This window comes from Trachurus trachurus, assembly GCF_905171665.1.
Source record: "Trachurus trachurus genome assembly, chromosome: 5".
NCBI lineage: Eukaryota > Metazoa > Chordata > Actinopteri > Carangiformes > Carangidae > Trachurus > Trachurus trachurus.
Genome location: NC_139896.1, coordinates 7,229,830 through 7,367,240, shown reverse-complemented (window position 1 = coordinate 7,367,240; position 137,411 = coordinate 7,229,830). Strand labels below are relative to the sequence as shown.

General features: G+C 41.6%; 7 protein-coding genes across 10 annotated transcripts in view; 5 read left to right on the top strand and 2 right to left on the bottom strand.

Annotated features, from left to right (window-relative positions):
• Positions 1-16,572: 16,572 nt before the first annotated feature.
• ccdc3b (coiled-coil domain containing 3b) lies at positions 16,573-26,641 on the bottom strand. Its single transcript, XM_083972744.1, has 3 exons — positions 26,025-26,641; positions 22,414-22,588; positions 16,573-16,968 (listed from the first exon to the last, which is right to left on the bottom strand). Exons 1-3 carry the CDS (start codon positions 26,393-26,395, stop codon positions 16,675-16,677), a joined length of 840 nt encoding a protein of 279 aa, XP_083828870.1. The 5' UTR covers positions 26,396-26,641; the 3' UTR covers positions 16,573-16,674.
• Positions 26,642-46,314: 19,673 nt separating this feature from the next.
• vamp3 (vesicle-associated membrane protein 3 (cellubrevin)) lies at positions 46,315-55,444 on the top strand. The gene is made up of 5 exons (XM_083972747.1): positions 46,315-46,420; positions 50,939-51,017; positions 53,770-53,928; positions 54,205-54,256; positions 54,423-55,444. Coding segments are annotated over exons 1-5 (309 nt in total). The 5' UTR covers positions 46,315-46,418; the 3' UTR covers positions 54,440-55,444.
• A 2,487-nt stretch (positions 55,445-57,931) lies between these two features.
• per3 (period circadian clock 3) lies at positions 57,932-87,718 on the top strand. 2 transcript variants are annotated; one of them, XM_083972733.1, is made up of 22 exons: positions 57,932-58,103; positions 64,360-64,768; positions 65,602-65,762; positions 66,586-66,704; positions 67,415-67,613; positions 68,711-68,762; positions 73,638-73,792; positions 74,003-74,081; positions 74,191-74,297; positions 75,085-75,241; positions 75,438-75,546; positions 75,928-76,056; positions 76,173-76,281; positions 77,136-77,247; positions 77,352-77,491; positions 77,594-77,758; positions 78,614-78,865; positions 79,807-80,873; positions 81,930-82,122; positions 83,320-83,506; positions 85,180-85,330; positions 86,016-87,718. In XM_083972733.1, the coding sequence occupies exons 2-22, from the start codon at positions 64,497-64,499 to the stop codon at positions 86,115-86,117; spliced, it is 4,017 nt and encodes a 1,338-aa protein (XP_083828859.1). In that variant the 5' UTR covers positions 57,932-58,103; positions 64,360-64,496; the 3' UTR covers positions 86,118-87,718. The 2 variants fall into 2 exon arrangements, with proteins under 2 accessions (XP_083828859.1, XP_083828860.1); XM_083972734.1 differs by lacking the exons at positions 57,932-58,103; positions 64,360-64,768 and adding an exon at positions 65,223-65,354 and having other exon boundaries at positions 86,016-87,717.
• A 107-nt stretch (positions 87,719-87,825) lies between these two features.
• On the bottom strand, positions 87,826-102,018 carry LOC310986697 (matrix remodeling-associated protein 8-like). Its single transcript, XM_083972740.1, has 12 exons — positions 101,761-102,018; positions 101,111-101,137; positions 99,494-99,799; positions 98,600-98,701; positions 98,361-98,494; positions 97,067-97,246; positions 95,050-95,191; positions 90,430-90,588; positions 90,287-90,311; positions 89,651-89,742; positions 89,054-89,125; positions 87,826-88,955 (listed from the first exon to the last, which is right to left on the bottom strand). Exons 1-12 carry the CDS (start codon positions 101,810-101,812, stop codon positions 88,933-88,935), a joined length of 1,314 nt encoding a protein of 437 aa, XP_083828866.1. The 5' UTR covers positions 101,813-102,018; the 3' UTR covers positions 87,826-88,932.
• A 1,836-nt stretch (positions 102,019-103,854) lies between these two features.
• On the top strand, positions 103,855-108,592 carry psma5 (proteasome 20S subunit alpha 5). Its single transcript, XM_083972746.1, has 10 exons — positions 103,855-103,954; positions 104,246-104,296; positions 104,946-105,012; positions 105,115-105,241; positions 106,123-106,190; positions 106,293-106,400; positions 107,367-107,425; positions 107,544-107,646; positions 107,847-107,933; positions 108,151-108,592. Exons 2-10 carry the CDS (start codon positions 104,268-104,270, stop codon positions 108,226-108,228), a joined length of 726 nt encoding a protein of 241 aa, XP_083828872.1. The 5' UTR covers positions 103,855-103,954; positions 104,246-104,267; the 3' UTR covers positions 108,229-108,592.
• A 1,238-nt stretch (positions 108,593-109,830) lies between these two features.
• Positions 109,831-134,475, top strand: LOC310986695 (sortilin-like). Its single transcript, XM_083972736.1, has 20 exons — positions 109,831-110,180; positions 115,344-115,406; positions 115,942-116,015; positions 118,231-118,333; positions 118,423-118,584; positions 118,795-118,868; positions 120,773-120,822; positions 120,903-121,030; positions 122,155-122,299; positions 122,395-122,550; positions 123,274-123,386; positions 124,189-124,291; positions 124,408-124,576; positions 125,371-125,555; positions 125,646-125,835; positions 125,973-126,089; positions 126,301-126,409; positions 130,519-130,631; positions 131,177-131,303; positions 132,125-134,475. Exons 1-20 carry the CDS (start codon positions 109,908-109,910, stop codon positions 132,137-132,139), a joined length of 2,469 nt encoding a protein of 822 aa, XP_083828862.1. The 5' UTR covers positions 109,831-109,907; the 3' UTR covers positions 132,140-134,475.
• Positions 134,476-136,777: 2,302 nt separating this feature from the next.
• mdm4 (MDM4 regulator of p53) overlaps positions 136,778-137,411 on the top strand; it is a 9,118-nt gene continuing 8,484 nt past the window's right edge. For all 3 annotated transcript variants that reach the window (XR_014595420.1, XM_083972738.1, XM_083972737.1), the window contains exon 1: positions 136,778-136,996. The gene's annotated coding sequence lies outside the window, so the exon portion shown is untranslated. The remainder of the gene's footprint in view (positions 136,997-137,411) is intronic.

Here is a 137,411-nt window from a genome sequence, read left to right as displayed (position 1 = left end):
CTTTCTCTTCTCTGTGATACAACAGTATAGATGTGATTTGGTACTGATGTGATTCTGATTCTTCTGATTACGTATGTTTGCATGACGTGGCTTGAAATTTTGTGAATCCCATGATTAACAATGAATAGTGTGTATGTATGTACACTACTTGTGATGATGTTAACAGTTGCCATGAAGTGAGTGCTGGTGAAAGAAGGGGTTTTTTATGTCACTTTTACTCTTTAAAAAGTTCAAATTTCTTTTAAAAAACATCACACAGATGAGTGAAGAGCAGCAGAAGCTGTAATAACGTCAACATGTCTGAGCAAGTTGAGTGTGCTGCTTCAAAAAGTATTTTTGAGCTTTATTCTGCATCTCTATTGGGTATAGGCGTTGTAGTATATTTGAACAGTAATGTAACTGGTGGTGACTCCAACTATAAGCGTAGTTAAAAAAGAATGATTATTTTTTCAGGAAACTTGCAGTGTGAAGTGTCTGTACATCATGAATTACTGTGACAACGAGGCAGCCATACGAGCGCAGGAAAGCAGACGCGTGGAGGCAGTCGTCGCTCACAGTCTTATTATTGTTGGCAGGCTGATAACGTCGTAATTAATCTCCTGGTAATGAAAACAACTCCGATTCTGCAGGAGGTTTAATGCACCCTCTCCCAAAAGTATTCAAATTGAAAATATTTCCCACAAACCCTGTAAAGGAAAATGTATTTCCAGTGACACAGTCAAATATGATAAACAAAATAAAATAATTTGTCCTAATGTTTGTTGCTGCTTTGTTCTTTGCTCAGGCAAAGAACCTGGAAATGGAAAAAAAATAAATAAAGATTTTTACATTCCAGTGCAATGAAACAAGTGATTATGAAATACATAACCATATCCCATTACCTCACCACTCAACCTCCTTGGTAGGAAAATATGCAGAGGTGACATTAGAATTGCAGTGGAGGAGAAGTCGTACTGACCTTGCCCTCAAAGGTGCTTAACCACAGGATGTTTTGATAAATTGCTGCAGCTTTTGCATTAACTGATGATTTTTACAGCACGTAGCCTATATAGTATGTGTCATTTTGCGGCGAATCGGCCTAAAAGAAACAGATTATTCATTTGGAGGCTTCTTCTTTGATTGCTCAGCGACCACATGTAGAGAATCACTGACGTCTGGTTAGATTTGTTGTACAAATAAGCATTTGTACTGATAAATATGTTGCCTTTTTAAATAAAATGCTGTTTTGGACTACAGTAACCTAACTGTGTAACACAGATGCAATGCATCATGGGGTTGTTGAAAAGTGACTACTGCTCAGTGTGAAAGCCCAGTGACTTGTGCTTGGAACAGATTTGTAAGTGAAACATACATTAAAATCCTTGTCTATGCATCATGTCTGAGCGGTCGGAGTCTGTTTTTACAAGAGGAAATAAATACATATTTAACAATCCATGCTGAACAAAAAAACATTTGGAGAAGATGAATTATGTGGGGAAACAAAGAAATACTGTGACCAATAAGTCCTAATATCTTATTTTCTGCAGAAAATGCATTGAAATGTGTATTTTAATAGATGCTAAGGCCCTTTATCTTATAGTAGGGCTACTTTTCTTTCTCTTTGAATGGAGTATGCTGCTTTGTTACTTTGGTTAGTTCAAACAGACAACAAAACAGAATTCATGTTTTGCAATTACAGGAAACTACTAGGGAGAAAACATGAAGTAAACCTAGCTACAAGTGGTTATCTCCAGCTGGCGTTACACTATGTGTTTTGTTGTAACCGCTGCCTCTTTCAAAATTACATATATTTCTATCGTATAAAACTATTTTATGTGAAATGAATATCAAATCACATCCTGGCTTTAGCTAAAATGTGCATTTAATGAATTTTTATCCTTGTTGGTATCGTGACAGATTTTCTGTTTTTTTCAGAGTCGCTCTCGTCCTTTGTCAGAAAACAGAAACATTGCGGCTGTGATACTTTTCTCAATGGCGAAATTTTTCAACTGTTGATCTCATGAAATAGTTTTGTGGCTTGAGAGGTTAGTCATGAATGTTAATTTCATAGCCTGCTACAGTACATGAGGCCTTCCTCGTCCTCTTCCGTGGAATGCTGGGTAATTGAGGCTTGTGGTTTGGCTGCACTTAGCATTGTACTAAAGGAGGAAAAGGAGCAAAGAGAGAGGCAAAGAGAGAGAGAGACTGGTGGTCGACCTCATTCAGGAGACAGTAGACAGAGTAAAAATTATGTGGTCAAACCAGGAACAAGGGACTGATTCAAAATAATGGGAGAGAAATTGCATGAATCACAAGGAGGAGAGTGCTGAAAGATGCAGGCGGTGTTTAGATGAGGAGGGGTGGAAAAAAAACTGAGGCCAAACATGGCCGAGGGTGAAACTTGGCACCCTGGGCAACGGTAGACGACTACACCGAGAGATGAGACCACGAGGACAACAGGCCGACATTTTAAAGGCGAACATAGGCTACTTAACTTTATGCATGGGTTAAATTTCTTCCCCAAAACAAAAGCAGCAGCGACTCCTCCTTGATGAAGACTGTGCTCCTCGGTCCTCGTCCTCCTTGCAGCTTGAGTTTGGAGAGCTGTTGCCCATGCTTGAAAGGAATGTGAAACAGAGACTTGATAGAGCAACGAGCCAAAAAAACAACCACACTGTTATGACTGCGTTGTTTGTGAGTTGATTTATCTGAGTGGTGTCAGTAATCTAAACCTTTGACGAACGGCACTAAAAAAAAAAAACCCAAATTGCTGATCTGGACGTTTGCAAAGATTTATTAAATGATGGGTTCGTATTATTAGAACACGGCGCAAAATGAGTAGCACACCTGCTGTGAACGCTGGATGAGCTGCTTTAAATCCTCTGCAACAGGGAGAAGAGGAACGTATTTGCGTAATATGGAAGTTATGTTTACCAGATTTCACGGACATCAATCCAGCAGCTGAATCGTTTCACTTGAAGCCACTGGAGCTGTGTATTGGCACGAATCTGACCATATGATACAAATCTCAAAGGGAGGTGACGATGTGATATATTATGATAGACTGGGATGCTGTAAGAAAGGAGATATATGGTGATTTTTTTCCCCCTAAAGTCCATTTTTAGAAAACTCTCATATTTTAAAGAACACACAATGTTGCCAAAAATACAGTTTTTCATGCATTCAGGTATTTCACAGGTCTTATAACAGTCTACATATAGTAAATTATTTTTCAACAGATGAATTATCATCTGCCTCGATCAGTAAAAGTCTCAAAAGCACAAACAAGAAGGATAAGACATTTGTAAACAGTGTTATTGAACTTTAACATGGTGCAACATCCAACAGCACTATTTTTTAATGCAGTCCTAGCTAAAGGAATTATCCATCCAGGGTTAAAATACAACACAAAACCACTGTCACCATCTAATCCATTGAAATAAAATGCAGGGCTTGATACTGTCACATAAAATACTGCAATACTTTTGTGCATTCAAAGTTGGGAGGTGTGACCAATGGATGGATCAAACCAATCAGAGCAACAATCCAGATGACATGACAGAAAGTATAATTAGTGCTATTTTAAGCAATATAACAGTATCAAAATGGAAGCAAAAGCCAAATCCAACAAAGACTGCTTGTGATTGGTTCCCCAGTTTTTGGGAAATTGGAAGTTGGCCTCAACGGCCTCTTCTCCCGCCTATACAACAAAACTTCAGGACAATCCATCCAGTAGCTGCAGAGATATTTCAGTTTAGACCGATGACTAGCACTGCTATCACACAGGTTCACAAAAGTGTAATTTCATCCAAGGTGACCTGCTGTATCTGGTGTAGAGTTATAGCTGCTCCAGTAATTGTGAAGATATAACTGATAAGATACAATGCAAACGACAGACAAGCTGCATTTAGCTGCAGCTTCTAATGGCATTTTTAAAAATAAAAGTACTTCTCAAATCCAAACTCTATTTGTCGACTTTTGTCTTTCAAGGTCACCTGTTTCCACTCATGTCAGAGTGTTGAGTTAAGCTTTGAAACCGAATGTATTGTGAGCGCACACACACACACACACACTGCCGCCCCCCGCCGCCCCGTCTGTCAGCAGGACTTTATTGTGCTGATATCTGTCAGTGCCCTCAAGAGATTTATGCGCTCATTACGTATGTGTTGTCCTTCAACATGTGTGAGTATGGAGAGTTTCTACAGGTTGTGTGAGCTTTTTTATTCTTTTTCCACAACTTTAATGGTCAAAAGGCAAAAGTAAATATTTAGTAAATCTGCAGCAGAGGAGATTTGGCAACAGGTGGAAAACAACAGTGCAATGAAAAAGCAATATTTACCTAATTATTACCTAAATCCTGGTATTAATTGCAGTTTGCACGAGGATTAAATGAGAAACCTTTCAAGTGAATGAATGAATTCATCATAGTTGTGCAGCATCAACTACTGTGTGGCTGAAATTGTGCAGCGTCTGTGTTCCGTCAAACCCTCCCACCAGAAATTTGGGTTTATGTATTTTGCCTGTTATGCTTAGTGAGAAATGTTACATGCATGTACCACACAGAAGTCATACGTGCACATTTGCACACATGGTTGCAATTGAGCAATGCATTAAAATAATTGTGGCAATTCACGTTAAATGGCGCAGGGAAGAATAGCAAATAAGGAATGTCAAACAACAAATGACTGATGTTTCGTTTCGTGTGCAGAAAAAAAAAAGATTTGAGCTTTTAAACGTCAGAGTTCAGGACAAGTTAAGAGCAAAATGTTTTTTTTTACAGTGTAAACAGATAAATGGTTAACATTGACCATCAGCCCAAAGCTAATGAGCTCTTCCTTTGCACAAGCTTCAGTGAGATCCAAGTAGAAACAGACACTTAGATAAATGAAAACACGACCTCCGTGGTGCAGATACTAACAAATGAACTGACACGCCACGTCTGGTCAGATGTGCAATTCATTTTCTCTCAGGAGGACGTCCAACATCTGATTTCATCAAGCCGTCGCTGCACAAAGAGCGTGTGAGGGCGAGGCCGTAGCCTACGATGTGAAGGCTAACAGGTCGAAACAAAGTGTTGTGTGTGAATGTTGAAGTTTTTCGTAGAAGAAGCAGAGGTTGTGCAGGAGCTGTAAATAACGTGCAAAGCTTTGGTTTTATTTTTAACAAGACTAAACTTTTTCTCTCTCACACAGGCCAAAGTATACACTGTGGCACGCAGCCTGAGAGCAGCATGACTAACAAATAGTCGTATGGAGAAATTTGGATTGGCTTTGTCGACAAAATACCAAATAAACACACGCGTGCATACACACACACACACACACACACAAACCAAGTTATATCCCCCTCTTTAGCTAATCACTGAGATCTTTCCCTTGTATCTCAGTTGTGCATTTGTTTTGGATGCAGCGTCAAATAGCTCAGAGCATCTTGGCTGAATATTTGTTTTGGATCCAAACATGGAAAAACAGGCAAAAATCATTAATGCAAAGAGATTTTCCAGTTCCATTTCTCCTCAGTCCTGCAGCCGCACATTGTTTTAGGAGTGAAACCAGGTTGTTTGAGTTTGAGGGAGACTAAAGTCCCTGAGGTGCTGGAGCAGAGCGGAGGGCAAGAGGCTTTAAACTCTAGAGTGAGATCACCCTCCTCCTCCTCCTCCTCCTCCTCATGCCCTGGAGATGAGTGACGTGCAGTTTATGAATGACTCATTTCAGCAGAAGTAGGTGGGAAAGACAATGGGAAAGTGTTTTTTTTCCCGGGTTTAAACTGAGTCTGAATCTATTCATATCCAAGAAGACATCCAGAGGTCTTGTTGGAGCATCAGCACCGAGCACTGAAGCCAAAGCAGCAGAGTTTATGAAAAGACCCTCACAGTCTTGCATGACTGACTGTCAAACCACAATTGGTAATAATAAACAGGATGGAGAGAGGGACAGAAAAGAGGGATGGAGAGGATCTGGCTGTGGAGGGAAAGCCACATATTTTTCAACCTGCAGTTAGAATCAAACTGAGCCAGAAACTTGACGTCCATGTTCCTCTGATAGCGGCCGGCCTGTGCTGCTGCCTGGCTGGGAGTTAACCCCAACTCTAGTCCGTCAGTCAGACGGACAATGGAAGATGAAAAGGAAAACACACAATCAGGAGGAAAACATGAAAAGAGGGAGGATAGAAGGGGAGGAAAATTATCAAAGAGTGTTTTTTCCACACCTTTGCACATCTAGAATGGGCTTTGAGCGAGTGTGTAGGGGACACAATGGATCAAAGAGGACATCAGACAGGATACAGAGTGGAATTCTGGGTCATCTGAGGTCACACCGGGGGTCAATGTCGCCGAGAGAGCCGACGGAGAAATTCATGAAATGTCTGACTGACTGTGTCCATCTGAATGAACTTCCTGGAAAACCCAGTTTCATTCAGTCTCCCTGAGCAGGTCACAAACCAGCAGCATATCTCTTTCGCTTCATGTTGTCACTGATTTTTACGTATTAAAAGTTATTCAAACTGGGATTACCATACAAATGAAAGGAGTCCATTCTCAAACAAATTCAAAAACCAGCTCAGTCAGAACACACAACACAGTGACACACATATAGACGGTGGACCAAGGGGAGATTACGTGTATTTAGACAATCCCCACCGAGGGAGGACCTAATTTTCTGTGTACAACAGTCATCATCAACTGGCGGCCCGCGGGCCGAATCCGGCCCGCCGAACCTTCCAATCCGGCCCGCGACTGAGTTCTAATAGTTTACAAGTATTATATTTGCGCCTGTCAGTCAATGCGCTGGGACACGGAGACACGCAGACACGCTACCCCCAATTCCAATCCGTTCCCTAAAGACTCAAGCCCTGAACCCTCACTGACTAAAGTGACGTCAGCTGTAAGTGACAGAGTGTGAGAGTCTGTGAGGGTCCAGATGCTGTAAACATGAATGGAACAGCACTTACCCACTCTCACGATACGTTTCCTTGACAACAAAATGTTTTTAACTCCGCCCTTGGACCGATAAATTTACTGTACTTTCAATACGCACAAGGTGTGCGAGGGAGGCGGACTCAAAACAAAATATTCCTGGATCAGATCTGATCAAATCATCATCAATAATCACAAACTGCACGTTAACACTGACAGTAAACTTCTTCTTTTCTTTTTATTTATTCCTTTTTTTGGGCTCCTGTTCATTAACAATAAAGAGACTGGCGGAGCTCTCTCTGACTACTTGTGTTAATTTCTTTTTTTTTTAACACTTGCGTTCCGACGGCATCCCCTGTGTTATGGTTTGACTTCACAACGCTATGAACTGTGGGTAATTCCCCTACCCAAAGTCAGCATCGGTGCTGACTTACGGTAAGGGGGCAGTAAGGGCTCATTCACTGACTCACTGACTTGATGATCTGACAACGGAACAGCCCTCACACACTCACGGACCTCCCGTGAACGCGCCTCTAAGTCAGTGAGTCCGTGAGGGGTCGGATTGGAATTGGGCAGCTAGTGTTTGTGTGTGCCTGTGAGTCCCTGCACTGGGATTAGGAAACGCCGCGGTACCCAAAGCACCGTGCATGAAAGTTTAGGGAGCCGACTGGACTGCAGGGTTTTCCCTGCCTGTCTGCAGAGGCGAGCTGGGTGAGTTTGGCCGCCGCCTTGGTTAAACCGGGTGCACGGGGCCGTTTAGATAGCGTCTTTTGCGCACTCAAACCCAGAGCTATCGCTCTGCTCAAACCCATTCAGTGTCATGCGCGCTCACAACCCAAAAACGATGCGGTAGCGGCGGGTGTTTGATGCCACTCCGTTGTGTTTTTTTGTGCACGTCCGTGGCGCACAGCTGCACAGACCTGCTTCTCCCTCCGGTGTTCAATTCAATTCAATTCGAAAAACTTTATTTATCCCCGAGGGGCAATTGTCCCGGTTCCCCCTCGGCCTGTGTCTCTCCTACTGTTTCCCACTTAAAGGGATAGTTCACCCAAAATTCAAATTTCACTCATTATCTACTCACCCTCATGTCAACTAAGAGCTGTGAGAATTTTCAGAGTCCTCCGTTCCTTCTCTGAGTTACGGGGGGGTCCGTGCAGCAGTATTTGTCCATATAATGGTTGTCTATGGACACCAACTTTCTTTGTCCAAAAAGACACACCAAAAAACATCCAAATACCTCCATACCGCTCGTCTGTAATGTCCCTCTTGTCTTGAAGCCCCGACATGAGAAATTTTTCCGCCGGTCAGTGCAAATCACGCGAGATTGGCACTGACACAGGAAGAGCAGTGAACCGAGACACTGGGAGCTTCCGCTACGAACAAGCTTAAAATATAGACTTATTTAACTTTTTTCAGAACAATTTCTCATGTCGGGGCTTCAATACAAGAGGGACATTACAGACGAGCAGTATGGAGGTATTTGAATGTTTTTTGGTGTGTCTTTTTGGACCAAGAAAGTTGGTGTCCATAGACAACCATTATATGGACAAATACTGCTGCACGGACCCCCCCGTAACTCAGAGAAGGAACGGAGGACTCTGAAAATTCTCACAGCTCTTAGTTGACATGAGGGTGAGTAGATAATGAGTGAAATTTGAATTTTGGGTGAACTATCCCTTTAACTCTGTCCATGTGTGGAACAACGTCGCCTCCGAGATGTAGAATGTGTATTAGAGAAACACTACTGACGACTCGGGACTACTGACTTGTATCATCAGAACCAATTGTCAGCCTCCTTTCATATTTAGGCTGAAAATCACAGGGCAGGTCAGCAGTGTAAAGCTCCAGCCTTTGGGAGTATCTGAAAGTCCAGCTGTCAAGATTTTTCATTTTATATCATATCAAACACCAAAGATATGTATAAATGAAAATTATGAGCTTACAGGTAAAACAGAAATAAATTATTAGGCAAAAAGGTGAATTTAATTTCATCCCAGCCTATTTGAATGTCCGGCCCCCGAGGTGTCTGTTGAGAAAGATTCTGGCCCTTCAACAAATATAGTTGATGACCCCTGGTGTACAACATCTTAATTTTTCAACAAATTAAACAAAAATTGTTGGCACTCTTACCTCTTGTACATTTTTGGTTTATCGGTAACTTTGTCTGAGTTACCGGTTCCGGCAAACCGAGCTGGCAGCTATGCTCGGGGTCCGACATGTATGACGTCATTGTAGTAATAACAACACACAGACTTTTTATATAAAGATAGGTTTGTATGCTGGTTGAGGTATGAGGCTGGTTTGAGGTTGCTGCTGATGGAGAGAGCTGCAAGTGAAATGTGCTCGAACACGCCCAATGAGTCACGTCAGACTGAACCTCAGTAATATCAGTTTCAAAACAGCTTTTCATAATAACAATAGCACAAAGGACTATATATCTGCTTCACCCCATTTTATTAATCCTGTATTGATTCTCAGCTTTATATTTACTGTAATCTGCATGATTTGTTTCATCTGAATCATACATACTTTATACTGTACAAAAGATGCAGTGATAAGAGTTGTTGCTGGACAATAAGAACGTTTCTGGATCAAACATTTCTTCTATCAGTAGCAGAAGGTTTTCAAGTCAATCCAGAGACATGCAGCTGTGACTCTTTTGTGACTTTAAATTATCCACAGGTGTGAATGGTTGTCTCACGATATGTAGGCTATCATGCCTTTCGTCCAATATGCTCTTGAACAATGTTAAAGCAGAAGTGAGTGATATATTTGTGTTAATATAAGTCTTAAATAGTTATATCTTCCGACAGCAATCACTTACATAGAGTGTTTGGACTGAAACACGGGTCTCTCAGTCCCTCTGCTCTGCTCTGAGCCGAAGAGAAAACATTTATCGTATCCTACAGTTTTTATCCAATGAGGAGAGAGAACGGCATGCAGGGCTGTGTGTGCAGCCAAGGGACGCCGTGAATGTGGTGACGTAGCGACGAGGACTGTTATGGTGCGTTCAAGGAAACTCGTATTTTTCCGACCGTGAAGTGGTACCAGTTCGATCTGGTACGAGTTCACCGGTCGGAAGTTACGAGTGGCCGTTATAGTGACTTTCACCGGTAAAACAGGTCGGAAAAACACGAGTGGGTTGCCTGAAACGCTACAAAGTCGTAAGTTGTGACTTGAAGCTGTAATTTACGATTTCAAAAGCCTGCCTGGAACGCAGCATTAGCGAAAACGACCGGATCACTCACTTCTGCTTTAACTGCAATAACAATGCTTTTTACCCCTTGAATGTGCATATATAATCCACTAAAATACCATCATTTACTGTAATTTACCCATTGACTTTCTTCAGAACGAAAGCAAAAAAATGGAAGGAATTCATTCTCAATAGGAAGAGACCACAGAAAGCAGCCAATATGTGACATGTTTTCGATTTGCGTGCAGTACATAATAAATCTCCTCATCTTATGATACATTAATTATAACTTGTCTAATGATAATTCATCAATCTGTCACATCTAAAACACTGATCAACTCACAACTCCTCACATCTGAGACGCACACACAAACCCTCAATTAGTAACATCCGTCCTCAGAAACCCAGACAGCTGCTGGAAAAAAAAAAGACACAACCCACAATTTAATGCTGTTCTCTCAAAACTATGCAAAAACACCCAAACACACGCAGCTCTGACTGAAACACCAAAAGAAAAACAACTCCTGAAGAATCACAAAAGAAATGATGTAAACATCCGTAAACCTAACGGCCCCATGTCCAACCATTAGATGTGCAAACAGCTTGGCAGCGCTAACAGCAAACACATGAAGTGCTGATTTCCTCCGGTTTGTCTTGTCGAAGTCATTAGCAACTCAGGCAAAGAATAAAATAATTATTATTTATACAATACGACAGAGGACAGGGAGTGGGGGACAAAAGAAAAGAAAACACCCTAAGAATAAAGTCATTCTCAGCCCTGTGAACATGAAAAATGTTTCCCAGAGTGAAAAAAAATGAAGTCAAACCCAAATTCCCAAAGTGAGAACCATGAGGTTTTTTTGTGCGTGCCATAACTGGGCCAAGGAATTCAATCTGGTGTTATGGTCATCATTGTAAAAATCCTGACCTCACGCTTTTTGGCTCACACCACCAAGACATTGCATTCACCTCTCTGGGGTCTTAAGACTGAGCTAATAGTGCTGGTCCGAGGATAAAAAAGCATGGTATTGTGATTATAGCCAAATCTCTGAGGGCAAACGCACACATCTGTCATTCTTATTGAGACCGAAGTGGAGAGACAGCAATGAAAAATCACAGTCTCCTCACCAGAGTCCTGAGGGTCAAGGGTAAAGAGACGATGAGGAAATGTTCCCACTCAAGTCAAAGTCATGTTAACAGAGGCCCTGGGTACATTTCCCATGTGCAGCCACATGAATACATCAATTGCAACACTGGGAAACAGAAAAAAACTGTTTGCTGTTATAGATTTCTTAAATTCTTTTGTATAAATATTCCAGTATGTCCTATTGTGTGTTATACTGGGAGGGAATCTGCTCTCAAATGATGCAACGGCTGATTGGTTTAGCATACGTCCCTCTGTGAAGAGGACAATACTCATCCACTGGAAAGTGAGGAAACCCAGCTGTTTCAGTTTGGAGAGAACTGGCTCAACGATCTGGGCTTCGTCGTCTCAATGGAACGAGCGGCCACGACTCTTCAAAAAAGTTGGACATGGTCAAGGTTGATTGTCCCTCGACAACCTGTTAGGTAATTCCTGGATACTTCACATATCGTCCAGGGCGTAGGTTTTTTCTTTTGTTTGTGTTTTGTTCTTCAAGTATGTAGGTCAAAGAGTGTGAGAAAACACATTGGTAGTTTGCACCGCATGCAACACAATATAAAATTTATCTACAATGTTTCTGCAGCGCGACTCTCGGGTGGATCGGGTTGTCGGTTCACCACCTTATTGGACCAGACTGGAAATTCTAAACATGTAGTACAAGAAGGATTTCCTGAGATTCATTGTGCCCATAGGATGAATCCCTCTAACTGCAGCGATTCTGTGATGTTTCCTCTAATTTCACTGTTTGCTCTGCAACTGTGGTTTTCAGTCCCTTGACATCTATGGGATTGATTGCCTTGAAATTTGATGCAACCGCAGGATGAATGAATGTGACTTGTGTTGTGACTAAATGCCTGCAACAGAATGAATGGCATTCCCATCAGCTGCTAATTATCAAATGGTAGCATGGTTACACTTGTGGTCGATATGAAAGCTATCTGGTGAGCGTCTGTGCACTACAATTAAAATGTAGTAGTTGAATGAGGGAGAAATTGGAGCTGTTTTGCCTCTGACCAGCAGTAGAGTGGTAATGCTAAAGCAAGTTATACTACTGGTTAAAGGGATAGTTCAACATTTTGGCAAATTGGCCAATTGCCATAATCCCTATAGTTTTAGGAGTAGGTTTGTTGCCTTTAATTGTCGGTGCAAGCTATTTTTAGAACAGCGGAGCAGAGCCGTGAGCTGCTCAGAGCTACGCTACGGAGGCTCATGGGATTTCTTGGTTTCAAATCAATCAAATACACAATCCAACAACTCCAAAACGCTCTGGTGGACAAGTTGTGACCTGCACATTCACCACGCTATGAGATAATAACAGAACGTTATGAGACAGAGGGCTGCTTGCCGAAAAACTGCCCCCCACAGGAACGCGTATCAGCGGTTTTGCATGAATTTACCTCTAAAACAACTCTGTCTGGTAACGTTCTGTTATTATCTCATAATGTGGTAAATGTGCAGGTCACAACTTGTCCACCAGAGCGTTTTGGAGTTGTTGGATTGTGTATTTGATGAGTTTGACGAGGGAAACCAAGAAATACCATTAGCCTCCGTAGCGTAGCTCTGAGCAGCTCACGGCTCTGGCGTTCTAAAAACAACTTGCACCGACAATTAAAGGTAACAAACCTACTCGTAAAACTTGCCAATTTGACAAAATGTTAAACTATCCCTTTAACATCACACTAATACCCTAAAGAGCACTAAGGACAGTGTGGCCTTGGGCTCAGGTTGCGCGCTTGGGCCTTCGCAACCTCCCCAGTCAACCTGAGAGTGCTGAGGCCAGTGTGGCCTTGGGCTCGACCCACACGTATCATTACACAGACATCACACAGTAATTACACAGGAATAGCCTAAAACATGATTTCACAGGATGAATCATCCCGAATAACACAAGGTCATCCTGTATAGAAAATAAAATACAACCCAGGATGCCCACCCTACTCTAGTTTTCACATGCATGGTATGACATTAGAAACAAGAAAACCAAAAGTTCCATGAGACATAGGTGAGAAGTGTTAAATCAAAATGACAGATAGGTTGTCTGTTACTGTCGCTCACCATCATCGTTGCCCTGCAGGTTGAAATGAATAAAAACTGATAATATATTACATGGGGGCCCACTTTTTCAAGGGGCCCAGAATTATTAGCAACGGCCCTGCCTGGAATTATCAATACAAAAAAAAAAAAAAAAAAAAAATGAAATCAGAGCAGCCAGAGAAAGTAACAGCATTTGTAAATATAAAACAAGGCAAGATAAATAAACCATGTCCACAGATAGCCAGCTCCTCTGGAGGAGACCACCACTGTGCAGTCTTAGTGCTTGACATCTGTTTTGCAGCTTGGCTGTGCACAGTGGTTTATGTTGAGAAAGCAGTGTATGTATATCATCTTTGGCCCCGGTCCATGGGATTTTGACAGTTGGCTGCAGGCAAGGTTGTCTGAAGCAAAAGGGCTTCACTGCGCGAAGAAAGAGTCAACGAGGAGACAAGATGAGGAGCGTGAAGCTGTTCTTTGAAATCCTTTTCCCCCATGAGGTCAGATGACTGGCAGAAAGAACAGCTTGTTAATGTCCCCGTCATGTCCTCATGGCTTCACTGCCATGCAACTCTGCAGGAGAGGCTCTGTCATTAAACTTGTTTGAAAAGTGTCCATTTTTGGTTGTTTGTTCGTTCTTGCTGCCACGCAAAACCCGGCCCCCTCATTCCCTTTGGTTTTTATGCGACTGCACCATATGGAAGAAATTTGGTTCAGCTCTCCTGGAAATTGTGTTGAAAATTTCATCTGCCAGGATGATTTCGCATCTGAAACGACCCTCTGCGTTTCTTTGTGAAAATGCACCGGACATAAAAACTGGACAAGGAGAAGAAAGGTCAAACTAGGGCCAGTTTATTTTTAGGATTTATGTTGCTTTTGAATCCGAGCTGGTTCTTTGAAAACATTTGATTTATTAGCAGTGAATCACACAAAACACACTGTGACTGCCAGAAAACATTCATCATCTCTGACTTGAGGACATGGAAAGCAGGAAACATTACAATTGAGGTTTGAAACTTTTACCTGAATTCATTACCCCTCTGCTTCACAGCTCCCTGTGCAATAGCTTTGTTCTGGACACATTTATGATGAAAGTAAATGTAACACGTTTAATAATGTCAACCTGTTGGGTGCACCGATATCAATAAACTCACGCAGCCAATGAAGCAGAAACTGCTTTAAATTGGTGCATGTGTCTGTTTTTTGTTGCTGACTGGACGCGTCTGGAAAACTCAGGAAGATAAAAGCTGAACTATTTTACACACCCAGATTACAAAAATCCTGCGCGTCCAAGTTTTACATCTGCGACTTGTCAATGTTTCGGCCCTTTCCCCGCTATGAAGAATGTGATTCTGCACAGACACTCGTTTAACAGCTTCACACTGTGTTGATTTTTATTATTTGTTTTATATGTTGTTTCTATGAAAGCCTCATGGATTTAGATGTTATGGGAACTTCTCTGTAACCTGTGAATGTTGTAGCCTACTTTTTCAAACAGCACTGAAAAGAAGGATTCAGTTCACTTCTGTGTTATACAGATTAAATAATCTGTGACGACTAAAACATTGACAGAGGAAGTTTTGGAAAAGTTCATTTATTTATCAAAAAAACAAAACAAAAAAAATTACAATAACTGTTATACAAATGATTATGCTGTTGGCAAAGCAAACCAGATGTTTATAGTTCAGAGAGAGCGATTTCTACTAACAAAAGCAAATAGAGAAAGATGAATAACGAAGCAAATTCTCATTTCTGACACAGAAAAAGCCAATCCTGTACCACGCCAGGCGCACTGGCTGGACGTACTGAGTGCTCAGCACCCTGTTTTTAAACACAAAAATTACACTTGCAGTCAGTATCATTGGTATGAACAGGTTTATGTGAACAAAATGCACTCTTGGGGAATAATTTCATTGAATTTAATGAATCGTTTCTGAGGGAATAAATAGATCAGAGAAGTGGATAAAAGAGGTGAAAGAGAAGGATGACGCAATGGTTTTAAACTTGGACTGTAACTATATCTTCATATACAAAGTCAAAGACGGATCATTGTTCGTTATTTGTCCCTTTAACCTTCGATCTGTCGTCTGATCTGTCTCTGACTCATCTGTTAGAAACTATAAACGATGAAATCCATCCTGTGCTGCTCAAGACGGGGAAGGTGAGACTAATTACTCCTCACATCTGGAGCATCTGGATGAAGAAATTTAATTCTAATATTTATACAATGCTTAATGTGTCCAGCACAGAATTAACAAAACAAAAAAAAATCTAAACAGATCTACAATTTCCAATGCTTTAAATGACCAGTGTGTACAATTTAGGAGTGTCGACTGTTTTCCACATGTCTATGGTGGCCCAGAATGGACAAACTAAACACCACTAAATCCTCCACACTGGTCCTTTAACATTGTCCAGGTATTGTTTCAACAGTGCATCTGCCAGCTTTGAGCTATGATGAGTTACTATGTGTATTTGTTTGGAAAAAGATTAAACTAATGGACACAGGTAAATCTTTCTGGGTGGTGGGGGTGAAGACTTTAACAGCAACAGTAACTCAGAGAGAGTGATGATATCGGACTAATGATGGAGAAACAGGAATTAAGAGATTTAGATTTAGATAAAGATCTCTCCTGTGAAACCTTTAAATCCGTCATGTCAGAGGGAGTTAATCCTTCACTTTAGTTCATCCGGGGACACAAGACGAAACGGGTCAAAGGGAGAGCCCACACACACACACAAACGCGCACACACACATAAACATACACACACAGTATGGATAAGGAATAAGGATGGCATTAATGGACAGTCTCAGGTCAATTTCACCAGGAAATAAAACTACACTGCAAAAACTCTCAATCTTTCCAAGAGTATTTGTCTTATTTCTTGTCAAAATGTCTAATTTCTAGTCAAAACTAATCTCTTTCCACTTAAAATAAGACTAATCACTTAAAAATTAACTTGTTTTTAGATCATTTTATCTTTTTTCAAACTAATTTTCAACTGAAATAAGTAGAAAAATCTGCCAGTGAAAGCAAGTTTTTTGTGCTTGTAATAAGAAAGAAAAACTTGCTCCACTATCAGATTCTTCTACTTATTTCTTATGCTTGAAAGAAGTAAAAAAAAAAGTGTCTAAAAACAAGCTACTTTTTAAATGTGATGAGTCTTATTAAGTAGAATAAGATTTGTTTTGACTATAAATGACATTTTGACTAGAAATAAGACACATATAGCCTACTTGGTAAGATTTTGAGTTTTTGCAGTGTACATGATGTCGTTTTCATCCATGATTTTACTTTCATTGATAAACTTGCTGTTGCTGTCACTTCCCCCCAGCTTTTCACTTCCCCCTGTCACAGAAAGTTGATTTACATACAATGATACAGAATAAAAATTTAAAAAAAAACATGTCTATTTTTTCAGCTTCTTGGACAGAACCTTTTTGAGCGGCGGGCTCTTCTGGTCCTGGGTGGTGTCCTGGTCCGGGTGGGTCTGGGGCGTCTTGGACTCGTACAGCTGTTTGAGGCTGAGGGTCTGCTGCTCCTTCACGTTGTCTCGCTGGGCCTGGCGCAGCAGACGCTTCATGGTCTTCACCTTTTCCCTCAGGTGTCCGTTGGCTTTCTCCAAGGTGCGCACCTTCTGGGAGAGAGTCCTCACCCTCTCCTCCTCCTCGAACAGAGCCTTCTGCACCGTGGAGCACAACAGCTGCGAGAGAGAGAGAGAGAGAAGATGGAAGATGGAAGATTTAAGCTTGTTTATTCCAGTTTTACAGCACAGAGAGAGTTGTAATATCTGGAAACACATGAAGGCGGTTTGATTAAATGCACTTTGACCCATTTAAACATTTACCTGTCAAATTACTATCAGGCTGTTTGCAATTTACTACTCGGAGAAGTCCGGCATCAGCTTTTATTCTGCAAGATTCCCCCACTGAAATTCATCCTACTGTGCTTTTTGAGTGAAATTGTATTCCATCACGGCTCATACTGTCAGGTTTAATATATTTTTTGTTACATTTATGACGTAGCACATGACAGATCTGCTGTTTTTGATACTAGATTTCATTTGGATAAGTCCAGTCGGTGCTGGCTGGCTCTCTGGGCCGACCACCGCTGCCAACAGCTCATAAGTCTTTTAGCATATTCGGCTGTTTGTGTGTGAGTGAGTCAAAAAAAGAAAGAAAGAAAGAAAGAAAGAAACTTTTTGGCTGCTTTTTAGAGCCCCGAAAAGAAAGAGAGCGGAAGGAAAAAGTCAAGAAATTAATCACGGAGTATTTTTAAGATCATACCTCTCTCGCTGTGGAACAGTCTGTGGAAATACAACTCAAGAATTTAAGCTGCACCGTGTACCCATCCTGCTCTTTGTGTACCAGCCAGTTTTTTTTTATATACGCCAAAGACAACTAACACTGCAGCTGAAGGTATACAGGACCAGAAGAAAGTGTATAGTCACACACACACAACATCTCTGTCTCTGTGTTTCAGTGAGACGCCGCCACTGCAGTGAGATGAAACCCAACATGCCTGCGAACTTGCGACAGATGATCCAAAGGCCCTGGACCTTTTCTTAGGTGAAAAAATGAGCTCCAGATGCGTCCGACTGCATGCCTGTCTGCCTGAGTGTGGATTTCCTCCACAGATCCTAATGCTTCCACATGGGCCCGCGTGAAACACTGATGTAAATTCCCTGCCATCAGATAACAACCGCTGAGGGTTTTGAGGAAATGTTAAAAATGTGCTGCCGGCCGCCGGCCCACATCACTGCTTAGTACATTACCCGCTGTAATATTAGCCATGGACTTTTTCCCATGAGCTCTTGCTGGTGTGTCCCATAGGGATTTGAAAGGATGAAGTGTAGGTACAGGACAATCACGTTATGTAAAGCAGAAAGTGCAAAATGGAAAAAAAAAACACAATTTTTTGCACACTCAGGTAGGTAGAGCTTTAACTTAAACATGATGTTTCTCTCTGCACGTCTACAGTTTTGTTCTAAGCTGCAATACTTAAGTAATTGCACTCAAAAGAGTCTGCAGCCCAGAATGAGACACAGGTGCAGCATTTAGACCTTGATCTTTTGTTACTGATGATGCATAATCGTTGATGAAAACACATTTTTGTGCCTCGGGCAGCAAGTCTGATAAAAAGCTAATGATAAAAAATACAAAGCTGCTGATTCATCGAAGCGTTGTATCAACGTTTTCATCAAGAGTTCACACAGTGATGGTGGTTTTGAAATGTATTTGAGCCTCTAACCAACGGTGAGATTACACGAAAAACGGTGTTGTTGAATGTCACAGTGACCATATGTATTATATTAATTATGTTGCTATTGCCTTTTAGTGTATGTTTCAGTTGTTTCTGTATTACCATGAGAGGACTAGCAGAAATAGCTTTTATTTTGAAACCACCACTTTTATTTTGAAAACCAGGTGTGGGAAGGGAGCAGGTGAGCAGGTGAAGATGCAAGTTTGCTCCAGTTAAGCTAAGTTTTCTACGTTTTCAACCTGTTTAAGTGTTTGTAAAGTGTTTGACAACCTTACAAGATCCAAAGATAATCGTCTTGTTTGCAGCCAACGAGGTAATTAACCATTTTTGTCTGTTTTACTCGTCGTCATACAGTGTATATGGATTTCGAGAGAGAAAGCTTCAAATAAACCAGTTGATAAACCTGATTGAGGCAGGTGTTGAGATTCAATCTGTTCAGAACAAAAAGTATACATTTTTATGGAGGATGTATTTTTTTTGTGCATAACATTGTGTTTTCTTTATGCTATGAGATTTATTTAAAAATATATATACTTTTGGGGGGGAAAAAGCAATATATCACTTGGTTTACAGGATCCCAATGTATCACAGTACATCATATCATCACCTGTCGGCAGGATACGTATTGTATCACCAGATTCTTGCCAATACACAGCCCTCTCTAGTTACACTTGCCAAAAACTTATGGAGTCTAATACAGTATTGCTATTTCTTTTTGTAATATTGCTGATTTATCTAGTAGCCCACTGCACTACATCATTTCTGATGCCATGTTGATGAAGCAACAACAGCTAATCACTGGAGAACAGTTTACCTTCAAATGGTGAGTGTAATGGTTTTATGAGTGGGAGCAGCAGCATGTGGATGATTCATACGATGATTCTCTGCCTGTAATTCATGGTGAAGGTTGTTTTGGTTCTGAACTATAACACCCCAACTTCTGTCACAGTTTGCCTGCAACATTTTCTAAGTGATGATGTTTATATAAAAGTGCCGTCAGGCCGGATGCCAAGATCTTTGTTTTTTCTGTGGCACTCGAGTAGATCATGCAGATATTTGAGTTATAATCATCTACATTACTTGATCTCAAGAACATTTGTTTATTTGCATTATAGCAGAAGTAAGCGATCCGGTCGTTTTGGCTAACTTCTTGTCAGCCGATGGAGTTAGCAGTCCCCGCCCTCGTCCCTACGTCACCACATTCACGCGCATCCCTTGGCTGCACACACAGAGAGGACCGCCCCTTTATGCCGTTCTCTCTCCTCATTGGATAAAGGTTGTAGGATACAAGGAAAGTTTTCTCCTCGGCTTACAGCAGAGCAGATTGACTGAGAGATCCCTGTTTCAGTCCAAACACTCTATATAAGTGATTGCTGTCGGAAGATATAACTATTTAAGACTTATATTAACACAAATATTCCGCTTACTTCTGCTTTAAATGTGTTTTTCAATAGCTGATTGAACATATAAAGGAACATTGACCAGACTGAAAGATGAATAAATATGAAAAACAGGGTCACTGGTGAGTAATCGTGAACAGAAAAATGACTCTGGTGTTTTTTAATCTTCATTAAGGCTGAGACAGGCAGAGACAGACTGAGGTGAGGTCACAATCAAAGAAAGCGGCAAGTGTGCACATCCTAACTTTTTGGCTCTAATATGGGTTAAGCACCATTTCCCACAATGCAACTGCGCTACATATAGATCCTCCCTGCCTGGTGAACGCCCACATCTTGCGGACTCTACCTCCCCAGATTCTGACAGGCTCCAAAATGGATCCATGTGGTGCACCCTCGGCCCTCATGCAGAGCTTTGATGATCAAAGTCTGATCTGATCCAAACTCCACAAAAAAAACAAACAGGACTCTACGTGTTTCTTTAACGTGTCATTTCCAATGTCGGAGGGGACGTTCAGGGTAAAAACAGACGGTTATTTGCTCATCTCGCGCATTAGCACTGTATTTTGTTACACTGATGCTGATTTCTTTTGTTTAGCCTCTCTGCGGTCACCGGGCCAGGACGGTGTCTGTAGACCTCAGAGCTAATATTTCTACATTAGTGTTGGGAACAAAAACTGTGGGAAAACACAGCTTGTTAGAATAATGTTTTTATTGCCTGATACACTTCGGTGTTAAATCTTAAATTGAATACAAGCCATTTGATTTACTATGGTTTGGATGATGCGTTGTGTATCTGTTCAGATGTTGAGTTCAGGTTTGGTTGTCCAAACAATGGTTGCTCAGTACCAGAAGAAAAAAAAAAAACAAAGTCTGTTTTTATTTTTCTAAGAGGAAATCTAATCATGAGAGTGATGTAAGGAAGGAGCACTGATATCTAAATGTCGCTCTATAATTATAATCATTGGCCTGACCCAAGAGTTTGCTGTTAATGGAAATACAAACCATGTTTTCGTTCTCTTTTACCCATAGCAGATTTTCTTTTTCTTTTTTTTTGCTTTTATGAGTAGTCAGCAAATGATTGGAAACAGACTGAAGAAGACTGACCTAAATCAGGCGGATTAAGCCAAAGGTTTAGATTCATTAAAGGGGATAAAGCCGTGCTGAGTGACTGGAAACCATTTCTACGCCGACACAAAGGACTCTGAGACGGGTCGACACAGTGACGGAGCACCAGGTGCAAATGAGCTTTGATCAGTGAAATCCTAAAGATTCAGACGGTCTTAAAAACCCTGATGCACATCAATATGAAAGTCATGAGCCTCCAGACACTCTGAAATCATCAATCTGAACGGTCCTACGTATAATCAGGAACTATTTTGTGATTAAGAGTTGTAATTTCATTTCACGATGGATCCACTTTCCCTGGTTTTACTTCACTCAGTCATTTTCTACATTTCTCTCTCTCTCTCTCCCAGAGAGTTATGGTTTTTCCAGCCCATCAAAGGGCGACCTCCTCCTTCAATATTCATCATGCTGCTGCTCGACTAATGTTACTGTTTCTTCATGTGATGGATTTCGTCTGAGGCCTCCAACTAATGATTGTTTTCATTATCAAATAATCATTTAATACATTGTATTTTCCCGAGTAATCGTTTAATGTCGGAAAATTAAGAAACATGCCTTTGACGAGTTCATGGAAAAACCAAGAGACACATAAAACATAGAGGAGCACAAAGTCCTAAATCTACATCCAATAGTGTATTATTGCATTGGTAATTTTTAGCATAGCAGTTATTTGAATCTCTGTTTATTGCCTGTATGTGTCATTGGATATGATTAACAAGGCTGCGGTTTCCCTTCAGGGATCCACGTGTTTAGTGTTTTGCTGGAAAAACTTTGACAATTAAGTGTCAAATGAACTTTTTGTCAGTGAACTAACAGATAAAGCAGGTCTTTGCTTCAGCTTCAATTAGTGGTGGTTTTCGGCTGAACACTTAAAGTTTGAATTCTTGTTCTGCCGCTTTGATTTTTATACTTTTCTCTATAAATCGGTTGAAATACTTCAATCCAATCCAACCAATCAAAGACCGCTGGCTCCGTACGCTGTCACCCTGACGTAAGGCGCTTAGGTAAAAACTCCATTAAACAACCAAATGGCCAAATATCTAGATCTTAACATAGTGAGCTCTTTGTCTGATAAAAACCTCAAGAAAATGTGTATTTAGTTTCCAATGGCCTAAGAACTTATTTAGCGTTCCTGCTTCTTTTCTTTGAAAACAACAGGGTGTGATGTTGAATCCTTTGTGTGCGCGCCAGAAAACCTCAACCTCTTGGGGCTTATTGCACCCGTTCCCACCAAGTATGTGTGAAGTCACCATGAATCTGTAACCACTGAATCGTTGGAGATGGTGCTTTTCATCTAACACTTTATCAACACTGGTTTATGTTGGTGGTTGCGGTTGGGGTTGTTTTTTTTTTTGCTTTACCCTGCTGTCCTCCTGAGCCTCCCACTCCGGGGTGAAGGTGTGGACCTGAGTCCCGGGCGTGCAGTTGGAAAACTGGAAGAGGCTGGAAAACATGCGATGGTTATCTGCAGTGTCGGGGAAGATGGGATCCTGGAAGTTCACACCATGAGGGACGATGTTGTAGTTTTCATCCATCCTGCAGAGAAAAGGGAGAGAAGACTGTGATGATTCACTCATGCAAAGTTGTGAAATCTGAGCAGCGAGAGACTTTATTAAGAAGGGCAGTCCGTTTAAACCGAAGCAGTGGAGGAGATCTATTTATCCTAGACTCCTAGTTTCAGTGAGTCTGTTTCTGTAGTGATAACAACACATAAAGTTTGGCAGAGTCAAACAGGAAGAGTTGGACCAAAACCCCCAAACATTACAGTAATATAAACGCAGAATTGCAAACAGACTCTGGTCTATTTTTATGCAAATTCAAGCATTATGTAGATGAATCAAGCCAGCAAATTACAAGCCAACGGGATTCGGTGTGCATGTTTCATATCTTCTCCTACAATGTGAAGTGTGTGAGGGAGGAAGCGGCGTGTTTTCCATACATCTGGATTCCATCTCTGATCCCTCCAGGGACATCAGGAGTTTGGTTGTCCCTATCACAGACTCTGTGTGTGTGCGTGCGTGTGTGTGTGTGTGTGTGTGTGTGTGTGTGTGTGTGTGTGTGTGTGTGTGTGGACTGTGGAGATGTTGAAAGAGCAAGAAGAAAGCTCATGTTTTGCTTCACCAGAAAGAAAAGGTCAAAGATCACATGTAAGCAAAGCAGCAAGGAGGTCAGAAGAACCAGGAACTTTTCACCACGATTTTTTTCAATGTTGTGTAGCTGTTGGTGAATTTCACGCCATGTTCACCCAGCTATAAAGACATTATTATGAGCGATAGTTTATGCACTTACGGAGTTTCACCTCCAGTGATCGCTTGTCTACTTTTGACAGAGAGCTTCAAAAATGTTGAGATATAGGCAAAAAAAAAAGAAAAAAGCTTTTTGCAGTGAGCGCATGGCTGAAGCTGCAGCGCTCTCAATCTGTCTGCTTTAAAGGTCCTGGGGGAGGCCCGAGGTTGCATTTTTCTCCATGCTCTGATTCGTCCTGTCCTGGGAGCTTATTCCTATGATTGATTGGAAAAACCGCTTTGGTCTGAGACGGTGTTGTTGAGACTTTTATAACAGGAAATGGACGTCGACTGGAGACGGCGATGTGAACTGTTTCGGTTTTTGGCTCCGTAACACCAAGTGTGTCTGGTGTTGCGGAGTGGCCACAACAACTGTTCGCTATCACTCCTCCTCGTGAACCTTTAGGGTGTTGTTGTGGCGCCAAACAACACATTGGATAAGAGCAATTAAGAAGCTTGAGAGAAGATTGAGATGCATCTTGCATGAGGTTCAACTGCTGCCTGCACCCATGTTCCCATGTATCCTGCATGGACTGGAGTCTTCTGTATTGGAAAATGTGGGTAATCAGATCGGTGGGGGGGTTTCCCTGGACAAAACACCACCACCACCACCACACCATTTGTTTACTGGGGTAATCATTGCTTCATAATTATCATCAGATCGGTGCTTAAACGGGCTCTGTTGAGACTCGCTCCAGGAAGTGTCTGACGGTGGTCGTCTGGCTGATTACAGGGATAACGTCCGGATGTTTCCACCAACACACAACGGGGGCCAGAAAAAGTCGTCCCTGGAGGTGCAATTAACTGAAACCAGTGAAAATACTATAAAAGAGTCGTCATCGTCATCCCGCTCAGAAACACACCGTAGCTGTAACACCTGTGAGCGTGACTCCTCTGCTGCGTTATGTGATGTGTGACATATAAAAACACATATTGATGTTGGCTCTGCTGCTGCTGCTGCAGACCCTCATGTGGGACAACCAAACATTAAATGTGAGGAATGCTTTCCAGTTGCCCTCCCCCCGCCTCCCAACTCTGCATGGCCACCATCAGATGGTAGTAAGTAGGCTATACTGGAGTATTTCAGCAGCAGTGAGTGCATGCATGGGCAGACAAAAGGTGGTCTTGCCGGCTTGATAACTCTCATGAGTGAAAATTCTTTGCAGGTTTACCTTCAAGCTTTTTGGGGGAAATGTCTGGCACTGTAATTATACACTGACTGGAATGCAATCGAGGTTTCCCCGAGCAACCGTGTTGTTTCTGTCCAACACAGACATTTAAGAATAAAAAACCTGCAAAAATCTGAGCGGAAACTTTGACAGGCCGTGAAATGCAATATTCAAATGAAATCAATACACGATGGATGATGATGGTTTAGAAAACTGATTTGCAAAGGAGGCAGAGAGTGTGTGTGTGTGTGCCGATGGTGCCAGTCATCTGCCAATGTATATGTGCAAATGTTTCCTCACTGGCCGACAACTGATTGACTCCTTTGCTTCCTTTCATGACAGATCTCAGCAGAGGTTTGAGGAGCTGTTGCTGCTGCTGGTGAGACAGGCCAGACCCTGAGAGGAGCTGAGGTTCAATAGTGGATTTTATTTTATTACACTCCTGATTTATTACAGTGGTTTTAAACACATGCAATAGACTGTGATTGCAATGTTTTCCGGGGGGTCAAGATGTGAATTTGACCTTCTGAATGAGCAAACTACTGACAGACAGTCACTGATTATACTCTGTACAGATGTTTCTTAATTACCCAATCACTTAATAGGCCTACATTGAACTTCTCTCTCTTCTCCAGTTTAACACTTAACTCTCATAGATGTGCACATTGTGTCAGAGGGGTGCGGAGCACAGGAAGGTCAGACGGTGGTGGAGCCAGCGATGATGTAATTTGAAGTGTATGACTGCGAGACAAATGGAGGTTCTTGTACTTTGCTGTCTAATCCCAAATATATTAAAATAAATGCACATTTTGAAGTTTCTGGACTTTCTCATCTGAGGGTTTTCTTTGAAGTGCTTCACACTGAATTTTCATTTTTTGATGGATTAGGTGTACAGTAATGAACTGGCCTCAGTGAGGGCTACTGACCGGATATGTCAGCTGTACAGGGGGGAAGAGATAGATAGTGGAGCTCCAGCTTTGTCATGATAGAAAACTTTATAGGCAGCAGCTACATTACATGACGTCCGCTATAATGGGTGGTCTCTCTATTTGCAATCTGTTTTTAACAAATCTAATCATCACTTTATGTAACCTGCTCTAATTTAAGAAAGAAAAGAGGGGGGAAAAAATGTCTAATTGTTCTCCGATTGTAAATAACAATGTGAAGTTTATTCCAGCTGTGAGCCACATCTGGACACCATGGTGAAAATGGGTCATGTAATGTTACCTCATGGGAAACAGTCACTGAGACAAACTCTGAAAACTCTTAAAACTTTCAACACATGCTGCTGTCATAAACAAAATCATCCTCATGTGCGTTCAATCGTATCCACATTTCTAAGTTTGCATGACAATGTGTGGCAAGAAAAAAAATCCTAAATGCAGCAGTTTCTTTTGTCTTTTTCCTATTATGAGTTTACTGACAGAATGTCTTGCCTCATGCTGTATTAATAAAGCTTAATTATAATCATTTTCATCCCAACTCTTGCATAATATTGCAATGCAGGTTATAGCTCACCTTAGGAAAAAGTAGTAGTTGTTGTTTTTGGTGACACTGTAGGAGAAGCAGGGGAAGTAGCCCAGGCCGGTGACGTTAAACCTAGAGCCGGTGGGGACCTCCAGCATGCTGCCCCACGCCTGGTCGCACAGCAGCTCGATCTCGGCCGAGTAGAGCAGGTCGGTGTCGTGCTGCCACGGCAGGTAGTTGTACACGCTGTAGGACTCTTTGTGCAGCGCCAGCACCTTGGCAAAGACTATGATCTCCGCCAGCTCAGCGCGGCACGCTTCTGTCTGCGGTCTCCAGTCGTGGGGCAGCTGACATCCCATGCAGCAGCTCCCCCGAGGACCGGCGGCCGCTGCTGCCAGGATAAACGCCAAAATAATCCACATGATCCGGGAGAGAGAGAGGGAGAGGGTCACCGAGGCGCACCGATAGGCTGCAATACGATGCAACAGATGGATGAACTTAGAAAGAAGGAGATGAAGGAAAAGAAGAAAAAAAAACTACAGGGCTTTCATGCAATGCACATTCTTCCAGTGTTATTCACAATAAGTCAATATAAACAACCAAACAGCCCCGGACAGACAGTCGGTAACTCCACTGCGGTCCCTGTTCCCTGCTCCCTCCTCCCAGCCTCTGTACCTGCGATCAGTGGATCAGCCCATCCACTGCAGCAGCAGCAGCAGCAGCAGCATCCCCTGGAAAACTGCTGCCTCTCACCTTTGAAGTGACACCGGGAGGAGCTAATTAAAGTGTTTGCATTCAAAGCCTATAGCTAATTAATGAAATTTCCCTGGAGTGTCATACACAACAAGTCATCCAGCGTCAAGGTTGTGACAAATTTGAGTCATTTAATGCAACAAAGAACCGTCATGATTATTTTTTTTTGACACAAAGCAATAGCCTAAAAGAGTTAGAACAGAAACTTTGGGAAGATCAGTGGCGCCCTCTACTGACAACATGCATGCACTTTGTTAGCGTAGGCCTAGTAGAATAGAAGTGTTACTGTAAAGGTAACAAACCTACTGGCAATGGGTCAATTTGCCAAAATGTTAAACTATCCCTTTTAGCTTGTCCACATTGTCACCTGTAGGAATCACATTTATTTTTCAGCACTCTGGACTAGGCCTACAAATAACTTTTTTTATATATAGCTATAGGCTATATATAATTTCTTAAGTTTTGGCTCTCAGGACCTAGTTGGTTTTCAGTTTGTGCCTTATCTACATATGTTTGACCAAATGTGTCAACTATTAAAACTATTATTGATCAAATAAAAATTGCCAAGTTAGGCAGCAGTCCAGACATTCAAAATGGTATGGGAGTAATGTGTCTGTACCATAAACTGTACCTTATATAGGCCTGCATTTAACTAACACAAGTGTACCTGTTGTTGTGTAATGTAATGTAATGTAATGTATACACAGCTGTATATTGTGTTATCAAATGTGTTGTTCATCTCGTTGAAAAGATCGAGCCAGCCAGGAGTCGAACCTAGAATCTTCTGATCCGTAGTCAGACGCGTTATCCATTGCGCCACTGGCCCGTCAAAATAACACATACGACCTATTCCCCCAGTTTTGACTTCCAGGAGGGTTTTTTTTTTTTTTAATCTGGCTTCTATCACTTGACTTGATCAACATGTCAACCTGCTATTCCTGGAGCCTATTATGTAGCTAATTGTCGGTGCAAGCTAACATACCTTGTTGAATATCTAGACTCCTGCCAAATTTAGCCTTTTTTTTAATTATTGTATCAATAATCGTTTTGGTTTCATCATTTGGTCTTTTTTTTTTTTTTTTTTTTTTTTTTTATAGATAAGACACAATCTGAAACCAACCGTGCCTGAGAGTCAAAACTCGGGGAAATTGTGTCTCAGGTATCCAGGTGTTTCAGGGCCAGTGGCGCAATGGATAACGCGTCTGACTACGGATCAGAAGATTCTAGGTTCGACTCCTGGCTGGCTCGACTTTTAAAGCAAAACTCAAATATGAAGAAATAGTAGTGCTTCATGTAGTCTTCATCATATACAAACAAGACTGTGACTGTGAAAACAGCTTGAACAATCTAACAAGGGCATGTCCACAGAAAAAAAAAAAAAAAAAACCCAAGACATCAAAGGTGTTTCTGTGGACACAAACAAATATTGGACCTGGTTAAAAACTGAGGCTGACCTAACTATATTCTATATATCACCATGTGAATCATGTGATATCGACATCATAATATAGTATTTTAAAACACCACTCTCTTGTCACTGCCAAAGTCAAGATGTAGCCTATTGAACATCTCTTTTTGTGTCCCCTGAAACACTTCTGTTGTGTTGGGCGTTTTTTGCTGCACATGTGTTATTAATTAAATAAATTTCATTCATTGCATGTGTTTCCTAGCCTTGACCTCTCAGGGCAAGATGAGATCCCAAGAGTTAAAACCTGGGGGGCAATATTCTGAATTCAGTGGATAATACTTCTTTATGGCAGATCTTCACATAGGTCTGAGGAGATGCTGTTATCATGGACAGATACATAGATGAGGGGTGATTCTCTGTATCTTTTGTTGTGTAACAGAAAAGCTGACTGAGCAGTCCTAAAAGCTGAACCACGGTGAAAATGTGTTTCTGCATCACTTTTTTCATGGATATGGATTCAGGATATGGGTATTGCAAAAGTGCCCAGAAAACTCATTCACCCCAATGTATGTGTTGCCCATTTGCTTGTAAATTGATGAAAACTGCCGTGTTTTTGTTTTTTTAGGTGTCTTGGTCATATCAAATTATACTTATAATTTGTTTATTACAAAATGTAGATTGAAATATTAAAAATGTAGACCGTTTTTGTATTTTTTACTAGCCTATGTGTTAATGTTTATCTGTAAAGGGTCCACGATGATGCTATTAACGTGGGTGATATAGAAATGTCCTTAAATTATTTAAAATATCACACATGCTCATTCACCAACAATGCAGAGATGTCAGTTCTTGGGCGCTTTTATTTGCAATACCCATATTCCGCCACCAGGAGGCGCTTGTTACTCTCTTTTCCAGCGCTAGTGCCGCCTGTGGGTCGAGGTCAAAGATAATTCTTGGTAGTGACAGCCAATCACGTTGCCGTATGCTACCAAGAATCTACCAAGATTTGAACGACGTGGCCAATCAGCGCTCGTATCGCTACCAAGAATTCCACCAGAAATTGACCAATCAGCGTGAGGCCTCTGACTACTGACTTTTGCGGTTTGAAAAAAAAAAAGAGAGAAAGTCCGACCGGAAGTTACCGCCTCGCTGCCACCTGTCAGCCAATCACGTTGCCGTATGCTACCAAGAATCTACCAAGATTTGAATCGTGTGGCCAATCAGCGCTCGTATCGCTACCAAGAATCTACCAGAAATTGACGAATCACAATTTCCTCTCGAGTACCAGGAGGAGACTTTAAACCAACAAACGTAAGTCAATCCTTTACAGCTATTGTCAATAAAATAAATGTAAAAACGTAAATTACTGGTTCCAAATAAATGCCGAGTCAGAAAAAAAAACAAGAAGAAGCCTTCTTCGCCCTTTTCCGGTGCAGCGAAAAGTATGGCTTCAGCTTGAAATTCAAACTTTCTGTCGTAAAATATGCAGAGGAAAACTTGGGAGAAGCAGCCGCTGGACGTTTCTCTTCTCTTCTCTGTCGACGCCAACAAGAAGAAGTGAAAGAAATAAAACTGAGCTAAAAGGGCCAGGCTGCGTGGTGGAGGTAGGAAGGAGGCTAGTTAGCGAGGAGCTTGAGATAAACAGGCGGGATAAGGTGTGTGTGGCCCGGTGTGACCTGACCGTGGCAGCTGATGGCAATGAGTGAGGACAATTTGATCCACTGTTTCAAAGAAGGGGAGCCATGTACAGCAGGGAGAGAGATGTTGGCTCAGGCCAGACAAGGAGAGCAGCAGGAGGAAGATGAGGGTGAAGAGTTTGAAAATGAACTGGTAGTTGAGGATGATAATGAGGAGGAGGAGGATGAGTGAGAGGATGGACATGGACTTGGTCTTTCAACAGGCTGTTGAACCAGTTTTTCTTGTTGTCTTACTCAGGTTGCCCTCCATGTTTTGTTTTGTTTTAAATTCATGTACATGTTGTTTTTTCTGGATGTTTCAGAAAACAAGTTTTTGATATACAGACACGATCTGGCCATTGTTGTTCAGTATTTCACCTGGTGTCTACCTTCCTGAAAAACTGATTCATTCAGCAGTCGTTTACTGGTTTGAGGTTTAATTGAGTTTGCATGTGTGTTGACAAAAGAAGAACATTTTTAACTACAGTGCTGTTATCTCACTTTTAAAAAATGTAAAAGTTATATAATTATATATATAGTCATATAGTCAATAGTCATATTGGTTTAATGAAAGAATTTGAGTAAATTACCATATTTTCCTAGTTTTGCTGAGCAAGGAATACAATATACACAGCTGTATATTGTGTTATCAAATGTGTTGTTCATCTCATCTTTCACAACTGTGTAATTTACATCTGTTTCTGTTTTCTTTATATTCTCATTTTTTAACTTGGATGGAACCTTGCTTCAGGAAACGGGCTGATGAGAGTCTCAATCTCACGGACACCGCTTCGCTTCAGTTCCAGTCCAGTTCTTGCCAAGGCCACAAACGCTTTAATTCAGCACCATGGAGATCCAGCAAACCAAAAACACCTGCTGGGTTTCTTTGAAATCCAGTTCGGTGTGTTACGTGGGCCACTTGTGGTCCCTCCATCACCTGTGTGACATCTCCTGCAACCTGCACCGTGGCGTCACCGCTGCGGTCCTTCCAGCACTTGGAGCACATAGCTGTGAGTTTTACTACAGTATTCATTTAGTTTTGGCATTTATTGTCACACTATCAATAAATATATATTTGTCATAAGGATGCTAAGACAAATTTAACCTAAATATTTCCCCTTTTTCATGTAGCCCCAGTGCACCAATTATCAGCAGAAATTGATCCTCCAACACCTGAAGAGTCCATTTCACATGATGTAAGCCGGGCCAGGTTCCTTTTTAAATGAATATTTACATGTTTGCAAACAAAATCAGGGTTAAAACTATCTTTCATTGTAGGATTCTGTTGGACCTGACAATATTGAGGTGTATGGAGCGGTGCAGGACTTGGCAGAGTTTTTGGTTTGCCTCAGAGACTGACTGGAGAGGAGTGCACCAGGATCATCACCCTGTGGCAGGCGTTAGGGGAGTATGACGAGAAGAAAACCATGAACCCACCACGTCACCAAGCCACCCTAAAACACGGATGATTCAGGGCCACTAAGAAGATTGTGGCACCAGGTGTGGAGAGCACCAAAAGGTGTGTTAAATTAAGCCAACTCAGGGTCTTGTCTAAAAAGTGACACTGGCTGAAATAGCATCTCTATCTTTATTAGTATACTGTAGTTAAAGCCCCTGTACAGACTTTTAATTAAAAGATCCCCATTAGCTGACGTCTTGACAACCAGCTTATCTTCCCGGGGTCCAAAACATACATTACATATGACACACAATAGTAATTTAAACAAATGGGAACATTCATTTAAAAAAAAAAAAAAACAAGACACCATAACTATGCAAGGATATTAAAAATCAATGTGTAGATGACAAATAAAAGAAGACAAAACAAGAAAAACAAAACAGAACAAACGAACAAAAAAGGAAAACTCGTGCAAAAATACCACACATAAGAGCCAGGTCCACACACTTATATATTATTGATAATGATATATATATGTATTCTGTTGTAATTTGCAGGTGTTTCATTGGGGCTCACATTCCTGCACAGTGGATTGATTGCAACAGAGTGGTGGCGGCCATCTTCATAAAGCCAGGCTCTGTGCTCTCTACCCAAATGCTGTTGTGCGCTATGAGGGAGTCACGCTTCAATGGTGGCACGTGTGTCACATCACATCCTCCGTGTGTTCCTCTGTTTAGTTGTTTCCTGTTTTATTTTGAAGTCTGTGTCCTGCCCCGTCTTCCTGTCAAGTTTCCCACCTGTTTGATTACCTAATGTGTCTCACCTGTGTTGATGGCACCACCTGTGTCTTATTCCCTTGTGTATTTAACCTTGGTGTTCTCCTTTTGTCTCGTCTGCATTGCTTTCTGCGCCAGTTCCCTCTTCCACGCTATGTTTTTCTTTCATGTGTCTCCCCGTGAGTTTTTATGTTTCCAGTCTCTTGTTTTGAACTTTGTTATTTTCTATTGTACTTTGTATTCCTCTTTTTCCCTGTCAGGGACTAAGGCCCATGATACTTTGTTCTTTTCTGTTGGACTTTGAAGGCCTTTTTTTTTTTTTTTTTTTTACTTTTTTTCATAAATATCTTTTGTTGAACTCTACGGAGTTGTCTGCATTTGGGTCCACCCCCCTCCCCCCCTCCCCATCCTGACAATATGTTTACAAGCACATCCGAGAGTGCATCATCACCAATGCCAAGCTAATGAGTGAGGCCCCTATCCAGCTCCCAGAAGTGAATGCTGCAACAGTGACACAATGGTGAGTACATTAGGACATGGTATGTAACTTAAATATGTTGATGCAACATGCGAATGTGTGCATAAATGCAACTTTGACTGTGGTGTTTGTTTAGCCACTGCCAGAAGAGATGTGTGTGGAGCGGATACGTTTTGAAGCAAAGAGTTTACGCCCTTGGTAGGCGAAATGAGGTAAAGTTTGTTTGTTTGTTTATTTGTTTATTGGGTTGACAGCTACAATGAATTGTTTTTATGAATGACGTGTTGTTAAACCGTATGAATAAGGATGAGGAGCGCGAGTGTGTATTGAATTTATTGTGCAGTATGTTTTTTAATATTGGCAATTATGTAATTAAATCTTTTCATGTGTTTTTTAGTTTCACGGCGCCAAAGAGGAAATAAAAGTTGTGCACCAGTCGAGCTCCAGCCTATGTGTCATGAATGCCGAGGGACCGTAACAGACAGTGATGCCACGGTGCAGGTTGCAAGAGGAGTTGGAGATGATGGGACCACAGACCCTGCAGACAACGACGCTTGTGAGGACGCAGCAGGTGGTCTTTCTGTGCCAAAAGATCGGGACATCACAACTCCTCAAGTTCAGCATAACCTTCATCCCCCTCTATATGAACATTCGTGGTCATTGACTCTTCAGTAGCCAACTTGTAGTCCTGCAGGGGACTTTACCAGTTTGCTGATAAAGGTATTCCACCCCCCCATAAGCTTACCTTTAAAATATAAAAACCTTGTTATGGCCCGGCTCAGTGACCACAACAAAACAACCAAACGGAGGACAGAGGATCAATAATAAGTGTGAAATTTATTTACAACGTAAGGAATAAATGCGAACAGAACCATAACCAGCACACAAAACAAAAGAAAACAATGGTGGCTCGGGCCGAGCTTCCAGCTGGTGGCAAGGAGAGAGAACGCAAGCAGACTGGCCAGCCATCATTGTAGGCACCGGGAACCACGGCTGCAGGTGTTCCCGATTATTACAGCCACTGCAGGGGGGGAAGGGAAACGCACAGACAACCCCGGATCGTCACATGACAAACAATTAGATAATATACCAGGACATTATATAATAACTCGGTGGTAAAAAAAATGTTGTAAACTTTAATGTTATTGTCACAAAAAACAACAAATATAATAGTCATCTACCAGTGTATTTTCTTGGCCCAATGTAAGGGATGAACCTCCTCTGCAAGAATATTGACAGCATGGCGGAGAAGATGATTGTAAAAATGTGGCTGTTGCACATCAATAGTTGCTGTAGCAGCCTGGTCCTCAGCCAGTCCATCCAAAAGATACGCCTGGAAGAACGTGTCACTTCACCTCCCATGGTACCTGTAAATTAAAATGTAAAAACAAAAAAAAGCAAGATCACACAAACATTTCCTTTTAAAATATGTCAGGGGCACAGAACACAGGAGCAGTTTCAAAGCAACAATGGGTTTTTATTTTACCCCAAAACCAGCCAAATCAAATTTACAACGTAACTCAAGATCTTGGTCAACTCAACTTAATATAACTACAAATGAACTAGCAAACATTAAGGTGTGGCATGAACAGTTTTTCTTACAGTTTGTAATTTGTAATTTATTTATTTAGAAGTCAGGACAATGCACATTAATAAAACATGTACCGTAGTACGTGCAAATGTGCCAGATTGTAGCCCGTGGGCTAATTTCCATCTGGAGTCCTCTAGGCAGGTTGGTGTTACAATACAAAAGGTTAGAATACATTTTAAGTAGAAAATAGCATAGACACATACAATATTACAACACATTACTAGTACTTATATGTTAAAACAGGTCAGTACATTAGAGACAGACAGATCTGTACATTAGAAGCATGCAGTTAGAACATTAAAGGTGATTACATGTTTGGTTGGCTCTAAGCCATACCTTCAGGTGGCTCTTAAAAGTAGTCAAGGTAGGGCATTCCTTTATGGGTAAGGGTAGTGTGTTCCAGATTGCAGTTCCTTTCGTAGACAGGGCATTTTGACTGAAAGAGGTTTTCCTGTATGGAACCACACAGTCCCTATTAGTAATTGATCTGGTGGTCCTCGTTTGTTTAAATGCAATAAACTCTTTAAGTGGAGATGGCGCCAGGCCATGTAGTACTTTATATATTAAACATACAGAGGAGAATTTACAAAAATTAGGAAAACTTAGCAAATTATATTTCACTAGAATGTTACAATGATGGTAAGAAAACGTTTTTTTTTGTCTAAGATTTTGAGTGCTTTTTTATACAGAAGCTCAATTGGTTTCACGATAGTAGAGCCGGTCATGGACCAGCTGGTAATACAGTAGCTTACTACTAGTAGTTAATTCAATTTCTAAATGATCAATTAACTAAATTGTAATTTTATTTAATCTAAACATAGTTTAACATTTTAATGAAGTCAGAGGAGAAAGGATTTGCATATTTACCTAGGATGAATCTGTTCATGTGCAAATGGTATGACTCCAGTGACGTTGACCCTCTTGCACAGCGGTGTGTTGGCAGACGGTGCCCTCCCTTCACTAGAGTTCCCGTCTGCGTGTACAGCTGTACACCTGGAGGATCCTGGATGCAGGCCACATGCTTCCGCTGGGACTTCAGGATCTTTCTCTCATCCGGGCCGAGTTTATGAGAGGGACGTCCAGCGTGTCAGAGCCAGCATCCCCGTCAAAGGTCTGGATAAGTCCCTCAATCAGAGCCTGGTTCTCCTGGGCTCCACGGGTGGTTCTCCTGCAATGCAGAGCGAGCTCGCTTCGACTGATGGAGCGCATCACATCAGCCTCAGAAGGATGTTTCTATTCAGCTTCTAGCTCTGCACGATTGGCCTCCTTCAGGGCCATCAGGTCATCCAGGTCATCCAGGTCCCACATGAAAATACAGTGACTGAGGCGACTCATGAAAGTGGCGTAGAGCTGGTGCAGCAAACCTCCGCATGAAGTGCCAGATGTCCAACCGGATGTTCATCTGCCCCCACTCTTCAAACATCCTCCTCAGAAGAGTGTTGCCACAGCAGTCTCGGTCGACATCTCAGGAGGAGCCACCCCAGCCTCTCTGTATCTCATGATGAGACCTTCGATCATCGGCCCAAGACCAAAACCTTCACTGACAGTGAGTACGGACATGATTACCTGTCCGTGCCCAGGTAGAGGTGCCATAGCTGTGTCCTGCAAGCTTTCCGGTCACCTTCTTTGTTGAATCCATCTTCAAGATCCGACCATATTGCGATGTGATGCTGGCCTTGATCTCCTCCAGCCTCTGCAGGACATCCTGGGCGTACACCTGCATCAGCCACCGGTGTTTTGGGACGACTGGCATTGCAGGTACTGGCTCAAATGTGAGGGGCAGGATCAGGCCTGACCTGACAGCGCTGGCAATCCCCTTGCAGTCTGTGAGGTACTGGACTGTCCAGTGCAACAAGACCTCAGTGTGACGCTCGAGCAGTTTCTTCTGGATCTGGCTGCTGCTGTTACCCAGGCCTCGCTGACGCATTAAACTCGCCACCTCGGTGTCACAGGCAAGTTTAGATGTCAGGATACAAGGGAACTGCACCCTGTGGGCAATGTCAAGCTGGGAGACGATGGCATGGCTCCAGCTGATGACCTTCCTCTTGCAGTTGCGGCAGGCGAGGTAAGTGAGTTTCACCTGCCACAACTTCCTTGGCATCCACAGCAGCAGAGGATGTCCAAAGTAATTTTCCAATGGAGGAGAATCTTCCGTGGCACCTGTGGAGGATACCACCAAAGTTAAAAAGTAAACAAAAAGTCTGCAAAGTACATTAGAAAATAACAAAGTACCAACCAAAAAGGGTCAACAAGCCAAAATACTAACGCGAAGTACAACAGAAATTCACAAAATAAGAGACTGGGAACATAGGAACTCACAGGTAGAAACACGAGGGGAGGAACACAAGAACAAAGCTCACGAAGGACAAAATGCTGCACATGGACAACAGACAATTAGACAAAGACAAAAGGAGAACACTGAGGTTAACGAGACACAGGTGGGGCAATCAGACACAGGTGAGACACGTGAGGTAATCACAGCAGGGAGCACACAGGAAGACAGGACACTGACCTCCAGAATAACACAGGAACTCAAAAGGGGACGAAAGACACAGACCATGACAGCTAAGGTCCAGCTCAACAAGCCCCTGTGCTGTCCACCTAAACAGCCTTGGAAATCCACCTCTGGTCCACTTCAGGGAAGATGTTTATCCAGGCAGCTGGAGGAAGGATTTGCTGTGCTGGAAAAAACTAAGAAATTAACAAATGCAAATTCACTTTACTTCACTTATCTTTACTTTATTATCCATTTAAATCAAACCATAAAAGTAAATTTAAAAAAACTAAATCAACAGTACTGTTTACAGAAAAATTTGCACTAATTAATATTGTGTTCTGTGTTTTAAATAAGTATAAACATACGTATCAAATGTTCCTCCTCCAACAGAGTTGCCACTGCCAGCAGGGTGCTGTCACCCAGCTCAGTGGATACAGTGGGGTGGACGAGGGTGGGTAACGGCCGTATGCATCCCTGGGTCAAAGCTAAAAACAAAACAGAAAGAACAAACATTAACATCATGAGTATTGAACACATACTAAATATAAAAAAAATGTGTTATACAATGTTTGCTTACAAGGTTTGGGTTTAAGTATCTTCCTAACCAAGAAGGAGCGAAGGGAGGAAGTGGCAGCGTGCTGGGTGGGGGCTGTGTGCTTGGCATTTTTCTCAGCATCATGGCAACAGCAATTCTGCCAGCAGTTCTACACACAACATACAAACACACACAAAAAAAAATATTGTTGCTTTTGTGTTATTTTGTTATGCTGTTATTATGTGGTGTTACATGATCCCACTATTTCAGCTGAAACAGTGTCTGGTGGGGTTCTCTCTTTTTTGTTTGTTTTCTCTTTCCCTAGATCTTGGTGGAAATTAAAGCCTGAGCTGGTAGCTGGTGATCTAAAGGCTCTAGTTTTGTTAAAGAGGGTTTGTGGTAAAGGGAGGTTGGCCGAGGTAAGACCGGGGTACCCTATACATTTAATTACATTACCTCACTCACGTAGTTCCTTTATGTTAGAGTCACTAGGTTATGGGTTGGTGCCACTTGTGTATGGTTTTTCAGCAGCCATTTTGTTAGATCAGTTAGTCAGGCCTTGTGTTCTTTTCTTTCCCTCACACAGTTAGAGGTAGTCAGGCCCAGTTTTGTTCTATTTGTTTATTTTATTTCTTTGGCACAACCCTCACGGCCCTCCTTCCCTCATCCACCTGGTAGTAATCCTCTGTTCATTTGTTTGCTCAGACTCATTCTTTGTGAATAAACCCATATCATTTTTTTCTCTAGTTCTGTGTCTTTCTCGTCATTGTTTGTCGAGTTACTGTTTCCCACAGGAGATGTAACATGTGGTATTGTATTTTTTTTTTTTTTACCTGATTAAATAAAGGTTGAATGAGTGTGTATAATTAGTTTTGTATTCCATGTCTGAATTAATGAAGATGAAAATGATGTTCTGTTGCAACATATTAAAAACACATTAAACTTCACTGATTAACTTTTGCTTTTGTCTCAATGCACATAGTACTCCTAAAATATGCATTGTCTTACAATAATACTATAGTATTATTTAGTTATTTAGTAATAGTTATCAGAGAACAGTTGGAGTTTTTTTTGCGTAGAACAAACATAGGCCTTGAGTCAATGTGCAGAAGTTACTGGTGGTATTAATTTAAAACCCAATAGCTTAGTGTGAGACAAGAAGAATGCAATTTGCAATACAAAAAACTAAACATGTAACGTTACTCCACTTTTAGATGATTCACTGTATGACATCAAATAAATTAACTTTTATTCCATTAACCCTAACCCTATCGACAAAACATCATGTAACTTACTAGCTAGACACAATGACATGCTAACCAACCATGTTGATAGTCAACAAAAACTATGATTCAAACTAGGTAGGTTTGGATTAATTCATACAAAAGGTCAGGAAAGTATGACAAAAAAATACAGCTCATGAAAAAAAGCTTCTTTCATACCTCAAAAGCAGCAGGTGAAGATCGGTGGATGTCCTCTCTATTCTTGGTGGGCAGAGGGGTCTATCTCTATCTACGTAACTGTGCATGTGCACTTAGCTTCTGGCATAGAGCTTCTGGCAGGAGCAGGAGTTGATAAGACAAAAGATTGACCTCGACCTACAGGTGGGCAGGGATGTAGCCTCTGTAAGGTAGGCTACCGGCAATTTACTCCCATACCAGGTTGAATATCTAGACTCCTGCCAAATTTCGCCTTTTTTTATTGTATCAATAATCGTTTTAGTTTAGTATTTGGTCAACATTATTTAGATAAGAAGACGAAATCCGAAACCAACCCTGCCTGAGAGTCAAAACTTTGGGGAAAAATGTGTCTTTGATTTTCACATGTCAGAGGGCCAGTGGCGCAATGGATAACGCGTCTGACTACGGATCAGAAGATTCTAGGTTCGACTCCTGGCTGGCTCGACTTTTAAACTGTAAGTCCTGTACAAACAAGTATGAAGCCTTTGTAGTCTAGTGTAAATGTACAAACAAGACAATCTCAGTAAAAACTGTGGCACGCAATCATTTATATCTATATCTTAGGCCCATAACAATCTTCAGAGGTCAATGCACCACATAAACAGAGAAAACATTGCAACAAATTCAGAAAACAATCTGACAAGTCATGTCCATAAAAAAACTCCCAACATATCAGAAGTGTTTCTGTGGATAGAAACAAATAATGGACCTGGCAAGAGACTGAGGCTGACCTAACTATTTCACCATGTGAATCAATGAGAATCACTGCTAAAGTCAAGATGTATTTGAACATCTTTTTTGATGTCCCCTGAAACACTTATTTTGTGTTTGGGTCATTCTATAGAAATGGTCACTTTCCTGTCCCTACATTATTCACCAGGAAAAGCGCTCAAAAGTGTTCAACAATGACACAAAATATACATGTTTTTTTGTAATTAAAGTGTTTTCTTGTTATTAAACCATGCATAAGACAGTTATAATGCACATTTATTTTAAAATATATCTTGAAAATCTTGTTAGTGCCATGAATTTGGCTTGTCCCTCGGGTAAGGAGTCATGGTTCAGTGACATATTTTGAATTTAAATAAATGTTTTTCTCCTGTTTTAAAGATTATAATACAAAGGAAAGTGTTATTTAGTATAATACTTAAAATAATGAAAATATCAATAAATAATTTAAATAATTTACAAAAAATAGCTGTCCCTTGATTTCATGTCACTGGTGTTACTATTTGTAAAACCCTTTATTTTGAAAAACTACTTCATCTCTGCAAACATCTTCTGGGGTTAAGAGTTAATTGGAGGTGTGTCCATTTTGAAGAGCACATGGTTAGTCAGCACCTTCTCTTCATATGTTGACAATGTTAAGCTGTAATTTATGTTGATTTATAATGGCAAGTGGTTAACTGTTATGTGACCATGTTTAAGTTGTTAAAAAAATAATACAAATGAAACATGAAATTGCTGTTCAAAAAGCTACCATTTTCATAGAATGACCCGTTTAGGTTTTGCAACATATGTATTGTAGAAATTTTATTTAATGTCTTGCATGTACTCTCAGTGCAAGATCCCAAGAGTTAAAACCCAGGGACAATACTCTGAAATATAAGTTCACTATCTGTTCAGTGGATGATGCCATCTTCACATACGGTAGGTCTGAGGACTGGAGATGCTGTTATCATAGACAGATACATAGATGAGGAGTGATTCTGTGTAGGTACTATCGCTCTGGGTACTATCTTTTGTTGTGTAACAGAGAACCTGATTGGTCAGTCCTGAGAGGCGAACCACCTTTTTTTTTTTTTTTTTTGCATCACTTCTCATGGGCCGCTGCCGCCTGTAGGTCGAGGTAAATCTTGGTAGTGACAAGCCAATCAGCGCTCGTATTGGGCCTGTGGGGCCGCTGCCACCTGTAGGTCGAGGTAAATCTTGGTAGTGATAGCCAATCACGTTTTCGTATGCTACCACAAATCTACCTAGTCTGGGGCCGTTGACTGGCTGTTTTGGTAGGAAACAGATCCAGGGCGAGAGAGGTAGACCTTTCCTTCAAAATAAAAGCACGGAGCTAATAAAATGCGGTAAAACTCTTTAATTTAAGGAATATAATTTACAAGAAAGTCCCCGAGCCATTAAGTTAACATTTTGCTTTTATTGTATTACAAGTTAATGTTTATTTTATAAGTTTTATGTTGGTGAACACTTTTATTTTGGTGAATTTGGTGATTTCGGTTTCCGCTACAGACAGGAACCAGAATGCAGACGAAATTCGAGGTAACGGGACACCAGGCTCTTCGCTTGTCTGAAGAGCCTGGTGATGCGAGGCTAAATCTACCAAGAATTGAACCACGTAGCCAATCAGCGCTCGTATCGCTACCAAGATTAGTTTTTCGTGGGCCAGTGTTTGACTACGGATCAGAAGATTCTAGGTTCGACTCCAGGCTGGCTCGACTTTTAAACACTCACCCTCAGCGAAATTGAAGTCTAAAGCGCAAAATGCGTGTCGTATGTGTAATATCAAAGTCCTTATCGTCTTTGGTTATATCACATGTGGCCATTTACGCGAGTCAAAACGTCGCCTGTTTCACTAACTTTGTCTTTTTGTTGGGTTGTGTTGACTGCTGGTCCCGCTGGTGAAACGCTGGTCATCGCTGTACAAACCGATGAGACACAGAGTACAAGTGAGGTTGAGAGCATGAATTTCATGTTACACTAATAACTATAGTACACATTCACATTGATCTAAGAAGGTTTTTACCAAATATGTTGCCTAAACGTTACCATCCAGTAAGTCCGTCGGCCCAAAGTCTATATATGAATCTATATAAGTGATACCTTATATGGACAGTACTTCATAGGGCTAGTGGCGCAATGGATAACGCGTCTGACTACGGATCAGAAGATTCTAGGTTCGACTCCTGGCTAGCTCGAAATTTTTTTATTTTCGTACATTGAAACATGATGTACTGTAACTTGAATGTGGAGAGCTCACATGTATGATTTAAATCTTTTCGTTTGTTATACAACCAGTGTTTTAGGCAAAATATCAGCAGAAAAAAACCCCACCTGTTTGTGATCCGGATCTAACGTCGGCATAATACAGGGTAGGCTATGTCAGGAAGAGTCTACGAAGAGTCTACGTGTTTCGCTGATTACCTGAATAAAGGTGAAATGAATCCGGGGAACACGCGTTTTGGTTTGATTCATAGACTGTAAAAAAACTGGTTGTTACCTTAGACTGTGGCGCCACCTGTCGGTCAATAATGTGAGAGCCAATTGTGATGCTTATCGCTGCCAAGGTTTGAAAATCATTCAGGTGTCTGTGACGCCCACAGTTTTACCAATAAGTAGCCTAGACCAAGAAAAGAGAAAGAGGCTATGACCATGGATGCATATAATTTATCATACACATATTAATATGAGTCAATAATTTGCATGGGCTCTTTGGATACCTCTTGCTTTATTTTGGGAAGTTGAAGTCCCAGAGTTTCAATAATGAAAGGTATGTGAGAACTTTCTGACTAACTTTCAGACCAGTTTGCTGATAATTGGCCTACGTCTTATTCTCACTTTGGAAACGCTGTGTCCTGCCCACAGATCATCAGATTCTGGGTTTGTCTCCTGGTTTCACTCGCCTTTCAAACATCATTGCTGCAAAAGAATGCTTACATAACATTACATAACTATAACTTAGTGGAATGTCACCATATCTGGATATAATAAGAAAGTAATGCTTCTCCGTCACCAAGTGAATCGTCTAACAGCTGGCAGAGTAAAAAAGGAAAGAAAGACAGAAAAAAAAACCAGGACCTCATCGGAAAAGTACCTCTGGTTTTGATTAATAGCTGGTAAATCAGTGCGGATAAACACACACCACAGGCCTTTGCAGGACTGAAAACCGCTGCAGGGTCAGTTAAATGCTACTGAGAACATTTCCAAGTTCAGGGCTATAAAACAATTACTGTTATAAGTTGCTGCCATAAATTACTATTTACCATTTACTCTCTTTTTATTCTAAAACGTATTCCACTTTCATCCTGAGGGCAGTTTAAATCTTTAATTACATCACACTTTACTCCCAGATGTTCCTGTTTTAGCTGTTCTGGATACCATTATTTTAATATTTTAATTATGTTTCAGATTTTTATGCATCCTTGGTGGTTTTGTGGCTTTATTGTGGTATTCCTTGGCACTTTTTCAATTGTATTGTGTTTGTGTTAGTGACACTATAAGCTCAACATTGTTGTTTCTTAGGACCTGTCAACTTATCTTTCACTGAGTGAGTGATTATCATTGGACTCATATGAATTGTGGTTGCATAACAAATCATGTGATGTGTGAGATATAGCTATTTGTGTAGATAATTTTACAAGAATTTCCATTCTGAAGCAGTGGGCCCACAGGCAGTCACAGTAGTAGTGTATTGGAGTTAAAGCACATCTATCCTCTAGGTGGCAGCATCATCAAGCGTCAAGGCATTTAGATTTGCAGATTGTCCCCATTGCTCTGCAGCTCTACTGACTGTGGTTTAACAATAAGAAGCTCCTCAGACACAAATAATACTTACGACATTATAATCATCTATGTTTCTGCTTCAAGTCAAAAAGTGGCAAAGGGAAGAGCACTGTCATTTAGATATCCTGCAGATAGTCACATGACACAGCAATTATAGTTCCTCTTTGCAACAAATACAAAGTTCATACATACGTTAACATTTGCAAACCAAAAAGGAACTTGCAGGACAATGTATTCCCCAAACACAAATATACATACAAATGATGTCTATCTATGCCACTGAGGACACTGTGTTCTTCACCCAACAACACATTCCTTCCCTCCCCGTATCTATCCGAGGCCCCTTTCTCAGGTGACAAACACAAAGTGCTGGGAGCTGACAGGGGGGCACAACAATCGAGAGGTGGAAGAGCCCGAGAGAGCACGAGGACATGGCTGCAACACTGCTGACTGTGATGCTCATGATCACCTACGTCTGTGAGGGAGGTGAGATGTTTGTTTTGGGTTTTTTTTCTCAGGAACTGCTGTCTCATGACATAATGCAACTACCTATACTCAGCTTCTTATTTGAGATATGAATACATCTGTGTCAACCGTTTGCGTAATAGCACTCCTGAGGAAATCAACAGCGTCTGACTTCCTGCAGAAAATCCGAGAGAAGCGTGCATCAGAGTGTTATCCTGGAGGCTGCAGCACTGAGTCCAGCGAGTCTGCAGAGCTGCTAGAGATGGATATGGCATATGTAAGTTCTCTGTCACTTGGACTTTCCTTCACATTTGCTGAATGCTTTGTCGTTGCATTTGTTTTTTGCTGAAATACACAAATTGTTTTGTAAAGGATTCAAACTCTTCCAAGCTTCACATCATTTCTTCAACTTCTCATTTTTCAAAATAAAAGTAAATAGCAACTAAGTTTTGATTAAAGGACAGTCAGTTGATTTAGGACAGTCAGGTCCCTGCACAGGGAGGGGGAGATACGATCCACCTGAAACTATGCATCATGAATAACAGCCATGTCCAGAAGCTGGACTTAGACTTGAGAATCACTTCTTTGTTCACCAGGTATGAAGTGTAACTCTATCGAGCAAGTCACTCAGGCGTTCACCATGACTGTGTTGCTATATACAGGCTTGCAGTCTGAGGACACAGTGAAGTGAAGGCAGGCCATTAACATCTAGGCTACTTTGTTTCTTAGTGCACCTGCAGCAAATATCAGGTGACCAGCATTAAAAAGATGTGGAATGTTACTGACAATGAAATCTTATGGACACTATTGGAAAATAGAGTCTTTATGTTGTATGTATATAAATATTGGGCTATGTTTGGAATAAATGAATCAACCCCATTTACAGGAGGACAGTCCGAACCTGCTGTTTAATGGAGGCGGTGCTCAGAAGGAGCTAAACCATGTAAGTTTTACTTTTTTGCTTAATGTAAACCTTAATTATGTTGTTTTTAGTTAAATAAAAGTGGTATCAATAAAGCCAATATAACTCTGCCTAAATCCTCTGTTGTCTTGTAACAGAATCCTCCTGGAAGTGAAACAGAGAATGAAGGATCTGGGATGTAGCCAAGATGACAATGTTGTTGTTGAGTAAAGTTTCCCCCAACCATTAGTATAGGACAACTTTGTCTGAATGCTTAGGAGTTGAAAATACATTTGAAAATATATATCAAATATAATCAGAGAGATGATCAGTAACTGAAGCATTTATAAATGTTAGAGAGTGATTTGTTGCAATGGTTAATTTGCATACATAATATCCTTAAGTTAAAATCTAAGACGTATGAGTAGCTAAAGAGGATTATCATGCATTTCCACTAGTTATTACTGTTTTAAGTAGAAAAAAAAGTAAAATTAGAATTGAGAATCTTTGACATATATATTTAAAATAGACAAATTAATTTCTTTTCCAGAAGTTGGTGCTCAAAAAGTTGGTTAACTGTGTCATATATTACATAAAAATATATTTGACCTGCAGACTTAAAAGCAAGCTTTACCCAAACATTTCAGTAAAGATGCATTATATTGATGTGTACTCATTTTGTATACAGAATAAATGATATGCAGACATGTGTAGACTCTTGGGATCCCTCTGTGTTGTGTTTTTCCACTCATTTACTCTAAGTTGGTGTTTATTTGCATCTTTATTCACCCACTAGGATTAGACATGAATTTCTTTTCTGGGTGAAGTGTAAAGTGAATTTAAGACAACATGCCATGAATTAGCTCCATATTGGGAGACCTCATGCCTCTTAAGTGTTGCTTTCATGCGCTTCGAGACATAATTAACTAAACATTTAGCTATTGGGTGGTCACTTTTTTTTTTAGAGGGCTGTATGTGTACTCTTCTCTTTTGCAGTTTGGACCTGCCAAACTTGTATGTTGTGTTACTGCTTGGTACAATTGCAGTTCCCTTTTCTTCTGATCAAAACAATCCGGGGTATTGACTTCATATTGATTGGACAGAAGTCACTGACTGTTGTAGAAACATAGCACAACTCCTACTTGGTTCTGTTGCCTCGAGTTCTCAACTCACATTTTTTTTTGCTCTGGATGTTTGCTGACACAAAGAATATCATTGTTGAATAGTTTCTATTAATATGTCACAATATAAAGAGGGCCACATGTAGGCAATAAAGAGAGAAATGATTTTTATTCACGTTGACCACTTCAAATGATGAATTCTGGTCTTATTTCAGATGCAGTAATGAAATGCGTGTTGAGAGACTATTTTTTACCTTAGAAAATATTCAAAGTAATGTTTTAGTTCCCATGGTCACATGCTGATCACGGGTTTTGGTGGTCGTTTTTTCCCCATGCATCTACCGGACAAATGACCAGATAAATGAATGAAGATTGAAAAAATGCACATATTTGAGATGTTACACTCCCATGTCATCCTAGAGCCTAATATCACGCCTTGATCTGGATTATGTGCTGTTTTTTTATGTTATAATCTAATGTTATGCGTTAATAATGTTATTATGCGCAAAGGGGCTGCAGACTGCCTGTCGAATGATGCCTTTCAGTGCCTCTCGTTTGCTCTTACTTTTACAATTCAACACCCGACGATAGGGTGCACTAAGTAATAAAAAGCAAATTTAAAACATATTTTATTAGATGTAGTGAACACTAATTAATGATGCACTTTTACGCAGTGAATGATTCATTTTATACATATATTTTATTATCTTATCAGAGTCTGCGTTTGTCCGAGATTAGTTATCCCAATTTTGCCGATAGTACGTGAAGGCAGCACACCAACCGACGGCACTAACAGTTACGGCTTGACACTTAGCATTAGCACACACAAGCAAGAAGCAGTTGCGGTGCCGTTGAAACAAATTTCATCTCACAATGTAAGTTTGTTATGTTTCTACCAGACTGGTTAACAAATCAAATAGTTGAAACTTAGTCCAACTTTTTCCCCCCCTATACCGGCCTTTTGGATGGTTTGGTGAAACGGGGTCACGGAAAGAAAGCAACGCCCAAAACTTTGCTGCGTTGCTGCGTTAGCCAGCCAGCAACAAGTGCTAGTGCGTTGCTAAGCTAGTTTTAGCAAGAGCTTGCTAACTTCGTAAAACACAAACTTTTTCTGTCTCTTTTTGTGTGTGCAGAAGTTGGCTCGTTCTTGTCCTTTCGTTTCCTGTTCGGTCGTCGATTAGTAATTGATAATGTTGCAAATATAATCGGAAATCAATACAGTAGTCGCGAAGTTAAATTAGTGCCTAAAGGTCTACTAGGAACAGGAAATGTATTCAATGCTAACGTGTCTATTTGTTAGTAATTAGTAATCGAGTAATTCAAAGTGGGATTTTACAAATGCGACTGAGTGATGTTTTGTCGTAAGGTTTCCCTGCCCAACGATGTTTGGTCATGTTAGAATAAAAATACAGGGCGATTTTTAACCTAATTTCTTTTGAAAGGTGCATTGTTTTCGTATTTTTCCGCTAACCTCCCTCATCCTTTGAGCCTCTGCCACCCTGCACAGGAAAACCTGTCCGTGCAATGACAACATTGCACTGCAGCTAATGTTTTACTACGATTGTGTTATTTGCTGCAGTCCAATCTGTTACCCAGCATATGCATATTGAAATAGTGAAGTGATGTTTAGAGTTAATCAATAATAAATGCTGCCATAAGAGAAAGGCTTCATGAAAACATGAATAATTTAGTCAGAATTGACTGATCCAGTTGACTGAGTGTGATTAACAACAGAGCCACAGTTCAGGACACATGATCTTAACCATGTAATTTTGAAAGCTTGACAGTATTTTTTTTTTCTGCTTACACCCATGATACAGTAGAGAACCTCCTACAGCATACAAAGATTCATGTATGGATATATTTTCTGTTGGTTTTGATGAAGTAATAGTTGAGACAGTTAATAAACTAATAATGGGGGAAATGTGACTATAATATGTAAATGGATCAGTTACTGTAACTTTGCTTCAAGAAGACTGGATTTATTCAGTCAGAGTTTGGTTGTTAAAGGTTGGATACTGTATATCTGACTGAGAGCAAGTGCAAAGCCTTGATTACATAGTTCCCTGAAATTTAAACATTAAAATATTATAGAAAAACTAATTATTATGATACAGTTTGGTCAGAAATACGTGAAGTATGGACCCGTTTGCTGGCTTCTGGTCTCATATAGCCAGACATGACTCCACAGCACATTGTAAGCAGAAGGCACTGGAGAAATACCTACTAAACCTCATTTGATTGAGAAAAATTAAATCTTGTGTGTCTCCAGTCCAGAAAGTCAAGACAGACACAAATTTATTTTTCATTCAATAGATTCAAAAGATGTCTTATTTTTGTATGATTTTGTTAGAGGGAACTAAGGTGGCAGTCAAAAGACCTCTTTTTACACAACATGTTGACATCACTCCAGGTAGAGCACAGATGTAATTTGTAAGATAATAACGCAGTCTATTTCTGTCATTCACTTTTACAGCCCTGTCATTGTACACACTGGCTCGTTTTGCATGGCTTAAATGGAGTGAACTAATCAGCCGTGCTATCTGTTGTGTAAAGGTCAATAGAAACTATCACACATTTAAAATTAAAAAACAAACAAACCGCTCACCCACCGTAAGATAAAAAACTGTGGAGAAGCTTTCCATCTGGCCACTCTGCCACGAAGCATGATGGTTGTACATCTGGAGGTTTCTCTAGAGATGCCTCTTTTTTGTCTTTGTTAGATCTTACAAAATAATCAAAGACATAGACTTAAATGGAATTGAGTCATTGATAATAATGATATCGATTACATCTGTGTTTTACTCGGTACACTGTCTCAAAATATCTTCTGTGAAAAGGCCCAGTTGAAATTTGCATTTATATACAAGTAGCGTAAAGCTGATATTTTTCACATGCTCTTGACAATCATAATAACTTCAAATTAAAAAACAATTACATTATTCATTTGACTGTATTGTTTTCTACATCTGGTAGCAGTGATAGAAAGTTGCTGATAAGCCTGACAGCCTGACATTAAGATGTAAGACTGAAATCCAAAAGGAGGTATCGCCACTTTAGCTGCTCGAGCTTATGTTAGACTGATTTGACTTTTGTGAACAGAAACTGAACCATAGAGTCAGCAACTGAGAGCTAAGCGAGCAAAGAGAGAGTCTTTTAAATGACACAAAATGGATAAACTCCATTGTTGATCACACTGCCTCACTTAAGCAAAACACCTGGACCGAGGCCCATCCAATAAAATCAATTCAGTGCATGTTGTTGCATTACCTGCACATTTGGACCAGTACTTCCAGTCCTGATTGTGGGCAATTATAGCAGCATTTCAATTAATACATGCCAGTATAGACAAGGCAAAGGTGTGCCATCTACAGTCATTAAAAGGATCTGCCCTTTTATTTTTGTCTGTGTGCACTGTGCAGCCTTTTAATAAAATCAAAAATGTAAAATAATCTTGCCTTATAAACCTCCAGTAGACATTCAGTACTAAAAATGGTGCCTGTAAATATTGTACTGCTTTCACAGGGTCTTGGGTGTGTAACAGGATTAAGCTCATTTAGATGTAGCCCGCCCATTCACCATTGTTGGGTTTGACATTTGCCTTCCTTTTTGGATGCATTTACGTCACAGATTGTTTTTTCTTCAGGATATGAAGTAGGTTAGTAGTAGTGTTGTTGTGAACACTAATATTGCAGTTTACATTGAGTGTTCCTGTGTAGTTGAAACCTGCGCAACTGGAATGTAAATCAGCTGCTGAATCACGCACCAAGACTTAAGTTGTATTTAAAATTGACTGTCACCTCTGCAGTGCTGACAGATGTTTATACACCCGCGCCGACTGTGGCATTTACACTCTCACTCAGACCCTCAGCAGTGTCAGGTGACTTGTAGGTTAGAGAACAGTAGGTTAAGAAGACTTATTTCTGGCTTAAGCAGTAGTATACATTAGGATTATTCAGATATTAATACTAAGCCAAAGCATTAATAATATCCTCCAGCATCTTTCTCAAGTTTCTTGCTTTTTTTTTTAGCTCAGGAAGGAAGGACATTGGGACTTTGAGGAAAGTGAGTTGGTGAGAGTTTATGAAAATATGGCCCAGTCAGCTTCCTCATTCAACAGAACCCGCACTGACGTCTGTTGTGGAAACAAAGATACAGTGAGTCTGACGTGACCACAGTTTCATCTCAGTCGTGTCATTTTTCAAACTAAGACGTCCAAGAAGAAATAAGAGGGTTTATGAATGTGTCGTGGCTCGATGTCTTGGTTATATGATAATTTTTATTTAGTACAGGTTTATCAGAAAATCTAAATGACTTGGCCTCTAGCATTGTTTCTCATAAAGGATGTTTTGAGCAGGTTTTGTGGACGCATTGATGTGTGCAATAACACTTTCACTTGCAGAGGAAGTTACTTATCTGCAGCTGTGTTGTTGTTTTGTTTTTTTGTGTGTGTGTTAGATTTGGGTTGGGTCCTTGTACTTGCCGTAAGAAGCTCCACTTGTCTCTTTACTGTACTGAGTTATAATAATCCCTTACAGTTTGCCGACCGTAAACATATCCTCCCATTTTCAGATGAGCGGTGTCACTGGAGAGCAAGTGCCGTCTGTCGTCACAGGGTGGCAGTATGTAACTACTCTGTGACGCTCAGACAGCGATGCATGCAGTTTAAAGCCATTATGTCTAATCCAGTCCATTTTTTTCGTGACATGTTACATAAGATGACTTATTGTCAGTTGTTTAAATGTTATAAGACGTTGATATGAAGCATTTATCTTGCAGCAAATTTATAGGCCTTGTATTCATTCTTATCACATGTCACCATTCTTGCTATTCAGCTATTCAGATGATATCAGTCATCGGTTTTATGGTTGTTGTTACACTACAGCTACAAGACAGACATGGGCCTGATGTGTTAAAGGAAGTGAAACAGACACATGTGCTCAAACAGTACATGGAGTACAGCCTAAATATATTTGTGCTTTACCATCATGTCATCATGTGTCTGTTGGTCTTAGAGCTCCATCAGATTGAAGGGTGTGTGGGTCGCACTTGTAACTCTGAGGAAGATCCTGGCTTTTTCTACAAAAAAACAAACTCAAAATGTTCACAAAATCAACATTTCATGACCAAAATGCCAAGCTTAATTCAGCATGTTTATGAAGGGAAGACTAATTATGTCATGCGTTGTGTGTGTTGTGCCACAGACTCGGTGTATTGTGTTTGTTTTCATGCTGTACCAAAAACACGTCAGCGACTCTGGAAAATCAAAGTGAAGTTATAAAAAATGTAACAATTTAGGATTAGATTGGGTTATATGTTATGCAACAGATTTTTTTTTCTTTTCAAATCTCACCGGAGGCTAATATTTTTTACTCTTTTCATCGTTTTACCAGGTCAGCCCCCGGTCCAGAAGGCTCTGGCGCAGCGTCAGGCAACAAGCGCTTGCAGCAGACCCAGGCTCAGGTGGATGAGGTATGATGATGTGTCCGCTGGCCTCTGAGGTCCATTTAAACTTTCAGGCTTTTATTTTCACATATGGTTGATATTGTTTACTTTAATCTCAGTTCATGCATGTGTCACCACGAGGAATATTGATTTCTGTTTATCATTTATGGAGAAAATTCCCACAAGAGTGCATTTCATTCTGAATTTATTTTTCATTTTCATGTCATTTATCAAAATGAATGGAATTTCTGTTTGGTCTACCCTTACCACTAAACATCATTTATCTCACCAAACCCACAACCCTCCCCCCAGTGCTTTATATTGGCACTGACCTCTCTGTTTGGTTCCAGAAGTGCAGAATTTATTCAGATAAATAGAAATGTTGATATTTATTCCAAATTCAAAAAGTGATCAATTCAGTTTTTCCCCAAATATAAAATTGTCTCAAGCACATTTCACATTGTAGGCTGAAATCTGAGCACATATTGTAGTTAAAACAAAAATCTGGACCAAGGGTTTATTTTACTTTGGCAAATTTGAAACGATGAAAACAAGATGCATAAAAAGTTGGAAAAGAATATCTAAAAATCTGCACCACACACACGGATGTCATAATTTTGCATATTTTATTTCATCATCCTCTTGAAGGGTCACTTTGAGCACAGACAGGGCAGAAACAGCATGTTCACTAATTCATCAGCTCTGTTTGCATTTATGAAACAGTAGCTTGATAATTGCAGACAGATTAGCTGGTGTTCGTGAAGTGAAATCCATGTCAAAGACAAACTGAAAGCTCAGATAACTGTGTGCAGAGTACAGAGATCGTCAGTCAGCTGACCATCCTGACTCAGGAGTCCCATAAAGTTGTGGCAGGTCTGCACAGACACTAATTAATTACGTCACCATTTATGAGGGTGTCATAAATCAAGCAGGCTATTATATAATTTTCCTTTTAATTTAGATGAACCTTTCTGTGCATGTACAGGACTTTAGGAAAGTTGTTAAGCACATACTCCACTGATTTGCAGTTTATGGTGATGGTAGAGTGGCCGGATGTAACCCTTCTCTCTCAGTGAACGTCTGTAAGAAAAAACACACTCAAGGACTCTGAGATTGTGAGGAACAAGATTCTGGTCTGATGATAGAAAGATTGAACTGTCTGGAAGAAACCAGACATGACGTTCTTACCGAGCCCGTTCTCCTCAGCCTGGCCTGGAGCGGCCACCTCAGGGCAGAGTCCTGCTTGTTCCAGACTTCCTCCATTTAAGAATTATGGAGGCCACTGCGCTCGTGGGAAGCTTCAGCGCAGCAGAAATGAATATTTTTATGGCCTTTCTTAATCTGGTCTCTGAACTCTGCCGGCAGCTTCTTCCTCCTCATGCTTTGGTTTTTTCCTTAGATATAGACAGAAGTGTGCTTCTCTCAATCATGTCCAATGTTCAGTGTACTATTTCAGTTTTTCAGTTTTAATATAATTGCAAAGATTTTTACATCTCAGTTTTTATTTTGGTATCAGGCGGTAGTTTGAAGAGACAATTAATTTTTTAATTTTAACATGCATGCTGCAACATTAAAGGTGGAAAAATTAAAGGGGTCTGAATACTTTCTGAATGCACTCAGTTTCCATAAACTGGACATTTAACACACCACACAGCCTCCCTGAACCACTCTCCACTAGTAAATATTACATTTGCATAATCTACAGTAACAGTATTTGTCCACATGTTCAGTGACAAACTGTGTAAATGCAAAGCTCGGTCTTAAGAAGAATCACACTGGATCATACAAATAGAAATTTCAGCTGCCAGAAAACGATTTGTTATTTTTTTTTCTGTCTAGTCCTCAACACGCTCCGTCTTTCTCTGTGACTCGCTCTCTTGTTTCTTGATATCTGTCTCAAGCAGAGACTTGCATAACCCCTTGGCAGCCGTGTCATGAATCACCACAATGTGGAATCGGTGGCTCTCTGATGCTGCTCTACCTCCACATGTCGGTTCACATGGCAGGCAGGCAGCATGCGGCGTGAGCTCTCAGAAGTTAGGATCAGAAAACGGTGTCAGTAAGTAAGGCCACCAGGTAGAAACGGCGGCCAAGTTTCACTCCTCCCGACGTCGTGGGTGTCGCTCTTAACCCTATTACTGTACGCCCCCTCCTTCCCTCGCTCAGTTTTGGCCCCCTTGGGGTTGGCCCCTCCTACCCAGAACTTTAACCTTAGTGTGTCATACGAACGCCTCCGATTGGCTGCCTGCAGTTTATATAATCACTGTCTCCATGGTTATGTAAGACCTGCATGAGCCAGTACACTCCTCTCCACCCAGCCGCTCTGCTCTGTCTGAGAGGAGGGGCGATAAGTTGGGTTTGTGGATCAGTGGAACATATAGGTTATGTGTATTGTGTGATACTGTGTGCAGACAAACATGTCTACCTGATTCCAGGTGAACTCTGTTATTAAGCATAAGTTTGTAAATCATTTATTTATTCATTTATTTACTGTCACGTTTTTAAACGCATGCTCCATCCTGCTTCCTGGCAGTGTTAGGTAACATTTTAGAGCTGAAACCAATGATGTCATCAGCCATGTGCACACTGTATTAGTTGATGTTTTTCCCTGTTTACTATTAATTCTAAAAGAAGCGATTAAGGCAGGGTTTGATTGATCTCACATGATGTCTAGTCAGGATTACCCCACATTAAGATCCTGTAGGTCAAGAAAAAAAAGAAGAAAAAAAACTAACATGCTTCAACTAAGAGTGTTTTTCTTGTGTGTGTGTTTTTGTAGGTGGTGGATATTATGCGTGTCAATGTGGACAAGGTGCTGGAGCGCGATTCAAAGCTGTCTGAGCTGGATGACAGAGCGGACGCACTGCAGGCCGGAGCCTCCCAGTTTGAGACCAGTGCCGCTAAACTGAAAAGGAAATACTGGTGGAAGAACGTCAAGGTTTGTTTCCAAAAATCACATTGTAATAAATATAATGAATTAAGTCCATGCTTCAAGTTTCAAAGTCTACTAAGTCCTCTAAGCTGGAAGTGGAAGCTGAGTTTTATCGGTCTCGACAAAGGTCAAAGTCGTAACTAGAGTTTAATGTCATAGATTTTTTTTGCACTATTAAAGATTTTTTTTAACGAAACTGAGAGATATTACTAATACGTTTTTCTTTTTAATAAATACACAACTACTTCCAGTTTAAGTGTTTAACACTTTCACCTCTTGCAGATGTGGGCCATCCTGATAGCTGTGTTAGTGATCATTATCATCATCATTGTCAGTGAGTATCGAGCCTGCGGTTCATATTGCCTGTGATCTTCAATATAAAATTACTTTTCAGAGCTTTCACTTGTTGATAGAGTGGCTTTTTAAAATAAATACATTCATTTACTCATAATAATTATATTCAAGACAAATGAATAACTAAATTCTTACTTCATTCACAGTTTGGAGTAAATCGTAAAAACAAAAAAAGCAACAGGGGAAGGAGGAGTGGAGGAAACAATGAAGACGAGGAGAGTAGCTATGTGCATAAAAGATGTCTCAGAGGAAGAGTCCACGTGATCACTGGCTACTGAGCTCCACAACATTTTTCTCCTTCAGGGGGGGTCTTCATTCCTTGTCCTGGATTGCCCTTTGTGTGTGTGTGTGTGTGTATATGTGTGTATGTGTTTGTGTGTGTGTGTGCGCACATATGCCTCAGTAAAGGATTGTCATAAAACCAGATTTACACCAGACCAGACACTGTAAACTTCTATCAGTGCCATGCCACATGCCAAAGACTACAGAATATGAATGAACTCAAAACTCTACTAAAACCTAAAAACAAACACACCTTTACCTTTGACTGTATGACAAAGAGCTCACACACACACACATTTATTCCAACCTCAGGACTAGAAGTGAAGAATATTGTTGTAAACTCTCCTCAACTTATATTTACCTTTTTTTTTTTATGTTTTACTGTATTAATATCCATTGATTTTTGTGTGCCGGGCTAAGATAAGTGCCTTTCACAGTATGCTGTTCTGTGTTAGTCTAGATTGTAACAGTAATCTTATGTACAATAGAAAAGATGCTCCTTTCCAAACGTACACATATTTTTGTGTAATGCCATTTTTTTTTAAATATTCAATATTTCCCCCTCGTTAAAAAAATTCTGATTCTTCTGCAAGTCACAGTTACAGGGGGAATAGTATGGTTGGTTCAATGCCTTATTTCATTTATGCACGTGTTAACTGAGTTGTCTGTATGACATCTTAAATTTAGGATTGAAGGAAGAGGAATTTCAACAACCAGTAACACGCTGCTGAACCACCTGAAACCACCTGTCCTTGTCCACCGCTGTTTGAGCGGGGTCTTAATATACAGTAAAGACTAGATAAGTGCCTATATGCTAAGACCAACAACCTCAAAGTCTGACAAAGGCTAGAGAAAGTGAAGTGACATATAAAACAAAAGAACAAAAGTGCTACACTGGGTTTAAGTGGAGAGTTGTGGTCGGGTCTCTCTGTGATGTGCCAGATGTTTTAATCTCCGATATTCAAGCACAGCTATGTAAGAACATACAGTTTAAGACCGATGCCTTAATCAGTGTCTCTAATGAGGGGCAGCAAACATTACAGCCATATCTTATTGACCATATTCACCAACCAGCTGAAGAGTTGTGCTTTCTGAATGCCCACACCTAACAAATACTGTGCTGCTTGCATTTGAGTTACTTAATACGTCTTTTTTTTTTTTTTTTTTGGGTTGAGTCACACTGGCATTTATATGATCCCAAATGCAAAACGCTCCTACTGTGTGATATTTTAGTTTTATTATGTTGCTAACATGATTTTTTTTTTTTGTGCATTATTATTATATGTAGAACTAATCTTGGTGCTCGGTTCACGGTTGCTGAGCATCATGGGAGTGTAGTAAAAAAACAAAAACAATCCAGTGTTGGATGTTGGGCAACACCAATATTGGGGTGTCTGCTTCCCCTGCTGCCGCTTCTCTCTCATTAACAGAACTCAGTTATAACGAGGCAAACGTTTTGGGATTACTTTGTACATTCATTTAATTGTGCCTGGCATTTCATCCAATCAGAACTGTTTGTGTCCCCTTTTTTTTTGTAGTTTCTCGCTATTACTCATTTCTTATTTGGCCATATAGTCATAGTGCATGGATGGATGATACAATAGTAATTCAGATGAACACTAACACTAAAAGCAGGTATGCGTGCTCTGTAGATGTTTTTATAGTAAATGGGTGTAGCCGTGAAATAAATTGTGTAATGTTTTCAAAGGTCACTGAAAATCCTTTTACATGCCAGCCTTTTATCACAGATGTATGGAGCTGTCACCATCATCATCCTCTCCTGTCTGCGCCGCAGATTTGAGGCCAAAATACTTTTCAAAGAAGTGCAATTCTACTCTTTGGCCCTGTATGGCTTTTTTTTTTTTTTTTGCTTGAATAAAAATTTAACTTAAATCACAATACTTAGTCTGGGTGTGTTTTTAATCTGTCACTCTCACCAACAAAGACTGTCTGTCTCACAGGAAGTCTATAGATGGTGAGAGTATCCTTGATTACTCAGTTGGGGTGTGATACAGCCTCACTAATGAAAGGAAACCACTTGGGAGGTGATGTGATGCACACTGCAGAACTGTTGAGAAAAACACTTGTCAGTAAATGTTAATTAATTTCATTGCTGAAAACACCACCTGTTTACCTCAGTAGCTTCCTCCCTCGAGCTTTTCATCATATTAACCGGCTTCGTGAGATCGAGTCATCCAGCAAACTTTCCGAAGCGTGATTTGTCATATACTGCAGCACCAATCAGTTTTTCTATTATATAATAGTTGGATAGGTCTTCCATGATGGACCTTGAGGTTCTGCACAGGCCCTGTGGCAGTGGTCTGCTTTGTCTAGTTTAGTAATCCAGCCCAGCCTTGTCTGCATGGATACCACCTGTCAGAGGTTGACAGACCTCATGAACAACTGTTCTCAAATTCACATGCAAGTTTCTTTGTCATGCAATTCAAAGAAGATTAAAAAGATTTAAAAAATAAAATAAAATTAGTTTTCCTCAAGACCTGCAACTATTGATTATTTTCAAACAATCAATAAGATAAGCTAATAATAATAATTGAAGGGGTCAACTTGAGGGGATTGCCTTGTTTGACCACTGTCCACAGTCCAAATGCATATTGCACATACAAAACATTCTTTACTGCTGCTACAACTGTTCAACTGTTACCTCTATCTCTGTTCAGCTTTTAATTTTGTTACTATTGTTGCTCTTTATTTGTCTTTCTACTGTATTTTTATACTTAGTTTTTATATTGCTTATTTTTTGGCATTTATGTGGACAGCAAAGAAATGATTTCATTGAACAGGGAAACACGTTTCCTACTGTGCATGCAAATGACAATAAACACTTTGAAACATGTTTATTTTCCATTCATAATTAGCCTAATCAGTTTCATATCTCAGACGCTGGAACCAATGAGATTTCTTGTTCAAGAATTATTACGTAATTATTTATCACAATTATAAATGATCCCCTCATTCATTTTAAACCCCCCTAATCCCGGTATTAAACTCAGTTGAAAATATTAATGTCAGAAACTGAAGTTGTCAAAGTCAGATTCCCCCCTCCTCCTCCTCCTCCAGCTGGACCGTGCGGCGGCTCTAGTCTGTTCATTCATCAGCAGCAGGGGGGGTGAAAACGGGGAGGGAGCTCGTAGTGAGTCCGCTGCTGCTTGCGCGATTTGCTCCAGAGCTCCAGAGTTGTTGTCTGCTCTGTTGTGTAACATGGGGATACACGTGAACCGACAGCAAGCCGATGGCAAACCGTGGCTTTTGGGACACGCCCACTAACATCCGCTCCAGCCAATCACGTCACATATGCAAATTCGCGCCGGCCAATCAGAGCGCAGTGGGCGGGGCTGTGCTCAGCCGGCCTCACGTTGCACAAATGTGTCAAAGCGGGTCTGAATAGGTGACGCTGTAGCTACGTGACTGAGACTTTAATTTAAAAAATATTTACTTCGAAAACGGCCCAACGGTCGATTTTTTTTTAATTTTATATATTATTGTTTTTCGGATATTGGAGCTGCATCACGGGCAAACTCGAAAAGGTAAATATTTCTCCGCTACACGAACTAATCTTCAAGGTATCGTTAGCGGAGTTGGCTAACTGGCTAGGCTAGCTCTCCACCTCGCCCACGGCACCGATTTGACAGAGCAGAGGATGTAAACAAACGAGATTAATTCCTTAATCCTATGTATTTTTTATTTGCTTGTATATCGTTTTGAGTGCGTATTGTGTAGCTTTATACGACAACTTTACGTTTTTAAAACAGAAAAGTGTGACATGGGTGTAAGCGTGTGTTGCTACTTGTGTTAGCTGAACGACATGTCTGCCCTAAGACTATATGCTGCACATAGCGAGAGGCGCTGGGGCTGTCAGTACAGTGAGAAACAAAGTGTTAACAGTTTATTATTCACACTGCATGGATAATGAGTGCGGGTTTTTTTTTCTTCTTCTATATTTACAAGTACAAAGTCACGCTGTGTGTTTATAATAATAGACTTTTACTATTTGAAGCTTCAGCCCATAAATCCCTTTAAAGTTACAGTCTTGACAGTGTGAGATTGTACTAATTGCAACATTTTCTCCTATACTAAAATGTCATAAAATGTCATTTACCAAAAGGGAAAGTGTTAATTACATTTAACTGACTTGCTCATGGATGAATGTAAGTTGTGTTACAGTCTTTAAGGTGCAGTAGAGATGGTTGGAGGTTACTGTATGGTTAGCTCCCTCTCACTCTCCCTCCCTCTCTCTTAAGCTTTAACTTATGGTGGTGACTGAGGTTATTGAGGTTACTGGGTTCATATGGGGAGGGGGTTGTGAAGTAGTGAACCGACAAATGAGTGTCAGGTTTGTTTTGAGTGGGGACGGGTTGTGGTGTGTTATTGAAGTCTGAAAGCTTTTCCTCTTCTGATGGATGAACGCAGGTAAAAAACATTCCAACAATGTCTTTGGTTTTCCTGTTCTGTATATATGAATGTATAGGCTATGTTTTATTTGTCTGTGATGGGCTTGGTTTATTGCTATGACCCATAAACCTTCACTAACCTAAACAGTTCACTACCACCTCGTTGTCCATGAATATTTTATAGGAGTCAGCCAGCTCCTTTCAACGTGATTCCTCTTAAATAATAGTTAAGGTGGGCTATTTACAGCCTGTAAGTACATAGACTGCATTTATATGTTGCCTGTGAGTAATTGTTATTATATAATATTGCGATTTCGTAACCAATGTGGTGGGTATGCTGATGAATCCTGGTTGGCTTTTACTGTACTTCCATATCTGCAGGAATAGTGTGAACACTGGTGGTGGTGTACGATGAAGGGATGGTTTTTGTAGTGTTTCATTCCACCAGAGATGTGATTAGAGTGTGTGTGTGTGTGTGTAGAGCTCTTTGACATGACAAGATCACTTCCTTAATTGCATTTCTTGTAAGCTGTTGCATCCACCTACACTTGAAGCAAACATCGGCTGAGTTTTTTTTCACTCAGTGGATTTTCTCAGCCGTTTGGTCTTATGCCACTAATGTTGTGTGAAAAACAAGCCTCGTGAAAGTGTTGATCCCCTTAGAAGTGTTTTTGCCAAAATAGAAAATACTATCATAGCAACATGGTTCTGACAGTGCATGTCATCTAATCCCCTCTTTTGGTAAGATGGGGGCAGTTGCGATTGCTCCAGTTTTGTCTAGATCAGATCAGCAGGCTAGATGTCAAGTGCAACAGAGGTTTGCCTTGTTTTTCTGTACCACAACCACAACCATGGTCGAGCTTTTAAATGGTCACATGATCATTTACTATCAGATTTCAGAATCAGAATCAGAATACCTTGTTAATCCCCCACAGGAAATTGTTATGTCACAGTGCCCCATTTGATATATAGAATTTAATAATTTCAATAATATAAACTCCTCCATATTCAAAAAATAAAAAAAATATAACCTGTCAATAATAAACAATATATACATTATTTGATATTTATATGCAGAAATATTATTGATTATGGCACATGATTGTAATTGCACATGGTGGAAGAAAAATAATGCAATTTTTCAACTTCCAGAAGAGGGATATTTGTGATGATATGATCTTATATTATTGCAAGCTATAAATAAATGATAAGGAAATTAGGTATTAAAGTTTTTCTTTTATTCAAATATTTAATCGTACTCCCCCATTCAAAAAACCACACTGGGCCTCAAAAAAGTCTACACAATCCTGCTCTGTCTAAAGTTTTCCTTCTTATTTTTAAGGTCCTATTTCATAATTTAATTGTTATTTCCCCTTCTATAAACATAATTCTGCTATTTAATTTCAAAGTGTGAAGTGGAAAAAAGAAAATAATTTAGTTGTTTCATGGTTTTTCACACTCACACATGGACTAGTTTTTACTATCAGTTCATTTGGTAGTGATAGAAACCGTTTCCTTTTATTGGGATCACTGAGTTCTTTGAATAGGAACTCGTCGTACTCACACTTTTCTTGCCCGAGAAGTGGGAGAGAAAAATAGAAATCACTAACCTGGCCCGGCGCCTTGACCTTACCGCGGCCTTATCTGCTATGTTTGTGTGCTATACAATTAAGACGAGGCCAGAGTATTACTCCGAGACCACGGTAACCATGCATCTCTGTGTGTGTGCATGTCGTACAGGTACATGCTTCAAGTAATAGGGGGATAGCTTACACGCTTCGAATTGAGCAAGCTGATTATGTAATCCTGCAGTGACGACCTGATGAACGACACAGGATATTTTCATTGCCTCCTGTTTGTGCCTCTCAGTCTTGTGACAACCAGGATTTACCTGCTCGCTGCTGCCTGTGAACTAAACACCCCCCAGAAACACCCACTTACACACAGCGCTTAGCCATTTGTTCCATGTTCTCTTCTCACATCCATTCAAACCACTTTGCCATTTCACTGTTAGTGGATTTGAAGCAGAGGGGAGCGTAGGGAAGCACGACAACAGCAACACTCACTATGACAGTATCGACTGAAAAGTGAGGTATTTAAATCTCACTTAATTATCTTTTCAATCTCCTCTGACAGTCATTCTCACACCCACCGTTCATAGGCAATTTCTACAGTTAATCAAACTACACTCCCATCTGTAATGATGTTTTTGATATTCATCATTATAGCATTTAATTTCTCCATTTGTTCGCAATTCATAATTTGAAAATTAATATCCATCCTAAAAAACTAATTATCCATAATGTAATTTTATAAAAATCCAAAGATGAATTTCTGATTAATAAACACATCTCATCACAGATCCCCACAGTTATTATTATGACAAGTAAAGATGCAATTAGAGCAATGATTAGTAACGATTCAGATTGCAGATACCCAGAAATGAATTGTGGATATCTGAAACTGAAAGCCCAATGCTAATGAATGGCTGAAGTGATATTTCCTAGAACCCTAGAAGAATAATGTTATCATTTTGAATAAGATGAATTGAATTACATGTGTCTGCACTACTTGAGCTGAGTCTAACAATTGAATGGCTTATCAGAGAATCAGTGCTGCACATCTCACTGTTTGTTTACGGACGCCTGCAGCTCTCTCCTGCTACAACCAACAAAACTGACTGATTAGACTACTGAGTTATAGTTGTTTTATTTTATTTTATTTTATTTGAGTGGTTCTTGACAGTTCAAGTGTTAGAGGTGGGTGGAAAAATCAATGCACCATAATACTGCAATGTTTTCTATGGCAATATTGTATTGATACACGGTCAATATTAATCTTAGATAAATTGATCTTATATAAATAGTAGTGGTACTAGAATACTACAGCACTTTATATGGCTGTGTTGTTCAGTCTGTCTGCTTGAAAATCCTATTTTGCAAGATAAACGAAATGTTGACAGAGTTTTCCTTTTGGGGTGAGTTAATATAAATTCAACATGTCACAATGTGTTTAAAATCACAGTAATATTATATGTGAACATTTTGGTTCAAATAAATGAAAGGTTTGTTGTCTGTGTGTTGTACTTGTTTGGGTTTAATGTGTGTTCAGTTTTTTAGCTTGTAGGTGCGATTAAGCTAAAAAAACAAAACAAACTGACTTTAAAGGGCTAGTTCAACATTTTGGCAAATTGGCCCATTGCCATAATCCCTACAATTTTAGGAGTAGGTTTGTTACCTCTGATTGTTGATGCAAGCTATTTTTAGAACAAGCTGCTCAGAGCTACGCTACGGAGGCTAATGGGATTTCTTGGTTTCCCTCGTCAAACTCATCAAATACACAATCCAACAACTCCAAAACGCTCTGGTGGACAAGTTGTGACCTGCACATTCACCACGCTATGAGATAATAACAGAACATTACGAGACAGAGTTGTTTTAGAGGCAAATACAGAGACTGCTTGATGAAAAACTGCCCCTGACGGGAACAGCGGTTTTGCATGAATTTACCTCGAAAACCACTCTGTCTGGTAACGTTACATTATTATCTCATAGCGTGGTGAATGTGCAGGTCACAACTTGTCCAGGAGAGTGTTTTGGAGTTGTTGGATTGTGTATTTGATGAGTTTGATGAGGGAAACCAAGAAATCCCATTAGCCTCCGTAGCGTAGCTCTGAGCAGCTAGCGGCTCTGCTCCGCCATTCTAAAAACAGCTTGCACCGACAAATAAAGGTAGCGCACGTACTCCTAAAACTATAGGGATTATGGCAATGGGCCAATTTACCAAAATGTTGAACTATCCCTTTAAATCCAGGAGAGCGCTTAGGCTGTCACATCGATGGATCGACAAAAAGTAAAATACACAAAGTCAACACCAAACTGTCACCGCCTGTCTCCCTCCATCTGTGTCTTGGTGACGTTGCTGCAGTTTGTTAAGATTGGTGGAAAAAAATAAAAAATAAAGGCTGGTCAATCCAGGCAAGCAAACACAATACTTCAGATTTATTCCTGATGTTATGTTCAGTTTGAAAAAAAAACATCACAAGCAATTATGATGTTGAAGTATAATTACCGAGGCCTGTTTGGGAGGGGTCGCACTCTGTCTGTGAATTATTTAAGAGAGATGTGTGAATGCGTGAATGTCTGCTGCTGTAACTCGCAGTGTTTCTGGGCTGCAGCCAAACGCTCAGGAGAACAAGGAAAATGTCTCTGCGGGCATCAGGTGTTATGCAACCATCCAAACCAAGTATCACATAATTATTGTGCTGCTGTTGGTTGGTGGTGATTGGCATTTGTTGGCAGAGTCGCACCTGAACTTGGCAGTAGGCTGCCGACGGACGACATGTGTAAAATCGGAGATGATGGGAGGGAGTGAGTGAGTCAGACAGCGAGTGAGTCACTTTGATGTTCACGTTGTACAATAGTGTTAGATAACAACTGGCAGATTGTGTTTGTTCACATTTGTGGAATTGAAAACAATGTAGGAATATTTAAATTCTTTACATTTGGTTGTCATGTGCTTTTTTTCCCCCTCTTCTTTTTACGCATCTTTGGAGATTTTGCCGCTTATTTGATGCACGTCTTTATTCATTCATTATTTGTTTTTTTTCCCCCTGCATCAACCAATATTTTCCGAGGCAAACATGTTGTAGCAGGAAATTAATATACGTAATTGCAGAGGTTTTGCTCATGTTACAATCAAAGCCACAGAAGCCTGGAGCGTGCTCCCATAAATTAAATACAGGAGTTATTGAAGTTACATATTTCTTGTTAATATAAAAGCTTTAGAAGTGGCAGCGGCACTCTTGTCTTACATTACGTATAATGAATATTGATGTTTGATAATAACTGCAACAACAGGATACCAAACATAGTAGCAATGCAAAATCCTATAGGTGCATGCATTCATTTCTTGTCAGTTATTTTTTAAGTTGCAGTGAGTGAGTAATAGCTATTTTACTCATAGAACAAAACAGGAGTAGTGTGTCCGCAGGGCTTTCTGTGCAGGTTGTTCAGCAGGTATGGTGACTTACTTGATATTTCCTCACTCAAGTCACTACACTCTGAAGTTTCTGGTTTCCAGCCACTCAAACAAACAACACACTTATGGCCACTTCTGTTCTCAACAAAAACCCACCGGCCTCAGATTTTCAATGGGGAAGGAGGAGGACAGTGCCATTATTACCATATGTTTCATCACAACAACACATTTTTTCTTCACCATCCCCAACACAGGCACCAACACTCCTCCTCCTCCTCCTCCTTCTCTTCTGATCTTTCAGCGTATCTATCGACGAGTTCTTTCTTCCAAGAAGTGAACCCTGTAAACTTTGTTCTCGTACTGTTTCTTAGCATCTCTCCTCTTGTTTTCCCCTGTGTGTTGTTCCTCCCAGTGCTCCAGGCGAAATCCAACCAGTCGGGACCCGATCGAATTAACACCAGTTTATCGTCACCACATGGAACCCATTCCCTCCGTTGAACATATGAAGACCCTTCCTGACCACTTTAATCGGGCAAACTACTACTACTGATGTGTGACCAAAGCGTGGAGATGCCTGGAGGTGACAGCGGTCCAGATGGGGAGGAGCCTGCGTTACCGTCGGCTACAGGCGGAGGAGGCGAGGGGGAAAGAGAGAGGTCGACCTCGGCGGCGCAGCGGGGCGGAGAGAGCGGAGCTTCAGGTGGAGAAGTGGGACAGGAGGATGAGGAGATGACGACGAGCGGGTCACATGACCTCTCCTCCTCCTCGGCCAATCACAGCCCTGGGAGCGCCACTGGATCCACCTCAGTCTCAACAAAGAGGTATTTGCCTTTTCAACGTATATACATCGCACCCGGCCCAGTGACCTCAGCAGTAACTTGTCTTCCCTCCAAACAAGTTGTTGCAATACTCTATGGCGTTGAGCGTGTGTGTGTAAAGATCAGTGTGCAATAGGTTTATTCATTCGTTTAAGTATTTTGACACCTTTTTATGACGACTGTAAAAAAAAAAAAAAAAAAAAAACATGATTGTAAATAAAAGTTCAGCCAAATTATTGAACTTATTACTAATGCTGGAGATTAAAATGATTAGCACGCTCATAATGTTGCTAATTTCACACACAAAAAAAAACTCTAAGCAAGCACAAAATAAAGCAAGATAACTGTGATCATGATCAATACTTAAAACCAACAGTTTGTGTTTGTGTTAATTTACTAGGAGGTTTTGGTGACCTCCCTAAATGACTTTTTAACGTGCAGGAAAAACCAATGACTGGAGGGTACGAAGCTGGACAAGTCATCTTTTGTCCACCAGTCAGTGTTCATTAACTGTGATGCTTTGAACAGCTGTTAACAGACAGAACGGAAAAGTATCAGTGACTCCAATTCACGAGTGTGTCACCATATGGTGATTATACACAAAATGACACAATGACACAATGATGGCAAAAATACCAGATGGGAAGGGAAAGAGATTGAAAACATCACTGTAGAGTCCAGATTAGATGAGTAGCAGCAGATCTACATATAGACTTAAATACCACACAGGTAGGCTTCATTACTCTGTATGTGTGTGTAATCCAAATCTACTATGTCGTCTTCTCTGTGTGCGTGTGTGTGTGCATGTGACCTGAATCTGTTCATTGTCTCTGCAGCAGTGAGCACGCTGAAGGTGGCAGAGGCCAGTCCCACAGAGACGTGATGACCACTGTGGCTGAGATGAAGAAGAGGCTTCCTTCAGACAAACGCAGTCGCAGCAAAGCCAGCACTGTGGAGGCCTTACACTACGCACTGAACTGTGTCAAACAAGTGCAAGGTAAAACGCACACACATGGACTGAAAACAGGAGTTACCGTAATTTCCGGACTATTGAGCGCACCTGAATATAAGCCACACCACCTACATTTTAAAAGAAAATAAATTTTGTGCATATATAGGCCGCACTTGAATATAAGCTGCAGGTTTTGAGATATTTACACAGAAAGACAGTACATGGAAGATTTGTGGAACTATGCAAGTTCACTCGCTTTTCCGCTGTTTTGGTTACGCTCCTCTCGCCCATGTGCATTTGTTGACAATGAAGCCGGCGAAAAATCAATAAACGGAGCGGTGGATAACGTTACATAACATATACGATGTTACGGAGCGCGTTTGTGTCGCGGTGTACAGAGACGAGAGCTGGGACACCGGTTGCAAGGTTGGTTTTCAGCCATGAGACGCCAAGTGAAGGCAGAGAGCCTCCATTCTCACTCATAACAAGTCACAAGTCATGTAGTTAACGATCACAATTACTCTGGAGCTTTTTAATTAAGGTAAAAATGTAGCATAGCCACGGTTAGTTCCTCTTTAAGACATGCTTTCTTTCAAACTGTGCCTGAAAATCGGCAGTACGGCACCAACATGACAGTAACAAGCCTGGTTAGAAAATAAAACACTGCACCAAAACTCAAAATTACTTTAGTGTCTTCTTCGGCGCATAATCTTTCCCCACACAATTAGCCACATTGTTGTATAGGCCGCAGGGTTCAAAGCGTGAGAAAAAAGTAGCGGCTTATAGTCCGGAATTTACGGTATTTGTTTTTACATGAGTCTTTACCAAGCTTGATATCACACAGTGTTGTCGTTGTTGTCTTCTGCAGCCAATAGTGAGTATTACAAACTGCTGATGAGAAACGGCCAGGATGAGAGAAGATACGCGACGGTTTGTGCCCTGGAAGAGCTGGAAAGAGTCACGTCCGAACACACCCTCAAAAACACGGTACATGGCACACACAACACGCACAACACACACGGCCCATTACAACTGATACTACTTCACTTTCTTGCTCTTAATTTTTGTATTAAACATTAATGGTGCGTTCCAGTTGCGCTCCAAGTCGGATCTCCAACCTGGAAAGTCGGACAAGTCCCACCAGTCCCGACGTCAGAATTCATGATGGCTGCTGCTAGTCACGTAAACAGTGGTGAACCGGCTGCAAGTTTACTGTTTATTTTATTTCTCTCATAACTGTCTCACATTAAAAGTCCCGGGACATTTTCCATACAATGTTTGTATATGTAAAAAACAGCCAGGAGTGTTGTTATCAAAAATGTTAATATTGCTAAAACAGTTTATTACATGTTTTTTGTTGTGAGTAAGTTAAAAAAGTAAAAAAAAAAACTTATATAAGTATAATCGTCCATTTTTCCGACTTCCTTGTTCAACTCGGAGGTGACGTCATCCTGAGCTCCGACTTCCAATGGAAATTGAGCGCACCATTATAACTGAAAACACACGTCACGCACTTGCATCGATACACATCCATGGTTGCGTGCAGTACGTTTATTTTTGCCTCACATCTGAGCATGTGTGAGTGTACGTGTGTTTACTGCTTTAGTGTGTCCGTGACTTGGCTTGCTTGTGTGCGTGTCTCTCTACATGTGCGTGCGTACGTCTCTGTGTGTGTCGGTGTGTGTGTGTGTGTGTAGGACTCCTTCGTGGTCGTCTTCTCCCTGTCGAGCGGCCGCGTGATGTACGCCTCGGAGCAGGCTCCCAGCATCCTCTGCTGCAAGAGGAAGTTCCTGGAGTCGGCCAAGTTTGTGGAGCTGCTCTTCCACCAAGACGTCAACGTCTTCTACGCACACACGGCTCAGCCGCACCTCCCGCCCTGGAGCAACTCGCACACAGGTAATAACTCTTTTCAGAAATGATTCAAGAATTAAAGGGATATTCCGGCGTAAATGTAACCCATGGTCTAACACACCATGAGACCGAGTCAAGAGCCAACCGCCATTAAAAAAAGCCGCTCATGGCCACAGATAATGCTCAGAACAGCACCAAACTTCATCAACAGTACAAACAGGGCCCCAGCAGATAATACAAGGCCTCAAACACCTGCTAGCTTTTCCTCATTTTTATTGAAAAGAGACAAAAACAGAACTCACCCACTCTCCTCCAGCTGCTTCCTACTAATGCAGAAGCCCTAACAAGTTGATTACCGAGTGCAGTAGAAAAGTAAGAAGTCCAGTGACGTTTAGTTCTAAAAATGCAGCACGCTTTGCAGTGATAGTTTGAGCAACTCAACTCCGTTCATTTCCCTGTCAACACTCACTAATTATTGTTAGTAAGGGATAGGGAAGACAGATAGGAACACTGATGCATTCGGTAATCGACTCGTCAGGACTTTCCCACAACTAGCAAGCGGCTGGAGGAGAGTGGGTGAGTTTTGTTTTCCTCTCTTTTCAATAGAAATCAGGCAGAGCTAGCGTTATTATGTGCTGGGACCCTTTTTGTACTGTTGATGAAGTTTGGTGCTGTTCTGAGCGTTATCTGTGGCTATTAGTGGCTTTTTTTATTGCGGTTTGCTCTTGGTTCCATAGACAGCAGTATGTTGCTGTCTGGTTGTCTGTGCTGAAGTCACTACAACTTGGGAAGTTTGCGGTCAGCAAACTTGATCTCTCAAGGGGGCGTTCTACTCGGTCTCAGGGTGTGTTAGACCATGGGTCACATTTATGCTGGAATATCCCTTTAATCTTCTTTTTTTTTTTTTCTTCTTTTTTTGAATTTAATTTTATTCCAGCATTTGATTGCATGTTTTCTTTAACTTTACATTTTACTTCTTTCAATTTCTATTTTCTCTACTTTGCATGTAAGTTTGTACATCAGTTCATACTTATATGCAAATTCAACTTTGTAAGAGTGATTTTTAAGATTTTGTTGTGTATGAATATGTTGCGTTGCATGTTTTAATTGGCCAATAACTCACTTCTTCTTTGTTTCTGCAGCGGGGGTTCTGTTTGACTGTGCCCAGGTCAAGTCGTTCTTCTGCAGAATCAGGTCAGTGTCTTAACTTTATTATGGTACTTTCCACAGCAAGAACCATAAATCTGTAAATTATACAATTATACAATGATACAGCATAAAATATGTAAATTCCATAGGCTACATGCTTGCAAAACAGTAGCAGAAAGGTATGCAGTTGTGTTGACTAATGAGTGTCAGCTGAGGGTCACTTCTCAAAGCTCCTCTTAATGCATACTAAGATTATTACAGTTTCTTTTAAATGAGCTACACGGCACCAATAAAGACACAATAAGTCATTATCAGGGATGCAAACAGCGCGCCGAAAAGCGAAACTCGCATTTTTCATGACCAATTAGGTGACTTGTGTGATTCGTTCAGATCCGAAGAGTTTTTGTTTTTGAGGTGGGGGGGGGGGTCTCAGCGTCTCAGCTGGGGTCAGTAAAATGTTTTTCTAACAGGCCGACAGTGACAATCACGTGAAACTGAGGCGAACTCATTCATGGTCTCTGATTATACTGGTAACAGCCGACCTCCAATGTTGACGCGCGACGTGTAGCAGTCGGTGCGACGCCGTTTTTCCCCCCGTGCATGTCCGTTGCTGTGTCAGGCATGTGTCTCCCACGGAGCTCTGCCCCGTTTCAGAGGTGAAGGAGAGACGTCGCCTCCGCGATGTAGAATGTGTTCAATTAAAGTGAAACTAACACATACGTATGTCCATTACACACTGAATGAAACATCCCATGTCTTTTATTTATTCAGTTTATTTTAAAGCTATGGTCTACGTTTTGAAAGAGGATGAGAAAAATTTGAAAAAAGCACCTCTCACACACCCCCGCCCCTCCCCTCTGAGCTCGTATGGCCCGCCCCTCGGGACCTCCTCGCGACACGCCTCCCCCCCTCCCCTCACAGAGCAGAGCGGAGCAGCAAGCAACAAGTCTGCTGCCTGCAGAAACCAAACAAGGCTTTGAATGCGGAGTAAAATGTCATATTCACAGTCACAACTTCCACAATAAAACCAAAGATTACCTGTTCAACATAAACTCAGCACCGCTGCTGCAGCAGCCTGAGTCTCTCTGCACCGCGGCGCCACGGAGCTCCAGGCCCCGACTCTTCCTGCTCCTCTCCCCCAGACACAGGACCCTGTCCTGGGTCACCCAGCGCCAAGAGTCTCCCTGTAGCATGAGGCTGTGCTCGGCGCTAGCCTACTAATAGCGGCGGCGCCAAGGGGGCAGTTGTGGATCTGAGAAGTGAAGCTCACTTCCGCGTTCAAAAAACTGCAATCCCCCCGGCTTCCTCTGGGGGCTGGTGTCAGAAGGGAGCATTCCCCATAGACCCCCATGTTAAAATCGCCGATTTTACATCCTCAGTAAACATGTTAAAAGCCTGGGGTCAGAACGTTTTTTTTTCTCAATCGATAGTTTCTACCCCCGCACACACTCTGAGGGGGGTGAATTTTTTTTAAACTCTACCGTTTTACTGTTATTAGGTTAAAACTCTGGCCAATTAGGGCGCGGAAATGTTGAGTGACAGGCCCGAGCAGCTCCGTGGACAGCTGCTTCGAGGCCAGTGGGCGGGTTCTCGGCGGTTCTCGGCCGGCCAATCCAACATGGCGCTGTCCAGGCCGCCATATTTGAGTCACAAAAACGACTCCCCAAAACCAATGGGTGACGTCACGGACGCTACGTCCATTCTTTTTACAGTCTATGGGCGGCGCCAGCCCCGATGCCGCCGCTGTGCACCAGCTGCCGGTAATGAGGCGGTGCCAGTTGCCGTCGTCGCCGTCCCCGGCAACGGGACCGCGGCGGGCGACCGCTGGTACGAGCAGCGCCGCCATTAGCAACCATTAGCACAGCCTCATGCTACAGGGAGACTCCTCGTGCTGGGTGACCGGCCACAGGGTGCTGTGTCTGGGGAAGAGGAGCAGAAAGACCGGGGCCTGGAGCTCCGCGGCGCCGCGGTGCAGAGACCCACTCAGGCTGCGGCTGGAAGCGGCTGTGTGTCGGGGAGAGGATCAGGGAGACTCGACGCGGCACCGGTACCGGTAATAAGGGCAGCAACACATTCTGTGCTTCTCTGAATCCTAGTGGGGCTTTTTTTCGGCAGACCGACCGGGGGTGGGGGGCAGCAGGCGCTGAATTGGTGGGTTCATGTGTCTGTGGCTGAGCAGCGCAGAGCGGTTACAACTACTTGTAGTTTCTAAGCGGAGGGGGTGGGGACGAGGCGGGTCGAGGAGGAGCAGGCGAGACGAGGGGATTGGATGGAGGGTACGAGCCAGTGGGAGCCGGACGGGGCGCGCGGCGCCCATTGGTCAATTTCTATGCAGGCCCACGGCTGATAGACTGAATGGATTTTTTTGGTTCTTTTTGCTATTTATATTGTGTATATCGGACCACAGGACCATAATCGCTGTATAAACGATGTTAATAATAATTACCAATGCTCCAAATCGTAGACCATAGCTTTAATAGTAATAATTATGACTAACATTCAGTGAAGACCTAAAATTCAGTATCTCCAGTATCTTAGTCTTAAAAAGTCTAAAATTTGAAAATCTAAATTTTAGACCAGGAAAATCACAAAAAAAGAAAGAGCACAACCTGCGATTGGTCAAAAACTACAAATCCCACAATTCTCTGGCCTCAACAATAACAGTAGTTAGTGTAGGTAAGGGAGAGTGGAGCTGTCGGTGAAAAGAGGAAACAACGCCACGTCTGGTCCTGTTCTATGTTGTTCGTTCACACCGTCACCGTTTATTCGTTACGTCCGCGGTGTAAAAGGCCGTGACGCAAAGACGCGATTAGGCGCGAGACGCGATTAGGCGCGAGACGCGGTAGACGCGACTTTTTTTTTTTTGCGACGCTACACGTGATTCTTTTTGTGCGACGGGACCTTCGCGTCTTCGTCCTTTTCATCGTGTTTGAAGAAGACGAGGAACGCTTTTTTTCCGCTCGAGTTTATACGCGCGACCAAACGCGAGATACGCGAGAAATGCGATTTATCGCTCGTTCTGACTCGTGTCAAAAAAAAATTCACCAGCCCGCCAACAACTTTTTTTTTTTTTTTCAAAGGAGGTTCAACTGGACTTAGTTATTTGTCTAGGAAGACGTTTCACCTTCATCCAAGAGGCTTCATCAGTTCATGTAGCATCTGACCAAGCTGGGACTGGTCCAACTATCTGGTGTGGAGACTCAGTATAAGTCCAGTTCCTTTCGATTTAACCTCCTTTGAAATACTATGACCTGGACAAATGAGAATATGCACAGGCCTACAACAACATTTCTGCTCTCACCAACCATGGTCGAGGTCACAACGCTGCGCTGTAGCTGCTCTGGAAGTCCGAGACACGTCTGAGGCCAATAACGATAACGTGACGCACAGTACACTGTTATGAGACACATTATGCATCCCAACTGTCTTTTTTTTTTAGAGGATTTTTTTTTTTAACCAAGAATGCGCCCCCAAAAATCATGATCCAGGGGCCAAAATTCGAAACAGATATATATATATTTTAATCATAATTCTCCTGATGTCGGTTTAATGTAAACAGATTGCGCCGATATGCGTCATTTGACAGCGGGGCAGAGCTGCAGCTGCTGTGCTGTGATGGACCTGATCAGACTGGTGGTGGTCCACAGTCAATCAGTCCCAGATCCTCCACCGTCACCAGATCCCCCGAAAGCCCCCGCAAATAATACATCGACAAGAAGTTAAGTGGCAAGTTGCACCTTTTCGTCGGCTTATTATTTGCGGATTATTTTTTTTAATAGCCTATATAACGTCACTGCAACACGCGGCTCTCAGTGCTTGTCGGTGTTGTGTCTATAAATTGTGAAATAACTTTTCCTCGATAGAAATATGAGACGTGGTCGACAGGTTTCATTCATCCATGTTTTGGCAGACAATACAAATAACCAATAATAATGAGATTTCCACCGCGCCGAACCAATCATGTGGCTGGAATAGAGCCAGTCAACAGTAACATGTGCATTTGTTTGGGTTGCTGCAGATGTGCACATCAGCTGACACCGCCGGTAAAAGAGAGGGAGAGAATGAGTGTTGTCTCGAAAAAAACAGTAAAGGAGAACTTGGACAAGTGACTGAAAAGACGCGTGGTGCGCAATGGGGACACCAGGCTGGAGCGGACCGTGGTCACGGTGCGGCCGCTCTGCTGCTGCTCACCCCAGTGTGTGCGACAACTCATTCATGGTTGTCTCTGATTATACTGGTAACAGCCGACCTATTCACCTCCAATGTTGACGCGACGTGCGCGCTCGTTACCCAAAGCGGCGCGTATCCGCGTGCATTCGGTGCGACGGCGCCGCCGTTTTCCCCCCCGTGCATGTCCGTTGCTGTGTCAGGCAGGTGTTTCCCACGGAGCTCTGCCCCGTTTCAGAGGTGAAGGAGAGACGTCGCCTCCGCGATGTAGGATGTGTTCAATTAAAGTGAAACTAACACATTATGCCTATATGTCCATTACACACTGAATGGGATGTTAAATCCCATGTCTTTATTTCTTCAGTTTATTTTAATAGTAATAATTGTGACTAACATTCAGTGAAGACCTAAAAATCAGTATCTCCAAAATTGAAATATTGCAATGGTTTTTATTTTTTTTAAGCATTTTTAATATAGAAATGTTGGCCTTCTGAAAACTATGTCCATCTATATGCACTCAATACTTGGTTGGGGTTGAACTACTGGAAATTGACTTTTCTGTGATATTGTTAATGGTGAGCCCCCCCCCGCCAGACAATTCCTCTCTTTTTTGGTCCTGACCCGTTTGCATCCCTGCATTATATATTACTAACAGCAGCTGGAATTGGTATAAATGACTGTTCATTAACCCGTTGATTAAAAAATTAAGTCATATTCACCAGTGGAAATTAAAATCCAGAGTGTCTGTTTCAGGGGTGGGAAGGACCGCGAGGGCGAGATGCGCTACAACCCGTTCCGTATCACTCCTTACCTGCTGAAGGTGCAAGGGACAGGAACAGGAAACAGCGGCGAGGAGGAGGAGCCGTGCTGCCTGGCACTGGCCGAACGCATCATATCTGGATATGAAGGTATAATTTTCACCACAAACTGCTCACACAGCACAACTGGTCCAGCCAAGTGAGCAGGCAGCAACAAGTTACAAGTTACTTAATAGGATTTCACATTTTATACCTATCCACACCTGCCTGAGATGTTTGTATGAAAGTTGTATTGGTTCACGACCTTTGCGAGGAATATGTCCTGATGTGTCCTGATGTTTACTGTACTCATTAATGCAGCACCTCGGATCCCCATGGACAAGCGCATCTTCACCACCACACACTCCCCGGGCTGTGTGTTTCTGGAAGTCGATGACAGGTCAGTAAAGACTTCACATACACACACACACAGATTCACACAAATGTGAACAGTTAGAGTTTTTGTTGAGCTACTATAATGAGGCTTATTTAATGGTTATCATCCACAGGGCTGTGCCGTTGCTAGGATACCTTCCTCAGGATCTGATTGGCACATCCATGCTGACTTGCATCCACCCAGAGGACCGGCCCCTCATGCTGTCGATGCACCGGAAAGGTACGAGTTCAAACGGATTAGGATGTTTTTAACTGTATTAAAGGGATAGTTAAACATTTTGGCAAATTTGCCCATTGCCATAATCCCTATAGTCATAGCAGTAGGTTCGTTACCTTTAATTGTCGGTGCAAGCTATTTTTAGAACGGTGGAGCAGAAACGCGAGCTGCTCAGAGCTATGCTATGGAGGCTCATGGGATTTCTTGGTTTCCCTCATCAAACTCATCAAATACACAATCCAACAACTCCAAAACGCTCTGGTGGACAAGTTGTGACCTGCACATTCACCACACTATGAGATAATAACCAGACAGAGTTGTTTTAGAGGTAAATTCATGCAAAACTGCTAATGCGTTCCTGTCGAGGGCAGTTTTTCAGCAAACAGTCTCTGCATTTGCCTCTAAAACAACTTTGTCTGGTAACGTTCTGTTATTATCTCATAGCGTGGTGAATGTGCAGGTCACAACTTGTCCACCAGAGCGTTTTGGAGTTGTTGGATTGTGTATTTGATGAGTTTTATGAGGGAAACCAAGAAATCCCGTTTGTCTCCGTACAATTAAAGGTAACGAAACCTACTGCTAAAACTATAGGGATTATGGCAATGGGCCTATTTGCCAAAATGTTGAACTATCCCTTTAACACACCATATTAGTATGTTGGGAGAAATGATCATAAGTACATTTATCAATAACACGTTTGTCTGCCCAATGATTGACTCAGGGTTGTTCACAGTGAGCAACTTCATCTCCACCTCTTGTTTCTGACTTGGTCTCTTGGTTTCATGTGTAGTGTTGAAGTACGCCGGCCAGTCTCCGTTTGAACACTCTCCAGTGCGTCTGCGCTGTCAGAACGGAGACTACATCACCTTGGACACCAGCTGGTCCAGCTTCATCAACCCGTGGAGCCGCAAGGTGGCTTTCATCATCGGACGCCACAAAGTCAGGACGTAAGGAACAACAGCACACACACAAAGAAAAATGAAGTGTTTTATTTACAAGTAAAGCCTCAGAGGGATTTGGTGTTTGCAGGTTCTGTGTGCTATAACCCAGCTATTGTACAGGAAAGAGGTGCAGCAGCATTGCTACTGCAAAGAAACTTTTAAAGGAAAACATCTTTGTCCTTTTGTCTTTGTTCTTTTGTAGGAGTCCGCTCAATGAGGATGTGTTTGCTGCTCGGACTAAGGAGTTTTTCCCAATCACTCACGAGGAAATAAAAGATCTGCAAGCAAAGATCTATAAACTTTTCCTGCAGGTGATTATTTATTTATTTATTTATTTACCAAAAGAAAAAATGAAACGACAAAATGGTATCAATGCTTTTATATTTATCATAAAAGTCATGAAAGTAATTTTGAAAGTCATCTTCAGGTTTTCATTGTGGGAGGCACTTGCCCTTGTTTATCATGTCTAATACAGACAAAACAATACACATTTCTAATACATACACATATATACTGTAGATAGATTCACACACTTGTTGCTCATAGACTTTTTTTATAATAATAATAATAAATTTTATTTGTAAGGGCTTCTACAGATGCTCAAAGACACTTTACTTTACTTTCTTTGCGTTTTTGTGTATATGACTCTTCTCTCATTGACTTCTTTGTGTCTTTGTGTCGTTTCCCCTCAGCCGGTCCACAACAACGGTTCCAGTGGTTACGGCAGCTTGGGAAGTAACGGCTCTCATGAGCATTACATCAGCGTCGCTTCTTCGAGTGACAGCAACTGCAACCTATGGGAGGACTCGCACCGGGAGCCGGTGAGACATCACAGTGACGTCACTTGTCAGAAAGCCAGATGTGGTTGGTTGAGTGTTTTCCTTTCTTGTAAAGTTAATCATCCTGATACATGTTGTGTGTGCGTGTTTTCTTGCAGATGACTTTACAGCAGATCTGCGCTGACGTGAACAGGGCGAAGGGTTGGGGCAAGCCGCCGTATCTGGGCTCCAGCCACAAAATCGCTCTTCTAGGCAAACCTGTCGCAGGTAAATCAGTCCCATTCAAACTAATTTTAAAAAAACCATGAACGATATAGTTTATGCTTAAAGGGATACTTCACCCAAAATCGATAATTCACCAATCATCTACTCACCGTCATGCCAAGGAAGGGTTTGGAGAACTTTTGGAGTCATCAAAACGCTTTTGGAGTTGCAGGGGGGGTCCGGCTGGCAACGGCTAGGATTTTCATATAATAGCGGTGGATAGAGTTCACTTTTGAATCGTCCAAAACACACACTATGAAACATCCAGATACCTCCATACTGCTCGTCTGTACTGACTCAAGTGTCCTGAAGCCGCCACATGAAAAAATTAATTTGATCTCTGTTTTTAGCCTTGTTGTAGTAGTAGCTCCTAGTGGCTCTGTGGCTCTGCAAGATGTTCGTTAGTCGTTGTAAAACCATTGGATGTATGATGTAAACACGGAAGAACATCTCGCAGCAAATCTCGTGCAGCCACTGGGAGCTACTACTACAACAAGGATAAAAACAGAGATCAAATTCATTTTTTCTGAACAACTTTTTCATGTGGCGGCTTCAGGACACTTGGGTCAGTACAGACGAGCAGTATGGAGGAATCTGGATGTTTCATAGTGTGTGTTTTGGGCGATTCAAAAGTGAGCACAATCCGCCGCCATTATATGAAAATCCGTTGCCAGCCGGACCTCCCCCCCTGGAACTCCAAAAGCGTTTTGATGACTCAGAAAGTTCTCTAAACCCTTCCTTGGCATGACGGTGAGCAGACAATTGGTGAATTATCGATGATTTTGGGTGAAGTATCCCTTTAAGATGTGCACACATACAGTATCAACATTGACTAAAATCATCCTTCGGTCCCTCAGCACGTCCGCCTCCTGCAGCCACAAAACGTGAAGTCAGAGATCACGAAGAAAGCAGGAAGCAAACACACATTCCCTCCTATCAGCAGATCAACTGTGTGGACAACATCATCAGGTGTGTGGTTGGAGCCGCTCGTACGTCATCTCACTTCACGACGTGGTAAAGCTCCTTATTCACATCCTCAAACTCACCCGCGTTTGTGTGTGTGTGTGTTGCAGATACTTGGAGAGCTGCACAGGTCCGGCTCTTAAGCGTAAGAGTGTGTCTCATTCCCTTGCCACCTCCTCTTCCTCATCCTCTACCTCAGAAGACGACAAACCAGCTGCAGCCACTGACACGGCTCAGGCCAGCACAGACGGTACAGACACACACACACACACACACACACACCTTCCTTTATGGTTGATAATCTTTATAAAAGCAACATTAACCAACCTCGTCTTGTGTCTCCTGTGTCCAGTAGTGGCGTTGGACAGCGAGATGTCCGTGGGCCCGTCAGCTGCAGCCGTAGTGGGAGCTCCTCTCACAGACATCACCATGTCCACCAAGGCCATGAGTGTGGTGTCGGTCACCAGCCAGTGTTCGTACAGCAGCACCATCGTACACGTGCCGCAGCCCGAGTCAGGTACACAAACACCTAAACAACCTTTTAACCCTTAGGGGTCTGAGACTATTTTGTTTTTGAATACTTTTGATTTTGCCTTTATATACCAGATTTAAAAATATCTTTAACATGCCCATGCTTGGTATCTTATTTTTCTTCAGCAAAACTTCACCTATATGATCTGATACATTTTTTTTTTTTTACTTTTCCCTTTTTACTTTTTTAACTTACTTTATTAATGGGCCCCAAAATACCAGCATATTAGATACCGCTCAGACGTCTCTGCTGTATTTATCAGCTGATTCCCACCTCTTTTCTTTGGCTTTTCACACTACGTAGGTTGTTGATTCTATGTGCACAGATATTTTATTTGGGGTCCACAGTATATTTACTTATTTATTATGTTTTATTGTGTCTTTTATCTTTAGTATTTTGCCTTTTTAGTATGTTTTATGGTTTTTATTTTACTGTACAGCACTTTGGAAACCTTTGTGTATTTAAAATTGTGCTTTATAAATAAAATGGATGGGATTGGATGGAAAAAAAAACATGCAACGCCTGCCCCTCCCATCCCATTTCTGGATAAATACTATCAAATTAAAACTATCATATATCTGGTTTTACGTGGTCTATCAAAAGTCAAATAAAAACTGTGAGAGAGTTTTAAACCTGCAATTTCGACTGTACTTGACAGCAGAGCTGCAGCTGTTCTTGTTTTGTTTTTACAGCACGTTGAAGTCATCGTGTAATCTAATCAGGATCATAGACCCCAGAGGGTTTTAACCTGTCTGACATTTTAACAAACTGGACATGAGAGTTAAACCTTTTTAAAAACAAGCTCTTCATCGTTCTCTTTTGTGTTTTTTCCTCCGACAGAGGCCACGGCACTGGAGGACGCACCGATGGGCAGCGAGCCTGCTGAATCTGCTCACACCCCCGTCCGTCCAGCCCCGAGCCCGGCGACGGAGGAGCGGAGACTAGTGGGCCTCACCAAACAGGTGCTGTCGGCTCACACCCAGAAGGAGGAGCAGGAGTACGTGGATCGCTTCCGCCACCGCATCCTCCAGAGCCCCTACAGCTCCTACCTGCAGCTGGACAACAGCTCCATGGCTCACTCTCACCACCCAGGTGGGGATCTGGTTTTTTGTTTTTTTCAACTTTATTTATACAGCCTTTTGAACATTTTAGACAGACAGTGTGGTGTACAGCACCAACCACAACAATGGTACAAAACAGGCATCGATTATCACAACTGAATGTCAACTGCCTCCCCGTTTCCCGCCAACCCCACAAAATCCAAACAAAAGGGGAGAAAAAAAGAAAAAGAAAAAAGAAACAAACTAAAAAACAACTCAAGCTTATAATAATAGGTAGAACCCTCCTGTTGTCCTCCTGGGTCAAGGAAGGAAGAAGGAAGGAAGGAAGGAAGGATTGTGGAAAGAAGGAAGGGACAAAGGAAGGAAAGAAAGATGGAGGGCGGGAACAGATTCATTCAAGAAAGGAAGAAGGAGGAAGAAAGGAAAAGGATTGTGGAAAGAAGGAAGGGGAAAGGGAAGGAAAGAAAGATGGAAGGAGGGAACAGATTCATTCAAGAAAAGAAGAAGAAGGAAAGAGCAAAGGAAAGAAGGTAGGAAAGAAAGATGGAGGGAGGGAACACATTGGGTCAATTGGATCAAAAGAGGAAGGAAGAAGAAGTAAGGACGACGGGAAGGAAGGAAGGAAGGATGAAGGAAGGGAACATATTGGGTCAATTTGACCCAGAAGGACAACAGGAGGGCTATTAGTAAATAAATAATAAATTTACTAATTAATTAAATGAGTAGAAATAACAGGTAAATTAATACCGAAAAATACAATAGCAGATATTAGTCTTCCAGCTCAGAGGAGAAGTCTAGGGAGTGTATATAGTTCAGAAAGGGATCCCATGTGACATGAATTGATTTCTCTGTAGTGTAAACCTGAGTTTTTCAAGTTTCAAGTTGTGAAGCAGCTCAACAACCCAGCGAGAGTGTGCTGAAAAGCTGAAAGCTCGACTTTAATCCTTCTTCTTTCCGTCTCCTCCCACACAGGTGATTATCTCCAACCGCTGAGCGCCGGCGGTCTGAACCGACCCCGGAGAGGAAAGCCCAGGCACAAGCGTCCCAAACAGCACGGCTCCTCGGACAGCTACGCCTCTCCGCCGGGGCCGCCGCCTCCGCCTCGCTGCGTCGCTGCCCCTCACTCTTCCTGGCCCTCCTCCGAGTCCTCCCAGCCCCAGATGGTCGGAGCGCCACACAACCACAACCACAACCACAACCAAACATCCCCACTCCACGCCGCCGCGCCGTTCTTCCCCATGGTGGCGACGACTCAGCAGCAGCAGCAGCAGCAGCTCGGCCCAGAACAACAACAGCAACAACAACCCAAACCAGAGCAGCAGGTGTCCGGAGCGACTCAGCCCGTCATTCTGCAGCAGCAGCCGGACCAAACCATGCCCAGTTTCAGCTTCAACATCATGCAGTCGACTCCGAGCTTCGCCGACATGCAGCAGATCCAGATGGAGCCGATTCAAAACCTGCAGAACATCCAGAACCTCCAGAACTTGCAGAACCTGCAGAACTTTCCCACCATGCAGCCCATGGCGGCGTCGGCCCAGAGCATCAACCCCTACATGACCCCTGTCATGGCCGTCATCCTGCCCAACTACCCGACCTTCACCGGAGGCTACCCGTCCATTTACCCACCGTCCACTCTCTCCATGATGCCCCAGATGCCCCAGATGCCCCAGATGCCGCAGATGCCCCAGATGCCGCAGATGGCCCAGACGCCCATCACCATGACGCATGGCTTTGCTCCCGGCGGCACCGTCCCCCTCCTGCAGCCTCAGTTCAGCCAAGTGCAGCCGGGCCTCCACACCTTGACCTCCATGACCTCCATGACCCCGTCGGGCCCTCTGCTCTGCTCGCCCAGAGCCAGCTCCTCCATCGGGGACGAGGAGGAGGCGGAGGCCGGGCCGACGGCGCTGTTCTCCAGCTCTCGCTCCAGTTCTCCGCTGCAGCTCAACCTGCTGCAGGAGGAGCTGCCCAAACCCAGCGAAGGAGGGCAGAGCAGCAGCACGGGGCACAACCACCACGCCGAGAGCCTCCACGAAAAACAGGTTTGTCTGCTGCTTTCTTACAACTTTTAAAAGGATAGTTCAACATTTTGGCAAATTGGCCCATTGCCATAATCCCTATAGTCATAGCAGTAGATTCGTTACCTTTAATTGTCGGTGCAAGCTGTTTTTAGAACGGCTGAGCAGAGCTTGACAAGTTGTGACCTGCACATTCACCACGCTATGAGATAATAATGTAACGTTATGAGGCAGAGTTGTTTTAGAGGTAAATTCATGCAAAACGGCTGACGCGCCTTCCCGCCAGGGGCAGTTTTTCAGCAAGCAGTCTCTGCATTTACCTCTAAAATAACTCTGTCTGGTAACGTTGTGTTATTATCTCATAGCGTGGTGAATGTGCAGGTCACAACTTGTCCACCAGAGCGTTTTGGAGTTGTTGGATTGTGTATTTGGTGAGTTTGATGAGGGAAACCAAGAAATCCCATTAGCCTCCGTAGCGTAGCTCTGAGCAGCTCGCGGCTCTGCTCTGCCGTTCTAAAAATAGCTTGCACTGACAATTAAAGGTAATGACAAAAACAAAGAAAAACACGCACTCTCCAACAAAACTCTAAGGAACAAACTAAAGAGGTGCACGGCCAAAAGATAAACTAAAGAAACAAAAGAAAGGCCAGCAGCACTCGTGTCCTTCTCATTGTCTTTTATTACATACTGCGTCGGCGCTTTAGCATGCACAAACCGGTTTCGACAACGTCTTCCTCAGTGTGCCACACTGGCACAATGGCACACTGAGGAAGACGTTGTCGAAACCGGTTTGTGCATGCTAAAGCGCCGACGCAGTATGTAATAAAAGACAATGAGAAGGACACGAGTGCTGCTGGCCTTTCTTTTGTTTCTTTAATTAAAGGTAATGAACCTACTCCTAAAACTATAGGGATTATGGCAATGGGCCAGTTTGCCAAAATGTTGAACTATCCCTTTAAGTGCATCTCCCTCAGTGTGTCAGTATAGAGCTTTTCATACACACCCAGTGCAGTGTATATAAATGTGTGTACAGTACAAAGAGCTCCAGTTGAATTCGTTCTGAACTCCTTCCTTGTTCAGGGTGACGGCCCCAGTGACTCCGGTAACCATGATGCCCAGTCGACATCCAGCGAGCTGCTCGACCTGCTGCTGCAGGAAGACGCCAGGTCTGGGACCGGCTCCAACGCCTCGGGATCTGGATCGGGAGAATCTGGAGGCTCACTGGGATCTGGATCAGGATCTGGATCCAATGGAACGTCGACTTCTCACACCGGTAAGAGATGGAGGAAATAATATGCAAACACAGCCGCATCGTTTCAACAGTATTGCATTAGAGAGGAGGTGATGTTTGTTGAATATATCAACCCTGTGATCCACTGCCTGTCACAACAGTTCAACCAGTGACATATAACTCAACTATAATAAGCCACACCAACACAAATACATTATATTAGTTCCACAGGTGAACTTGCACTTCAATGTTGAACACATTCACATTTCCTGACCTGCACATTAGCTTTCTGCCTTGTCACACTCTTATCCTCTCCTGATGACCAGACATTTTTTGCACTTATTCTGTTATTTACTGGTCCTCTGTTTTTATAGACTTTTTGTGTTAATTGTTGTATTGTTTCGGGGACTACGGATGTAATTTAGCACCTGTGCTAAATCCGGTATATTTACAGTGGGTACTCTAGCACTCACTGTCCATTAATATGCACTGTCCCGACTAAATAAACAAATAAAGTAAAGTAAAGTACATGGTGTACTTCAGGAAATATATCAAACTTTGCAAAGTTCTTTTTACAATCTCAGGCCATTAATTTTAAGTTATTCACTCAAATCTAGCAGAATGATAAATGCAGCTTGAGTCCCATTACAGAATCCTGTCCGATCTAATTGTTTGGACAGAATTAACTGTTATATAACTATGATTGATTGATAGATAGATAGACAGAATTAACTGTTATATAACTATGATAGATAGATAGATAGATAGATAGATAGATAGATAGATAGATAGATAGATAGATAGATAGATAGATAGATAGATAGATAGATAGATAGATAGATAACAATATTCATGAAATCAATTCACATTTGTCACAGTTATCCCAATGTTTTCTTTACTATTAGATATTATGATGTGTAATTGGACATTTTTGGGGGAGTTTTGTTTGAATTTGAATTCTTTACCAGATTGAACTCAACTCAACTTTAAAACAATTTAAAAGCAATAAAATAATTTACAATTTAAATAAAGCAATTAAAATAAAAACCAATTGAAAGGAGCAACAAACATGTGCACAAGCGTATCAACCACGTCCATGTTATTGCTAATTTTACTAATCTTATAGAAACTTTAGTATCTACCCCTTTTGTTTAGGTGCTTTAGATGTTATATGAAAGCACTTGCATCAATACAAAACTACAGTCGGGGACAGGGACTGACTCTCGATGGCTTTTACAGGCAGCAGCAACAGCAGCAAGTACTTCGCCAGCAACGACTCATCGGACACGTCCCGTAAAGCCAGAAAGAGTCAGGAGGCGCCGGCAGAGCATCAGCACCCCTTCGACTCCCGCGTGGAGAACTCGCTGTGGAGCATGATCCAGCACACGCCCGAGCGAGTCATGATGACGTACCAGATTCACACCAGGTACACACACACATCTGGTAGCTTCTGAAAATGAGGCCACATTAGAAGCAGGAAGATGTAAAATGTTGATTTAATCTCGAAACATGGAAGTATTTTAACTAAATCAGAGAGTTTCCCCTTTTTCAGGGAATGTGCTTTACTTTGGTAGATCAAATATAGATTATATTGAATGAAACAAGTCGTTCCCTTTTGGAAGATAAACTCTTAAAACCAAACTCATGTACCAGCATCAGCATTTCTGTCCATTTGACGGTTTCAAAGAGATTCATCAGATTCTTGTGGTTTCAAAAGCTTTCTACCGAACTGAAGTGAAATCAAAGAAAGAGACGTCTCCTTATTCCTTTTTTTTTTTCATCAGTCCACCTTTTTGAAGTCCAGTACTGTTAAACTTCTGAAGTCAGACCTCTTTGAAATTGAAAGTTTTCAGACCAAAGAGAGATTAGTTTGTGTAAGACGGCTCTTCCAGGAATGGCTCGACTACATTTTTTATTTACATCCTGTGACACCGTATGACAGTTTCATTATGACTCTTCTCCTCCGACGGCCTCGGTGCATCAACATCCTCCCAGCTATCTCTCACACCAAGATTTAACATAATGGCAGCAGGTCGTGTGTCTCTGTCTGTTGCCCCTGGCAGCACAGTGTCTGTCTGAAGAAGATGTCTGTCAGTGAACTCCTGTTTTACAGGCGCCATCTCCTGATTTGATGATGTAATGTCATCGGTGACAAACGAAACCCAACAGTAACACATTAACAACACGGTTCAGGCTGTTTCAGCTAATTCACTATTGAAGAAGCACAAAGCAACAAGGTGTAGAACTACCTCACCTAATGTATGTTTTATATACACTTAGTTAATTTCTTTATGATGAATAATTGAACTTTATCTGTCATTATACACACTGTACAATGAAATTCAGTGTGGCTTCGCTTAAAACAATAGAAGAGGATAAATAGTGGAAAAGGTTTTTGGTAACACTTTATAATAAGTATACACTATTATGCATTAGTTAAGCATTAATAAATACTGAATTCATCATTTATAGCGCATGAATACTCGTTAGTATGTAGTTTATAAATACATTTAGTGCTTATCAATGATGAGTAAAACATTTTTATGTGTTTATAAACTACATACTAATGAGTATTCATGTGTTATAAATGATTAATTCAGTATTTAATGCTTAACTAATGCTTAATAGTGTATACTTATTATAAAGTGTTACCAAGTTGGTTTGTTTTTTAAGAAAAAAAGAACAGCATATGAAAATATATTTTGAAATAAACTGAAACAAAACAGCTCCAGCCATCTGTGTAAAGCAGCACTGACATGTAATAAAAAGCAGCATCATTGATGCATTAGCACATGCAAAAGAAAATAAGATTATATTTACAGATTTGTCAGAGGCTTTTATCCAAAGAAACTAAAAGCTCTGGTGCAGTAACTTAAGTAAAGCTTAAATACTACTTCTATTTAATAAATGAAAGGAAGTAAAATACAGAAGTGTGCTGAAAGTGCAAAGAAGGTTGGACCACAGAGCCATAAGTCACAAAAATGCAGATAAATTAAGACAAGGTGTCCACATTTTGTAACAATTCTTACTGTCTATATTAAGTAATTTCTTTAAAACTCCTCCTTCTCTGTCTTTGTCTTCTTTTCTTACCTCCTCCAGGGACCAGAGCGAGGTGTTGGCCGAGGACAGGGAGAAGCTGCGGGTGCTGCAGCCGCTGCAGCCCTGGTTCACCCAGAAGCAGAAAGAGGAGCTGGCTGAGGTCCATCCCTGGATCAAGCAGCACACCATCCCACAGGAGATAGACACACAGGTGGGAGGATCTCCACACACACACAGTAGTCACCACAATGTGTGTTATTTTTTATTTTTCTTAAAGGCATAGTTCAACATTTTGGCAAATTCACTGTGTCTTTAGTCATAGGAGTAGGTTAATTACCCTTACCGGTAATTGTTGGTGCATGTTGTTTTGAGATCGGCGGGGCAGAGACGTGAGCTGCTCAGTGAACACAATGGAGGTGAACAGTACAGGTCCCCTTTCCCTCATCAAACTCATCAAATACACAATCCAACAACTCCAAAACGCTCTGGTGGACAAGTTGTGACCTGCACATTCACCACGCTATGAGATAATAACAGAACGTTACAAGACAGAGTTGTTTTTCGAGGCAAATGCACCGAGTATTTGCTTCGTGTGTTGTAATGTTACATAATATTACATGATTATTTCATAGCGTGGTGAATGTGCAGGTCATAACTTGTCCACAAGAGCGTTTTGGCGTTGTTAGATTGTGTATTTGATGAGTTTCCAATGTGTTCACTGACTGAGCAGCTCACGTCTCTGCCCTGCTGATCTCAAAACACCATGCACCGATTATTAAAGGTAATGAACCTACTGCTATGACTATAGGGATTATGGCAATGGGCCAATTTGCCAAAATGTTTAACCATCCCTTTAACCACCAGAACATCTTTTAACATGTCAGTGTGTTTGTCAGGGTTGTGTCACCTGCAGCTCAGGAGCAGCACCTGTCCCAGATGGCTCCTCCCCCCTGGACAGCCCCCAGCAGGACGCCATCGGGCCTGTGGTGGACACCTGAGGGATCTTTTAAGAAAAAAAAAAACCCTTTAAAATAAAACCACCACAACTACCACCAACAACAACTACAACTACAACAACAACCAGTTCGCTGCGAATCGAACCAAGCTGCCCTGCCAGAGACCCACACCAGAAAAGTCCCATCATGCATCATCTCTTCTGACCAGTCCAGAGGATTGGGGTTCTTTATGCTTTAGGTTGAAGTTTAACTTGTTTTGTAAAGGTATCGGATTGCTGGACCACTCCCTAAGGAACACAGGAGGCAAGAAAGAAAGAGAGAAAGAGAGAGAGAAAGACGATGTTCACTGGCATTTCTTTCTCAGTTGGCCTGATGCAAACTGCCTTCGTAGGACCACGAATATTTTACCTCTCTAATTGTGTTTATAGAGCCCCTGTTGGGCTTTTAGTTTGTATTCAAGACCGACCAGACCCCCTTTTACGCTCCGTAAACAGGAAGAGGGTCCCCACGGCTGCTGAACATACATGAGCACTGTGTTACATCCAGTTTGTCAGACTGGAGTTAACGACGACACAGAAGAAGACAGTGCTGGCCCAGTTTGAGTATGACAACACACACATATACCTGACTCTTCTCCAGCGACATGGTGTGCAGGTTGTACAGTACCACATACCGTATATGTGTGTGCGTGCCTGTGTGCGTGTGTGTGTGTGTTTGTACCACCACCATCATCATCATCATCATCAGCTCCTTCAATGGCATAGTAACTTACTATACCATGGATGACACAACGACGACGTGGTAGATTTTATTCCTGTTGGACACACTCTAAGACAAAGACACGTTTTGCTGCTCTTCTGTTTTTAAATGTTCAGAATTGAATCCTGTAAGTTAATTGTTATCGGAGTGTTTTCTCCTATTCCATTAGATCGGTTCGACTCTTGTCCAGTTTTTTTTTTTATGTTACCCCTGACTCACGAACAACAGCAGAACATTTGTTGATCGTCTGAAAGCTGAAATCTGAGTTTAGCGCAGCCACTTAAAATCCAACCTTAGTACTTATAAAAAATAAATTAAATAAAAAAACGTCCTGTAGCGAGTCCTTTTCCTCCAGCCAGTATCCAGTCTGGTCGTCACCACCCTACAGATCCTGTAGGTTACCTCTAATTGTAAAAAAAACCGACACAGCGTGGCCCCAAATGTCCTCTGATCCTGGGATTAACTTACTGATCGAATTTCCTCTACGACTCTGTGTAGCTGTGTGTGTGAGAGGGAGAGAGAGAGAGAGAAAGAGAGGCAGAGAGGAAGTGACGGTGTAGTTTGTACTGGATTCAGATTGCAGGTGAGCTTGTGAATGTATGCGTGCATGTGTGAGTGCGTGAACGTGCAAGCGTGCGTGAATGTGTGAGTGTGTATGTGTGTGCGTGCGCCGGCAGATTTTCTTTTTTTGCGAGCTGCTTCCTTCGACACAGTTGTCCAAGAGCGCAGGACAGACCAGGGTTTTCTACCGTTTATAGATCGAAAGTACAGTATATTACAGTACCATGTATTTTATAGAAAACGTACACAAAACAAAACTTCACAAAATGTATAAAAAAGCCATTTGTCTTGATTTCAGGGACTGTTTGTTTGTGACACAAAGGAATGAATAAATGAATTATGACCTAATGTGTACCTCGGTGTGAGTGTCTTCACTTTCGAGAAGTTGCAATTTCAAGTTAGAAAGCGGCCGTCGAGTTGAGTTTAATTTTATTGAGTTAGCAGCACAGTACATAGGTAGTTTGTCTTGGACACAAAGCATAAATGAGCCAAATGAAGATAAAACTGCAATTAATTAAATGAAATAAAGCAGAAGACACAAATATTGGGAAGAGTTTGTACTGATGTTCACACTTATTAGAAATAACAATGTTCCACTTTCCCTTCAATGGAAACTAATAGTAATATTTTATCACACAGATAATGCAGTGGTTCTCAAACAGGAGCAGATGTGAACTTGAACTTAATAATATTATTGTTGCATGAGGAAACTGATCCTACTGTGTCATTGTGTTGTGTCATACGTGCACTTGAATGCAACACAGTCATTGTTAATGTCATTATTAGTAATACCTGTGCTTCTCCACTGAGAGTCATTTAAATACAACACATAACAGGTCATAAAAGCTAAAAAAAACAGCATCAAACACTTCATTTTAATACATATAGGAAGAAAAATAAAGTCAAAATGAGCAGTACACAAAAAATACAGTCTCAGTATCACAATTAAAATATTCTTACACACTACACTGCTTGTGTGGCGAACAGTTAATCGAAGCCTAGAGAGGAAGCAGGTCACACTGATGTAGTAACATGTCAGTGAAGCTTCAGTCCGGTCAGTTAAGATGTCATTTGAGTAAACACAAAAAACAAAAGTCAGTATTCTTGATAAAGTCGAGGCGTAATGATCGAAGCTGTAATAACTGATGCGTCAGATAAACTCAGTCTCTTCTGAGTCGACCTTTAAATCCAGGTTGTTTTTTTTCCTACAAACTCCCCACTGGGCGGCGCTGCGGTGCCGTGCATGGTCCAGTCTCTGTAGTCTTAACAGTACAAAGTTAAACAAGATCTTTTTTTTTCTATGTGTGTGCCTGTAACGCTTCTTCTTTTTTCTTTTTTTTTCAAACATGACACAACAATGTCTCTAAACCCATTTTTCTGTATTTCATAACGACGAAGCATTGATTGTCTCCGTGTGGCGTCTTGTCTCCCGCTGCCAGGACAGAAGTGCAGCAGTTGTGTGTTTGGTTTGGAGCGCGGGCCAGGCAGCCTCTGGACCAGCCAGTGGCTCCAGTTTCACTTTTTCCTCTCGTTTTCCTCACTTAGAAAACTTCTGCATCTCTGCAATAAAAGGAAAAGACGGAGTGAAGTTACAGAAAGAGAGGAGTTCAACTAATGACTGGCTGAGTTTGTGCATAATGTGCTTTTTTTTTATATACCTTTGTCAAGATCAATGACTTTCGGCTGAGTGTTCATGTGGACCTTCTCCTTCAGCAGGTTGTTCTTGAACTCTGAAAGTCACACAGGGGAATGTGACAAATTTAATTTAATTTAGTTTATTTAGGGACAATGCAGGTTAACATACTAACACTTCCACTCGTTACAAACAAGCCAATGTGACTAATGTTCTGCAGAGATTATAGCTAATGCTACTAGTTTCCAACTCCCATCCCTTGTTAGGCTTTTAGTAAAAGAAAGAAGGTAAGAAAAAAGACATAAAAATTAGGCCTATATACCAATACAATAACATGTACAATACATCTAAAATCATACTAAGTCATGACTCATGACCCATTAAAAATGCATACAGCTCTGATTTTGTTTCAGCCAGACTTTAACATTTAAAAATACACAACACAAAGCTTTATGTCTTTGCAGGGTCTCAGTTGTGCAGGTCATTGTAGTCTTTAAGTGTTAAAGCAAAAAAAAAAAAGGAAGTAAAAATTCCAAGTTGTCCAGTTGCCTTTGCTTCAGCAATTAAAGACGACACTAAACGTTGTGTATTTATTTCCACTCTGCTCTCTCCTCCAACTCACCGACTCTTCTCGCCTCCTCGCTGCACATGCTGACTTCGGTCACGTCCATCTCGAACTCATCCGAGCTGCTGTGACTCCTGCTGGACCTGTCACTGTGAGAGAGAGACGTCTGAGTGCTGCGGGTAAGAGGAGGTAAGTTATGAAGGTTTCTGTATTTCTGAGTATGAAGGTTTTGATGTGAACATGCAAATGTTTCCATGTAAACTTAAACTACTGTATTCTAAGTTATTAATATCATTGGTGAATCTAAGTTATTCATCATTTCTCGCTTTTCATTGTTTTTCTTTGTTTATGAAATTGCTTTAATAAGCTATACTAAGCTATTCCTCATTTCTCATGAACTGTTTTGTATGAATTCTACAAGAGCATCCTATTTTACTGTCTGTTTTGCTTATTTAATCATGTTTGCTTACTTAATTATGTTTAAAATTTGTCTCAGTATTATATGTAAAGTATGATCTTGTCTCTAACACCATGATTGATTGTAAATGTAAGGGGGTAGGTAGGTTCCTCATAAGCCTTGGCTTCTTACCTATCCTTTTCGTCTGTATGTGTGTCATTCATACGAAATAAAAACAATCATTCATTCAAGATGAAAGGTAAGAGAGTGATGCTGTGTGTGTTCACCGCTCTCACCTCATGGATCCTCGAGGATAATACTCTGAAAAACACAAAAGAAAAAAGGATGAGACTGAGAAATCCAGAAATTCCCCAATCCAAATAATGAATCAATCTAGTAATGGTCCTGCTGAGGTGCTTTCCAGTCCGTGCTTGCAGACCTTTGATTTTCCGCCTGCGTGTGATGAGGATGACGACGAGGATGATGAAGACCAGGAGGAGGAAGGAGGTGAGGACGTAGCCCAGCGGCAGCAGAAAGTGGTGTCTCTGGTCGGGCAGGATGACGTTGATGACTCGCGGTGACTCGGCCTTCGTGGTGTCTGAGTGGAGAAGAGATCACAGCAGTCAGCATCTTCATTTCCTCTGCTCTTCTTTTTATTATTATTCTTCGTCTCCTCGCTCACAAACAGAGCAATGTGTCACCGCGAGGTTTTTACACACACACAGTAATCGACACCAGGCCTTTGTTTGAACAGTCTTCACGCACCTCATGAGCAACAGTACATCTATTTTAACTTTTTCGTGGCTCACTATGAGATCACTGCTTCATCTGGTGCATAAATTGACCGGTTGACTTGTTTTTGTTGAAGTTGTTCTCACTCAGCAAACTCTCATTTTAACCACAGCAGCAGCAGCAGTGTGATTCATCAGTCCTTTCACTGTTTTGATCCAGATTAAAATATCTCCACAAATTTGTTGCAGATTTTTTCACTGTATCTATTCTGATGACTACCTCTTACTCTGCTGACTCTGCTGACTTCTCCTCTAGCGCCCAAACTTTCTAATTATCCTGTGAAATACCACAGACACTCGCTCATTCCTTCAAGGCTTCCTGACGAGAAATAGCTTTCACTGTTTCTGTCTTGAGTTAGTTAGATTTAAAAGTTAATTGTCAATAAAATCTTTTCATGACAGCATTTTTTAAATTACCTACCGGTATATGTTTAAAAATGATTAAAGGGATAGTTCAACATTATGGCAAATTGGCCCATTGCCATAATAATCCCTATAGTTTAGGAGTAGGTTTACCTAGGTTACCTTTAATTGTCGGTGCAAGCTATTTTTAGAACGGCGGAGCAGAGCCGCGAGCTGCTCAGAGCTATGCTACGGAGGCTAATGGGATTTCTTGGTTTCCCTCATCAAATACACAATCCAACAACTCCAAAACGCTCTGGTGGACAAGTTGTGAGTGACCTGCACATTCACCACGCTATGAGATAATAACACAACGTTACCAGACAGAGTTGTTTTAGAGGTAAATGCAGAGACTGCTTGCAGAAAAAACTGCCCCCAACGGGAACTTTTGCTTGAATTTACCTCTAAAACAACTCCGTCTCGTAACGTTGTGTTATTATCTCATAGCGTGGTGAATGTGTAGGTCACAACTTGTCCACCAGAGCATTTTGGAGTTGTTGGATTGTGTATTTGATGAGTTTGATGAGGGAAACCAAGAAATCCCATGAGCCTCCGTAGCGTAGCTCTGAGCAGCTCGCGGCTCTGCTCCGCCGTTCTAAAAATAGCTTGCACCGACAATTAAAGGTAACGAACCTACTGCTATGACTATAGGGATTATGGCAATGGGCCAATTTGCCAAAATGTTGAACTATCCCTTTAACTTTATGACTTAAGTTAGTTATATTAAAAAGTTAATTGTTTATTAAAATCTTTTCATAACAGCATTTTTTAAATTACCACTTGTTCCAAGGCCGGCACAGTGGAGCAGTGTTTAGCAGGTTCTGGGTTTGATTCCTGCACCTGGGTGGAGTTTGCATGTTCACCCTGAGCTGTGTGTGTCCTGTAGGTGTAAAAACAAGTGTGTGTGTGTGTGTGTGTTGTTTGTCTCCATATGTGGCTCTGTGATAGACTGGTGACCTAGCTGGGATTAACTCCACCCTCATGTGACCCTGCACAGGTAAGTGTTAGAAATAATGGATGGACGGATGTTTTTGTCCCATTTGTTTGTGTGAACTACATCTTTTCCTCGGCAGAGATTTCTCCTCCTGCTGCTGTGGTTGTGTTTGCTTTGCCGCACATGCATGAGACTGTGAGCTGCTGCTTTCCCAGCTTTTTCTTGTGAATTGCAAACTGTTGACTTCTTCCTTTTTCTTACGTATGTGATGACATTTACTGGCTGTAAATAAAGTTTAAAAAAAATGCTGAACACATTTCCAGGTCAGGGTTGAGTAATTAGCCGGCTGGGTTTAGATGATGTGCGCGGTTTTGCTGAGTGTTGTTGAGAGGCTTCGTTACAAAATTGCGGGGAGAAAAAAAAAGAAAAAAAAAAGTGTGAGGCGAGAAGCAGCTGCGGACCTCAGACTCGACATATTTGAGCCAAAATGAGATCCAGACAGAAAGTCATGCTGTGATTTACTTTTCCTGGCAGCTAAACACAGAGAAGTGAGGAGAGGAAGAGGAGCGAAGGAAGGGCAGAGCAGGGGTGGAGGAGAGCCGAGGGAGAGGAAGGGGACGCTGAGATGTTTCTCCAGAGGACTGGCTGACTTGCAAAATGAAGTTTGAAAAGACTCGGCTCAGCGGTCACACACACATGAAAACAACATGATCATCAACATCACAAATCCTCTGATCCTTTTGTCCACTTTCAGGTCTTCACACTCTTTGCCCGGATGGGAACATATGTGTTTGTGTTTAGACTGGCTGCCCCTCTCCTCCTCCTCCTCCTCCTCCTCCTCCTCTTTCTCCTGCCCAAACCACACTGTGAAATAACTCTGATAGAGGGAGGGACGGAGGGATGGATGGATGGAGGGAGGGGTGACCTACATCTCCTCTTCCGTATTTCATCAACAGACTCTCTGGCCCCTGTCTCTCTTTCTTTCTTTCTTTCTTTCTTCTTTTTTCTTTCTCCCTTTGTGTATCTCTCTACCTCAAACAGCCTCTCAGTGTGTCTCTCCCTGTGCACTGCAAAAACTCAAATATCTTACCAAGTACAGTACATATGTGTCTTATTTCTAGTTGAAATGTAGTTTCTAGTCAAAACAAATCTCGTTTATACTTAAAATAAGACTCATCACATTAAAAAGTAGCTTGTTTTTAGACACTTTTTTAACTTCTTTTCACTTGTAATAAGTAGAAAAATCTGATAGTGGAGCAAGTTTTTCTTTGTATTACAGTACAAGCACAAAAAACTTGCTTTCACTGGCAGATTTTTCTACTTATTTCAAATGAAAATTCATTTGAAACAAGTGAAAATGATCTAAAAACAAGTTCATTTTTTAGGTGATGAGTCTTATTTTAAGTGGAAAGAGATTAGTTTTGACTAGAAATTAGACATTTTGACAAGAAATACGACAAGACAAACATTTTTGGAAAGATTTTGAGTTTTTACAGTGTGTGTGTGTGCGTGTGACCAGCTGCCGTACAGATGAAGCACACTTCCTTTTGTTGTGCGCAAACTACTGAAAAGAAAAAAGTGGAAAAAGCAAGTGAGCAAAGCTGCTGGGAAAAAACAGCAAGAGAGCGAGAAATGGTGAAAGTAAATAAACCCTGAACATGTGTAGAGGAGAGGGGGAAAAAACAGAAGGAAAGAGGGGGGGGGGGGGTGGAGACTGAGGAGAAGTCACCGGGGCAGCAGACGGTCAGAGAGGGCAAGAGATGAGAAGATAATAATAATAATAACAATAATAATACTAGTTCTGGTTGCAGGAAGAAGTTGCACAAGCTCTTCTCTTGTTGTGCATCTTTGTCTCTGCAGCTCCCGCGGTGCGATCCTACTGTATTATTACAGCTCAGCGAGCGGAGGGATTAATTGTGTGGGCAGAGCTGAACTTCGGGTCCAAAGACTGTATCCGAAAGATTCCACTGAAATGAGATCGGTCCTTTTGGCACGCTCGCTCTGACACACACACACACACACACACATACACACACACACACACAGATGGGCCGACCGCAGGCATTTCTCTTCGTTTCTAAGCTTCTCTCAATGATTTTCCCACATTGATACTGAACTGCCATTTACGGATTTGTTGCAGTTTTTTACCTCTTGGAAAACGCAGAAACTCTCTCATGCTTTAAGAATTCGAGGTAGGCAGCTGGCATGCCAACATACCTAACCCCCCCCTCCACCTCCACCACCACCCGACTGACTGACCCCGTCTCTTCTCTTCTTTTCCTTTCTTTTCTTTTCTTTTTCCTCCTCTAATAAGCACCCACATATTTTCTAAACGCAGAGAGCAAAGAGCTGGGAAAAGTCAACCCGACTAAGCGAGAGAGAAAGAGTGACGAAACAGAGCAGAACCCGTGGGCGAGGGAGGAAGAAGAAGGTGAAAATCGAGGAGGAACGGGGTTGTTAGAGAGTGTGTGTGTGTGGTTTCGGGGGTCTGGCGTCGGACGAGCTGACGGTGCAAGGAAAAAAAAACTCTTATGAAACAAACAGAAAGTTTCAGCAATAAGATGAAAAGAAGGAGGAGGAAGAGGAGGAGGGGTGGTGTATGGGGGGGTTTCTGCTCCTCTCATCTCATCTCCTTGTCCTCCGGTGCTACTCGGAGAGTCTGACACGGTGAAGATGAATGAGGACGAGACAGAAAGTACAGAAAAGAGGAGTGAAGGAAAGAACAGATGTGTGTGTGGTTTTCTTTCCCCCTGTTAATTGTATTTACATGAAGTTATAAAACATCCTCTCTGCTCCAGCGCTCGCACTGACCTACTGCTGGAGCAGGAAGAGACAGTGTGTTCATGTATTTGCATATTTGTGTGTGTGTGTGTGTGTGTGTGTGTGTGTGTGTGTGTGCGTGTGTGTGTGTGTGTGTGTGTGTGTGTGTTACCTTTGTCCTCGCTGGGCAGAGCTCGGGCCGGCTGGGTGGGCTGAACCACTTGTGGCTCCACTGTGACCTGGAACTCTCTCCTCTCATGGAGGCCGCAGTAATGATGGTGGAGGTGGCAGGAATACATCCCCTCATCGGTGGGCTGCATGGGAGATCAATACACACACACACACACACACACACACACACACACACACACACATGGATGAAGTCAAATTCTGACCTGATGATGCTTCTCTTCAGTCTAAAGATTTACAAAGGTTACACATGTTCATTCTTAATAAACCAGAATCAACTTGGTCAAGATGTCTTTTCATTCATAAAACCAAGACCAGAAGACAAAACTCTTAAATCTGACTAATGTATAATAAGAAAAATATTTCCTTTTCCCTTTGCATTATGAGCGAAGGTAAACATTTTTTCTTTCTTCATCAATATTCAGGTGGATATAAACTTAAAAAACATCACAACATCACATCGTCCTCTCATGTTTTAGCAACAAGTCACATGATCAAAACTCAATAGGAAGTGAAATGAAAAAAATAGAAATTCAAAAGATTAAATATAAGAAGCAGAAGTGCAGAGATTTGAACCTTCACTCAAAACGATGATGATATTTTCATAGGTGTCTAACCTCAGTAACTATGACGATCATGTGTGTCACAGGTGCATCCTGTTATAATAAAGTGAAGATTTACAGTATCCGTCTCTAAATCATCTTGGATGCAGCCCAGAGATTATTTCTCATTGAACACTAACATATTATCTGCTGTTACATAATTCAATTAATTAGTTTGATTGACAGAACTTCTCACTGCTAATGTTAGCATGCACCATGTGATCACACCTGTACACACAGGTTATCCTGCTGAGTGTATCTGACCTGACCCTCTGTTAGAAGGATTTGAAATGACAAAAAAGCAAAACGCTCCAAATTACAGAACATGCTGATAAATACAGTCGATCAGTTTGGTTCAATCCCTCCTAACACACACATCTCTGTGGACGCCCATCACTGCCACGTGCCGACTGGAAAACTGGCTCCAATCCTCAGTGTGGTTGTAAAGCCCAGAGTCTCTCCAGCCTGTTTCTAACCTACATTTTCTGATTCATGAGCTCAATTTAAAAAAAAACAAATCGACACAAAAAGAAAATAGAAATAAATAGAAAACACTTGGGGCCTGGAGATTCTCTATGAAGTGATAAACTCTTCTCTGCTTTCAGCCAGTCACTCCAGATGCCACAGTGGGACCGCTGCAGGTCCCTCTGGGCAGCGTCTTGTTTTGCTTAGTGTGCAACAGTCGTTGTGTTTTTGTTTTTTAACATGGATGTGATTTCTCAACTCGCTGTGGCTGAAAACCTCATCCCCCCACAGAGCCATAATGTTTAATTTGACACCAGCTACATTCCTGATGTAACTTCCATGTGTTCAGGAAACACACAGCGAACATGAACAACTCCCCCGCCTCAGACCATCAGACACAGATTTAGAGACAGAGACCCCGGTGGGACGTGTGTAGACCTTCATACAGGAGAATGTTTGGTAACACTTTACTTGAATAGGTATTCATAAGATTGACATAAAACTGTCATAACCATGACTTAACAGCTGTCATAAACATAATTGAATACTTATGACAGCTGTCGTTAAGTGTCATTCGGTAAGTTATGTCACTTTTAATGCAAAGTTGACATTATTTGAGATGTCCTTGTTATGAGAACTTGACATAATTTTTTTAAAGTTTGGCAATTAGGTCTGCTATGACAGTTTAAATTGTCTTTATGTCAAGTTGTCAGAACAAAAACATCTCAAACAATGTCAACTTTGCATTAAAAGTGACATAACTTACCGAATGACACTTAACGACAGCTGTCATAAGTATTCATTGATGTTTATGACAGCTGTTATGTCATGGTTATGACAGTGTTATGTCAATCTTATGAATACCTATTCAAGTAAAGTGTTACCGAATTAATGTTTTAACTGGCTCCCTGTGTTTTCTACACCTTTACACACCTGCAGATCAGAAATGGCGAGTGAGAAGTCTCCCTCTGAGAAGGCGTGATTGCTGATGTTCATCTTCCTCTGGAGGAAGAGCGGCCCGTAGCTGCGCTGCTCTCCGGAGGCGTACAGGTCCACCAGCCGGTCAGCGTGGTCATGGCGAACTCCCGGGGACTGCCGGTCCCAGTGGACGACCTGGAGACCACCACAGCAAAGAGGGGAGGAATTAAGGGGAGTTGCACATTTCAGTAAATAGACCATTTAATCCAGTGTTGTTCAACCTTGGGGGCGGGACCACACGTGGGGTCGCCTGGAATTCAAATGGGGTCGCCTGAAATGTCTAGTAATTGATAAAAAAATACTGATAAAAATATTTTAACCAATTGACCCTTTGTCAAGTCCGACCCTCCACAGATACTGTTGCTAGGTTGGACAAACAATGGTCACGAAAGGGTTAACTCCCATTGGTAACCATTGAAAATTAGGCAGATTTAAATAGCTTGTAAGGAAAATTTGAATTCACTTATACATCAGAAAAATAGTGTCCGTGATTTAAGACAGACATGGCTAAAGAGCGATTGAACGGGCATTATCTGACTTTTCTGAAAAGTGGGGAAAAATCATTGTTTTGGTCACTCACTAGTAGGCTACCTAACGATGCTAGCTAACGACGCTAGCACATTCTAACCATATTGAAAAATGATAAAGTAGTTTTTGCCGAACAAATTGCTGTCTACCTATCTCGTTTCACTTTCTCGGATATAAATCGAGTTCAAATAAAATGCAGCATATAAAAATATTTGAGCTGGCGCATCTCAATTGATGGCCGCGATCACATGAGTGCACGTGATCATGGGGTCGCCAGAAATTTGTGATGTCAAAATGGGGTCGTGAGCCAAAAAAGGTTGGGAACCACTGATTTAAAGCAGAAGTAAGCAGAATATTTGTGTTAATATAAGTCTTAAATAGTTATATCTTCCGACGGCAATCACTTACATAGAGTGTTTGGTCTGAAACACGGGTCTGTCAGTCACTCTGCTCTGCTGTAAGCCGAGGAGAAAACTTTCCTTGTATCCTACAACCTTTATCCAATGAGGAGAGAGAACGGCATAAAGGGGCGGTCCTCTCTGTGTGTGCAGCCAAGGGATGTGCGTGAATGTGGTGACGTAGGGATGAGGGCGGGGACTGCTAACTCCATCGGCTGACAGGAAGTTAGCCAAAACGACCGGATCGCTTTCTGCTTTAATCTCTCTAAATCCAAAAGTAAAATCTAGACATAGAAGAAAGCAAGCTCATGCCGTCCACACACCTGCTGGTCCTCCTCGTCGTTGCTCCAGTCCGTCCACACGTTGCGTCGGTTGACGCAGGGCAGCACCACGGTGCTTCCCAGCAGCACCACGTACACGGCCTTCTGCCCGTCCCAGAACCGCTGCTCCTTACGGCCTTCACGGTCAGAAAACAGAAAGACAAACTGAGTTGGATTTAAAGCTGCAACGTGTTGAAGATGCTGTTGGTTTAAGTTCAGTGAGTCGACATAGCGTAGCCTACGTGATTTAGTGACGTTGAGCTGGACTCGGATCGTCTCGTACAGGTGACAGTAGAGATGGTGCAGGTTACAGGAGTACAGACCTCTGTCGTTCATCGTCACATCTGCAGTCACATGCAGAGAAGGAAATGAAAAATACGAATTAATTCATGTTGTTTTGTCACCTACACACTTAAACAAGCCAGTAACCTACTAATGTTTTTGTGTTTGCAGAAACTGTGAGAGCTGGTGTTCACTCTTATCGGTTTCTGTTGAGCTGAGACCGTTTAAAAATACCTTTAATTGGTGCATTCAGGTGTTTATGAGGATTTAACGGGTACTGTGTGTCAGAATTTCAACGTTTGAGTAAATCGTGGCAGAAAAGCAACAAGTTTCGTACATTTCTTGAATGCACCACAAGTTTTTCACAACAGCAGAGTTTCCTTTTATTACGACAAGGGTGCATCTCGCCCAAAACCATCGTAAAATTAACACCACTATAAAATCAAGTGCTTAGTTTCAGGGATAAAGAGCAAACACAGTGTTGCACAACATAAGATGAAGCTGTTTTTTGAGCTTTGGTTTGTTAACCACCTTGGCTAAAAACAAATCTTGTGTTGGAAAAGTGACTTTTAATGCGTCCAATTTGATATTTACTGATGGATCAACTGTCTGACGCTCATTTCTTTACTCAAACACATTTGATTTTCATGCAGGCATGTGCAGAGGTTGAAAGCTACAACATGAAGGGTAAGAAAATACAAATGTTATTGCAAAGTTATTGAGAATTACAAGAGCTTTGGTTCCTGCCTGAGAGTTTCAAAGCCACCGTAAGTAAGGAAAACAAGGTTATATCAGTTGTCCTGAGCAACAAAGCTGCAGACTTTAAAGTCAAAGACAGTGTGTGTGTGTGAGACCTTTGATGACCAGTGAGAAGTTTCCGTCCTTAAAGGCCGTCGGAGTGATGCCCACTCGGCCCTGGTTGTAGGAGTTGTAGATCCTCTGGTCTCCTGCAGAGAACATGTCCACCACCCGCTCCATGGCGTAGTCCGGATCGGCCCGGTACAGGTCCCAGTGCACCACCCTCTGCCTGTCCCGCACCCTGTCCCTGGTCCACACCATGCGGCCGCTCACGCACTGCAGCACCACCTTGGACCCGGCCGGGGCGCTCACGTTGTAGCCCGCCACCACCACACTGCTGCTGCTGTCCGACTGACCTGACACTGCAGGAAGGAGGGGGGATGTGTAGAGAGTAGGGATGTCACGATTACTTGTTTTCACAAAGTAAGTAAGCGGAATATTTGTGTTAATATAAGTCTTAAATAGTTATATCTTCCGACAGCAATCACTTATATAGAGTGTTTGGTCTGAAACACGGGTCTGTCAGTCACTCTGCTCTGCTGTAAGCCGAGGAGAAAACTTTCCTTGTATCCTACAACCTTTATCCAATGAGGAGAGAGAACGGCATAAAGGGGCGGTCCTCTCTGTGTGTGCAGCCAAGGGATGCGCGTGAATGTGGTGACGTAGGGACAAGGGCAGGGACTGCTAACTCCATCGGCTGACGAGAAGTTAGCCAAAACGACCGGATCGCTTACTTCTGCTTTAATCGCGGTATTAAACGCCACAATTAATTGATTGTAAAGATTCCTAAATACCGTGACTTTCTGAAAAAGATTATGTTGGAACCATATCAGCAGTTGTGCACCAAAGTAAAGGTAGAAATGCACAGATACTGGTCCATTTATCTAAAGTAACACTGAATTGGTAGGGATTTAAATGTTAGCGTGTCACTTCTACTTTTAAAGGGACAATGAGGAGTTTCTCCATCGGCAGAACGAAAAATTCTGCAACGATAAAAAAAAGTCTCATATTAATGTGGATGAATCTACGTTACCACTTGTTAATGGGCCCATTTTCGATAAATATATCGTTTTGTCTCTATCCTTATTTTGTTATTATTAGTGGTGGCGGAAATGCTGGTCGAGCCGGCCAGCGTTTCCTTACTTTCGGTTTCGCGGACGCTGCCCGACGAGTCATGAGAATAACGCCGCCGAATCGCCGTTTATGGTCGGAACTACGACGGTATGTGATCGTCTTCGAACCTCTGACTTTAATTCTTCATTACAGCAAAACACCGCCGCTTTCGTCCACAGGGGCCGCCAAAATCAACACTGAATGAAAAGTCTGTACAGGGGCTTTAATTACTTAATAATAACTGGTCCTATATTAAGGGATTAGTAATGTAATTATATTTTGACCATATTTGATTTTACACATTCAATGTTGTGAAATTTATTGATGCATGAATATCGTGATAATCGTAATACCGTGATTATCTCTCTGACAATAATCGTACCAAGAAAATCTATAATCGTGACATCCACAGTGATGGTGGTGGTGTTAAGTACATTAGGAAAACAGTCAATAAAATAAATATATAAATCACAGCTGCTCACACACACACACACACACACACACACACACACACACACACACACACACACACACACACACACACACACAGGGGAACATACCTGCAGTGAAGAGGCAGGCCACAGGGACTGGAACAGAAACAGTAGAAGAGGGAGAGAAAAAAAGAAAAGAAAAAGTGAACAGGATAATCACTTGAACAGACCCAGGCAGGGAGAAGTTTCCACAACATACACTGACTCACTGCATGTTATGGGGCCGTGTTAGAAAAGCATACAGACCTGACTGACTGGCAACAGTAGTGGAAAATATAATGTAAAGCCTTTGACTAATACTCACTAATGCTGATGTTACTGTATCCTAATGGTTTTGACCCTGATTCAGTAAAAACTCATCAGACAGGAATGTGTGTGTGTGTCAGAGTGAAGCGGAGGTGAGACAGGTGAAAAACACAGAGTCTGGGTTTATATTAGAATAAAAAAATATATTCTTTCGCATCAGCAAATCCAAAAAGTTAGCTCAGCTTTTCTAAAGACTTTACAGATATAGATCCAGACATAAAAAGGGTGGAAAAGTAAACTTGTACCCAAAGAAAACTCTTTTTTAAAAATATATATATATTCAACCACGGGGTTGCAGAAGTCTTGCAGCATGCATGCCCTTTAATATATATAGGCTACTGTATAGATATTGTGTTTATATTCTGCACCTGTAGTAGAAGTACCTACAACAATGCAACAACAACCAAACTCACTGTGGATCAAGAGCAGCGCATGGAAAACGATGTCCTCCGTCTCTCTCCTCATGTTGGCGGTTTAACTTTAAGACGCAGACTTTAGGTTGAGGTTGGACACCTGGATCACTCACTCACTCACTCACTCACTCACTCACTCAGAGGACACACACCGGACTGTTAATCCATCCACCACAGCAGCGGCGGCGGCGGCGGCAGCGACAGAGGAGGTGGCAGCAGCAGCGGAGGGACTCGGTTTGTTCAGGTTGCAGAGTGAGAGCAGAGCAGAGACAGAGCACGACATCAACACAGAACCAAAACAGGACCGGACTGAACTGATCCCACCCGGGAAATGAAACCTGACACCGGCGGCCTGCGAGCGCACAGCCCCTCCTCCTCTCACATCACCAGTAACCTCACAAAATAGATTTCACCAATTAATATGATTATTTATTATCATAGATATATGTTACCTATTATTATAGCGGTATATTAGTATGTCTTATAGGACTCGACATTTTCGTATATTGTAGTTGAACTTTGCCCACGTCCTTATTGTACTACAGCATGTTGCATGAAAAGGTAACTGCTGCAATTGATGCCAATAATAATAATAAAATGAGTATATTTACAATATAAAATTATTTTTTTATCTGTCTTGTTCAGTACGATTGAATTTACTTTTACATTTATTAAGAAAAGAAAAGAAATTATATAACTATTCTATGTATTAGTTTTGTTTATTATGTTGACATATATTTACTTATTATATTGTTCTATCTGCTTCAGTCATGGATCTAGTACAGAACAGTCTAACCATCATAATCACTGCTTATAAATGATAATAATAAAATCTATCATCATCCTCATAATAATGATTAAAAAAAAACATGCAGGCAAGAGAAACCCAATTTACATTGTCGTTTAAACAAATCAAACAAATTATACTTGTGTACCTTTAGGTAGGCTTTGGAGATGGACTGAATGCTTTTTGCAGGAGGGATGTTACGCTATATTCGATGAGACCTACACCAAGCTACTTTATGTGCTTAATTTTATTTTATTTTGTTCTTTATTTTTGTCATAAACATCTACATTTAGTATAGCTACACTTTAAAGTTTGAAGAGTCTTAGTCTTATTATTTAGATTTAGCTCAGTCAGTTTTCCTTTGTACTTTCTGGTATTTGTCTTTCTCAATGAGGACACTCAGTGGCTGACTCACTGTTATTACAACTTCACTCAGACATTGGAAACATCCACATGTTTTTGTTCTGTTTTGTTCCTTAGCCTACATCAAATGCAGCTTGGGCGATGAAAGCTCGTTTAGAGATTAGCCAGTGCTATTATCTCGCTGCCGTTTTATCTTAAAAGCTCGTTCCCATACCGGGAGTCGAACCCGGGCCGCCTGGGTGAAAACCAGGAATCCTAACCGCTAGACCATATGGGACTGTGACTTCCTCTGAAATACATTAGAATCTGATTTTTAATTAGGCTACTAACCAATCAGGCGATCATAGGTTATCACATATGTTTATTGATACTGAATTATGCGACTACCTCTATGCTTTGATGTGAAGTTTAATCTTGTCAATTAATTTGTATCTATGTAGTCTATGCCATAAAATCGGTTAATACCCAGTTAAGTGCAAGTACTGTAACAGTCATGATCTTATTCTGATTTCCCCTTTATTATTTAAATCCGACCCCCTCCAATCATTTCTGGATGAGGATTTATTCACATTAAACAGCGGATCAAGAGACAAAACAGCAACATTTAGGCCTGTAGTAAATCGACAGAGGCAGTTTATGTTAATGGAAAGTTTTGCTATGACCAAATAATCTGATCAACACTTCTTGGTATTCTAACATAAAACAATTCCCATGTTTAAAGAGATACTAGGCCTAGTAATACTAGTAAGTAAACAATTTAATTTTCTTTGGACTTTATTGCTTTAAATTGTAGTATTATGGGAAAACTATGATGTACAAAAATAATGCATGATCTTTTTTTCTTCATAGGTGTATAACTGATAATAAAGTAATGTTTTTTTAAATTTATTTTTATTTTAGTAGCCCTGTTACAGCTTCGCATCTTCGCATGGGACAGCGGAACTTTTCTTTCTTATGCTTTGTTGTTACCCGGCGTATTTGGATGTTACACCGCCGACGCTTCCCCTGAAACGAGCGAACTCATTCAAGGGTTTGTAGCTGGAGGTAAATCAGTTTAATGAGTGCAATTAATTAGAGAAACGTCGCTTAAATTACCATTTACGCTTTTTAGAAAGTGGTCGTAATACGTGGAGGCGGATGTTTGGCTAATATTTGTCGTTTTTGTGCCGTTGTGTTCGCTTAGTAACAGTTAGCCTGCACGCTTTGCAGCTAGCCTTTTAGCTTGCTAATCACCCGGTGTCACGGCGAGATAACAAACAAATCCTTGTCCTTTTTTTCATACTTAGATTTATTATATTGTTTGAGAGTATAATTATTTATCTTCTGTGTTTGCAGGTCCTGTACGCAACGTTTAAAGATGTTTTTGACCAGATCGGAATATGACAGGTGGGTGCTAATCAAACTGCTTTGTCATTTGTTGAAGCGCTTCTCGGTGTGTGAATGAGCAAACTCAGGAAAAGTACAGAAATGTAAACAAGTTTAAGTTGTGTGTAAAGTCTGTTTTCTGTTGTGATTATATAAAGTAATCTGGTGGTGCCCAAAGCTTGCAGCTAATTGATGCAATTCAGTAGCTAGCTGCTTGTTTGCAGAAAGTTAGCTATCAGCGAGTAGCTTTCCTACAAGTTTATTTAGTTTCACTTTCGGTATCGCTGTGTTTTTTCATTTTTTGATTCAAACTTTATTTAACTAGAAAGACACAAAGCTTATAAATGTATTTTTTATGCCGCTTTTTTTCTTCCCAACATAAACACACTCAAGTCTTCAAAGTTTGTGTGAGTTTTTACTGGTGACTCTAGATATGTGAAAGTACACACAGACTCAACATTATGACAGTAACAAAATGCAAATAGTTTTCTAATGTTAATAATATAATAGGATAGTCTTTATTGTCATTTTACACAAATTAGACCACAAAACTGATGAGGCATCCTCCCCAGTGCACTTAAAAACAAGAACTACTACACCTTTTGATAATAAATCATGAATGAAAATGAGAAATGTTAATAATTATTATGATTTCCATCTTTTTTTGCAGAGGTGTGAACACATTCTCTCCTGAGGGAAGATTGTTCCAGGTTGAATATGCCATCGAGGCCATTAAGGTGAGTGCTCTGTGCTCTGTGCTGACTGATATGACTATTCACCTCAAGTGTCTATATATCTGAAGCTCATACGTTGTCTTTGGTCTGGCTTTGCTCTCCCAGTTGGGCTCCACAGCCATTGGCATCCAGACATCAGAGGGCGTGTGTCTGGCCGTGGAGAAGAGGATCACCTCTCCCCTGATGGAGCCCAACAGCATCGAGAAGATCGTGGAGATCGACACTCACATCGGTGAGTTGAGGGGGGCGAATATATACTGTTTACAAACCTGAAAGTGCTGTTTGCTGGTATTTTCATTATAAAGCAGCAACTAATTTGACAGATAAACACTCCATGCACAAATTTAGGCTTTATAAAGGAATGAGCCCAAGCACTTGGCTGTGTTTGTGTTGCATTGTGTTCATTGAAATACAAAGCATTGTGAGCAAGTGAGAAGCAGAAAAAATGCCCAGAATAAAAAGAAAAGATTGACTTTATACCCCTGTTGAATTAGATCTATCAGTAGTATGCCAACTGTTGTTGTTGTTGGTAGTTCAACACAAAATCTGAAGTGCAGTGAGCTCATGTAAAGGCTCAATCATAACAAAAGTGTAATTTAAGGCCACTCGTTGTCTGTCCCTTTTGTTGATCTTATGGCATAAGGTGCTAACAAAAGTGGAAATGCTAGTGAAATGCAGTGAAATTGATTTGTATCTTTATAAATCAAATCTGAAAATGTCTGGTTCTTCTATTTGCCCTGACCAATAGGCAAAAGCAGCTTTCATTGTGACTTAAAATAGTTTAAAACACTTTTTTTTTCTGAACACTAGCTGAGCCTACTGGTATCACACAATATCTCACACATCACACATGACAACTTTGACTTGACCTTTGCCATGTTGTTATTATATCAGACATATTGATAGTCTTAGCATTTGTACAATATAAGACAGATAATAGATAATATAAGAATTTGATCAGTGGCAACGATTAAACCCACATCTGTTGCATATGAATCTTTATTGGTTTATGTACTATAACATTTAATTTATGTTTTTGCAGTGGCTGTTCTGTTCAGCTGCAGCATCTGAGGGCGATCTGATTTCTTAATGTTGTTTCTCTCCTCCTCTCAGGTTGCGCCATGAGTGGCTTGATAGCCGATGCTAAGACTCTAATTGACAAAGCACGAGTGGAAACACAGGTACGGATGCTGAACAAACACGCTTGTATTAAAATTTCAGCAGTTTTCCTGACCCCCCACGTGTTTTAACTTGAAACTAACCCATTAACGTTTCCTCCTCAGAACCACTGGTTCACTTACAACGAGACGATGACGGTGGAGAGCGTCACTCAGGCCGTGTCCAACCTGGCGCTGCAGTTCGGAGAGGAGGATGCTGATCCTGGTGCCATGGTCAGTTACTCATGTGATCCCATTGCTGAATGCACACATTCTAATCATAGAATAGAATAGAATATCCTTTATTGTCATTGTCACATGTACAACGAAATTTAAAGGGATACTTCACCCAAAATCGATAATTCACCAATCATCTACTCACCGTCATGCCAAGGAAGGTTTTGGAGAACTTTCTGAGTCATCAAAACGCTTTAGGAGTTCCAGGGGGGGTCCGGCTGACAACAGATTTTCATATAATGGCGGCGGATAGAGTTCACTTTTGAATGGTCCAAAACACACACTATGAAACATCCAGATACCTCCATACTGCTCGTCTGTACTGACCCAAGTGTCCTGAAGCCGCCACATGGAAAAAGTTGTTTGGAAAAAATTAATGTGATCTCTTTTTTAGCCTTGTAGCAGTAGCTCCCAGTGGCTGCATGAGATTTGCTGCAAGATGTTCTTCCGTGTTTACATCATACATCCAGTGGTTTACAACGACGAACGAACATCTCGCAGCAAATCTCACACATGTGCACAAACATCAACAGAGCCACTGGGAGCTACTGCTACAACAAGACTAAAAACAGAGATCAAATTATTTTTTTCCGAACAACTTTTTCATGTGGTGGCTTCAGGACACTTTGGTCAGTACAGACGAGCAGTATGGAGGTATCTGGATGTTTCATAGTGTGTGTTTTGGACGATTCAAAAGTGAACTCTATCCACCGCCATTATATGAAAATCTGTTGCAGCCAGACCCCCCCTGGAACTCCTAAAGCGTTTTGAAAGTTCTCCAAACCCTTCCTTGGCATGACAGTGAGTAGAAAATTAGTGAATTATCTATTTTGGGTGAAATATCCCTTTAAAACCCAACGGTGCAACCATAAAGATAACATTTTAAAAAGACTATAAATGAGCATTAGCCAGTCATGTGGCCTAACCTATCTTCTCTGTGTTTCTGTTGTGGCACTTTAACAGAGTCGACCATTCGGTGTAGCACTTCTGTTTGGAGGAGTTGATGAAAAAGGACCCCAGCTGTATGTAAAGACTTTGTGCACCTTTAAATATTTGTCACTTTAAAAGGTATAACATGCTACTTTCAAGTCGGACCACAGAGAGACTCATGAGATCTTATGTTGATGTTTGTAAATGCAGGTACCACATGGACCCATCAGGAACCTTTGTGCAGTGTGACGCTCGGGCCATCGGCTCAGCGTCTGAGGGAGCACAGAGTTCTCTGCAGGAGGTTTACCACAAGGTATCCACTGCACATTCATATTCAACAGGATATTTTAGAAATGCCAGTGTTTATAAGCTGTTATCTTGCATGTCATTTCTTCGATTGTTTCTTTTTTTTATAAAAAAAAAATGTGAAAGACTCTAATTTTGTGCAAATCACCAGCACTAAGGAGTTGTTTCCTTTTGTTTTGTCCCTCTCTCCTTGAATAAAACTAACAGTCCATGACATTAAAAGACGCCATCAAGTCGTCTCTCACCATCCTGAAGCAGGTGATGGAGGAGAAGCTCAACGCCACCAACATTGAGGTTTGTTCCTTTAACTCAGTTTCTGGATACTAGTTATTGAGTTGATTGTTATACCATTAAATTATCCAGTACAAAACTATATCAGCAGGGTTAGTTTTTAAAAAAACAACACGTAGCTGCAGTAGTTTTTGAGTTTGCACAGAACTGCCAGAGTTGAAATCCCCTGTGCTGGTTTCATGAAGGCTTTTTCTTAATCTGTGTGTCCTCTCCTCTGCAGCTGGCAACGGTAGAGCCCGGAAAGACCTTCCACATGTATTCCAAAGAGGAGCTGGAAGACGTAATCAAGGATATCTAGAGCAGAAAAGACTTTTACAGTCTTTGGTTTGAGATCTGGACAGGCGAGGGAGAGGACGTGGAACTTCACCTGGGACGAATGTCACATCGCAGCCACAACTTTTCCATCAGCGCATTCTCTCCCCCCGCCCCCCTTCCTCCTCACTGCATTCATAACTTTTTTTTTTGGATTGAATAAAAAAGAGTTATCTTTGTAATGTGCTAATTCACTTCTCTCTCCTTCAATCTGTACTGCTCCATTCAGGAGCCTGACCAGCGCTTACAGCTGAGTGGCACAAAAAACCGTAAGGGGTGGGAGGGGCGGGGTTTGGGATGTTTTTTTGTTACGAATCAGTACTATGATTAAACTGTTGTATTCAAAGGAAGTGTAGTTTTTGTCTGTTTCTTCTTGTGTGGTGAGTTTGAAAGCCCCTGTCCAGAGTTAATCACAAAAGTTTTTGTGTTGTACCTTTGAGCCCTTGCAGATCACGACCCAGCGTTGCACATGATTTAAAAAAAACAACGTGCACATGAAGAGCAGACATCCACCATCTCCTGTCCTGCTATAGACGCACACTATTGTTTCAACAGTGAGTCCTGCAAATGACTTAAATAAGATTATGTTTCTTATAAATGACAAAAATACACACAGTGTAGTGTTGGGTAACTATTTTAGTGTTAAGCCTATTACAGCTCTGCTTTAATTCTGCTTAGCCGAACTGGCTGCTGTGTCAACACATACGATTATATAGTTTATCACATAGACCACTGGTTCTCAACGTGGGGTCCGGTTGAGAGGGTTCAAGGGGGCCCCCAACTTTTTCTTGAAATTTTAAATTTTTTTCTAGAATTTTTTTTTTTTGAGAATTCTTTTTTTTATTTTTAGAAATGTTACCACTTTTTCTAGATTTTGTTTTTTTAATTTTTTTTTACGAGAAGATTTTACCACTTTTTTTTTCTAGAATTTTTTTTGAAGAAATTGTAACACTTTTTTTCCAGAAATTTCTCTATAATATTTCCAAAAATTCACACCATTGGCCCTAATTTGAATGTACAAAACTTTATTCAGTCTCGGAACAAATATTCGTGTATTTCTGGTGTTTGCTTCAAAATTTTGTCCAATGGGGGTCCATGGTCTAATTTGTGTCAATTTAGGGGTCCTTGATGTAAAAAAAAAAAAAAAAAAAAAGCTTGAGAACCACTGACATAGACTATTTCTGTGTGTCATACTTCTTGACAAAATGTTGTATATTGATAAACACTTAAATATGTCCGCAACTGCTAAAGTTATTAAGTGAACTTAAAGGAGGACTATATGTATTTATATATATATTTTAAAAAGCCTATTATTGTGGATTTTTTCAGTTTTATGTGATAATAAACATCCCAAAACTTATATTTTCCAGTAATAAACTCTTCTCCCCCCCTCTCTGCGCGGTCTTTCCACCAGGGGGCAGTTTCACATCAGAAAACATTTGACATCTCCATTGAGGAAGATTCCCCCGCCGACCAATGGGAGCGCAGGTTATTCTGGTCCCGACCAATCAGGAGCCACGGTGGAGGGGCCGTGATTTAAGATGCTTTTGGGGATGAAGGGGGGCATGTGGAGCCAACTGTTGGGCCACATAAGTTTCTCGCCGAGTTGAAGTCCAAACTTTTTTTTTTAGTGGGTTAGGGGAGAGAGAGAGTCTCCTGGTGAACATGTTGTCCGCACTTTGCGCTGTGTTGCTCGGCCTGATGTGGTCCGCCGCGCCGGGCCGGGGGCTCCGGGTCCGGGGGGGAGAGGGTCTGTCAGGGCTGCACCATGGGCTGCACGGGCTGCACGGGGAGTTTGGCTTGGATGAGCCTGAGCCACATAGTTTAACTTTGGAGAGGTCCGAGCTGTCGAAGCGCAGCGCAGCCGGACTGAATGGACAGACGACGTGCACAGCTCTGGCCGGAGTGGAGTCCAGCCTGCACAACAACACCCACACTGTGAGTGACTGCTTCTGCTTCTTTTAACACGAAATTAGTGCAGAGTAAAAAGAAGGGGAAAAAAAGAAAAGAAAACCCCTCTGAGGAGGTGAGTGGTCTCTGAGCTGCTGAGGCTGGAGATCCCACTGTAACTAACTAACTAACTATCTGTCTGAAATCAACATTAATCAGCTGGTCCAATGCAACCTGGTGGTTTCACTGCTGCAGGTTGGACTGTTGAAATCCTGCAGTTCAAGCTGACTGAAGGTGAAACGATTGAGCATTGATCGATTGATCGATTAGTCGGTCTCCTGAGCTGTTGCAACATATTTTCCCCAATATTTTATGGTTAAAGTCCTTTTTTCCCCAAACTTCATTTGTAGTAAAATGAATAAATCTGTGTTCTGTGGATAATGTCATTTGGAGCTGCAGGATTTCACAGGCCAAATTATTAAATGCAAAGTAACTGATAAAAGGAAAATAACTATTTGCAGCCCTAACAAATGCCCCATGTTGTTGTGCTTTACAAGAATTTGTTATAAGGGTGGAAAATAAGGAACCATTTGCATTTATTGTGCTGTTAATTTTCCAAATTAATTGTTTCCTAGACCCAAAGATAGTTCTTTAAATTTGACTTATTTTGTTATACTGGCTTAAAATACTAAAATATATCTAATTTATAAGATGCAGGCAATGATTGCATAAATTGTCAAGTTTTAGTCTATAATTGTGGGGGAAAATACTATATATACTTTCTTCTAATAGATCAGTCAGTCCAGGTCAGGGCCAGGAGGCCTCGTGTCAAAGGGTTATCATCCTTCCTCTGACTGAATAATGAAGGATGGAAACATGTAGATACTGTATGTCCTCCTTCTGTTTGCCTCGTTTTTATCAGCTATAATCAATTTGAAATAGTGACATTGCGATATCAGGCCTCGATTGTGAAAGCGAAGCGATTCCTCGAAATTTAGAGCCACAGAATTCTTGGATGATGTGAGCGTTTGATGATGATGATGAGACAGACCTTCCCTCTCTCCTCGTCTCCTCTGTCCTTAATCGCTTTCACTCTTTTCCTTCCCCTCCTCAGTTTTTTTTATCCCACAGTAAATTGAGCAACACCTTCTTCTGTTGTGTTGAGTCTGCACATGTTGTAATAGGAAGCACAACAAGAACAAGCCCCGATGTCCAGAGGAATGTTCAAGAACAACAACTTGGTCCAAAGCTACAGAGAGAGAACTCCACAGGACAGTCTTGTCCTGTTTGTGTGTGTGTCTATGTGGGTGTGTGTGTGTGTTTGTGGTGGACGTTACATCATTTCTGTGGCTCAGACACCTGGACGAGCTTCTGAGCATGAAAGCGATTCGGCGTGCTCACACATACACACACACACACACACTCACACACACACCAGACTCCTCCCGTCCCCTCTGGGCTGCTCTCCCTCACAAACATTCCCCCCACTTTTTACTTTTTACTTCTTCTTATTACTTTTTTTAGGCCTGTTGATCCTGATCTGAGCCCCTGTGTGGACCCGAACTCTGACTTTTCTGTTATCAAACACTCAGACAGACGTTGTACAGTCTGTATTTTTAATTTGCTGTGTCCACAACAAGTCTAACCTCCTCTTAACGCCGCCGCCTCCTCCTCCTCTTCTTTTTCTTCTGCTATTTTAAGCCTAATAGACTACACAGGAAGTGTTCTGTCAACCAGCCAGACTTTGCTTCATTTTCCCTTTTTTTTTTGTATGTTTGTGTGAGGTTGGTTTAGCAGCCGACTCGGTCTGGTGTACAAACTCTCTTGCTGTTTCTCCTTCTCTTTTTTTTCTCCTCCTCCTCCTCCTCCTCCTCCTCCTCCTCCTCCTGACTCCATCCCCATCCTCTATCCCCTCCGGCCAAAAACACGTGGAGAAAAAACATGTTCTTTTTTTTTTTTTTTTCAGGGTGAAGCGTAGCTGGGTCACAGCCAAAGCTGCTGCAGCACCAAGAAAAGCAGCAGCAGAGTTGATGTACCTCACGGTGAAAGGGAAAGAGAGAGTGTGAGAGCAAGAGAGAGTGTGTGACGGAAAGTATGGGTTTGTTGATATACAGAGAGAAACGTCCAATGATATCAACAAACTAGTGAAAATGGAGACGAACTCTAACATATCTCCAGTGCAAACAATCCCGATATAGATTCAGAACTAATAAACAACTTTAAATGTTGAGATATAACAATTTTTTTTTTATCAATCTACTAATAGATTTCATCCAAAGTGAATCTGCATAGTCGGCTCAAGGCCTCTAGCTATTTCTCTGGACAACAGTAATTGAATGGACATTAATACGACCCAGCTTAGTCCGGCATCAGAGGACCGGTCCAAACAGCTTTGTGTGTGTGTGTGTGTGAGATCAGAGCCGAGTCTTTGACCTCGTCCTCTGAAGTTTTATGTGTGTAAACACGGCCGAAGCTGAAAGGTTAAAACCCCCGAGCGGAGGGGGAATATAAGGAGCTCATTGTGCCGGGGGGGTCTGACCTCTGGGAGACGACTTCACTGTGAGTCTGCATGTATGTATGTCTTGTCTGTGTGTGTGTCCGCTCATGTACTATATACGCAGCAGTGCCACACGCATGTCTTGTGTTGTGCAGCTTTTTTGTTGTTGCTTGCAGCTATTGAAAGCTGAATGTACCGACACCCCTTGAATGCCACGGCGTCGTGATCCGAGCAGCAGAGAGAGAGGGGGGGGGGATTAAAGATGGCTTCTCACAGCAGATGTGGACGCTTAAATTCAGCATGTGATACAGCATGAGGTCATGTCTGGTTTGTGAGGCCACGTCCACGTCCGGGTCAGACATTTATCTCTTTTGTTTTATTATTTTTTTCTTCTGACTAATATATATCTTTTCCTTCTCTTCGTCGTCTCCCTCTCTCCTTCTGTTATCCCCATCACAGAGCATGACAGGTTAATCTGAAGCTTTACATAAACTCTCCATTTCCCAAGCATTAATCCGCACGATCTTGATCTGGGGCGGCTCCGTAAACAGCAGTTTTCACTCAGACGCAGCTTTCTCAGCCTCTCTTGACTGTGTGTCAGTCAGCTGACCTGCTGCCTTTTTATAATGCAATTGTTGATTGTTTGGGTTTCAGTCCCACTGAACTGTAGCCAGTCAAGTCAGCACTTTGTCCAGTCGAGGAGGTTTCAGGGGGGGGGAAAACAGATGTGGAAAACACCCCCGCTGGTTAAATTTAACACAGGTGTACAAGCAACTGGCAGAAACATTTGCAAAAGAAAAAAAAAAAAAGAGAAGCTGATCCTGAGACAAGACACAACATGAAACCCGTCGACCTGCAGTGACCTCGGTGGCAGAATCAGGTTTTTTAAATTGGATTTGAGGAGGTCACGTTTCTGTTGGTCCTCCGTCCTCGCACAGCCTGATGTTAATCTCCTGTGTTTGTACTTCTTTTATCTTCCAGGATGATTTTTTACCCTGTTGATCCTTTCTGCCTGTTTGCATTGTTTGCTTTCTGATTCCTCTCAGATTAGGTGGATTTCCTCTGATGCAGTGCAGGATATATTCAATATGGCAGAGGCAGATATTGTCTGATTTTCATTTGGTAACATATATATCTAACATGAACTCCTCTGCTCCTCCTGTGCACGACTAATTACTGGAAAATAAATTAATCAACATTAACATTCATTCAGATTTGAAAATGTAAAATATATGCATCTATTTTCCTTCTCTGAGATGCATTTAAATTTAAAGGGATAGTTCAGCATTTTGGCAAATTGGCCCATTGCCATAATCCCTATAGTTTTAGGAGTAGGTTCGTTACGGAGTTGTTTTCGAGGTAAATTCATGCAAAACCACTGATGTGCGTTCCCATCAGGGGCAGTTTTTCAGCAAGCAGTCTCTGTATTTGCCTCTAAAACAACTCTGTCTCGTAACGTTGTGTTATTATCTCATAGCGTGGTGGTGGGTGTGATTGTTGTGCAGGTCACAACTTGTCCACCAGAGCGTTTTGGAGTTGTTGGATTGTGTATTTGATGAGTTTTGATGAGGGAGCCATGAGCCTCCGTAGCGTAGCTCTGAGCAGCTCGGGGCTCTGCTCCGCCGTTCTAAAAATAGCTTGCACTGACAATTAAAGGTAACAAACCTACTGCTAAAACTATAGGGATTATGGCAAAGGGCCTATTTGCCAAAATATTGAACTATCCCTTTAATTTGGACTTCTTCTAACTTCCTCTTCCTCTCCAAGTATTGGTTGGTCGAACATCACTGAACAATGGGAGTATATCCTGACCAGCAGACTGCACCGATGTCTGTAAAGGAAGAGAGAAGTTGTCAAACAGTGATCAAGATATGGAGGAACAGACGGATGCACGGAGGCTCTGATGAAGTAATTTGTGTAGAGCTGAGATGCAGAGATGGAAAGTTGTGTTCATTCGACTTGGACATGCTGGGCCACTTTCCACTGGACCTATTTACAAGGAGTTTTCCAGCAGGCGGACCGGGGCCCTCTCTTGTGGCTTTATAGAGCCGTACACACACACAGACTCTGCAGGACTGGGCTCACCTTGTAAACACCTCTGCCCCGCCTGCAGAAGAAAAAAAAAAGGGGGGGGGGGAGAGAAACCTTCCTTCCGTCTCCAAACAATGTGAGGCTGTCGCTTAATATGTCACTCAAATGACCAAACACTTGAACGTCCTTCTGCATGAATAGACAGGAATGTTGTTTGCAGTCAGGGAGCGAGTTGAGAAGTAAAAGTTCACGTCTAAACTCGTTTTATTGTCGGAATAAAAGGCCTTCAATCTACATTCGCTGCGTGAGTGTGTGTGTATATGAGTGTGTGTGTTCTGGCTGTGCTCGGGACAGCATCAGTAATTGTCTTGTTCTCCGGCCTCAGCTTTGTCATTGAAGTGGGAATGTAGGTCACACATGCAGAGTGCATCCAAATGGCCGAGTTACTTTGGACAGCAAGGACAATTCATTCTGTCCTCTGGGCTGCCGACAGCAGTCCACACAGTGCAGAGAGGAACAGAAACAGAAACACACACTCACTATCTGGTGTTTTGGGTTTTCAGGAGCTGAGTTCTTCACTTGGAGCGAGTGATAATGCACCGGTATTTCAAATATGCAAACATGGGAGTTTGACAAGAAACATTTTTACTTAAAAAACATCCTTTTCTGTTTGTCTTTTGCAGTTCACCTTCAAAGTGAGAACCATGGGTTCACTGTCGCTGGCCTGGGTTGGAGACGGATCAGGGGTGAGCTTCTTTAAGTCGAGTCAAATCAAGATACTTTATTAATCCATAAAGGAAATTGTAGTGTCACAGCAGCATAAAAAAGTATAATAATAATAATAAGACTTTATTAAGGACAAATCCAGAGGTCCATAGTGACTAAAAGTACATTAATGCAACAATACAATGTAAAACAAACATCGATCACAAAACATAGCCATCATTATCAAGCAGATGTTGTCACAGAGGGACAGACATAATAAGTCCTCACGTACAGACTGGAGCGCCAGTGGCTCCACAGTCTTGAAGAGAACCGTAAACGAGCTCTTCTCACCACATTGCACAAGAACAAAATGATGTCATTTCTTGAGGCCGACAGCCTGCACATAAATTTATACATGAGATTGCGTATTACAGCTGAGCAGTTTGGCTTCCCAACATTTACAAACATCTCGCTGGCACTGCACCATCGGGGAAGCTTTAAAAGCATCCTCATGCCATCGTTGTAGGCCACATTTAGTCTCTGCATAATATAAGATTGTGAATCTCTTCTCTCCAGGTGCTGCTGGTGTTGACGACCTTTCAGGTGCCGCTGTTCACGATGCGCTACGGTCAGTCGAACCTCTACAGGAGGTGAGTGTGAAGCGTCTGATGGCCGATAGTCCTCTAAACGGGAACGGAGAAGTGTTTCCCATCAATATGTTCTATATGTGGTAAACACTTCTCCATACTCAGATCATATTGATGGTAAACACTTCTCCATTCCCATTTAGAGGGAATGCAGAAGTGTTCCTTCTTCCATCAATATGTTCTGAGTAGGGAACACTTCTTCATTCCCATTTAGAGATGAATGGAGAAGTTCATCTATATGGTAGCGAGAGGGTTCTGGGTTTGTACCCGCCGGTCTTAGGCCCTTCTGTGTGGAGTTTGCATGTTCCCCCCGTGCATGTGTAGGTAGGCCACTCCAGCTTCCTCCCACAGACCAAAGACATGCAGGTTAGGTTAATTGGCGACTCTAAATTGCCCATAGGTATGAGTGTATTAAAAAAAAATTAAAGGGATAGTTCACCCAAAATTCAAATTTCACTCATTATCTACTCACCCTCATGTCGACTAAGAGCTGTGAGAATTTTCAGAGTCCTCCGTGCCTTCTCTGAGTTACGGGGGGGGGGGGGCAGCAGTATTTGTCCATACAATGGTTGTCAATGGATACCAACTTTCTTCGTCCAAAAAGACACACCAAAAAACATCAAAATACCTCCATACTGCTCGTCTGTAATGTCCCTCTTGTATTGAAGCCCCGACATGAGAAATTGTTCCGGAAAAAATTAAAGGGATAGTTCAACATTTTTGAAAATTGGCCCATCGCCATGATCCCCCTAGTAATAGCAGTAGGTTCGTTACCTTTAATTGTTGGTCCAAGCTGCTTTTAGATCGGGGGAGAAGAATACCGAGCGGCGCAGCTACACTACGGAGGCTAATGGAATTTCTTGGTTTTGCTCATCAAACTCAGCAAATACACAACCAAAAAACTCAAAAACGCTGTGGTGGACAAGTTGTGACCTGCACATTCACCACGCTATGAGATAATAGCAGAAAGCTGCGAGATGGAGTTGTTTTAGAGGCAAAGTCGGACTTTACACTCTAGACGGCTGCTCGGCGGAGTGATTTCAAAAGCGCCTGTTTACTGCAGATACGTCCGTATACTACGGCACTGGCTGAGGTGCGCACACTGTGTCCCTCCGACCAGTGGTTCACTGAAGAAAGTAGTTCCGAGTATTTGCTTCACTTCTCTTAACTTTCCGCTATTATCTCATAGCGTGGTAAATGTGCAGGTCACAACTTGTCCACCACAGCGTTTTTGAGTTATTTGGTTGTGTATTTGCTGAGTTTGATGAGCAAAACCAAGAAATTCCATTAGCCTCCGTAGTGTAGCTGCGCCGCTCGGTATTCTTCTCCCCCGATCTAAAAGCAGCTTGGACCAACAATTAAAGGTAACGAACCTACTGCTATTACTAGGGGGATCATGGCGATGGGCCAATTTTCAAAAATGTTGAACTATCCCTTTAAATAAGTCTATATTTTAAGCTTATTTGTAGCGGAAGCTCCCAGTGTCTCAGTTCACTGCTCTTCCTGTGTCAGTGCAAATCGACCGGTGGAACAATTTCTCATGTTGGGGCTTCAATACAAGAGGGACATTACAGACGAGCACTATGGAGGTATTTGGATGTTTTTTGGTGTGTCTTTTTGGACGAAGAAAGTTGGTATCCATTGACAACCATTATATGGACAAATACTGCTGCGCAGACCCCCCCCTTAACTCAGAGAAGGCACAAAGGACTCTGAAAATTCTCCCAGCTCTTAGTCGACATGAGGGTGAGTAGATAATGAGTGAAATTTGAATTTTGGGTGAACTATCCCTTTAAGAGACCACTTCAAAATGATCAGTTCCTCTGGTTTTACTATTCATAGCTATGTGTTTGGGTAAAATGAACACTTTTGTTTCATTCTATACCCTACTGACAAAATTGCTCCCAAATTTGAAATAAAAATATTGACCTTGGCTTGTATAATGCAAAGAAAACAAGTTCTTACTCATTTTAAAACAACACAACACTACTTTTTAACTCTTAGGAAGAGTTTAGAAATCAAAATTGGTGGAATAATCCCAATTTTTAAATCACAGCAGTGTTTTTTTTTATTTATTTATAATCTTCCTTATAATTAAATATGACTTGGCTCAGGCTCCAGTTCACTCGTGACCCTATAGTGCAGGATCAGCGGTATAGAGAATGAATGAATGAATGAATGTTCAGAGTATCTAACTGTAACTTTGTCTCTGCGTCAGTGAAGACTATGGGAAGACGTTTAAAGACGTGACTCAGCTGATCAACCACACCTTCATCCAGACAGAGTTCGGCATCGCCATCAGTCCTGACCACTTTGGGAAGGTGAAAAAGAGAAATGTTGTGTTGTTATTCTTTGTTTTTCAGTGTGAAAAGACGATAAAAATGTTGTCTGAATGTTTTTTTTTCTTTAGGTGATCCTGACCGGTGATGTGTCAGAAGTCGGGGGCTTTCGACTGTTTCGCTCTCAGGACTTCGGTCTCACATTTGTCGCCACAGATCTGCCGTTTGAGCCTCTCATTCAGATGCTGTACAACCCCGGAGACTCCAACGTTCTTCTGTCACTCAGCCTCAAGGTAGCAGCCTTCATCTTCCACAAACTAAACCCTGCACACATTTGTCAGTAGAAAAGAACCGTGAACTAAACTGAGTGACCTTCCTCTTTAAATTGTTGGACTTTGATAAGAGAACAATCGACTTAATGCTCAATTAAACATTAACCGAAGTCAAGGGTTGATTTTTTTTTTTTTTTTTTTTTCTTAACTGATGAAGTTTTTTCCCTCCAGTTGGACCTGTGGCTGTCTGAGGACTTTGGCGCCACCTGGAGGAAGATCCACGACAGTGTGTGTTTGGTCAGATGGTGAGAATTGTCAGTTTTGTGTGAAAGGACCAGTGTGAAGGATTTAATGACTTTTAACAGTTTGGTTGAAGATTGCAATGACTTGGATACCATTCCCCTCGCTCGTCCCTTTCCAAGCGTGTAGGCCAAGCTACGGTGGCCCCTCGGGGTCACATAAAAAAAGCTAAAAAGCCGTATCCAGAGCCAGTGTTTGGCTTGTCAATGCTCCGGGCAGTGTCGAAACGTGGCAGTGCAGACTTGGCCAACTCATTTTAAGTGAACAAAAACACAACAATTACTAGTTTCAAGAGATGACAACATCCGTCCTTTGTCTATTCTATAACACTTATCTATGCAGGGTCACGGGGGGTGAGGCGATGCAGCCAATCCCAGCCAGCGTAGAGCAAGGGCAGTGTGCATCCTGCAGAGGTCACCAGTCTATCACAGCACCAACAAGCAGAGATAAACAACAAAATCACACAATACTGTGTCTGTGGACTGTGGGAAGAAGCTTGAGAACATGCAAATGTAATGACAGCATAATTATGAATATTATATCACATTTCTGCCCATAGATCCGCCTTAATCTCGCACGCAAATGCTCAAGATGGTTCTGCTTGTGATAAATATGCAACAGCTGGCACCATAAAGAACAAACACAGTAATTAGGGACTGTAAGAAAATTAATGGCATGAGGAGGGAGGGTCAATTTAAAGTCCTGAAGCAATGACAGCTCTGTTATTAAACTATATTAAATGAGCAGTTGTTACCACTTCGCATGTTGGGTTGGGTTGTGCTGAACATGCATTGTATTATATATTAACTGTTAATGATGCACTGACACGGTGAAGTTTGTTTAAGTGTAAAAATGGCACTCCTTCATCATCATCATCATCATCATCTATAAAGTGCACTGTTGTTCTAAGACAGCATGTTGGTCTTTCTAGCTGCGGGTCCATGATACTGAGACTTAATTGTTGTGCTCTGTCTATGGAAAAATCAGTAAACAGTAAATCTCATTAGAAAAGGATGAAATTAAATATAGATCTGGGCAATGGAAAATTTGCAGACACATTCCTCCTCCTCCTCCTCCTGCACACTGCCCTCCCTCCTGCAGAAAGAGAAGATACATTACTCTCTACCCTTCGCAGACCCCACCTCTTCTAATCATTTTCATACGGTCCCTTGATAAATATCGTTCTACTTTTCACATACGTTTTTCTCGTAAGTAAGTAAGATCGTCTTGTGTGTGCGATCGGTTTATAGCGAGGAAAAAAAAAAAGCACATCAAAGCGGAGACATAAAAACCTGCCTCCACTCCACTCCACTACAGTACATGTTGCATCTTTGTCCCTGTTGTTTGTCCATTGTTGTTATTCCAGCTGTCTCTCTCTCACCGCAGCTCGGATCGCTCTCCTGACTCCGGGTTTCTTCTGAGCACCAGAGTTCACATGAGGTTGCGGTGTCAGCCTGCGGTTGTTAGCGCTGCATTGTGGGAACATTGTGATAGCTCTGCGTGACCACAGCTGTCGTTTAAGGGCCCGGACCTAAATTGACTGCAGAGAGCGAAGGGAGCTGAGGCTGCTGTCAAAGTGAATCATGAGTCAGCAACGGCATTCTTATTCAGCCCACAGTCCTTGAACCAGCAGAAATCCTTGCAGTGTGAAAACCCTCGTCCCATTTGGCAGCGAACAAAGCCAGAAAGACAGAGAAAAAGAGAGAGAGAGAGAGTGCTTGGAGTGCAGCCTGGTGGTGAACCTTTGCTCGCACAGCACTTAGAAGAAACCGCAAAAACCTAATCTGTGATCTCTACAAATTCCAAAAGTGGATTTACATTTGAACTCAGACAACTCTCAGATTCAAAGAAAAAAAAAGTGGATTCCCTCCTTCACTGTTTCTTTTTTTTTTTGCTCTCACACACACAGGGGTCCAAAGAACAGCATCTATTTTACTACTAACTACAATGGATCATGCAGTAAGTGAAGACACTGTAATAAATCCGCATATATAAATCCAGTTAACACATGTAGTAACTTTTTTTTTTCTTTCCGTCAGATGAAAAAGGGATGTTAGAGCTGAGGAGAACGTCAGACTACGGCCACAGTTTCAAAACCATCGCGACAAGAGTTTTCTCCTTTGTGTTGGGAGGAAGATTTGTTTTTGCCTCCATCATGACGGGTGCAGTAAGTGTGCCTGAATTTCTGCTTCTTCCCCCTTTCATAGTTTAAAAACACAGCATATGTGTGCTTCTGTGAATCTTGTGCATGTGTGTGCATTATAATATTTCCTTATGGCCAGAAATGGTAATAATACATAAAGTTACTTCCATTTTTAAAGGGTCAGGTCACCCAAGTTTGAAACTACATACGTATATTTTATCATTACATGTCCATTCAAATAGTCACAGGGATAGTTCAACATTTTGGCAAATTGGCCCATTGCCATAATCCCGATAGTCATAGCAGTAGGTTTGTTACCTTTAATTGTCGGTGCAAGCTATTTTTAGAACGGCGGAGCAGAGCTGCAAGCTGCTCAGAGCTACGCTACAGAGGCTCATGGGATTTCTTGGTTTCCCTCATCAAACTCATCAAATACACAATCCAACAACTCCACAACGCTCTGGTGGACAAGTTGTGACCTGCACATTCACCACGCTATGAGATAATAACAGAACGATACGAGACAGAGTTGTTCTCGAGGCAAATATAGAGACTGCTTGCTGAAAAACTGTCCCTGATGAGAACACGCATCAGCGGTTTTGCATGAATTTACCTCAAAAACGACATTCTGTTATTATCTCATAGCGTGGTGAATGTGCAGGTCACAACTTGTCCACGAGAGTGTTTTGGAGTTATTGGTTTGTTTATTTGATGAGTTTGATGAGGGAAACCAAGAAATCCCGTTAGCCTCCGTAGCGTAGCTCTGAGCAGCTCACGGCTCTGCTCCGCCGTTCTAAAAATAGCTTGCACCAACAGATAACAAACCTACTGCTAAGACTATAGCGATTATGGTAATGGGCCAATTTGCCAAAATGTTGAACTATCCCTTTAATCACTCAATTTACTCCTGATATTAACATGCAATATTGGTATCTAAATGAGACAAATTATCATGGTGTTGGTGTACAGAGCATGCATCAGATCAGAAACTTTAATAATACCCACTTGTTAACTCCTTTTCCTTCCTTTAAATGTAGGCTACAGTCAGTAAATAGAAAAATATGCTTCTTTTACTTGTAAATTTGTAAGCGAATGTTAATACAAATTTTTAAAACAGTATGTTTGCCTTGTGTGTTTGTGTGTGTTAGGGAACGGAGCGTATGATCCATGTGTCCGTGGACGGAGGAGAGGTGTGGAACATGGCTCAGCTTCCCACCGTCAACCACGAACAGTTCTACTCCATCCTGGCAGCCAATCAGGACATGATCTTCATGCACGTGGACGATCCTGGAGGTGAGAAAGGACAGCGATCCCCCATAGTGAAGAGGGGTGTGGATGTAATGGTGTTAAATGACATCATTGTGTGTGTGTGTGTGTGTATGGAGCAGATTCTGGTGTTGGAACCATCTATGTGTCAGATGACAGAGGAACCGTGTTCTCCAAGTCTCTGGAGCGTCACCTCTACACAACGACAGGAAGTGACACGGACTTCACCGTCATCACTTCACTCAGGGGCGTCTACATGACCAGCGCACTCACAGAGGGTGGGTCACCGCATTTTATACATTTTTATTACATATTTCAGCCAGTCTTTTTTCGTTGTTTCCGTTATAACTATGTTTTAAAGCAGAAGTGAGTGATCCGGTCGTTTTCGCTAATGCTGCGTTCCAGGCAGGCTTTTGAAATCGTAAATTACAGCTTCAAGTCACAACTTACGACTTTGTAGTGTTCCAGGCAACCCACTCGTGTTTTTCCGACCTGTTTTACCGGTGAAAGTCACTATAACGGCCACTCGTAACTTCCGAACGGTGAACTCGTACCAGATCGAACTGGTACCACTTCACGGTCGGAAAAATACGAGTTTCCTTGAACGCACCATAACAGTCCTCGTCGCTACGTCACCACATTCACGGCGTTCCTTGGCTGCACACACAGCCCTGCATGCCGTTCTCTCTCCTCATTGGATAAAAACTGTAGGATACGATAAATGTTTTCTCTTCGGCTCAGAGCAGAGCAGAGTGACTGAGAGACCCGTGTTTCAGTCCAAACACTATATAAGTGATTGCTGTCGGAAGATATAACTATTTAAGACTTATATTAACACAAATAAATCACTCACTTCTGCTTTAACTTTGCAAATCTCAAATGAACATGCATCTTTGAATGCATCATTTAGAACCATAGAAAGCCTGTTTCTGATCTCTGTAGCTCTAAAAGTTAAAGTAAGTTAGCAGCTACTGCAAATGCAAAATTAAATTCTGTTGCAGACGGAGCAGTGGAGACAGTGATCACCTTTGACCAAGGAGCAAGGTGGCAGACACTACGCAGACCTCAGAACAGCCACTGTGACACTGAGACGTCCACCAACAGGCCAAACAGAGTACGTTTATAAGTTTATTTACTAGGGAAAACGGTTCAGGGATTACTTCAACACACCCCTACCTCATGATGTGGCACTTCCTACATCCTCTATGTAGGAAGTGCAAGTATCCAACATTTTAGACATATTTATAAGTCTGAAAAGTTGAAAAGTATAATAGGTCCCCTTTAAAGGGATAGTTCAACATTTTTGGCAAATTGGCCGATTGCCATAATCCCTATAGTTTTAGGAGTAGGTTCGTTACCTTTAATTGTTGGTGCAAGCTATTTTTAGAACGGCGGAGCAGAGCCGTGAGCTGCTCAGAGCTATGCTACGGAGGCTCATGGGATTTCTTGGTTTCCCTCATCAAACTCATCAAATACACAATCCAACAACTCCAAAACGCTCTGGTGGACAAGTTGTGACCTGCACATTCACCACGCTATGAGATAATAACACAACGTTACCAGACAGAGTTGTTTTAGAGCTAAATACGACGTTCTGTTATGGGGAAACCAAGAAATCCCATGAGCCTCCGTAGCGTAGCTCAGAGCAGCTCACGGCTCTGCTCCGCCGTTCTAAAAATAGCTTGCACCGACAAATAAAGGTAACGAATCTACTGCTATGACTATAGGGATAATGGCAATGGGCCAATTTGCCAAGATGTTCAACTATCCCTATAGGTTACCTTCACTCTTCACTTTTCTTCAATCTGCACTCAGTCATAGGTTTGTTCCCAGGCCTGTAGTCCTTTGATCTTTAACAGAGTCTCTGCAGTGACGATGTGACTTTGTACCAACTCCTCATCTCTGTGTCTTTACAGTGCAGACTTCACATCCACGCCTCCTACAGCACCACCATGAAGATGAACGTCCCCATGCTGCCTCTCTCACAGCCCAACGCTGTGGGCCTCATCCTGGCTCATGGTATGAAACACACTGACACAAACGTCTCCTCATCCTGATTCATTTTCACTTCATGGCTTTAAAAATATCCCATAACAACAACACCACCACCACCTCCTTCTTTCTCCTCTCTGCAGGAAGTGTTGGAGATGCTGAGTCAGCTCTCTCCCCTGACGTCTACGTGTCTGATGACGGTGGCTACTCGTGGATGTCGGCCCTCAGGGGCCCTCATCACTACGCCATCCTGGACTCTGGAGGGCTGCTCGTGGCCGTGGAGCACAGCAGCTCACCTGTCAACCAGATCAAGTCAGGATACCTTCTCTTATCAGATCAATTCAATTCAATTCAATTCAATTCAATTCAATTCAATTCAATTCAATTCAATTCAATTCAATTCAATGTTATTGATAAAGCGCATTTCATGCACAGGACAAACTCAATGTAGGGTTAGGGGTTAGGGGTCCTTAAGAGGGTTCAAAATTTTACCACTTCTTACTGGCATTTTTAAACTTTTTTATTTTTTCTTGAGAATGTTACCACTTTTTTTTAGATTTCCTTTTTTCTTTCTTTTTTTTAAAAACTTTTTTTGGATAATTTTTACCACTTTTTTTTTCGAAAATTTTGCCACTTTTCTAGTTTTTTTTAAAAACTTTTTTTGGATAATTTTTGACCACTTTTTTTCTAGATTTTTTTGTTCCTTTTTTTTGAGAATTTTTACCATTTTTTTCTAGATTTTTTTTTAAAACTTTTTTGGGGGGGAGAATTTTTACCACTTTTTTCTAGAAATGTTTAAACATTTTTTGAGAAATCGTACCACTTTTTTCCATAAACTTCTTCACACCATTGGCCCTAATTTGAACGTACATTGACTAAAAAAGTAATGTTCTTCAGTCTCAGAACAAATATTTGTGTATTTCCGGTGTTTGCTTCGAAATGTTGTCCAATGGGGGTCCGTGGTCTAATTTGTTTCAATTTAGGGGTCCTTGATGTAAAAAAAATTTGAGAACCACTGTATTAGATCATTCCCTTCACAGTACTCTATTGTTTTTACTTTAAAGCATCTATCCGACCTCTCACTTCCTTCGTTGTGTCCCCGTCAGGTTTTCAACAGACGAGGGCCAGTGCTGGCAGACGTACAACTTCACCAGCGACCCGCTGCACTTCAGCGGCATGGACAGCGAGCCGGGCTCCCGCTCCATGAACGTCAGCCTGTGGGGCTACAGGAACGACTACAGTGGGTGGGTGGTCATCACCGTAGACTTCAAGAAGATGCTCACCAGAGACTGTGAGTGTGCAGGAAGAGGAGATGGAGGAGACATTACAACGAAGTGTGTAACCTTTACACTCAAGCGTGTGTGTGTGTAAATGTGTGCAGGTACAGAGGGGGACTACGTGCAGTGGCTGGCTCACTCTGCAGACCCCAGTGGGTCTCATGACGGCTGCGTGCTGGGATATAAAGAGACCTTCTTTCGCCTTCGGAAAGACTCGGCCTGTTGGAACGGGAGGGGCTACGGCGTCACCAAGAAGATTTCCCCCTGTCCGTGCACAGTGGATGATTATCACTGGTTTGTTCCTGTTCTTTCCTGTTTACACCCTGAGACAAACCACACACTAAAAACACATCTACATTTCTATTTTTGGTTTTGATTAAATGTCTTGAGAAAGAGTTACACATCCAGTTTAACCTGTCTTTGTCTTTCAGTGACTTTGGATACTACAGACCAGTGAACAGCTCCGAGTGTGTGGAGCAGGAGGAGCTGAAGGACCGTCCCCTGGAGTTTTGTTTAAATGGGACGACCGAGCAGCTACAGACCAGCGGGTGAGGATGTCGCTCGCTTTTTTTCTTCTTTTTGAAGAAATCTGGCAACAAAATGTAAAATTCAAGCTGCAGTTCAGAAGTTTTCTATGCACAACAGTGTCGTATGTTCCCGTCTCTATTTGCACGTTTCCCTCCCTGTGTCCCTTTTTCTTTCCATTGAAGTCGGTCCGGTCGTACCTTTCATGGCTCTGTCTCTTCTAATCCGCATCAGCTACCGGAAGATTCCTGGAGACCAGTGTGAGGGAGGTTTCCATCCAGACAGGAAGGAGACTGACCTGAGGAGGATGTGCACCAGCAATGCCCTTTATCCAAATTCTCTGGTCGGTTCTGCTCACGCTGAGAAAACTCTTCATCTTTGGGCCCGGGCGGTCACCTCTGATTGTTTTTACAGTTTTTCTCTGTTGGTTTGGCTCATTTCTCTAAACAGAAGTTACATTCTCAAAACTCTAAGATCATTTGGCAAAACAGTGATACAGTTCAACACCATAGCTCACTTGCAAAAACACATCTCTCTCTCAAAACAGTTCACTCATGTGTCAAAACTAAATTTCCATCTCATACAAATACTCAGTGCCCCCAAAATGCATCGTCCCTTTGGCAAAATGTTTAGATGTTTTGTCACTATTGAAATCTCATGTCCACCTCTCAGTCTTAGCCCAGTCCTTCATTGACAATAGTTATTGTACTAGTTTTATATTTTGTCTGACAGAATACAATTGTGTATAAAACTGAAATAAATAAATAAATTAATACAGGATTTTAGGGTAAGAGTAGCCTATTAGGTTTGACATCACACATTGCACTCATAGTGTCAGGGAACAATAGCCATTTTTATTCACATGTAAAGTAACTTCCATTCATCAGAGTAAAAAGAAAATGTATACAGCATAATATACTATAATCAGGGATGCAAACAGCGCGCCGAAAAGCGAAACTCGCTTTTTTCATGACCAATTAGGTGACTTGTGTGAATCGTTCAGATCCGAAGAGTTTTTGTTTTTGGGAGGGGGGGGGGGGGGGGGGTCTCAGCGTCTCAGCTGGGGGGGGGGGGGGGGGGGGGGGTCTCAGCTGGGGTCAGTAAAATGTTTTTCTAACAGGCTGACAGTGACAATCACGTGAAACTGAGGCGAACTCATTCATGGTTGTCTCTGGTTATAGCACATTATATAGGCCTATATGTCCATTACACACTTTTAGGCCTTAAAATGTCTTAAATTTGCTGAATTATTGTGTTCAAGACTTAAATAAGACAGCTCTTAAATTTTCGTATGCCCACCATGGGCGAGCATTTCGCTCGCATTTGCCCCTAAAAAAAAAAAAACATGTGTGAACCAGGAAAATCACAAAAAAGAAAAGGCACAACCTGCGATTGGTCAAAAACTACAAATCCCACAATCCTCTGCTCTCAACAATAACAGTAGTTAGTGTAAGTAAGGGAGAGTGGAGCTGTCGGTGAAAAGAGGAAACAACGCCACGTCTGGTCCTGTTCTATGTTGTTCGTTCACACCGTCACCGTTTATTCGTTACGTCCGCGGTGTAAAAGGCCGTGACGCAAAGACGCGATTAGGCGCGAGACGCGGTAGACGCGACTTTTTTTTTTGCGACGCAATACACCCGATTCTTTTATGGCGACGGGACCCTCGCGTCTTCGTCTATTTCATCGTGTTTGGTGGGAAGACCCAAAGGGGCTTCCCACTCAAAACAGTTCACTCATGTGTCAAAACTAAATTTCCATCTCATACAAATACTCAGTGCCCCCAAAATGCATCGTCCCTTTGGCAAAATGTTTAGATGTTTTGTCACTATTGAAATCTCATGTCCACCTCTCAGTCTTAGCCCAGTCCTTCATTGACAATAGTTATTGTACTAGTTTTATATTTTGTCTGACAGAATACAATTGTGTATAAAACTGAAATAAATAAATAAATTAATACAGGATTTTAGGGTAAGAGTAGCCTATTAGGTTTGACATCACACATTGCACTCATAGTGTCAGGGAACAATAGCCATTTTTATTCACATGTAAAGTAACTTCCATTCATCAGAGTAAAAAGAAAATGTATACAGCATAATATACTATAATCAGGGATGCAAACAGCGCGCCGAAAAGCGAAACTCGCTTTTTTCATGACCAATTAGGTGACTTGTGTGAATCGTTCAGATCCGAAGAGTTTTTGTTTTTGGGAGGGGGGGGGGGGGGGGTCTCAGCGTCTCAGCTGCAACCCAAAGGGGCTTCCCACTCAAACACGAGGAACGCTTTTTTTTCGCGCGAGCTTTTACGCGCAACCAAACGCGAGATACGCGAGATACGCGAATTAGCGCTCGTTTTCACTCGTTTCAAAAAAAAAATTTCACTACAACAATTTTTTTTTTTTTTTTTCTTTTTCAAAGGAGGTTAAATCGAAAGCAACTGGACTTAGTTATTTACTTATTATAACTAAGTCCAGTTGCTTTCGATTTAACCTCCTTTGAAAAAAAAAGTCTAGGAAGACGTTTCACCTCTCATCCAAGAGGCTTCATCAGTTCATGTAGCATCTGACCAGGCTGGGACTGGTCCAACTATCTGGTCTGGAGACTCAGTATAAGTCCAGTTGCTTTCAATTTAACCTCCTTTGAAATACTATGACCTGGACAAATGAGAATATGCACAGGCCTACAACAACATTTCTGCTCTCACCAACCATGGTCGAGGTCACAACGCTGCGCTGTAGCTGCTCTGGAAGTCCGAGACGTCTGAGGCCAAACGCCGTCGCTTCTGGTCCATGAGGCGAGTTCCGGGCTGATGAGCTACAGAGACTTTAGAGTCAAAGAGGAGCAGTGCGTCGCTGTGTCGGACTGTTTGTTTGGATTTAATGAAGAAGCTGCACAGAGTCAGGTGAGCAGAAGCTGCCCCCCCTCACCGTGGAGCCGCTGCTGTCTCACAGCCGCCACCGACCCCTAGAATAAAACACCACCGACCCCTAGAATAAAACACCACTAAGCCGTGGACGGTCGCTGCGTGGATAAAATGCTGACAACCAAAACAGCCGCCACCAGGTCACTGACTGGAGAGTTTTAAAGTCGGCACATGAACGCAGCTCAGACCGGCCGGTGCCTCAGCGCGGTGATCAGCAGGACGCTATAGCCTACCCAGTACCGGCCAGCTCAGTACAGAGGGGGGGGGGGGGGGGGGCGATAACGTGACGCACAGTATACTGTTATGAGACACATTATGCATCCCAACTGTCTTTTTTTTAGAGGATTTTTTTACCAAGAATGCGCCCAAAAAAATCATGATCCAGGGGCCAAAATTCGAAACAAATATATATATTTTTTTAATCACAATTCTCATTATTCTCCTGATGTCGGTTTAATGTAAACAGATTGCGCTGATATGCGTCATGTGACAGCGGGGCAGAGCTGCAGCTGCTGTGCTGTGATGGACCTGATCAGACTGGTGGTGGTCCACAGTCAATCAGTCCCAGAGCCTTCCTATTCACCTCCAATGTAGACGCGACGTGCGCGCTCGTTACCCAAAGCGGCGCGTATCCGCGTGCATTCGGTGCGACGGCGCCGCCGTTTTTCCCCCCGTGCATGTCCGTTGCTGTGTCAGGCAGGTGTCTCCCACGGAGCTCTGCCCCGTTTCAGAGGTGAAGGAGAGACGTTGCCTCCGCGATGTAGAATGTGTTCAATTAAAGTGAAACTAACACATTATATAGGCCAGGCCTATGTCCATTACACACTGAATGGGATGTTAAATCCCATGTCTTTATTTCTTCAGTTTATTTTAATAGTAATAATTATGACTAACATTCAGTGAAGACCTAAAAATCAGTATCTCCAAAATTGAAATATTGCAATGGTTTTTATTTTTTTTAAAGCATTTTTAATATAGAAATGTTGGCCTTCTGAAAACTGTCCATCTATATGCACTCAATACCCCCCCCCCCGACAATTCCTCTCTTTTTTGGTCCTGCCCCGTTTGCATCCCTGTATAATATAAACACATTATGAGTAGCCTAAAGTGCTCTAAATAAATATATGGTATTCATGGTAATATGTCCTTAACTAATTTTGACTAATTGAACAGACTTTTATGCATGTGATGACTTATAGAATGAAATGAGGCGGACGTGTTTTGGAGAGAACAACCATTAGACTGAGAATCAACTATCAGTTTAGATCAACAAGATCTATTCTCTTGGAAATGCAGGCTATCTGTACTTAATCATTTGCAAAGATGTACAAAGACATTTGCAATTTGACGAAATGAATGAGAAATACAATTCTGTTGTGAACAATTGCCAAGTGGTTTGGAGGTTTGTCCATGTTGTTTTGAGAATGTCATTTCTGTTTTGAAAAATGAGCCGAACCAACGGAGAAAAACTGTAATATAATGTCGCCTAAACATCTAAAAACATTCCCGTTTCTGTAACTCTGACTTAAACAGACTGAGACCAGCTCACCGAACGCTGCCGTCATAGTGATGGTCGTCATCGTGGTTCTTCTGTCGAGTGCCGTCGCAGGCGTCTGGCTGGTGAAGAAATACGTCTGTGGAGGACGGTGAGTTTTTCCCGCTTGCACCAGGAATCAGTTTCTCCTCTTGTTTGTGTCTCTTTATCTGTTTATTTAAATGCGACAGTGCACATTAATGGACAAAAACTTGTAAATGCACCGGATTATAGCAAAATGCAAATGTCCGTCCGGAGTCCCCATAAACATAAAAACAGTTCAATAACAGTACACATTACACATAATAATGGAGACAACACAAAAAGACAAAAAGGCAACTATGACAATGAAGAACATATTGGCAAACACATTCCACAGGTAGGAGGATCGTAAGAGTTTTTGTTCTCTGAGATAAAGTGCATAAGTGCTGGGTTAAAGTGACGAGTGCTAAAGTGCAAGAGTGCATAGGTACCAGGTTGTATTGCACGATGCCCTAAAGTGCACATCAGTTTAAAGTGCCAGGTTGATGCCCATTACACCCAGTTGCACAAGCAGAAGTGTGTAGATATTGCACAAAATGTAATAATACATAATTGTATTATGTAAGTAGCCTACTACTAAAACCAAAATGAAATCTGCTCTCATGTCCTCGTCAGGTTCCTGGTGCACCGGTACTCTGTGATGAGGGAACACGTTGAAGCCAATAAGATCGAAGGGGTGGATGATGTCGACCCTCACTACATGGAGACAGGAAAAGCACAGTACAACGAAGATTCAGATCAGGTGTCTGTCATGATATTGTCTAACGTTGGCCCCTTGTGATTATTCCAGTGCTTCTCAAACTATGGTGGGGAATAGCGATATGACAGGTGGGGACACGCTGACTTACACCACTGTGGCCAGCTATTGTCACTGGTCACAGGAATTATCATGTTTCCATTTCGTGGTGTCAGCGTATAGTTTTTCTCTCTCCATTTTCTGTTTTCATATAACATTCCTTATTTTGGATCGAGAGTGACCGAGCTGCGAGAGAAACACCGACGGCCAGTGTTTCTCTTGTGGCTCGCTCGCTCACGTTTCCGATTTTGCCTGTAGGCAAATGTGAAATCAGGTGCGTGCGATTTTTTTTTTTTTACCTACGGGCAAAAACGGAAACCAGTCGGTTAGAAATAAAGAGAGGAAAAACATTATACAGGCCTATATAGTATGTCCAAAAGACTTTGTCCCGTGAGTGAAGGAGGATTGGATGGTGGCAAAGGTTAAGTAATGAGGAAACTGTCACTGTCAGCCAGATAGATAGACAGACAGATAGATAGATAGATAGATAGATAGATAGATAGATAGATAGACACTTCACAGACTTCGTATTGGACAAACAAGATGTTACATTTGTAAAAAGTCATTTGTTGATTATAAACACTGAGCACCATACGCCCTAGTTTCTGATTATGAAATTATGACGTGACCTAATACCACCCCCACCCTCCCTAAGGTGGGGCTTGAAAATCCAAGGTGGGGAATGACCAAAAAAGTTTGAGAACCACTGGATTATTCAGACTTTGTAATGAGGCGTTAACTCAAATGTTTGTGTCTCCTCCTCACAGGACCTTTTAGAGTAAGGCTCCTCAACGCAGTGCCTGCTGGGCACTCCTGTAGCTCCCACATGCTGATTAACATCTGCTTCTCACTTCTCGCTATCCCCTGGTGGCTGGAGGGCTCAGCAGCAGCAGCAGCCGCAGCAGCAGCAGCAGCAGCAGCAGCAGCAGCAGCAACAGCGGGGCGACTTCTCATATTGTTTCCTTGTACCAGTTGAGGCTCCCACAAAAAAACAGCAAACCGGTGGATTTTCGGGGAGGAATAAACCCAGCGCAGAGCAGAGCAGAACAGAACAGGATGAAAGCCTCTGGGTTCCCTGCAGAGCTTTTGTTGTTTCTGTCACAAAGAGTTCTGTGAAGGCCACTGAGTCTGAATGTGAGCTCTGTACGTTTCCTTTTTAACGCCGACCCGAGAAGCGACGGCCTTTTCATATCGTGATGCACTGTGCAGAAGCGCGATACGACTTGGATAAATATAGGCAGGATATAGACTGTGTATATATGGCCTTACATTAAATAATAATGAGAGCTAGGGAACCAAGCACCAGAACACAGAAACAAAATAATCGCCAGTATTTTAGCTCAGAGATGTTGTCTGCTGTCAGTTAAGTAGTTTCTTTTTTGTTTTGTTTTGTTTTTTTGTATTCAACAAATTTAAATGTGCAAGATACAGTTCTGTTGTGCATGGCAGGCCATTTTGAACTTTTATTTTGAAAGTTTCACCAGTAACTCAACCAAGGCGAAGACAACTCAACTGACTTTTCATGAATTCATTGGGTAGAAATGAGCAGTTTCTATTGTAATTGTGCAATTGTGTAGATGTTTTTATGAATGAAAACTGACCCGATTAATGAAAAAAATCCTATCAGGCACTTTGATCATAATAATCTTTCAACACACAATTATTCTTCATTTTTAACAGTAATCACAGTAATACATTTTACATTAAGACTATTCTTTCTTATTTCACATTATTTTAATTATAAAAGGTAAAATGTTATATAATGATTACAAATGTCTGAATGGTTCAGTCCTATCATTCACATTAACATTATAGTTTTTATCGAGTCTAACTAAAATGAAATCATATCCAGAACCAGACTAGTGCTCACTACAGAACATCTTGTAAATGTTTTAAAAGTAAAAATAGTGGTTTTAAGGGTGGTGAAACTTTTATAAGTGAATGTTAAAGTGTCTGCCATTGTAAAGACATACAGTGTAAACAGTTATATATATATATATATACAGCTTCATACAGCCAGTATCTTCTATTCCCTTGTATGTGTGGTGAAAATGAAAGACTTGAATTATTGCCAAAGCACTTTTTTGCTTAGTTGTCTAATTTTAGAGATGAGGTTACGAAGGTGAAAATTAACCTTATCCCAGCATTATATGACGGTAACACTAATGCAAACCCTTTACTTGAACTTTCTGATTGTTTTTTTGTTTTTTTTCTCAACTGGTTGCACCAACATGTTGCTGTTGTGTTGTCTTTATATCAATACCAATATGCTTCCTTTTTTTTCTCAATGATCTCAATGCAGATGCAGGCATAGTAATCAAGTAAAGAGCATGCTGCCCTTTTTTCCCCCTTGTTACTAATATGAAATTAGTAAAACTACAAAATGCCTTGTCCAGTCAGTTAAATATCTCCAGATATGTATCCATAATTGCCCTTTGAAGATACTATCAGGCAGCATAAATAATCTAAATAATAATCTCACAGATGTTGTAAAATACCCATAATAACTACAGACCTTCAGTTTAATATATGTGTGTATGTGTGTGTGTGTGTGATGGTCACAAAGGATGTTATTCTGCTCAGTGAGTTAGTTTGTTTCCCTGTAGATGAGGTGTTGGCTTGCTGTCGTTTCTGTTGTCTGCAATGTGAGAACTGTACCTTGTGACACATGCAGGGCTTATGGCCAATGCTTGTCTTCTCCAGCAGAGGCAATAATATCCCAGCGAATAAGCTATTGTAATAAGCTGGCCTAATGTAGAGGCATATTCTCAAGGACTGTTGGGTGGGAAATTCATTCATATGCTTGATGCTTCTTTTATATTTACACAACTGTCAGTAAGAACAAACCCAGATATTTTACTGGATTTAATGATTTATTTTATTTTTATTTTTGCACTGTATCTACAGAGCTGTGAAAAAGTTCAAGCATCTTTTCCTCTGATTTTTGTAACATACGAGGGCCACGACGAGTTGTTATCTTCATTCCAGTTTGGTTTTCTTCACTGTTTGCTAGGATATCAGAGATGAGTGTCTCTGAATTAAAACTGTTCTGTAGCGCAAATGTTTTATAACAGTGTTTGCATTTATTGAATGAAAAAAAACACTCTGTTTTACATCACCTCAGGTGTGTTTGGGTTTTTGATGATACACAAATGGAACAATATTTAATAAGAGTTTAATCTGAATCCAGCAATGAAGAAATAGGCTAAGTATTTAAAGGGACAGTTCACCCAAAATTCAAATTTCAAATTTGTCCAAAAAACATCCAAATACCTCCATACTGCACGTCTGTAATGTCCCTCTTGTATTGAAGCCCCGACATGAGAAATTGTTCCGAAAAAATTAAATAAGTCTATATTTTAAGCTTGTTTGTAGCGGAAGCTCCCAGTGTCTCAGTTCACTGCTCTTCCTGTGTCAGTGCGAATCGCGCCGGCGGAACAATTTCTCATGTTGGGGCTTCAATACAAGAGGGACATTACAGACGAGCACCATGGAGGTATTTGGATGTTTTTTGGTGTGTCTTTTTGGACGAAGAAAGTTGGTATCCATTGACAACCATTATATGGACAAATACTGCTGCACGGACCCCCCTGTAACTCAGTGAAGGCACGGAGGACTCTGAAAATTCTCACAGCTCTTAGTTGACATGAGGGTGAGTAGATAATGAGTGAAATTTGAATTTTGGGTGAACTATCCCTTTAACATTGTATGTAAATGTAAAAAGCACATGCACCCATTACCAGGCTGTGGCTCCTATGAAATTATTCCATCACTTGTTCAATATATTGTTGGCACTGTTGTACCCATGGGAGGGGGAAGGACACCGTGTCCTTCGTCCTGCTGTAACAGCAAAACAAAGCAGCTGTGCCAAGGTAACCAACAGGCACTATGAAATAACCAGACAGAAAAGATTTGGATTGGTTTCTCGTAACAGATTGGATTACAAACACAGCCTTTCCTTAGTAGTTAGCAAATACTTCGGGAAAACAACATTTTGGTGCCATTAAAAAAAAAAAAAAAAAAACAGGGCTCTTTATATAGGCTTGATAAATTGCACCTCCTGGCTTTGGTAATAGTCAGTAAGTGGTTTACTCATGCTTAGAGCTGTTTTAGGATGTTTTTAGGAAGAACCGTTGGGTTGGGAGGTTGTGAACATTACTTTTGACTCACCAGACCTTGTGAGCAACATCTGCGACTGAGTCATTAACAAATTACCAGGAAAAGGGTGTTTTTTCACAACATGTTTTTCCTCTTATGAATGACCTAGAGCTGACCAAGACAGAAAAAATGAACAGTACTGACATTCATAACCATTAAATTATGGCACCATCTTATGAAATGAAAAATGTAATGAAAGTTAGGTAAATATTAGCTACAGTATGTCTTAAGTGTATGTGATAAGTAGCTGATATCTTTTTGAAATTATTTTATTGTTGTATTGTTTTCAATAAGGGAGGATGGCCTAGGTGTCATTTTAAGAATGTCTAAACAGGTGATTCATTTTCTTAAACTGATAAAACCTTATTAAATATAAACATTAGTAGTAGTAATAATAATACTAAGTTAAACATAGGCATAAACTAAATAGAGCGCTTTTCAAACGAGAGTACAAAGTACTTAACAGAGTAAATGAGGATGATAGTTAAAACAAGAAAATAAAATTGGAAGGGGATAAAATGAAACATTAAAATGACAATAAAACTGGCAGGACTGTGTAGAAACAAACAGGTAAATGACAATGGGAAATGACAGTAAATCAACAACTCAGGTAAAATCAGAAAATGCTAAATGAAAGAAATGTGTTTTAAGTAGAGACTTAAAAGAAGACACTGTCAAATCTGATACACATAATAGTACATTACAGTAAATTGTATTGGAGGTGGAAATCCTGCAAACAAGAGCTTGACTTTGAAGTACATAATGTATAACATTATAATTTGCTAATGTCATGTCAGTCAAAATTAACTATAGCCTACTATAGTCTATAAGTGATAATGTTCAAAGGAATGAGAAATTGCTACTACGATCTGCACAAATGACTAGCTAAATGTTGTGGAGGTTGAACTAATAGTTGTGAAAATTTTCATTCTGATGTGAGAAATACACCAAAACGACTGAGGAAAAACTGTAAAATAAACATTTTGGTAATAGGCACACCTCAAAGTGCATAAAGAAGAAAAACAGTATTCACAGTAGGTTCAGGTATTTCTGCATTAGGGCCTTTTATACAGTCTAGGGTTAGGCCACTTGAAGGTTGCTTTTGGGCCGCAATATTTGCCTACTCTCTTGTCCTCAACTCCTGCTCAGTAGGTGGTGGTAATGCTCCCTGAAATTGGGTAGTAAACTGCCACAAAACACAAAAGAAGAGGAGGATTTGGCGGCGCTGCTCGGTTCAACCAGTAGGGGGCAGCACACTCGTCTGTGCATCCGGAACTTGTGTAACCAAATTGATCGTTTTTGAATCTGTAGTTCAGCAGCAGCAGCTAACCACCAACCTGGTAGTTATAAAGACTTTAGCTAAGTAGTATTGAAACATTTACCAGATCGTATTGTTTATACAAGATGTCGTCGAGCTGTAACTGCGACAGTGCGAGCGGAACAATGTAGCGGCGGCGGAGAAGTAATGACAACTCATCACGGTGAGCTCATTTTCCAACTGGACGACGTTATGTGTTTTTTTTTTGTTGTTGCTTGACGTTAGCTTCGAGCTAACTGAGCTAGCCTAGCCGCGCAGCTAACACGCTTATGCTAGTAACGGTTTGCCTGCCACCTGCCAAAGTTACTCCGCACAGTCTCATTACAAACCTCCAGTAACCGATAATATCTGCATTTTTTTTTTTAATATATATATTTTATTCTTTATTTTATCCTTCGTCCGTTTCTTTTACGTTAGCTCGGCTAGGCTACATCGCTAGATAAAGACAGTTATAATAACAGCTGCTACAAAGTGGAGAAAGCAAAAGTAATGGTGGCCAGTCAGTGATGGTGTAACGACTCCAGCTTCTCTGTCGCAGTCAGTTTTAGCTGCAAACTAAACCAGGCCACCGACATTTT

Excerpts from the sequence above, each read along its gene's own strand:
- per3 (XM_083972733.1), top strand. The coding sequence starts at position 64,497 with ATGTGTGACCAAAGCGTGGAGATGCCTGGAGGTGACAGCGGTCCAGAT. Across the intron at positions 65,763-66,585 it reads CTGTGTCAAACAAGTGCAAG|CCAATAGTGAGTATTACAAA; the intron begins GTAAAACGCACA and ends TGTCTTCTGCAG. Across the intron at positions 66,705-67,414 it reads AACACACCCTCAAAAACACG|GACTCCTTCGTGGTCGTCTT; the intron begins GTACATGGCACA and ends GTGTGTGTGTAG.
- LOC310986695 (XM_083972736.1), top strand. The coding sequence starts at position 109,908 with ATGTTGTCCGCACTTTGCGCTGTGTTGCTCGGCCTGATGTGGTCCGCC. Across the intron at positions 125,556-125,645 it reads GAAGATGCTCACCAGAGACT|GTACAGAGGGGGACTACGTG; the intron begins GTGAGTGTGCAG and ends AAATGTGTGCAG. Across the intron at positions 126,410-130,518 it reads CCCTTTATCCAAATTCTCTG|ACTGAGACCAGCTCACCGAA; the intron begins GTCGGTTCTGCT and ends TGACTTAAACAG.
- ccdc3b (XM_083972744.1), bottom strand. The coding sequence starts at position 26,395 with ATGTGGATTATTTTGGCGTTTATCCTGGCAGCAGCGGCCGCCGGTCCT. Across the intron at positions 22,589-26,024 it reads AACTACTACTTTTTCCTAAG|GATGGATGAAAACTACAACA; the intron begins GTGAGCTATAAC and ends TTTTCTCTGCAG. Across the intron at positions 16,969-22,413 it reads AGGCTCAGGAGGACAGCAGG|CTGTTGTGCTCCACGGTGCA; the intron begins GTAAAGCAAAAA and ends TCTCTCTCGCAG.
- LOC310986697 (XM_083972740.1), bottom strand. The coding sequence starts at position 101,812 with ATGAGGAGAGAGACGGAGGACATCGTTTTCCATGCGCTGCTCTTGATC. Across the intron at positions 98,702-99,493 it reads CTTCTCACTGGTCATCAAAG|ATGTGACGATGAACGACAGA; the intron begins GTCTCACACACA and ends ATGTGACTGCAG. Across the intron at positions 95,192-97,066 it reads TCGCCATTTCTGATCTGCAG|CCCACCGATGAGGGGATGTA; the intron begins GTGTGTAAAGGT and ends TCTCCCATGCAG.
- psma5 (XM_083972746.1), top strand. The coding sequence starts at position 104,268 with ATGTTTTTGACCAGATCGGAATATGACAG. Across the intron at positions 106,401-107,366 it reads ATGCTGATCCTGGTGCCATG|AGTCGACCATTCGGTGTAGC; the intron begins GTCAGTTACTCA and ends GCACTTTAACAG. Across the intron at positions 107,647-107,846 it reads TGCAGGAGGTTTACCACAAG|TCCATGACATTAAAAGACGC; the intron begins GTATCCACTGCA and ends TAAAACTAACAG.
- vamp3 (XM_083972747.1), top strand. Across the intron at positions 51,018-53,769 it reads CCCAGGCTCAGGTGGATGAG|GTGGTGGATATTATGCGTGT; the intron begins GTATGATGATGT and ends GTGTTTTTGTAG. Across the intron at positions 53,929-54,204 it reads ACTGGTGGAAGAACGTCAAG|ATGTGGGCCATCCTGATAGC; the intron begins GTTTGTTTCCAA and ends CACCTCTTGCAG.